Source organism: Microcaecilia unicolor, chromosome 1 (assembly GCF_901765095.1).
Source record: "Microcaecilia unicolor chromosome 1, aMicUni1.1, whole genome shotgun sequence".
Taxonomy (NCBI): Eukaryota; Metazoa; Chordata; class Amphibia; order Gymnophiona; family Siphonopidae; genus Microcaecilia; species Microcaecilia unicolor.
In genome coordinates, this window is record NC_044031.1 from 64675185 (window position 1) to 64819363 (window position 144179).

The 144179-nt window shown below is 44.3% G+C and overlaps 1 long non-coding RNA gene across 1 annotated transcript; it reads right to left on the reverse strand.

The window, feature by feature from the left end:
* Window positions 1-6768: 6768 nt before the first annotated feature.
* On the reverse strand, window positions 6769-74256 carry LOC115460052. The gene is made up of 3 exons (XR_003940362.1): window positions 74119-74256; window positions 9165-9267; window positions 6769-7612 (listed from the first exon to the last, which is right to left on the reverse strand). It is a non-coding gene; the product is annotated as an uncharacterized LOC115460052 (long non-coding RNA).
* Between the last annotated feature and the right edge of the window lie 69923 nt (window positions 74257-144179).

A 144179-nucleotide genomic window follows, 5' to 3' on the forward strand; every position in this document is an offset into this window, starting at 1 on the left:
CAATAAAGGTCACTTATTATTCAAAAGGACAACACTAATCAGAGTGGTATCTTGTATCATGATGGGGATGTCCAGCATGGTGGGCCACAAATTCAGAGCAATGGTATCAATCAAAGAGCTGATTAATGTATTGATCTGGGTAAATAAACACCAGTGCTATTAGTAGTATTATTTGTCTAAATGCCAAATTAATTTCAATAAATTAGCTTAATTTTTTTTGTGCGCTCAGAAAAGTATCTTCATGACTTTACAACTATTTATATAAAAGGCACACTTCTCAATCCTTACACACCCACTCCTCTTTCATGCACAAAAGTTCTTCACCCCTTAAACCGTACCGTTCCCTTGGGTTTTGTAGCATTTTTTTTTAAGCATTAAATCTTAGCTTCCAAATTCCAGACCATTCCTCTAGATTTGCTAAGTCCTTCCTTGTGTTATCCACACCATCAGGGTTGTGTACCCTATTGTAGATTTTGGTATCATCTGCAAAGAGGCAAACCTTACCAGACAGCCCTTCAGCAATATCGTTTACAAAAATGTTAAAAAGAACCGGCCCAAGAGCCAAACCTTGTGGCACACCACTTGCAACACACCACACATCCTTTTCCTCAGAATGAGCTCAATTTACCACTACCCTCAGCCACTTTAGGGCCCATACCGAGGGCACTCAGTTTATTTATTAGGCGTCTATGCGGAACCGTGTCAAAGGCTTTGCTAAAATCTAGCACTCTCCCTCAATCCAGGTCTCCTCTGGTCACCCAGTCAAAGAAATTAATCAGATTTGTCAGAAAAGACCTTCCTCTAGTGAAACCAATAGAAACATAGAAAAATGTAAGCAGATAAAGACCATATGGCTTATCTAGTCTGCCCATCTATGCCATCTACACTCCCTACCACTGAGCAACATTATCTAGATAATGATTCAATGGAGCAAAATCAATTACGATCGGATCCACATGAAATAATATCATCTGCATAGTAGTAGCCCATGATTCGATGACCCTGTACTAGAAGAGCCAAAGGACTAAGGAAAATATTTAAAAAGTAGAGGAGCCAGGACTGAACCTTGATGATCTCCTCAGGGGAGGGCATGGCAAGTTACAGATTTCCATTGTACCTGAAACTGTGAACCTCTAAATGTAGAGGCAAACCAGTTCAAAACTCTACCTGCAATATCTAGATTCTTCAATCTGGTTAAAAAAATAATACGATCTTCTAGATGAAACATAGCTGATAAATCTAATGAGGCCAAGGCTTCAAGAGCAATAATATCATTAAGGATGGATGTGAGTACCGTCTCTGTAGCTTTGACAAAACCTAGACTGTCATGGGTGCAGGGCATTTGTTTTACACATATAATCAAGAAGCTTTAGAAAGAAAGGGTGAATTGGAAACTGAACAATAATTCACCTCCTTTCAGCAAGAAGGAATCATACCGGAGCTAAGACTTTTATTGACCATGATCTATATTTATGTTCTTATTGCTTTTCTTGCTATCTCTTTCTCTATTTTCCTCCCTCTATATGTCTCTCTTAGCCTCAGTGTGCGCACTCAGTTGTTGTCAACTCAAAGGTAGTTACATAGAGGCATATTTTCAAAGCACTTAGACTTACAAAGTTCCATAGGTTTCGAAAGAAACGTCTAAATCAGAATTTGGACGTTTTACAAAGACGTCCAAATTCCGAACAGGAAAGAAGGTCCTTTTTGAAAAAGATGGACGTCTATCTTTTGTGTTCCAAAATACTATGGATGTCCTGTGATTTGGACATTTTGTGATTTGGATGTCCTTTTTCTTTGGCCCATTTTCGAACAAAAGATGTCCAACTGCAAGACATCTAAAAACAGAGGAGGAGTGGCTTAATGGTTAGTGCAGCGGGCTTTGATCCTGGCAACATGGGTTGAATTCCCACTGTTGCTCCTTGTGACTTTGGGCAAGTCAAATGCACAAGGGGCATTTTTGGATATGACATCTAAGTCTGCATAAAACAGAAGACACTGGGACCAAAGCGAATAGAAAAACTAAATGATCAGACAACAAAGGTAGAAAAATATTTTATTCAGAATGTATTAATTGGAATATGTCAGCTTTTGGAAATGTGCATCTGTGATATTTTGCATGTAAGTTTCAATTTTTCTAGTATTGCTGCATGCCGAGTCTAACTTCTTGAGGTAACTTTCCAGTTCAGTATTTTGCCTTCATATTTTTTTATTTCTAGTTCCTTGTGTCATATCTGTTGTCATGTGTTTTTCATGTGTGATCAAGGTGCAGTATTCTGCTAGTGTGTAGTGTTTACAGCCCTTTGTGTTTTTGTTTTTTTTCATTAGGTAGTGTACTGATGTTTTAGAGCCCGGTGTAATTGCAGTGCTGCCTTTCCACGCATAAGGTTGTAGCTCGTCCTGTCCTTGGAATTAGTTCTGTTATGGTTTGGTAAGGTTATGAGTTGGTTTTTGCACAAGTTTGTGTATAGTGTTTTGTAGTGGAGAGATTGTGTGTTGGCCTTACTGAAGTGGCACAAAAACATCAGAAAGGGTGTAGAGCCTAAATCATGACACACTACCTCTTGAAGGATCTACATATAGAGTTTATGCATTTCTAAGGTCTACACTGGCATGGTATTGGAAAGGGGTGGGGAAATACTACTGAAGTGGAAGAGTGAGTGCTGGGTAAGGAGGAAAGAAGGAAGGAAGGAAGGAAGGAAGGAAGGGAGAAAGAGCTGGCTTTTTTGGGAATAACGATAATATATTCATTATGGTTATTCCCAAAAAAGCCAGCTCTTTCTCCCTTTCTTCCTTCCTCCCTCCATATTAGCATATTCATTTGCATATATATATATATATATATATATGCAAATGAATATGCTAATATGCCCCACCCCATCCTTTGCCCTCCCATATGAAACAGTCAAACTACGCCCATGGGCACGCTCCCTTGAGATTTGGATGTCCTTCTGATGGACTTCAGAGAAAGACGTTCAAAAAGAAGTTTCAATAATACTGATTTGGTCGTTTCTGTGAGATAAACATCCAAATGCTGACTTATGTCACTTTTTGGACGTCTATCTCTTTTGAAAAATGAGCCTGTTAGTCACTGTCACGGTTGTAGCTGTGCCCTTATGTTCAGACCAACTGTTTCTCTGTATCTAGCTCTGTGACCTCTCCAGTCTGCTTCATTTCCTGTTGTTGTTCTTCCTGTTAGCCAAGCCTTGCTTTGGTCTCCCTGCTTCTGCTTCATTTCCTACTTGTGACATCATCAGCCTACTCCTTTATAAGGACCCAGGGAGCTTTCCTATGTGGCCTTTGCAAGAGGTCTCTTAATCTTGTGTTACCTGTTTAGATCATTTCCCTGCTTGGCTTTGTTCTTGAGAATGTGGCTCCTGAAGGTCTGTTCTGTGTTTCTTTGAGTCTTGTGTTTCAATGCTTTGCTTTGTTTCTGTGTGTTTGCTTTTGAACCTTGATCCTGAAAGCCTGGCTCTAGAGCTACACCATGCCCTTGGTGTCTGTATCTGTTTGATTCTACCCTTGGCTCCTGCTTTTAGTCTAGCCCTGCTTTTGACTCTTGCTATAGTTAAGCCCTGTGTTTAAGCCAACCTCTGTGTTTAGCCAAGCTCTGTTTTTGTATTCCCTGTTCTGTTTCCTGTGTGTGTGGTTCTTGTCTGTTTATTCTGAGAGTCTGCAGAAGCCAGCGTTGGCCCTGATTACTTCACTGCTATACAGCTGTGGCTGCCTCTCAGTCTGCCTGGCCTTTCTCTTTCCAGCTGTGGGTGATGGTAAGCACAGTGCAGAGTTTAAAAAGGGGTTAGACGGTTTCCTAAAGGACAAGTCCATAAACCGCTACTAAATGGCGAAAAATCCACAATTCCGGGAATAGCATGTATAGAATGTTTGTAAATTTGGGAAGCTTGCCAGGTGCCCTTGGTCTGGATTGGCCGCCGTCGTGGACAGGATGCTGGGCTCGATGGACCCTTGGTCTTTTCCCAGTGTGGCATTACTTATGTACTTATGTACTTGTTTGTCTTCCCTTAGTCTGCTTAATCCTTTGCCTGCTATGTTTGCTTCCTGGCCCTTGAGCTCTGTTTCTGCCAAGTTCTGCTCCTATTCTATGTTTGAGCCAGTTTTGTCCCAGTTCCCTGCTAAGCCAAGCCTGTTCCAGAATCCTGTTCCAGCCAAGCCTAGCCTGTTCCAGAATCCTGTTAGAGCCAAGCTTAGTCTGTTCCAGAATCCTGTTCCAGCCAAGCCTAGCCTGTTCCAGAATCCTGTTCCAGCCAAGCCAAGCCTAGTCTGTTCCAGAATCCTGTTCCAGTCAAGCCAAGCAAAGCCTGTTCCAGAATTCTGTTCCAGCCAAGCCAAGCCTGTTCCAGAATCCCGTTCTGGCCAAGCCAAGCCTGCTCCAGAATCCCGTTCCAGCCAAGCTAAGTTTGTTCCAGAATCCTGTTCCAGCCAAGTCAAGCCAAGCCAAGCCAAGCCAAGCCAAGTCTGTTCCAGAATCCTGTTCCAGTCAAGTCTGTTCCAGAATCCTGTTCCAGTCAAGCCAAGCCAAGCCTGTTCCAGAATCCTGTTCTAGCCAAGCCCATTCCAGAATCCAGTTCCAGCCAAGCCTCTTTCAGCCAAGCTTGTTCGAGAATCCTGAATCCTGTTTATTGTCTTGCTTCTGTTATTTATGTTGCCTAGCTCCTACCTTGTCTTGCCTTTCTAGTTGTGCTTTGTCTTGTCTCTTTCAGTTTAGTCCTGTCCAGATCCAGTCCTTGCCTTGTCCTTGTCTTGCCCTTTTCTGGACTCAGTTTTAATCTACTATGTTTTGCCTTGTCTTGCATTTCTGGGTCCCAGTCCTAGTTTTAATCCAGTTCCGAGTCTTGCCTTGTCCTGTCTGGGTTCCAGTTCTGGCCCTTTGCCTTCTTTTCCTTGCCTTGTCTGGATCCGGTTCTTCTGTTGTCCATTGTGTTTAGTTACCTCTGTCTTGCCTTGTTGAGTCTGTTAGTTTATCCTAGTCCAGTCTGTTCTGATTCCTGCCTGTGCCAGCCCAGGTGATTTGTCTGCCAAAGCTCCAGCTTTGGTCCAAGGGCTCATCATTTGAAGGAGTAAACAAACATGTGGACAAAGGGGAACCGGTTGATATTGTGTATCTAGATTTTCAAAAGGCGTTTGACAAGGTACCTCATGAAAGGCTACAGAGGAAATTGGAGGGTCATGGGATAGGAGGAAATGTCCTATTGTGGATTAAAAACTGGTTGAAGGATAGGAAACAGAGAGTGGGGTTAAATGGCCAGTATTCACAATGGAGAAGGGTAGTTAGTGGGGTTCCTCAGGGGTCTGTGCTAGGACCGCTGCTTTTTAATATATTTATAAATGATTTAGAGATGGGAGTAACTAGTGAGGTAATTAAATTTGCTGATGACACAAAGTTATTCAAAGTTGTTAAATCGCGACAGGATTGTGAAAAATTACAAGAGGACCTTACGAGACTGGGAGACTGGGTGGCTAAATGGCAGATGGCGTTTAATGTAAGCAAGTGCAAGGTGATGCATGTGGGAAAAAAGAACCCGAATTATAGCTACGTCATGCAAGGTTCCACGTAGGAGTTACGGACCAAGAAAGGGATCTGGGTGTCGTCGTCGATAATACACTGAAACCTTCTGCTCAGTGTGCTGCTGCGGCTAGGAAAGCGAATAGAATGTTGGGTATTATTAGGAAAGGTATGGAAAACAGGTGTGAGGATGTTATAATGCCGTTGTATCGCTCCATGGTGCGACCGCACCTTGAGTATTGTGTTCAATTCTGGTCGCCGGATCTCAAGAAAGATATAGTAGAATTGGAAAAGGTGCAGCGAAGGGCGACTAAAATGATTAGCGGGGATGGGACAATTTCCCTATGAAGAAAGATTAAGGAGGCTAGGGCTATTCAGCTGGAGAAGAGACGGCTGAGGGGAGGACATGATAGAGGTATATAAAATAATGAGTGGAGTGGAACAGGTGGATGTGAAGCGTCTGTTCACGCTTTCCAAAAATACTAGACTAGGGGGCAATGCGATGAAACTACAGTGTAGTAAATGTAAAACAAATCGGAGAAGAGAGAGAAACGTTTTCTTCACCCAACGTATAATTAACTCTGGAATTCGTTGCCGGAGAAAGTGGTTGAAGGCGGTTAGCTTAGCAGAGTTAAAAAGGGGTTTGGACAGTTTCCTAAAGGACAAGTCCATAAACCGCTACTAAATGGACTTGGTCTTTTCCCAGTATGGCATTACTTATGTACTTATCCTGACAGGTTGTGACAGTCACTTAAATCTTCTTCAGCCACAGTCAATGCTTGCTTGTGGAGGGGCCCAGCTGGTTGACCTTCGCATTCCAGATGATGTCCTCTTCAGTCTGCTCTGGAACTCCCCAGGACTTACTATAATTTCTTCCTCCTATGTCAACTCTCTTCTCAAACTTGTTTTCTGAAATTCTCATGCAAACTAAGTAGGGGAAGCTATATCCTGTATGCTTTGTCCCAGTATGATCTGGTTCTGTAGTGTATTTCTCAGAGCCAATTAGAATATAGAGTTGCAAGGTTTGACCACTGTGATAAATGCCTAGCCACACTCCTGGAGCTAACTCTGCAGCCACCTGGAGGGACTGTACCCAGCACAACACAGGTCTGCCTGCACCTGCTGCTTGTGCTCTATACTAGCACACTCCACCCCACCGACTGGGTCTCACTTGCCTCTAGGTGAGTCTCCCACTCTCAGGTTATTCCCCGGTGATTTCTATGTTAGTGGGGTCACACTCTCAGGGGTCTCACAGTTCCCAGAAAGCACCCACAGACCAAAACACAAACCACCAGGATTCTTAGTTAGTCCAGGATAGCAGAGTCAATAAACCAATCAGGTTTATTGTCAGACTAGAACAGTGAACCATATAAAACAGATGGAAAATAACAAACAATAACAGGTAACTTAAATGGGAAATTAACATGAAAAGTAGCTAACATTTATTTACTACCTAAGTAGTATCTGGGAAGTTCAGGAACAAGATATAACTGCTCACAGGTTATTAAGTCTAACTGTTCACAGGGTCTCAGGAAAAGAGAACCTTCTCTTTCCACTACTTTTACTTAGCTTAAGCTCACAGTTTTTGTCAGGAAGAAGAAACTGACAAAACAGTAGAGACAGGTGACTGACAGACCACCAATAAACAGAGAGCTAGTGTGGTAGCAAACTGCAGCAGGAGTAACTCATTAAAAGGTGAAGTTGGGGCAGAAGCTCACAAACAATAAGTAAACAAAAATGAAAAACTACTACAGCCCCCCCCCCCCCCCCATCCTGGCAACAACAAAGTAAAGTGAGCAACAGTGCTTCAAGTAAGTGGCCTCACCCTCTCTAAGTCACATCTTGTGAGACATAGAATGTCCAACTCGGTATCAGTAAGAATATCTCATATAGATGTACACCTGTTTCAGTGTTCTAGGATTGAGTACACCAATGGGAAGGGAATCAGTGCAATTGTGAGCAGTTATAGAAAGTGACTGGATTGGAGGAAGTGGTAATAACCACTTGTAGTCTGTTTGGGTGCTGAATCCAAGAAGAGAGCAGTGGTCAGGTGCCCCCAGTATAGGCAAGATACAGGCCAAGCCGAATAAACTGCAAAACAAATAAAACAGAATTGGCCTCAGGAGCTGTCTGAAGGTGCATATCCTAAGTACATAGTATATAAGTATTGCCATACTGGGAAAGACCAAAGGTCCATCAAGCCCAGCATCCTGTTTCCAACAGTGGCCAATCCAGGTCACAAATACCTGGAAAGATCCAAAAAAAATTACAAAACATTCTACACTGCTTATCCCAGAAATAGTAGATTTTCCCCAAGTCCATTTAATAATGGTCTATGGACTTTTTCTTTAGGAAGCTGTCCAAACCTTTTTTAAACTCTGCTAAGCTAACCGCCTTTACCACATTTTCTGGCAACGAATTCCAGAGTTTAATTACACGTTGAGTGAAGAAAATTTTTCTCCGATTCGTTTTAAATTACTACATTGTAGTTTCATTGCATGCCCCTAGTCCTAGTATTTTTGGAAAGTGTAAACAGACGCTTCAAATACTCATTATTTTATAGACCTCAATCATATCTCCCCTCCGCTGCCTTTTCTCCAAGCTGAAGAACCCATAGCCGCTTTAGCCTTTCCTCATAGGGAAGTCGTCCCATCCCCTTTATCATTTTCGTCGCCCTTCTCTGTATTTTCTCTAATTCCACTATATCTTTTTTGAGATGCTCATTAGGTGTGTGTTTCTGTGGTATGCTATTGCTACTGCTGTACAATATAAAGGCTAGAATGTCACCTTCATGCTCTGAGTGGGTGGGACTTCACACAGGGGCTGCCCTTGATAGCCAAGGGAGGAGGCAGTACCTAAAAGTGGAGTGGAGGAGCAGCCCCTACCTAGTAGTTAGTGCAGTGGACTTTGATCCTGGGGAACTGAGTTCGATTCCCACTGCAGCTCCTTGTGACTCTGGGCAGGTCACTTAACCCTCCATTGCCCCTGGTACAAAATAAGTACCTGAATATATGTAAACCACTTTGAATGTAGTTGCAAAAACCTCAGAAAGGCGGTATATCAAGTCCCATTTCCCTTTCCCTATTTGGGTTCTACATGGAATGTTGAAACTATTTGTAGATTCTAGATGGAATGTTGCTACTATTGAGAATCTGTTGCTACTATTTGAGATTCTACATGGAATGTTAATGTTGCTATTCCACTAGCAACATTCCATGTAGAAGCCTGGCCTTGCAGCCGCGCAGGCTTCTGTTTCTGTGAGTCTGACGTCCTGCACGTACGTGCAGGACGTCAGACTCACAGAAACAGAAGCCTGCGCGGCCGCGTTGCCGATCTGCAAGGGCAGGCTTCTACATGGAATGTCTCTAGTGGAGGAGTAACCTAGTGGTTAGTGCAATGGACATTGATCCTGGGGAACGGAGTTCGATCCCACTGCAGCTCCTTGTGACTCTGGGCAAGTCACCTAACCCTCCTTTGCCCCTGGTACAAAATAAGTACCTGAATATATGTAAACCACTTTGAATGTAGTTGCAAAAACCTCAGAAAGGTGGTATATCAAGTCCCATTTCCCCCTTTCCCTAAAAGAACAGAGAGAGAGAGAGAGAGAGAGAGAGAGAGAGTGTGTTCCTTAAATAAGTGTTACCTTAGAAGATGGATAATCGCAAAGTCAAGTGTCACCGCAGCGCATTCTGAGTGTGCAGGGTTACTGCTGATAGCCATGGCAGGAGCCAGGCAGGATGTAGTACCTAAAAGAAGATAGAGAGAGAGATACAAATAGTAGTTTACAAACAGGTGTAATTGCAACTCTGCTACTGCTGTTCAGTATAAAGGCTGGAGTGTCACCTCAGCATTCTGGATGGCTAAGGCTTTGTACAGTGGCTACAGATGATAGCTGAAGCAGGAGCTGAGGCAGTAGATCAAAGTGAGTTACATTCCGGTACTTGAGGTATTTCCCTGTCCTGGAGGACTGAAGGTTTGTATCTGAGGTAACAGAGATTTGTTCAAGATCACAAGGAGCGGCAGTGAGCTTGGAATGCTGTCTTCTCTGGTTCTCAAACCAGTGCTCTAACATTTAACCTACTCCTCCACTTTTTGTGACTAGAAGTGCAAAAAAAGATTGAATCCCCTCACCAAGGAAGCTGGTCACATGCTTGCCATCCTATGTGACCCAATGATGAAAAAGAGTGTCTCCATCCAGTGGAACATCCTGATTTACTAGGAGAAAAGCTACGCTGGCTCCCACTTAAAGAGCGCATCACGTTCAAAATATGTACCCTAGTTCATAAAATCATTCACGGAGAGGCCCCAGCCTACATGTCTGACCTGATAGACCTACCACCTAAGAATGCTAAAAAATCATCCCGCACATTCCTTAATCTTCACTTCCCCAACTGCAAAGGGCTAAAATACAAGTTAACGCATGCGTCAACCTTTTCCTATTTGAGTACACAATTCTGGAACGCTCTGCCGCGCAACCTAAGAACGATCTACGAATTAACCAACTTCCGCAGACTACTGAAGACCCATCTCTTTAACAATGCATACCACAAAGATCAATAAATGTGAACTCCTACACACATATCCAGAATTGTCTTACAATATTTGCTGTCACACTACTATCATGTTTTATCATTATCATGTTGCCCAAGATCCTTTTGTAATACCAAATGTTAATCTTCTTATATATTTTCTACTACTCATGATGTATTGTAAGCCACATTGAGCCTGCAAAGAGGTGGGAAAATGTGGGATACAAATGCAATAAATAATAATAATAATAAACTTGTGATGAAGGTGGAAGAAAGGGAACATCGGAGGCACAGGAGCAATGGGAATGTAGTAGGGAAAAGAATAGGCACACCAGCAAGCAGTATTGCCAGCATGACCAGTTCCCTGCCAGTTGCCACTTCTTCCCCTGCAAGTTTTCTATGGGCATCACAGAACCATCTTTAGAGAGAGAGAGAGAGAGAGAGAGAGAGAGAGAGTCCCTAACTACAGTGAATAACAGAAAACATCAGCATCGGTCTGCTGCAATTGCATACATTTCTGTGGCACAGTATCTTAGCAAGCTCATCGATGCCACAGCCATGGAATTACTGGCGTATTGGACACAAAAGTCTGCAGTCTGGTCAGATCTAGCCAACATTGTCCAGTATTTCCTGTCCTGCTCACTTACCAGTGTGCCCAGTGAACAAAACTTTCATGACCAGCATCTAACTTAGTGGAAAGCTGGTGTTTTACAGTCAAATCTCCCCCTGCTGGGTTTCCCCCATTTTCTGTGACTCTGGGAGGAGAATTGAGTTCACTGGTTCAGGTAAGCAATGCATGCCCACGCTTTTTGCTCTGTGTCTAGCTGGGGTTTTGCCAGTATTCACTTTAGTTTTAAACAGATATGGGCAAATACAACCAACAGACAAATTACACTGTCAAAACACTTTACACTTCAATTGTTGCTGCCTGGTCTCTCTTTTCCAGGGAGTTCTTTTAGCCTGTTTCACTACCTGTCCTGCTTGCTCCAGACCCTGCTGCTGTTTGACCTGCTGCTTTGGTCCTAGAAGGTTCTGTTAGCCCACAATACAAAAGCAGAAAAAGAAAGGAAAAATCTCCTTTTTCCTTGTCCCTCTCTACTTCTGGTGCTGATGCAGACCGTGGCTCTGCTAGCCGTGCTTTCCACTATGTCCTGCCACCGTCCGGCCTGCTCTCTTAGTTCCAGTGGGTTCTGTTAGCCCCTTATACAAACACAGGAAATCAGAGAAGAGCCTTTATTCTTTACTTGCGGGGGGGGGGGGGGGGGGGAATAAAAATGTATTAACAAAAAGAAGATATGTTTAAGTCTGTGACCCTACATAGACTTTAACTCTATAGTATATTGTGTCTTTCAAGGAGGACAAAGCCGTAGCGGAGAAATTAAATGAATTCTTTGCTTCGGTCTTCACCGAGGAGGATTTGGGGGGGACACCGGTGCCGGAAAGAATATTTGAAGCGGGGGAGTCGGAGAAACTAAACAAATTCTCTGTAACCTTGGAGGATGTAATGGGTCAGTTCAGCAAGCTGAAGAGTAGTAAATCACCGGGACCTGATGGTATTCATCCCAGAGTATTAATAGAACTAAAAAATGAACTTGCGGAGCTACTGTTAGAAATATGCAATCTGTCCCTAAAATCGAGTGTAATACCGGAAGACTGGAGGGTAGCCAATGTTACTCCGATTTTTAAGAAAGGTTCCAGAGGAGATCCGGGAAATTATAGACCGGTGAGTCTGACGTCGGTGCCGGGCAAGATGGTGGAGGCTATTATTAAGAATAAAATTGCAGAGCATATACAAAAACATGGACTGATGAGACAAAGTCAGCACGGATTTAGTGAAGGGAAGTCTTGCCTCACCAATCTAATGCATTTTTTTGAGGGGGTAAGCAAACATGTGGACAATGGGGAGCCGGTTGATATTGTATATCTGGATTTTCAGAAGGCGTTTGACAAAGTGCCGCACGAAAGACTCCTGAAGAAATTGCAGAGTCATGGAATCGGAGGTAGGGTATTATTATGGATTAAGAACTGGTTGAAAGATAGGAAGCAGAGAGTAGGATTGCGTGGCCAGTATTCTCAGTGGAGGAGGGTAGTTAGTGGGGTCCCGCAGGGGTCTGTGCTGGGTCCGTTGCTTTTTAATGTATTTATAAATGACCTAGAGATGGGAATAACTAGTGAGGTAATTAAATTCGCCGATGACACAAAATTATTCAGGGTCGTCAAGTCGCAGGAGGAATGTGAACGATTACAGGAGGACCTTGCGAGACTGGGAGAATGGGCGTGCAAGTGGCAGATGAAGTTCAATATTGACAAGTGCAAAGTGATGCATGTGGGTAAGAGGAACCCGAATTATAGCTACGTCTTGCAAGGTTCCGCGTTAGGAGTTACGGATCAAGAAAGGGATCTGGGTGTCGTCGTCGATGATACGCTGAAACCTTCTGCTCAGTGTGCTGCTGCGGCTAGGAAAGCGAATAGAATGTTGGGTGTTATTAGGAAGGGTATGGAGTCCAGGTGTGCGGATGTTATAATGCCGTTGTATCGCTCCATGGTGCGACCGCACCTGGAGTATTGTGTTCAGTACTGGTCTCCGTATCTCAAAAAAGATATAGTAGAATTGGAAAAGGTACAGCGAAGGGCGACGAAAATGATAGTGGGGATGGGACGACTTTCCTATGAAGAGAGGCTGAGAAGGCTAGGGCTTTTCAGCTTGGAGAAGAGACGGCTGAGGGGAGATATGATAGAAGTGTATAAAATAATGAGTGGAATGGATCGGGTGGATGTGAAGCGACTGTTCACGCTATCCAAAAATACTAGGACTAGAGGGCATGAGTTGAAGCTACAGTGTGGTAAATTTAAAACGAATCGGAGAAAATTTTTCTTCACCCAACGTGTAATTAGACTCTGGAATTCATTGCCGGAGAACGTGGTACGGGCGGTTAGCTTGACGGAGTTTAAAAAGGGGTTAGATAGATTCCTAAAGGACAAGTCCATAGACCGCTATTAATGGACTTGGAAAAATTCCGCATTTTTAGGTATAACTTGTCTGGAATGTTTTTACGTTTGGGGAGCGTGCCAGGTGCCCTTGACCTGGATTGGCCACTGTCGGTGACAGGATGCTGGGCTAGATGGACCTTTGGTCTTTCCCAGTATGGCACTACTTATGTACTTATGTACTTATGTACTACTACTTAATATTTCTAGAGCGCTACTAGGGTTACGCAGCGCTGTACAAATTAACAAATAAGGACGGTCCCTGCTCAGAAGAGCTTACAATCTAAAGGACGAAATGTCAAGTTGGGGTAGTTGAGATTTCCTGAGAAGAGGTGTAGTGATTAGGTGCCGAAGGCGACATTGAAGAGGTGGGCTTTCAGCAATGATTTGAAGATGGGTAGGGAGGGGGACCGGCGTATGGGCTCAGGAAGTTTGACCCAAACATGGGGTGAGGCGAGGCAGAAAGGGCGAAGCCTAGAGTTGACGGTGGTGGAGAAGGGTACTGAAAGGAGGGATTTGTTTTGAGAGCGGAGGTTACGAGTAGGGACGTAAGGGGAGATGAGGGTAGAGAGGTAAGGAGGGGCTGCAGATCGAATGCATTTGTAGGTGAGTAGGAGAAGCTTGAACTGTATGCGGTATCTGATCGGAAGCCAGTGAAGTGACTTGAGGAGAGGGGTGATATGAGTATATCGGTTAAGGCGGAAGATAAGACGTGTGGCAGAGTTCTGGATGGACTGAAGGGGGGATAGATGGCTAAGTGGGAGGCCAGTGAGGAGTAGGTTGCAGTAGTCAAGGCGAGAGGTAATGAGAGAGTGGATGAGAGTTCAGGTGGTGTGCTCGGAGAGGAAGGGGCGAATTTTGCTAATGTTATAGAGGAAGAAGCGACAGGTCTTTGCTATCTGCTGGATATGCGCAGAGAAGGAGAGGGAGGAGTCGAAGATGACACCGAGGTTGCGGGCAGAAGAGACGGGGACGATGAGGGTGTTATCAACTGAGATAGAGAGTGAAGGGAGAGGAGAAGTGGGTTTGGGTGGGAAAACAATAAGTTCAGTCTTGGCCATGTTCAGTTTCAGGTGGCGGTTGGACATCCAGGCAGCAATGTCGGATAAGCAGGCCGATACTTTGGCCTGGGTTTCCGCAGTGATTTCTGGTGTAGAGAGATAAAGCTGGGTGTCGTCAGCATAAAGATGATAGTGGAAACCATGAGAAGAGATCAGGGAGCCTAAGGAAGATGTGTAGATTGAAAAAAGAAGGGGCCCAAGGACAGATCCCTGAGGAACTCCAACAGAGAGCGGGATAGGGGACGAGGACGAACCATGAGAGTGTACTCTGAAGGTACGATGGGAGAGATAAGAGGAGAACCAGGAGAGGACAGAGCCCTGGAACCCAAAGGAGAACAGTGTGTCAAGAAGTAGGTTGTGATTGACAGTGTCAAAAGCGGCGGATAGGTTGAGGAGGATGAGGATGGAGTAGTGACCTTTGGATTTACTCTATAGATTATATAATGGGATAAAGTGTACAGAATGTTTCTCTGGATTGGAGAGTCATATTAGGAGAATATTTAAGGTAACACGTGAGAGCCGATAAGCATCCAACTCTTATTCTTCAATTGGGATAACAGTGAAACAGTGTAAGAGGTGTAATATTTTTGGCGTCAGTAGATGGCAGCACTACCACTCTAGCAAAGCGAAGAGCAGCCTGTAGTAAACCTATTTTTGCATAGTGGTCAAAATTTGTTTTTAGACATCTAGGGGGAAAATAAGAATTTCCCTTGAAGGATAGGGTGAAGGGAAAAGTACAACCTGTGTGCCTCCTGCAGTTTGTAAGCTGGGAGAGGTGTGGTAGCCGTGTTAGTCCACTCTTAAGGTTATCAATAGAAATCAAACAAAATAAAACATGGAAAAGAAAATAAGATGATACCTTTTTTATTGGACATAACTTAATACATTTCTTGATTAGCTTTCGAAGGTTGCCCTTCGTCAGATCGGAAATAAGCAAATGTGCTAGCTGACAGTGTATATAAGTGAAAACATTCAAGCATTACTATGACAGTCTGACAGGGTGGGAGGATGGGGGTGGGTCGGAGGTATGCATAGGGACATCAAAGCATATCATTGATATTCTAACAGGATGGGTGTCATAGTAATGCTTGAATGTTTTCACTTATATACACTGTCAGCTAGCACATTTGCTTATTTCCGATCTGAGGAAGAAGGGCAACCTTCGAAAGCTAATCAAGAAATGTATTAAGTTATGTCCAATAAAAAAGGTATCATCTTATTTTCTTTTCCATGTTTTATTTTGTTTGATTTCTATTGATAAGCTGGGAGAGAAAGAGGGTTAGAGGACAAAGGGGATTATGCTTAGTCTTGTGGCATTGTAAACTACTGAGTACAGAGAACAAGGAGCAAGTTAATCACCATAGTCTCTTCTGCCATAACAAAGAGAAATGTATCAGGATGCTTAGATATACAGGAGGAAGATTCTCAGAGCTGCCAAATTACCCATTCCAAGAGGGAGATGTTTTGGCTGGTCCCAGTTTTAAACTTACATCCCAAAGCAATGTCGTATTTGCAGTCCAAGATTCTACCCATTGAAATTAGTGATTCAGGTCCCAAGTGGAGGAGTAGCCTAGTGGTTAGCGCAAGGGACTCTGATCTTGGGGGACTGGGTTCAATTCCCACTGCAGCTCCTTGTGATGCTGAGCAAGTCACTTAACCCTCCATTGTCCCAGGTACAAATAAGTACCTGTATATAATATGTAAACTGCTTTGAATGTAGTTGGAATAACCACAGAAAGGTGGTATATAAGTCCCATTCCCTTTCCCCCATAATGCACCAAGATGAGGATGACAGAAATTCAGGATCAGCCAAAAAAAGCCCCCCTCCTGGAATGTGTAACTTGGCAGCTCTGCATTCTGGGATTCTGCTCCAGAATAGTGCCATTAAAAAACTAATTAAAGAGGGGTGGACTACTCTGATAGATCTCAGTCAGAGGTGTTCCTTAGATTTGGAGGCAAATATAAAATGGGATATTAGGAGGGTTTTCACCATCTTTTTCCACGAGAGTCCAGGAAGGAAAGGAGAATGTCTCTTTTTAAGGTTACCCCTCCCCTCCCCACCAGAGTTAGAGTGGCAGATCTGTCAAGGTGGCCCAATTTTTGAAAAGGAAATTTTTAAGGCATACCCTAGCCTTGCCCCTAGCCATGCCCACTCTGCTTCCTGGCTTCTTGTAAGCTCTTTGAGCAGGGACTGTCTTTCTTCTATGTTTGTGCAGCGCTGCGTATGCCTTGTAGCGCTATACAAATGCTAAATAGTAGTAGTAGTAGTAGCTTCACCCCACTGGCTCACCAAAATTCTGCAGCCATGGTGTCAACAAGCCATTTCCCCTTCAGGCAGCAGGAGACACCTTAATAAAACTTCTTCTCCTCCTGCTGCTGTTGGATCAATATCATGATAGAAGGTGTGAGAATTTATAGCTCTTATCGCCAGCAGCAAGAGCTCCTGCTACTGATGGGAGAGGAGAAGCTGATGAACAAGAGTTACTAGAGTGTGGGAAATGAATGGCAAAAGCAGAAATCTTCAGCTGAATGTGGAAGTCTTAGCAGATGTGGAGTGGGGAGTTAGGAAACTAAGGGGGGTGGGGGGAGTTATCAACATGGGCTAATTGCATAAAATGGGACCCCCGTGCTAAAATAACACAACTTATGGTAAAATAAACCTGTCTTAATGGTAGCCCACGTTGATAACGTCCCCCTTAAGCCAGACCTGGTTGACTATCAGGCTTATTTTCAAAAGAGAAGGGCGCCCATCTTTTGACACAAATCGGGAGATGGGTGTCCTTCTCTCAGGGTTGCCCAAATCGGCATAATCAAAGCCGCTTCCCGTCGCGGGGGCGACATAAGTTCCCGGGGGCGTGTCGGAGGCATAGCGAAAGCAGGACTGGGGTGTGCCTAACAGGTGGGCGTCCTCGAGTGATAATGGAAAAAAGAAGGGCGTCCCTGATGAGCACTTGGCCGACTTTACTTGGTCCATTTTTTCTTACGACCAAGCCTCAAAAAGGTGCCTGAACTGACCAGATGACCACCGGAGGGAATTGGGGATGACCTCCCCTGACTCCCCCAGTGGTGACTAACCCCCTCCCACCATGAAAAAAAAACAACTTTAAAAACATTTTTGCAAGCCTCAAATATCATACTCAGGTCCATCACAGCAGTATGCAGGTCCCTGGGGGGGGGGGGGGGGGGGGGAGGTGTGTGTGTGTCAGTGGAGGCATAGCGAAGGCGTGGACGTCCTTTCAAACATTTTGGACATCCTGAACTGCCCCCTCCCCACAGGGACAGCCAAATTTCAGGGGTGTGGAGTGGAGGAGTGGCCTAGTGGTTAGAGCACTGGTCTTGCAATCCAGAGGTAGCTGGTTCACTGCTGCTACTTGTGATCCAAAATCCAAATGAATACATGGGGTGTCAGAGGCATAGCAAAGGCATGGACATCCATCTCACAGAAACATCCACATTTTTCAACTACCCATCGCAGGGACGGAGGCATAGCAAAGGCGCCTAACACTTGGACATCCATCACCCATACTAAAAAAAACCCATTCCTGACAAGCACTTGGATGTTTTCACCTAGACTTGTGCTTTTTTTAAGGTTGTAGACGGCAATTTATTTAAGGTTGTAGACGGCTATTATACACACAGCTTGTCTGCATGTATGAAGCCGTCTTTGGCATGCGCAGAGCAGCCATGCATAACACTTTGCTGCTCTGCACTGGCTTCCCCTCCTTAGGAAGGAAATCGTGTGCAAATGAGCTAACAGTGAGCAGCTCATTTGCATGCGATTTCCTTCATGCATGCCCGTTGCTTTCTGAATTGCTAAGGGATCGGTAAGGGAAGGGCTTTTTCCGTTCAGTTAGTGCATCAGTTAGTCCACTTCAGTGCCCCCTAGGGTGCCCGGTTGGTGTCCTGGCATGTCAGGGGGGCTAGTGCTGGCTCCTCCCACGACCAAATGAGTTGGATTTGGTCGTTTTTGAGATGGGCGTCCTCGGTTTCCATTATGGCCGAAAACCGGGGACGACCATCTCTAAGGTCGACCATCTCAACATTTAGGTCGACCTAAATGTTGAGATTTGGGCGTCCCCGATCGTATTATCGAAACGAAAGATGGCCGCCCATCTTGTTTCGATAATACGGGTTTCCCCGCCCCTTCGCGGGGACATCCTGCGAGGACGCCCTCAGAAAAACCTGTTCGATTATGCCCCTCCACTTGGCTAGGCGGCTGCCTAGGGTAAGCCCGGTGCAGTAGGGATAGGGGTCAGTGGTGTAGCAAGGGCAGGGCAGTGGGGGCAGTCCGCCCCGGGTGTCAGCAGGTGGGGGGGGGGTGCTCCGCTCCCGCTGCTCCCACCCAAAGGGCCGCTGGTGCTGCAGTCCCTACCTGCCTACCAGCTCCGTCGACAGACGACAGCCCTCTTCTCTTGCCACCACCCTGCCTTTAAAAAAAAATCTGTGAAGCGGCGTCGCAGGCAGCGCCTCGTGTCTGCCCTGCTTGTAAAAAAAGCAAATCTCCTCATCGTCGTCGGGCCTTCCCTCACTGTGTCCCGCACTTCTCTGAGGTAACTTCCTATTTCCGCGAGGGCGGGACACAGTGAGGGAAGGCCCGAGAACGAGGAGGAGATTTGCTTTTTTTTACAAGCAGGGCAGACGCGAGGCGCTGCCTGCGATGCCACTTCACAGATTTTTTTTTAAAGGCAGGGTGGTGGCAAGAGAAGAGGGCTATCGTCTGTCGACAGAGCTGGTAGGCAGGTCGGGTCGGGTCAGGGGGGCTCAGATGGAAGGAGGGGAGGGAGTTCTCAGATGGGAGAAGGGGGCTGGAACTGGGGTCTGAGAAGGGGCCATGAGGGAAAATGGGGGCCATGCCTGGGGCTGGTGGGAAAATGGGGCATGCCTGGGTCAGGTGGGAGATTGGGTCTGGGGCTGAAAAGGGGGGCCCTAATGCAAGGCATGTGGATGAAGGGGGCTGAAACTGGGGGCTGAAAAGGAGGGTAGGTGGGATAAGGGGGCTAGTATTGGGACTGGGGGCTGAAAAGGAGACAGGGAGAAGTGGCTGGGGGCTGAAGCTTGGGACTGATGGGAGAAAAGGGCTGGGGCTGAAACTGGGGACTGGTGGGATAGTGGGGCTGAAACTGGAGCTGAAAAGGGGGGCAGGTGGGAGATGTGGGCTGGGGCTAGTACTAGGGGCAGGTGGGATAAGGGGGCTGGAACTGGGGGCTGAAAAAAAAAGGGGCAGAGAGAAGGGACAGATCCTGGATGGAAGGAGGAGCGAGAGGGAGGGCAGACCCTGGATGGATGGGAGAGAGAGGGCAAATGGTGGATTGAAAGGGCAGACAGTGGATGGAAGAGATAGAAAGGGCAGACAGTGAATGGAAGGGGGAAAGAGAGAGTGGGCATACAGGGGCAGATGGTGGATGGAAGGAGCAGAGATAGAGGGCAGATGTGGATGGAGGGGACAGCAGAGGGCAGACACTTGATGGCAGAGAGAGAACGAAGACAGATGCTGGATGGAAGGAAGACAGTGAAAAGAAGATGAGGAAAGCAGAAACCAGAGACAACAAACTGTAAATAAAATATATATTTTTATTTTTTTGCTTTAGGATAAAGTAGTATTGTAGCTGTGTTGATAAATGTTTATAATAGAACATGTAAACAAGGTAATCTTTTTATTGGACTAATTTTAATACATTTTGACTAACTTTCGGAGAACAAAACCCCCTTCCTCAAGTCAGGATGGGACACTGTAACAGCACTATACTGTATTGACATGAGGAAGGATGTTTTGGCCTCTGAAAGCTAAATGTATTAGTCCAATAAAATGGTACTATTTTATTTTCTATATTTGTTTTATTTCTATTTGTTAATTTGTAAAGTGGTGATTGGTATTTGTTAGTTTTTTCAAATTTACATCTGCTGTCTTTATATTTTGCACAGTACTAGAGGACATTTTCTGTTTCTGTGGTGTTGCATTGTATGCAGAGTCTGGCATTGGGGGTTCAGTTTAATTTTTGTCTAAATAGAAAGTTTATGATTACTTATTCTATAGTGGATTAGGGTGTATCTGTGTTTGTGAAAAAGACATGGCTTTCAGTTGGCATTGACTGTGCAGGATCTACGATCTGTACTATTCTGTCTGGTTTCGTTTTACAATAGGTGAATTGATGTTCTAGTGCTTACTGTAGTGTTTAAGATGCTTTCCTTTTCCTTGTGTGACTCGTAGAAATGACTGCTTATGGTATGGTAGAATTGCTCTATAGGTCCTGAGAGTTTTGTATTCTCGGCATGCCTAGTACTGGATTTTGGAGGGGGGTGTTAAAAAATGACCAGCCCCGGGTGTCAACTACCCTGGCTGCACCACTGATAGGGGTACATGTCTTATTTATAGGCTGATGGTCAGGGCCAGGACTGGTAAAGACCAGCAGGCAGAATAAGCTAGGCATCAAACTTTTTCTCCACTGTACACAAATAATCAAGTCCACACCAAAGTCTTATGTCTGAACCAAATTCTTTACTTTTTCCTTTAACTGATAAAGTAACAGACTTCACTTCATTTAAAGAGGGGGCCTTCTCCTCTACTACTACTACTTATCATTTCTGTAGCGCTACTAGACTCTCCTTCTTCACTATTCTCAAACCTTCTCTGAGTTTTTGGTTGTGCAAGACAGGGCCACCAAGAGACGGTGCTGGGCCCGGGGCAGGACTGCTGCAGCCCCCCCCCCCAACTACCACCACTGCCCCTCACTCACTCAAACCGCCACCGCTCATGCCCTCTACCTTCTTACGTCAGTGCGCTACTCTTCCCCGGCCTCCAAGGGGGGCCTGTCTGACTCCTGCTCCTGTGTGCCGGGACTGGGTTATTGTGTTAACGCGATCACCCAGGTCCAGACAGGAGCAGGAGACAGTCAGACCGCAGTGCTGGGCCCGGGGAATTTTGCCCCCCCCCCCCCTTCCCACTCTTGATGGCCTTGGTGCAAGGTTCAAAGAAATTCATGTGAACAACACCATCAAAGTCACAAAAGACTGTAACCATGATTTTTTTTTTCCCTGCAGAACTTTTCCTTTGCAGGTGAACCTTTGTGATGATACTCCATGGATTCACACTTTGTTTCTGGCTCATAACGATGAGCCTGTTTCATCAGCTGTCATGATCTTGTAAAGAAATTTCTCATCTTCATTCTTGCATTGGAATAGCAACTGCTCACAAATTTGATGTCTCAAAGCTTTCATTTCTGCAGTCGGCGTGCAAGGAATCCACTTTGCACAAACCTTTTGATATCCATGAACATCAATAAGGTAACCCACACGTTCTCGTGAAATGCCAAGTGTGTCAGCAATTTTCCTTTGAGTGATCTTCCATTTGTCTGGTATGAGTTCATCCCCCTTTTTGTTGTGTGAGATTTGTCTGTTGCTGTCATGTGTTGTCCACTTCATTTTTGATCACACATATCAGCCCTTCCTGGTCTACAATCTTTACATTTTTTGGCCCAGCCATACACAACCCTCATATTAACACAATCATCCATAAGCAACCTGCATGTGGCGATGAATTTCAATTGGAGGGTCTCCTTCAACAGTCAGAAAATCTATCACGGCATGGTGCTTAAATCGCACCGACAAGTGCTCACTGCGTGATTCCATTTCACAAGTTAACAGCAAAACAGCCTCTTCAAACAGACACTTCTCACCAGCTGAGGTGAAGGAAGTGATTTTGAAGAACATGTAAACATGTGTAGGGCATCAGTACTGCCCTCTGTTGATGAATTATGGAAGCGGAGGCATTACTTTTCATTCAACCTTCATATAACCTGGGGGAGTGGCAGGGAAGGAGAGGTATAATAGAAATATTTAAATACCTCTGTGGTATAAATACATTGGAATTCAATCTTTTTCAATGGAGGCTCTGAAATGAGTGGTTGCAGGATGGGGTGAGAATTTTGTTGAATATCTGTGCTACTTGGATACTTCCCAGGTCTTTCTATGCTTTGTTTTGGGAATATAAGGATATTGCTGGGACAGTTAGTAATGATTTTCAGCGGCACAGTTTGGATGGTGCTACTGAAAATTGCTGGATATACCTAGCCAGCAGCACTTTCCTGAATAGCAGGTGATATTACCTGGATGAATGTTTTTAAATATTAGGCCCTTGTTTATGAGTGGAGTCGAGCTCTGGAAATTTTTGTTAAAATCACCCAGTGAGGACCTTAGTGTACTTGCCTGCCTTTGTCCATCGAGACCCAGTTACTGAGCTAAACAAATTCTTTTGGGTACATCCTTAGGATTGGAAGCCAAAACACATTACCAAAGTAGACCTGAGCAACAAAAGCAAGGAACAAGCACCAAGGATTTCTGACAGAGAAGAAGCAGAGCTAGCCAACCCATTAGGCATGGCTAGGCAGTTGCCTAGGGAAGCAGCTTCTTGTGGGCAGTCAAAGCAAAACAAAAGGTCCTCACAGCCACTCAACTTTGTATCATTCCAAAGTGCAACTGACCTCGAATACTGTGTGCAATTCTGGTCACCGCATCTCAAAAAAGATATACAGAATTAGAAAAGGTATAGAGAAGGGTGGCAAAAATGATAAAGGGAATGGGGCAAAATTGAGGAAAGCAGCCAGGGCTCTTCATTTTGGAGATGAGCTAGCTGAGTGGAGATATGATACAGGTCAATAAAATACGGAATGGGTAGATGTGAATTGCTTGTTTACTCTTTCCAAAAATACAAGGACTAGGGGGCACGCAATGAAGCTACTAAGTAGTAAATTTAAAACAAACCAGAAAAAATATTTCTTCACTCAATGTAATTAAACTCTGGAATTTGTTGCCAGAGAATATGGTAAAAGCAGTTAGCTTAGCAGGGTTTTAAAAAAAGGTTTGGATAATTTCCTAAAAGAAAAGTCCATAAACCATTATTAAGATGGACTTGGGGAAAATCCACTGCTTATTTCTAGGATAAGCAGTATAAAGTCTGTTCACTTTTCTGGGATCTTGCCAGATACCTGTGACCTGGATTATTGGCCACTGTTGGAAACAGGATACTGGACCTTCAGTCTGTGTCAGTATGGCAACACGTATGTTCTTAAGTTCTAACTTTAATCTGCATTTATATAGGATTTTTGTGTGATGATCATGATTGTTAGTTTAAATTAGCCAAATCTTGGGGGGGGGGGGGGGGGGGGGGGTGCAGCACGCTAGGAGCCTGAAACTTAATTCTGGGAGGTATGAGACTGAAGATTTGCTCAGGGTGCCTATTACCCTTGCACTAGCTCTGAGAAGAAGGGAACGTAGAGCTGAGTAGTTGGTTTGTGTGGACATGCTGGATAGACCGTATAGTATTTTTTTTCTTTTGTCAGGTTCTATGTTTCTGTGCTTATACTTCGTCCTTTTGATTGCAAAAGTAGTAAAACATTCATTCATAGTAACGTATAGTAACATAGTAGATGATGGCAGAAAAAGACCTGCACGTTCCTCCCAGTCTGCCCAACAAGATAAACTCACATGTGCCATTTTTTGTGTATACCTTACCTTGATTTGTACCTGTCTTTTTCAGGGCACAGACCGTATAAGTCTGCCCAACACTATCCCCGCCCCCCGAACCACCCGCCCTGCCTCCCACCACCGGCTCTGGCACAGACCGTATAAGTCTGCCCAGCACTATCCCCACCCCCCGAACCACCCGCCCTGCCTCCCACCACCGGCTCTGGCACAGACCGTATAAGTCTGCCCAGCACTATCCCCGCCTCCCAACCACCAGCCCCGCCTCCCACCACCGGCTAAGCTTCTGGGGATCCCTTCCTTCTGAGCAGGATTCCTTTATGTTTATCCCACGCATTCATTCTGCGGTGCAAGATATATATGCATGCCCAGTGCCTGTTCATGTTTTCTCAAAGTGTAACACGTGTGAATAAGTTGGCATTGGGACTTGTTGTCACTTCGCAGGTAGCTTACTGTACGTTCTGTTCTTCCTTTTTGATGTTAGGCAGTTTGGAGACATTGAGCTGGAAAGGTTAGCTGGTTCAGGAACTCTTTGGTGGCTCGGAGTGTTATTGATCAAAGTCTAATTGTCAGGAATCCCTCAGGGGTTTCCTGCCATTTCCAATACAAACAGAGGGCTTTGATAGCTAATCTGCTGTGTAGGAGTCAGGATCTGTTAAATGCCTGTTTCTTTATCAGGTTATTTGAGTGTGTAAGCCAGGTTTGAACCGTTAAACAGAGATGTAGCCTCACTAGCTACAGTAAATGCATTTGGATAGAGAAATGCCTTGAATTGAAAGTTCTTTAATGCACTTTGTTGAAAGGGTTTTATGAAGGGACACATTTTGGTTTGGAAATTACTGTGAAACTGTGTCCCTACCAGTGATACTTTACATACTATCTGGTCGATATTTTAAAGTTCTTATGTGATCACCACGAGCTGCTGACCACATAAGTATATTTTAAAAGTTCCTGTCAGAGAATGGAAACATTTTGGCCAGATGAGTTGAAATATGTTCAAAATGCATCTGTATATTTGTAGAAATGACACAAAATACTGGGAGTACAAATAAAATACCATATATAATAACCCATATATTCATTAGTTCCTGCTAGAAAGCTGATTTATTATACTTATATAAACATTCAAAATAAACAACAACAAAACTAAAGAACGTAATGGACATAACACAACTCTTCCGCTGTCTTATTATCGATCAGGTAGCATGCTGTATTAGAGGTGGAGATATGGATCAAGTTCTAAATAGGAAAGAACAATTTTGGATTTTTGAACTGGGAACAATGGCCCCCATTGGATTGAATGATCTCATTGAATGGAACACAATCGTTTAACTATTTGTTTTCGTCTCATTTTCTTGGATTTATTTTCTTATAAATCCTGCAATAATGATCTTCTCATCGATGGTAATTGAATACTCATCGGTGACTTACATAACATAGTAACATAGTAGATGACGGCAGAAAAAGACCTGCACTGTCCATCCAGTCTGCCCAACAAGATAAACTCATATGTGCTAGTTGTTGTGTATACCTTACCTTGATTTGTACCTGTCTTTTTCAGGGCACAGACCGTATAAGTCTGCCCAGCACTATCCTCGCCTCCCAACCACCAGCCCTGCCTCCCACCACCGGCTCTGGCACAGACCGTATAAGTCTGCCTAGCACTATCCCCGCCTCCCAACCACCAGCCCCACCTCCCACCACCGGCTCTGGCACAGACCGTATAAGTCTGCCCAGCACTAGCCCCGCCTCCCACCCACCAGCCCCGGCACAGACCGTATAAGTCTGCCCAGCACTAGCCCCGCCTCCCAACCACTGGCTCTGCCACCCATTCTAGGCTAAGCTCCTGAGCATCCCTTCCTTCCGAACAGGATTCCTTTATGTTTATCCCACACATGTTTGAATTCCGTTACCGTTTTCATCTCCACCACCTCCCGCGGGAGGGCATTCCAAGCATCCACCACCCTCTCCGTGAAAAAATACTTCCTGACATTTTTCTTGAGTCTGCCCCCCTTCAATCTCATTTCATGCCCTCTCGTTCTACCGCCTTCCCATCTCCGGAAAAGGTTCATTTGCGGATTAATACCTTTCTTACGTCCAATTAATTTAGGACATACGTGATGACATCATTTCCTGCCCGGGAGCATTTAAAAAAAAACTTCACTTTTACAAGCAGCAGAAAAGTAGTAGAGGAGAGACGCTTCTTTATTTCTTTATTCTTTTCAAGATAGTACTTAATTAGCATATACAGAGTTCCTGAAGAAGACATTCGAAACCCTGCAGAGTCGGACTCGTTATGATTTCATCTTGAAGATGGCGTCAGGTTAAGACGTGATAATCCTACCTTGGATGGTCTTACTTTAAATTTTTCTGTTTTCCTCCTTAAACTATGCCCAAAAGGAAGGGAAAGACGAGGGGGGGGGGGGGGTAAAAGCTCCTTACCCTCCACGATACCTCCTCGAGGGCAAATTCCGATTACGGATTTCACTGTCTCCGTCGCTAATCTGGGCGCTCCGCTAGCCGAGGCAGAGAGGAGCCTTGGCCAGGAAAGTGAATTATCACTTAGCCCAAGAAGCCCGCGTTTGCCCCGTGTAGCAGGAAGTGACGCCGGAGGAAGTCCTGTCCAGCAGCCCGAATTCGAAGCTGCGGTCTTGGGGAAGGAGCACTCCCTCGACGCTACGCTGTTCCCGCCGAGTTTTTCCGGCGAAGACCCGAGCCAAACATCCACCCCTAGGAGTAGGGGCAGCATGGATAACATCCAGGTGGAAGCCCGAACCGCACAGGAGATGGCGGATCGACAGCTGGGACCTGTATTGCAACTCCTACCCCTAGAGAAGCCATCTAAGGTGACGTTGGAGTCTTTGTGGGGGGCGATGGAATCTTTGCATAAAATATGTTTAACTTTTGTTTCTAGCTCACAAGCTAACACTTTAAAGATAGAATCTTTACAGAACAATTTGGCTTCTCAAGCTAGTAATTTAAAGCAATGTGAGACTACCATCTCTTCTTTGAAAGAACAAGAATGTAAACTGTTCCAAAATGCGGACTTGATGCACAGGAAGATTGAAAATCTAGAAAATGGGGCTAGAAATTTAAATTTGAGGTTTTAGAACTTTCCCTTTGTAAAATACACCCCATTAAGAGACATGTTTCATAAGTTGCTGAAGGAAACTTTCAATTATTCTGATACAAACTTCCCCCCAATACAAAAACTTTATATGATTCCTGCTCGAGCACCTAAGGAAAAAGATAATGAGCATACTGAAAAAGTTTTGGAACATTTAGATGTATCCGCGTTGCTCGAGCAATCACAAGAAGTGGTTGAGTATAGATCCACTTTGTTGGTATCTTTTGTTTTTTTGGCGGATAAGGAAGCTATCTTGAGGCAATATCTGAGACAAACCTCTTCTATGGTTTTTTTTGGGGAACGATTCCAACTATTTCCAGATGTATCGAGAACCACACAGGAACGGAGGAAAAAATTCCTGATGATGAGACAAGAGACAGTACAGATAGGAGCTAAGTTTCAGCTCCGATTTCCTTGCAAATGTGTAGTCTCTTATGAAAATAAGACATCATTTCTTTGAGCCTTTGCAACTTCGTTCATTTTTGAATGCAAAGCTCCCTAACCTGCCATAAGGATCCAACAGAGCGGACTGTATGTGTTTATTAGTGACAACCTGACGCCATACTTGCATTATAATTTTATATTTCTTTGTTAAATATCCTTATCCTCTTGTAAGGTTTCATTTCAGTCTCCCTAAATAGAGGACTATGAAGACTAATAGTTTCCTATGGGATTCTCCCAAATAATGATTACTGTTATTGACATTATTGTGTTATTTCTTGACAAAGCTTTGCTTTGGTATGTAATTTAAAAGTTATAAATAAAAAAAAAAATAAAAAAAAAGAATTTATTTAAAGAAGTATATCAGTTGGACAGTTGAAACAAGGTCCCCATGGAATCAGCCTAGCAGTGAGTTAAAGATACCATCTAATTGTTGCAAGTTACTTATGGCAAGTGATAGAATCAACCGACTCTTGCCTCACTGCGACACCCAGTTGAATCGGAATACAGCCAGATATGGACAACCGCTGACAAGGACTGAGCCCATTGAGGACGTGATGTTCCTGACCACTTAACGTTGAGTGCCCATTTAGTGATCATTTATATTTATGGAGATAGCACAATCCAGTGCATGTTTGTTATAGAGACAGTACATTTTACAGTACTAGAATAGTTCATTTTCAGGCTTATTTTTGAAAGTGATCGCCGGCCATTTCCCGACATAAATCGGGAGATGGCTGGCGATCTCTCAAAAGCGGCGAAATCGGTATAATCGAAAGCGGCTTTTTTGACAGCATCGCTGCTTTCCCGTCGCCTTGCCGACGAAAGTTCAAGAGGGTGTGTCGGCGGCGTAGCGAAGGCGGGACATGGGCGGGCATGGGCATGGCTACCAGATGCCCGGCTTTCACGGATAATGGAAAAAAAAGCGGTGTTAAGCAGTATTTCGCCGGGTTTACTTGGTCCTTTTATTTTCATGACCAAGCCTCAAAAAGGTGCCCCAACTGACCAGATGACCACCGGAGGGAATGGGGGATGACCTCCCTGTAGTACCCCAGTGGTCACCAACCCCCTCCCACACTAAAAAAAAAAAAATAAAAACCTTTTTTGCCAGCCTGTATGCCAGCCTCAAGTCATGCCCAGCTCCCTGACAGCAGTATGCAAGTTCCTGGAGCAGTTTTTAATGGGTGCAGTGCACTTCAGACAGGCAGACCCAGGTCCATCCCCCCCCTACCTGCTACACTTGTGGTGGTAAATGTTAAGCCCTCCAACCCCCCCCCCCGAATCCACTGTACCCACATGTAGGTGCCCCCCTTTACCCATAAGGACTATGGTAATGGTGTAGAGTTGTGGGGAGTGGGTTTGGGGGGGGATTTGGGGGGCTCAGCACCCAAGGTAAGGGAGCTATGCACCTGGGAGCTTTTAGAAGTGCCCCCTAGGGTGCCCGGTTGGTGTCCTGGCATGTCAGGACCAGTGCACTACAAATGCTGGCTCCTCCCATGACCAAATGCCTTGGATTTCGCCGGGTTTGAGATGGTCAGCATTTTTTTTCCATTATTGCTGAAAAACAAAACCGGCGATCTCAAACCCGGCGAACTCTGGCATTTGGTCGGGCTAAACTGTATTATCGGAAAAAAAAGGCCGGCCATCTTTTTCGATAATACGGTTCCGGCCAGCTGTTGCGCCGCCGCCAAAATAGATCGCTGGCGAACTATTTCGCCGGTGATGTTCGATTATGCCCCTCTATAGCACATTTGTTACTTTCTTGATTTGCACGAGGTTATTTGGAGTAAGTGATACGATTGACTCACTCGGTTCTTAGATTTGTGAGAGAAGAATACACATTATTATTTAACAGAGCACGGGTGTTTTTGCTCAAAAATTGAAAAATTCTTTTGAGAAGCTCTATGATTGAGAAACTTGTCCACCCTTAGAGGTGTAATACACTTCGGTGGTGCCTCGCTTGGGTGAGTTTATACTCTGAGAACTTCCCTATGATCTATCAGATCTTTCAATTAGTAATTCAGAACCGTATTGGGTTAATCCTCTCACTATTTCATCTCCTTCCATGAATATCGGGGCAGAACAATCTTTATTGCAAACTCTCTAGTTGAAAAAACATTTGATTTACACCTGGGTGATGGTGATGCCTTGGGAATTTACTAGACCCTGCAATCTCTTCCCCCACCCTTATGTTTCCTGAACATTTTTTAACCTTCTCTCCTGTAGTTTGCCCACTTATATCCTGCCCTACAAGCCTTTCGTATGGGGTTTCTTCTCCTTTGTCTTTCCTATTAAACTTGGCATTCTTTTCTTTCTTCGATAAACCTTTTTATTACACACTGCATTGTTATTATTTGAGGAAAGGTGGTATATTAAATAAAATAAACCATATGTTTTTGAACATCCACACAAAGACATATGGATAACTTATCTGGATATCTTTATATTGTTAAGCTGCTGCTGAAATTTCACTGTTTACCCACTAGAGGTTCTTTTCAGGGCTTAGCTTGCAACCTGTGTGCCAAATTGAAATATAATTGGCTGTCTAGCTCTAAACCCATATTTTCTTTTGGTGAGCCAGGAGGATCAGAAATGACAGAAGCACAACAGAAGCATTTTTCAGGTTTGCACAGAGCGAGAATTTCCTGTTAATAATAGCCGATAACAGTGAACTTTACATTCAGCAGGACATTGGTGAACTTTGCTGTCCTTAGTGCACATACTGATGGCCGAAATTAAAAGACTGTACTTCCTACTGTCTCCCCCCCCCCTCCCCGCCACACAGACACATTTATTTATGGTGAAGAAAAATGTCTTTAGAAAATCAAACTCTGAATGCATTTTTTTCAACTGTGTTACATCGTTACCATAAAGTGTGTGTGAGCTGTCTGATACAGTGGTTCTCAACCGGTGTGTCACCAACACTTTGAGAGACAGCATGCTTTTGTTTTTCTTTATGGGGGCTGATATTCAGACTGTGGGAGGAAGCCTGGCTAAGTTTCGGAGCGCTGCGTATGCCTTGTAGCACTATAGAAGTGATAAGTAGTAAGTAGTAGATAAGCCTGGATATTAAATGCTGAGCTGTTTCCGGTGACTGGCACTGAATATCAAGTTTATTTTTGGCTGGTTTAAACTTAAATCGGCTACATTAATATAGCCAGTTAGGTTTAAACTGGCCAAAGATATTCCAACTATTTACGCGGCCCAATGTGACTGCTTACAATAGCCGGCTATGCGCTGGTTGTCCCCTGCTGATATCGTCGGATAGCCAGTTAAGTGTCATTTAATTAGCCAGGTCCTGTTCCTGGCCGGTTAAATTTATTTATTTTATTTATTTATTGCATTTGTATCCCACATTTTCCCACCTATTTGCGGGCTCAGTGTGGCTTACAATAAGACATGAATAATAGAAATACATTTGATACGACTAAGTTATGGATTACATTGAACAGAGTTGTGCGAGACATTCGAATATCAATGGGAGTATAACAATGGGACATCAACATGGAAACATTAGAAGGAGACAATGGGAAAAAAGGGCATTGTTAGAAACCTGGTATATAATGTACTTTGTTCCATGAGTAAGTGAATGATTGACAGGATAGAGGGATGGGGGATCAGAAGTGGATGTGTATTGAGTTGGTGACCAGTGAGTGTGGTTTCTAAGTGTTTTGGCTCTTTCCGTAAATTTGTTCAAATAGGTGAGTCTTCAGTAGTTTGCGGAAGGAGGCTTGTTCACTAATCGTTCTTAGGTTGCGCGGTAGTGTATTCCAAGACTTCGTGCTCATGTAGGAAAAGGTTGACGCGTGTATCGTCTTGTACTTCAACCTCTTGCAAGTTGGGTAGTGAAGGTTGAGGTGAGTTCGGGATGATCTTTTGGCATTTCTGGGTGGTAGGTCTATTAAATCAGTCATGTACGCTGGGGCTTCACCGTGAATAATCTTATGGACTAACGTGCAAATTTTAAAAGTAACGCGGTCCTTGAGTGGAAGCCAATGTAGCCTCTCATGCAGTGGTTTTGCCCTTTCATATTTAGGTTTTCCGAGGATGAGCCTGGCTGCTGTGTTCTGGGCTGTTTGAAGCTTCTTCAGTATTTGCTCTTTGCAGCCTGCATATAATGAGTTGCAGTAATCCAAGTGGCTGAGGACGAGGGATTGCACTAGGCTGCGGAAGACGAATCTTGGGAAGAATGGTCTTATCCTTTTCAATTTCCACATGCTGAAGAACATTTTCTTGGTTATGTTGTTTGCGTGAGTTTCAAGTGTTAGGTGGCGGTCGATTGTCACACCGAGGATTTTTAGCGTTTCTGAGATTGGAAGTTTTAGGTTTGGTGTGTTTATCACGTTGACTTCGGTTGTGTTGTATTGGGAGGTGAGTATCAGACATTGGGTCTTTTCCGCGTTTAGTTTCAGGCGGAATGCATCTGCCCATGTGTTCATGATATGTAGACTTTGATTGATTTCGTTGGAGATTTCTTTGGTGTCTTGTTTGAATGGGATGTATATTGTCACATCGTCGGCGTATATGTATGGGTTTAGGTTTTGTTTTGATAGGAGTTTTGCTAGAGGGATCATCATTAGGTTGAATATGGTTGGCGATAGAGGTGATCCTTGTGGGACTCCACATTCCGGTATCCATGCCTTGGACTTGGTTGAGTTTGATGTGACTTGATACGAGCGCAGGGTTAGGAACCCCTTGAACCAATTCAGGACGTTTCCTCCGATGCCAAAATATTCAAGTATGTGTAGTAGGATTCCATGGTCAACCATGTCGAAGGCGCTTGACATGTCAAATTGTAGGAGGAGTATATTGTTGCCAGTTGCAATTATTTGTTTGAATTTAGTCATAAGGGTGACTAATACTGTTTCAGTGCTGTGATTCGAACGGAATCCTGATTGGGCATCATGCAGTATTGAATGTTTGTCTAGGTAGCTTGTGAGTTGTTTAGTTACCACACCTTCGGTTATCTTGGTTATTAGTGGTATGGATGCTATTGGCCTGTAGTTGGTTATTTCGCTCGCGTTTTTCTTTGTGTCTTTGGGAATTGGTGTGAGTAAGATTTTTCCTTTTTCTTCTGGGAAGAGTCCGTTTTGTAGCATGTAGTTTATGTGGTTAGTTAGGTTTATTATGAATTGTTGAGGAGCAGATTTCATGAGGCTATTTGGACATATGTCTAGTTTGCAGTTGGATTTGGCATATTTTTTGAGAGTTTTGGAGATGAGGTCTTCTGATAATAGTTCAAATTCGGTCCAGGTTCTGTCTGCTGGGTGTGTTCCTTCTTCTGGGTCTAGACAGTCTAGGAGAGTGGTGTATTCTGTAGGGCTGGCGGGTATTTTGTGTCGTAATAGTACAATTTTCTCCTTGAAGTATTTTGCAAGGTTGTCGACACTTGGTATATCTTTGTCATTGGTTGTAACAGGTGTGGTGTCTAACAGTTTGTTCACGAGGTTGAAGAGTTTATGTGTGTCTTTGTAGTTTGGTCCTATTAATGTTTTATAATGTAGTATTTTTGTCTGTTTGATAGTGTATTTGTATTTTCTCCGAAGTTGTTTCCAGTCATTTAGTGTTTGTTCGTCTCTCTTTTTATTCCAGGCTCGTTCAAGTCTCCTGACTTGTGATTTCAGTTTTTTTAGTTCTTCGGTGAACCATGGATTTGCATTTTTTCTGTGTGATGTTCTGGTTTTGAATGTTGGGGGATATGTGTGCTGCAAGTTGGGGAGTTGAGGATCAGGAAGTCAGGTACTTGAAATCTCCACAAGTGGTCCCTGATGAAAATGTTGTAGCCTAGTGATTAGTGCAGTGGACTTTGATCCTGGGGAACTGAGTCCTTGTGATTCTGGGCAAGTCACTTAACCCTCCATTGCCCCTGGTACAAAATAAGTACCTGAATATATGTAAACCGCTTTGAATGTAGTTGCAAAAACCTCAGAAAGGCGGTATATCAAGTCCCATTTCCCTTTCCCTACCACCCTGACAGATATCACCCTTGTGTCTGTATTTCTCTGACTTCATTGTTAGCAATAATGAAATGATATATAAGGTTTTTTTTTCTTTGCTCGGCTGCAAAATTGTAGTGTTTAGTGTGTCACGCATGTGAATATTGTCTGTCAGGTGTGTCATTACAGGAGAAAAGTTGAGGACCAGTGGTCTAATACTGCCTTCAGTTCTGCTCTCGAGTATGTTCGTTACTTACTTTTCTGCAGGTTTCTCTTACAACCAGGAAGGTAGGAAATACTGCTAGAATGTGTGCAGCAAGCAGTGGTAGCAATTAATGTCTTGCATTCTCAGGAGAGCTGCTCGTTATGGGCTACATTCTCCAATTTTGCCTCCAGAAAGCAATTAAAGGTGAACAGTATTCAGATACCGCAGCAAATAAAAATGTTTACTATTCAAATCTGCAGCTGGGGCTGCATGGGATGCTGAACAGAAGGTAATAAGGGCATTTCTAGAGTCATTGACTGTATTAGCTGCTTCATTCCCCTGTGCATGAGCCTCATTATCTTGTTTTTAGGTCAAGGAAGGCACTCTAGAGGTGTGCGGGGGAAAATGAATCACTGATTCATTTCACAATATATAAAAATAAATCTAGTGTGATAATTTTTCCAAACACTAGATGTCACTGTTAGCAAACTCCAAGAATCTGCATATTATAGTTTAACCACAGACTGTCTTTGTACCAAGGCAATAGATATTGCTAAACCTTTCCACCACTAGATGTCACTACATGTAGCAGCCATTAACAAAGAGGTTCAGTCGTCCCCTAATTCTGTAAAAGTCGTCAAAATTTGTGCTCACAATTTAATTAAATAACAAGCTAATTAATGCCAATAACTGGCTTGTTAGCAAGCAATTATGGGTACTAATTAGATTTAATTGAGTTTTACACACATAAATTTAGGTGCAGGATCCGTGCCTAAATTTTATGCTAAATTTATGCTAAATTTTGAAAAAGGTGACACAGAAATGGGAGGGTCATGGGCGGAATAGGGGTGTGCCTAAAATTAACTCACATTGTTATAGAATAACAGGGATACACACCTAATATACTATTACTACTACTACTTATCACTTCCTTTCACTAAGGTGTGCTAACACATGGCCTGTGGTAGTGTAGACGCGTGTATTGGGCGCGCACAGAATTATTTTTCAGCGTATCTACAAAAAATGCCATTTTAAAATTTTTGTCGAAAATGAACGTGCGGCAAAATGAAAATTGCTACATGTCCATTTTGGATCTGAGACCCTACCGCAAGCCATTGACCTAGCGGCAAGGTCTCACGTGGTAACGGGGTGGTAATGGTGCCACTTGACACGCGTAGCAACTGAGTGTCAGAAAATAAAAAATATATTTTTCAGGCGTGCATAGCGGACATGTGCCAACATTGAAATTACCGCGAGGGTCATGCGGTAACCGGGCGGTAACTCCATATTTGGTGCACGTTGGACGCGCGTAGGCACCTACACGGCTTAGTAGATGGACCCCTCAGGTATATAAATTTGGTTTCAGTTGGTGGAAATGGCCATGCCTAAAGTTAGGCATGATTCCTGGCCTTAAGCGCTATTCTATAAACCACACCTAACTTTAAGTTTATAAAATAGCACTTTTTTATGTCAATTGTTTTTTAGCACCATATAGAGAATCTAGCCCCACATTTCACAGTTGACATTCCAAAGAAGGAAATGAAATGCTGGTTGGAAACACTAAGGGTCACTTGTGTCCACCAGTTCAGAATGGAAAAATACCCAGCAACAGAGAAAGAGGGGAAAAAATCCATGTTATAGTTTCGGTAGAAGCTAATCTTTAGGCCCTGATATAAAGAAGCAGGTGAAAGCTTTGCTCTTCAACCAGGCCTTTAATGGGAGAAGTAACTAACTTGTTAGTCTCGCTCACACACACAAGAAGTGACACAGGCTGCACATACTGCAGCAGGACATGTTTATCCACTCCTACCCTAGCTAAGATAATATTTAACCATCTCTCTGTCCTTATGTGCACCTTTCTTTAAATTAGTCACCTTACTTTCTAACACTTCTTACTCTTTTACCTATCAATATGTTCCATCTTTGCTTATACCCTTTACTGTCAATTGTGTTGACATTGTAAGTAGCAGGGGCGTAGCTACATGGGGCCACGGGGGCATGGCCCTCCCAGATTTGGCCCTGGCCCCCCCGCCACCGACCCTTTCGACCCCCCCTCCTGCCGCTGCCAACCCTCCCCCACCGCCGTTAGGTACCTGTGCTGGCGGGGGCCCCCAACCCCCACCAGCCGAAGTCCTCTTCAGCGCTGGTCTCCAGGCTAGCGCGTTGCTGCAGCTGATCTGGAAGGATTCTGTTCTGAGTGAGTTGTCCTGATGTCCTGCACTCTGGGTCGCATCCTTTTCATCAACAGTGTATCTCTGACATAGCACTACATTTCATATATGCTGCATCAGGATCTCACAGTTGGGCAAGTCGCTCGTTAAGAAACCACCGCTGCCACAAACTTGTCATGCCCAGTGTTGCACAGGGAAGGAAGGTACAGGAAGACCAGTTGCCACCAGTGCAGAAAATTTTCAAACAAAACACAGCCAGCACCTCAGTAGGAGGTTTAATGCTGCAGGATCCAAGGTAAAACCTCCACAGAATAACTTGGATTCAGTGTCTCCCATAAAACAAATACTACTGTACCAGTCCAAGATGTCGGTATTTACTCCATGAAACTGAAAACAAAGCAAAAATGAAAGGAAAAGGAAAAAAACCCCCAACATGTCCAACATCAAGCAGCCTGCGCTTGGGAACAATTACATTGGTCCACATAAAAATGTTCTTGTCCCCACAGTTGCTAGGGTACGCTTGCCCTCATATCTCATGCGAAAGCCCTACCAAGCAAACCATAAAGGTCTAGAGCTTTGACAATTTTCAGCCGGGCCTACTGGTTGACCTGTCCCAAACAGATTCAGTCCTTCTTTCATGGTTAATTCATTCATAGTTTTAGCTTGGGTTTCCTCTATTCATCCTGCTCTACAGACCCAGCAGTGTCATCTACTACTACTACTACTTATCATTTCTATAGCGCGCTACTAGACGTATGCAGCGCTGTACACTTGAACAAACCAAACAAACAGCTCCAGATCACAAATTCCCTCATGGTGCCAGGCAAACTGCACAGCAGGAGCAACAGCACCCCACCCCACCCCACCCCTTCCTCCTATGTTTTTAATATGCTTGTGGTCCTATAACCACCAGCCAAATAACCCCAACCCCCCACCTCCAGCGGGGTGTGGAAGGAGTCCACCCATGTTCAGAGTTCGGCTGTGTGGAGGGTGCCCACTCCATCTTCCTCTGCACAGGGTCCTGGTTTTATAGAGGGCTTTGGGTTACTTCCTAGAGCTTCCTGGAAGCAGTTAGAGACCCAAGGGTGGAGTGTGTACTGGTGATATTGCCTGAGAAAGTCCCTACAGCTTTCCCCACCCCCCTGGTTCCCGGACATCCTTAGTTTAGCTTGAAATGGGACAGAACTTTTCCTTCTCCCCCCCTTCTCCAGGGTAAACAAGGTTCTTCCCAGGCCTTTGGGAAGGGAATACGCTAACTTGGAGGCTAGGAAGCAGCCTAGATTGGTCCCCACTCCCCAGTATCCCTGTCACAAGGTATAACTTGCCTGTTAATATGTCGGTCTGTGTTATGCCACTTGATTGTTACTGTTTGTCTTATTATTTTCATTTTATGCATACTATTTGTGCAATTTTATGTATTATATTTTAATTTTGACTTTGTTATCTGCTGAGGGAAAGCTTGTGCTTGGATTAGCAGAACATAAATCTCTGCCAAATTACTATATAAAAATGCTAAAAGTTAGTCCCTTTTTTTTGTAAGGGCTTTTCATCTACTGCTTGTTCACACATGTCATTTCTTTATTGTAAAAAAAAGAGTCAGACTTTTCCTCTGTAGCTCATCTTTCCTTTGGTCTGAGTGAACAGTTAATGATAATTCCTCAGCAGAGACTAGAATGGCACAACAGGGGTAATGTGCATCTTTGGAACATTACCAGGGGCAATTCACCCTCTTAGTATTTCAGTTGCTTCTAATGTCACTGCAAAAATAATGCAGTGCAATTTAATTGATAACAAAGTATTAGTTTAATACTCCCTCTGTATGTAGGTGGCAAATTGGTGCACTCTGAATTACCACTAAATTCCACTTCAGTGCACAATCCAATTCTGTCTGAAACATGCCTTTCTCTTGTAAGAGCTGTATATTTTCTTTTACTATTGCGTATTAACTGAAGACTCAGTCAATAGTGTATGTAAATGGCCATAATTTTTAACCGTATTTGTCTTATTATTTTACAGTAATTCAGGATCAGTCAGTGCATTTTTTTTCTAGCAAAAAAAGGTGTCGGTACTCAAATGCCAGCCCACCCTTCAGAGGTGGGGTGATCACTGAGGAACCCACCCCACAATAGCCAGGCCTCTTGCAACCAGTCACAGAATCTATGACGAGGCAGAATTTGTAGGTAGAACCTGAGCTCTTTCAATTAAAACTTGGGGACCATGGCATGGATCCATTTTAGCAGGCAATGGAAAAGGTGCCAGTACTCAGTACCCCCTAAAAAAAAAAAGCCCTGGGATTAGAACTCTTGTTCTTTGATGTAATGGGAGAATACATTTTTATTTATTTATTTATTACATTTGTATCCCACATTTTCCCACCTATTTGCAGGCTCAATGTGGCTTGCGTTCGCCATGCCGGTAAAGAACAAATACAAAGTGGTATTATGGTAGAATAAGGTTCATGTGTTACAGACACATTTGGGAATCATAGACAGGAAGAGTTGCATTATGTCCATTACTAGCTTAAGTTTCCTTGTGTAGCAGGGTTCAGGCATTTAAGTTGGGTCAGTAGGGTATGCCTTCTTGGATAAGTTAGCTTTTAGTGATTTCCTGAAGTTTAGGTGGCTGTATGTTGTTTTCACGGCTTTTGGTAGTGCGTTCCACAGTTGTGTGCTTATGTAGGAAAAGCTGGTTGCATAAGTTGATTTGTATTTGAGTCCTTTGCAGCTTGGGTACTGGAGATTTAGGTATGTTCTTGTTGATCCGATTGTGTTTCCGCTCACAGGCCAAATCCCTCCTATCAGTACTCTTCTCCGCCACCGCCAACTCCAGACTCCGCCCCTTCTGCCTCGCCTCACCCTATGCTTGGAATAAACTTTCCGAGCCCATACGCCATGCGCCCTCCCTGCCCATCTTCAAATCCTTACTCAAAGCCCACCTCTTCACTGTAGCTTTCGACCCATAACCACTTACCTTCACTGCCTCATTTGATTGATTGCAGTCTTGTCTTTTAGATTGTAAGCTCTTTTGAGCAGGGACTGTCCTTCCTCATTTAAAATTGTACAGCGCTGTGTAACCCTGGTAGCGCTTTAGAAATGTTTAGTAGTAGTAGTAGTAGTGATTGGTAGGTCTATGAGATCTGTCATGTATCCCGGGGCTTCGCCATAGATAATTTTGTGAACCATGGTGCACATTTTTGAAGGCAATGCGTTCTTTGATTGGGAGCCAGTGCAGTTTTTCTCGAAGGGGTTTGGTGCTTTCGAAACGCGTTTTTCCAAATATAAGCCTGGCTGCCGTGTTTTGTGCGGTCTGTAGTTTCTTTATGAGTTTTTCAGTTTTAGATGTACTACTGATACACCTAGTCAGAGGTTAAGCTAAATATTGTACACTACCTTGAGTGAATTCCTTCAAAAATGGCAGTAAATAAATCCTACTAAATAAATAAACAAGCATGATGGGATCACTGCAATTAAGTTTACTATCTCCTTAATACATTATGGGCAGTGGCGTTCCTAGGGGGGCTGACACCCGGGGCGGATCGCCAATGCGCCCCGCCCCCCGGGTGCAGCACCCCCCCAGAACAGCGCGATGCCCCCCCCCCAGCAAAAGAACCCCCCGATCCTCCGGCGAATGAACCCCCCCCGGGTGCACGCCGCTGGGAGGGGGGTGCCGTGCGCCTGTCGGCTCTTCGTTTTCATGCTCCCTCTGCCCCGGAACAGGAAGTAACCTGTTCTGGGGCAAAGGGAGCATGAAAACGAAGAGCCGACAGGCGCGCGGCACCCCCCCAGTGGCTTGCACCCGGGGCGGACCGCCCCCACCGCCCCCCCCTTGGTACGCCACTGATTATGGAGCTCTTTTACTAAAGCTTAGCATATGCTAACAGATATTAGCGTTCGCTAAATGCTTTGTGTCCTATTTTATACCTGTGGGCCACGTGCAGTGGTGTGCTAGTAAATTTGTAACAACGGGCTCTCTCTCTGAGCATAGCCAGCCCTGCAATTTGGTGGGGGAGGGGGCAACACATTCCTCTTTCTCTCTCTCTCCCTGTCCCTCCTGCAATAGGCATACCTTTCTTGGCAGGGAGGGATGTACTGCCACCGTTCCCCACTGCTTGTTTCCGGCTCAGAGCGGCATGCCAGGATTTGTCACGTAAGCTCTGAGCATGTGCAAGGAGCCCTGGTATGCTGCTCAGAGCCGGAAACGAGCAGCAAGGAGAGGGGGCTGTCTATTTATTTGGCTGGCGGGGCTCTGCATCCTTGCCAGTCAAGTAAAAAGGAGTTCGGGAGGAGGCCCGAGCCCAAAATTTGGGAGCCAGCTGTTAAAAGTAGCCACAGGGAGCCTACTTTAACAACTGATTCTCAAAATTCTTAAAAATTTAACAAACAGCTCTCATGAGCCGAGCCGGTGAGAGTTGGGTCAGGCACACCACTTGCCACATGGCACTTAAAGTATGCTAATGTTCGTTAGTGTGCACTATGCTTTAGTAAAAGGGCCCCTATATTCTCTGGTTCAGAGATTCAGCATGTGCCAAAAGACCTGGGCACTCTTCTGAGTATGCAGGAAATGGGCTCTGCCAGCAGATGGTATGTGCAGGCCTCTAGACTTTATTTACTTGATACTTTTATGGAATTGTACCAGAGTATTTGATTAGCTGGATTGAGTTTCCTAAGTCTAGGGCTAGAAGAATTGTTGGAAATTACCTTGATTTGCTATTTCCCTCTCCACAGGGAGTGAAATACAAAACATTACATAATTCATTTTTATTACATGTATCAGCAAAGTGGTGGACTTCTATTCCAATTCAAATAAGGTTAATTCCTCTGTATAAAATATTTTGGAAAGCTCTGAAAACTTATCTGTTTGAGAAATATTTTTTAAAATAATTTATAATGTACAATATGATATTTTTTTGCTGTCTGATATATATTTGATTGTAATTCCTGGACAGTCCAGTTATTTTTTTATGTAAATCGCACTGAACTCTTTTGGGTATGTTGTGATCCATAAGAAATAAAGTAAGGAGTTCCTCTGCAGAAGTTTATAGGCCATTTATATTTGGCTAGCTTGAAAAAAGGAATTTTATCCTAGTGGATAACAAAGTATATGTGTGTGTCTGTGTGTGTGTGTGTGTATATATATATATATACTAGCCGTTAAGCCCGTTAAAACGGGCGATATTTGTAATTCTCACCTCCATGTCTAGCAAACCTCCTCTCTCCCCTGCCCTCCCCTCCCCCGATCCATGTCCAGCAACCCTGCTCTCTTTCCTGCCCTCCCCCCATGTCCAGCAACCCTCCTCTCTCCCCTGCCTTCCCCTCCCCTCCATCGATCCATGTCCAGCAACCCTCCTCTCTCCCCTGCCCTCCCCCTATGTCCAGCAGCCCTCCTGTCTCCCCAGGCCTCACCCCGTCCGACCCTCCTCTCTCCCCTGCCCTCCCCCCATATCTAGCAACCCTCCTCTTTCCCTTGGCCTCCCCCCTTCTCCCGTCCAGCAACCCTCCTCTTTCCCTTGGCCTCCCCCCACCCTACTCTCTCCCCTGCTCTGCCCCCATGTTCATCAACCCTCCTCTCTGTCCTGCTCTCTCCCCATGTCCAGAAACCCTCCTCTCTCCCCCCTGCCCTCCCCCCCATGTCCATCTATTCTCCTCGCTGCCGCTCTCTCCCCCCTCTGTGCAGGGCCCCCTGCACTGACATGAGAGCGCCTCTCACCTCCATGTGAAAGCGCTGCAGGCAGCAGCAGATCGCTCTGCTGCTGCCTGCAGCACTTCCACACGGAGGTGAGAGGCGCTCTCATGTCAGTGCAGGGGGTTCGATACGGAGGGGGGAGGGAGCGGCGGCGACAACGACGTCGGAGATGGGGGGGAGGGTGGAGGTTGGTGCATCGGCGATGTTCCTTTCCTTCGTCTCCAGGTTCTCCAGCGGCAGGCCGGCAGCATCCGTTTCCCTCTCTGTTCCGCCCTCTGATGTCATCACGTCTTGACGCGAGGGCGGGACAGAGAGGGAAGTCTCTACTGCGCATTTGCGGGTGAGTCGGTCACTTGTCATTTATATGTTTGATATATCAATATATATAAATGGCGAGTGTCGTACTCACTCGCAAATGCGCAGTAGAGACCCTCTCTGCCCTGCCCCCGCGTCAATACGTGATGACGGGGTGGAACAGAGAGGGTCTCTACTGCGCATTTGCGAGGGACACCGCTGTCGCTAACGCTCCCCCCACCTGGAGTCGCAGCCACCACCCACCTTCCACCCGGTCAGGCCTTCGCTCCGCTATTGAAACAGCGAGGGCACGCAGCTCTGCTGAGCTGCCGTCGGCCTTCCTTCTTCTTCTCTGCCTGTGTCCCGCCCTCGACGACGTTACGTCACACGAGGGCGGGACACAGGCAGAGAAGAAGAAGAAGGAAGGCCACGGCAGCTCAGCAGTAGAGCTGTGTGCTGCGTGCCCTCGCTGTTTCAATAGCGGAGCGAGGGCCCGACCAGGTGGAAGGTGGGTGGCGACGGCTCCGGGGAGGGGTGGCGACGGCTCCGGGGGGGAGTGAACTTGGAGGGGGAGCGGCAGCGGCAAACTCGGTGGCGGCGGGGGGGGGGGGCTTTCAACCCCCCCTTCCTATACTAGCCCGTTTTTACGGGCTCAATGGCTAGTATATATATATATATATATATATATATATATATATATATATATATATATATATTTCTTTGACATAGTAAGACCAGAGAACAGAGTTTGAGCTCTCAAAGGGAAAAGGAGCCTCAGTCAGATTGCTTTCCTCCCTGGGTTTAGAAGATATACCAAACCTAAGTAAACCCTTCTAGCAGTAGCGCACCAAAGGCGGGGCAGTGGGGGTGGTCTGCCCCGGGTGCAGGCACCAAGGGGGTACATGGAGCAGGCGCATGGCTATCAGCTCTGCCGGTCCCCTGCCCCCACTGATGTTACTTCCTTTTCCGGGGTAGGGGCCTGAGACAGATGACAGCTGCACGCCTGCTCCATGCACCCCCTTGGTAGGAGGAAAAGTGGTGTGGTGATGTGCTTCAGGTGGTTGTGATGCACCGGAGGGGGGAGGGAGCACAGCGGTGACTTGCCCCGGGTGGTGAACAAGCTAGGAATGCCATTGCCTTCAAGAAAAAAAAAAGAATGAGATGAAGGAGCTGGAAATTGGAGAGAGGAGTAGCCTAATTGTCACCACTCTGGGCTGAGAACCAGGAGAACAGGATTTGAGTCCCACTGCAGCCCCTTGTGACCTTGGGCAAGTCACTTAACCTTCCATTGCCCTATGTAGAAATCTTAGATTGTGAGCCCACTAGAGACAGGGGAAATTAGCTACTGCATCTATATGTAATATATAAACTGCTTTGGTTGAACTACAGAAAGGCGGTATATTTAAAATCTCATGTGATCCCCCATTATATGGGGAATACTGAGAGGTGTTGGTTTTCCATGGAGTCACTGGGGGGAGCGTGTGGGATGTCCCTGGGTGGGAGGGAGGCCCAGCCCAAGGTGAGTTTTGTGGAGAGGAAAATGGGTTTGCTGTATCATTGGCAGTAGAGGTGGAGTTTGAATGCAATAAATGTTTCTGTTTGTTTGAGCACATGGTCTTTGGTTGCCTTCACCTCTTCCAGGACCCTAGGAGGACAGGGGGGTATCCTGGAAAGGCAGAACTAAGAGCAGTAACCGAGAGGGCAAAAAAAGAGCTCCAGATGGGTAAAGGGAACCCAGCCTTGGAGCTGGAGCAGGGGAAGCCTGTTCAAGGCCAGGGTGCAGCCTTGAGAGATGCATCGCTGGAAGGAGGACAGACAGGGAGTGAGAGAAATGGATGGTGATCAGAGGCATCAGGAGCAGCCTTGGATTATAAAGCCCAAAGGAATGGAGGAGTTGTACATTTGTACATAATTCTGGATTGTAAAGAGAAACGTTAAGTAGTGGATAAGACTGTACCAAATAGTCTTGGCTGGATTAAGAAAACCTCTTAAACCAAATGCTGACTGTATATACAAAGTTGAAGTTTGGAATTACTACTGTTGCAGAGTTCAGTGAAGTTTTAAAAGAATTACAATCCCTTGCAGGGGTGAATGAGAGAGAGATGAAGAAAGAAATTAACATTTCTAAAGCTGAAGCTGTGTGTACTAAAATCTGCTAATTATTTACTACAAATAATCCAACAAAAGGGTTATGGGCCCAGGGTCCAGGAATTGAAAAAGAAGAGAAATATTACCAGGCAGAAAAAAAAAAAAAAAAAAAAAAAAAAGGCCACATTTTTCTCTTAAGTTTTAAAGGAAAGATTCAGTCTGTCTCTCTCTCCCCCCACACAGCAGACAGAAGGCTAAGAAAATGGCTGAGGGAAGAAATTCACTATTGTTCTATTCTCTCAAGGTGCCTAAATTAACTGAGTTTAATTATCGGCAGTGGGAATTAAGATTCATATGTCTCCTTCGAGCAAAAGGATTAAATATATGCTTAGACCAAGACAGAACAGCTGAAAATATGGCTGAATGGGACAATGCAAACTATTATGTGAAGTGCATGCTTTTGGAAGCTCTCTCAGAGAAACAAGCCATATTAGTGGAGGGAAAAGATACACCAAAGGACATTTTATATAAACTGAGAACTATGTATGCAACTACATATGCAAAGCAGCAACCAATTTGGTTAGCAGAGTTGAATGAAACCAAATTAAGGGATAAAAGTAAATGTAATGATCACATTATGCATCTTATGTCTTCATTTCAAAAGCTAGAACTTTCTGGAATTCCCATGTGTGATGCATTGAAAAGAGCATTTCTTTTTACCTCACTATCAAAGAAGTTTGATGTTTTTAGGTCTGTAAATGAGGCCATTGAAGGGCAATCTTTTGAACAGGCAACATCAAAACTAAGGCAGGAATGCATAATAAATGATTCTGAGGAGATGTGTTCTCAAAGTCAGTCAGAGAGAAATGAAACAAATTTCTTGGCAAAGAACAGAGGAAGGCGGAGCTATGGGAAAAACTCCACCCAAGGGCAAGCTGATTTGCTACTCATGTGGAAAGGAGGGACATGTATCTAAATGGTGTAAGGAAACACAAAACACTCCCTCTAGCTCACCTAAGCCAATGGAACTAAAGAATTTTCAAACCAGGAAATGTATGAAGGACAAAGATAAACACAAGGGCTTTCTAATGGCAGAAAAATCTTTGACTATGGTAAATAATAATTCAAATGAAAGTACTTGGATTTTGGATTCAGGGAGCACATGCCATTTAACCAATTGTAAGGATTTCTTTCAGGAAATGTGTCCAGAAGAAGGAATTCTTAAAACTGCAAACGCAGGGACTGCTAAGATCCAAGAAAAAGGTATTGGATTCTTAAAATGCAAAGTGTCTAATGAAGTTAAAGAAATTCCTGTAAGTGATGTCTTGTATATTCCCCAAGCAGTTTGCAATATGCTTAGTGTATCTACATTAGATAAGAAGGGATTTGCGATTCATTTTGAAAACAGTAAGTGCACAATCTCTAAAAATGATGAAGTGTATGCTGAAGCTTTTATGCATAATGATGTTTATAAGCTGAACATTTCAGGTGAAGCCTCACATATGGCGCAAGTAAGGAAGAATGATGGTAAATGTAGTCTGGAAATCTGGCACCGCCGCCTGGGACATCGTGATTCTAAGGTGATCCAGGATCTTTACAGTAAGCAACTGGCCACCGGCATTCAGATAAGTGCAGATGCTGGTAAAATGGAGAAATGCATAGACTGTGTTACTCAAAAGGTGTGAGACCCTCATTTCCTGCATACACAGGAAATAGGAGTAATAAAGTACTGGACTTAATACACAGTGACTTATGTGGACCGTTTAATATCCCATCATTGGGAAATAACAGATTTGTGCTAATATTCTTGGATGATTTCTCTAGATATTGTGTGGCCTATTTGCTGAAAGAGAAAAGTCAAGTCACAGACATGCTGAAGAAATACGTAGCCATGGTGAGCAATAAATTTGAAAGAAAACCAAAGGTTCTTCAGACCGACAATGGTGGTGAGTTCACTTCACAAAGCATGCGCACATTTCTAGAACAAGAAGGCATTCAGCATATCACAACAGTAGCTTATACACCAGAGCAAAATTCTGTTGCAGAGAGAAAATTTAGGTCAATTGTGGAAATGACCAGATGTATGCTGTCAGATAGCAATCTCCCTAAAAGACTATGGGGGGAAGCCATTCTCACAGCAGTGTACCTACAAAACAGAATGCCAACTAAAGGCGCTGAGCGCACACCACATGAGACATGGCATGGTAGGAAGCCAAACCTGTCACACATAAGAACATTTGGAAGTACAGCATATGCTCATGTACCAAAGCAAAGAAGGCATAAGCTGGATTCCACAACAGAAAGGGGCATTTTAGTTGGCTATGCTCCAGGACACAAAGGATATAGAATTTTGAATCTGAAAACTGGCATTGTTGGCATAAGACATGTTACATATTTTGATGAAAACAAAAGGGTTGATAAAGGCTGGATTATCCCAGATGAGCCTTATCATCCAGAATATGAAACTAGAACAATAATAGACATGCCAGTGTATATAAATGCCATACCAAGGCAGATGTCTGAAAGCAACTCATCTGTATCTAACGAGGAACAGGCAGAGGAAGCAGACACAGAAAGGATCATTGAAGAAGACAGTACAGTTGGAGAAGGGGAATCAATTGGAGAAGGACTCTCAGATTTAGAGGATGCGGAAAGGTCAGACCAACCTGTTGTCAGACGCTCATCCAGGGAAAACAAAGGTGTTCCACCCCCAAGACTGTCTTACCTAACAAAGTCAGCAGAAGCTCAAGAGCCCTTAACATGGGATGAGATTGAGAAAATGCCAGCAGAAGAAGCTGCTGAATGGCATAAAGCTGCACAAGAAGAAATTGATGCATTGGATAAAAATAATACTTGGATTCTTACAAAATTACCTCCTGGCAAGAAAGCTATAGGATGCAAATGGGTATTCAAGTTAAAAAGGAATGCACAAGGAAAAGTGGAAAGGTATAAAGCCAGATTAGTGGCAAAGGGATATCTTCAAAAATATGGAGAAGATTTTGATGAAGTGTTTGCACCTGTAGTGAAACACACGACAATCAGAACACTTCTGAGCATTGCAGTCTCAAAAGGCATGCAAGTCAACCACATTGATGTGAAAACAGCGTTTCTTCATGGAGATATAACTGAAGACTTGTACATGGAACAACCAACAGGTTTCATAAATACAAAACAAAGACAGCTAGTGTGTAAATTAAACAAAGGTCTTTATGGATTAAAGCAAAGTGCAAAATGTTGGAATGAAAAATTGCATGAAATATTGACAAATTTAGGATTTAAGCAAGGTGAAGCAGATAAATGCTTGTACACTAGGTGCACAAATGGACAATATGCATACATTTTAGCTTTTGTTGATGATCTGCTCATTGCAAGCAAAAGTGAGCAAGAGTACAAGGACATTGTAAAGTGTTTAAACCTCAATGTTGAGATAAAAGAACTTGGTAATGTGTCATACTATCTTGGTATAGAAATTGAGAAACAAAATGATGGTTCTTATCTTCTAAGCCAGAAGCAGAAAATAAATGAGCTTATTGAAAGTTTAGGTATGCAAGATGCCCAAGTTGTAAGCACTCCCATGATCACTGATTTTCTGAAGGATGAAACAGTAAGAGAACCTTTACCAGATAACATCCAATATAGATCAGCCATAGGTAAGCTTTTATATCTAGCTACCACATACAGGGCTGATATAGCAAATGCAGTAGGAATTTTGAGCAGAAGGGTCAGCTCACCTACCAAATCAGATTGGACTGCAGTTAAAAGGATGGTAAGGTATTTAAAGGGTACCATTGATTGTAAATTAAAGATTTCAGCCAATAGTAATCCAAAACTAATATGTTACTGTGATTCAGATTGGGCAGGGGATCATTCTGATTATAAATCCACAAGTGGATATGTGTTTATGTATGGTAATGTACAAATTTCATGGGCCAGTCATAAACAAAGTATTGTGAGTTTGTCTTCTACAGAAGCTGAATATGTGGCAGTATCGGAAGCGTGCAGAGAACTGATGTGGATTGAAAAACTTTTGCTGGATTTTGGAATAGCTGAAAAGAGACCAATCCAGATAATGGAAGATAATCAGAGCTGCATCCGACTGTCACAGAATGACAAGGTTCAGTCACGCACCAAGCACATCGCAACGAAATACCACAACGTGCGAGAGTTGGTGAAAGAAGGGGTCATCAGTCTACACTATTGTCACACAAGTGATATGACAGCTGACATCATGACCAAACCGTTACCCAGAGAACATTTTGTGAATCTGCGTATAAAGCTTGGACTTTGTATGAATAAATAATTGCATGACAGTTATGCATGAGAAGGGGTTTGTTGGAATGTAATTGTATTTTACATGCATTGCCTGTCACCTATTATTTCTCTGTGATTACTCTGTGACCTCTGATGTGAATTACTTAGAGAGGTCACATAGCTATGCAACTTCCTGTGGGGGCAGATGCAGCACATGGAGCACATGGAGCACATGGAGCTCATGATCTCTCCTAACCTGAGATGCTGAGTGTTCTGTGGAATGAAAGATGAAAGGAATGACTCTTCTTGGACTGGTGGAGGATACTCAGGAATGAACCCAGCTTAACATCTGTATCCGGCCCAGCCTGCACCCAAACTCGAATAAGGAAAGAAATTGAACTGAGTGAGAGGAGTGTCTGTGGATGGAAATAAACCAAGGTATAGATGGCGTTATAATGATTTTGTTGGCTGTTACCCGGGTCGGTGGGAGAACGGAGCTGGTTGTGAGACCTGGTTTACTGAGCTGGTCATGAGACCAGGGTTACACTCATAATTATAAACAGATTGCCTTAGAGCTGGAAAGCTCAGTCTACATTTTCCAGTGAGAAGAAGAGATCCATCTCCAATGCTGAGATAGATTGAGTCTAAGAGTTAACTAGGTGTGCTGTATGATGCTATTGTATTAGTGTTGCTTGCAGAAGTTCCCTACTGTGATGGCTACCTTTGTAGTAAACCCCATCAATTAGCATGCATCCCCTGTCGCAGGTCTATCCTCTTTAAACTGGGAGGTGAGAGTGCCAGTAAAAACTCAGTTTTTATTGGCACTTAAGTATGTTCCCAGTCTTCTTAAGAGGACACCATTCAGTTTTTATTGGCAATCCTGCTTTCTACAAGCCTAAGAGTGGTGCACTCATTGCCCACACTCTGTTCTCAGAGCACTGCATTCAGCAGGATTCTTAAGCTGGTTGCACCATTGACAGGACCCCTGATGAGGGTATATTTGCTGAAACATGGCCAGTGTTGGATGTTTGATGGCAAGCGTATCCTGTATACTGAATTTGAAGAATGCATTTTGCATACACCTTTTGGACCTTACAAGTAAATTGAGCCTTTGGCCTTTCTGGTACTTTGTCTTGGTGCCTTCAACTTTTTTGTTTGACTCTTACGGGCCCTTTTACTAAGCCATGTAGGCGCCTACGCATGCCAAATTGAAGATACCGCCCGGTTACTGCGTGGCCCTTGCGGTCATTTCAATTTTGGCGCGTCTGCTACGCGCCTCTGAAAAATATTTTTTATTTTCTGGCGTGTGTAACGGACACGTGCCAAGTGGCATTTGACGCGCGTAGGTCATTACCGCCCAGATTCTTTACCATTAGGTCAATGGCTGGCGGTAAGATCTCAGACCCAAAATGGACGCGTGGCAAATTTGATGTTGCCGCACGTCCATTTTTGGCAAAAAAGAGGCCTTTTTTACAGGCGTGCTAAAAAATGGATTCGCACACAACCAAAACCTGCACCTACACTACCGCAAGCCATTTTTCAGCGTGCCTTTGTAAAAGGACCCCCAAGTTTTTACCCTGCTTTTTGTTAGCTTCATGATGCATCCTCTTGTTTAGTGCTTTTTTGAAAGTAACAATGATTTTATAAACTCCTCATACTCCTTCTCCGTTGCCTCTTCCTGTCTCTTCCACGTTGAAGAATGGTAATCTGTTTAGCCTTTTTTCATAAGGAAGGTGTTCAATCCCTTTTATTATTTGGTTCCCCTTCTGTGAACCTTACCTAGTTTCATTATATCTTTGTTAATATGGGAAGAACAGAACAGCACACAGTACTCAAGGTGTTCTTGCACAATGAACCTATACAGAAGCATAATGAAGATGACAGAGGTGGCACCTGATAGACTAACCAATTTATTGAGGCATCAGCTTTCAAGGACCAAAATCCATTTCATCAGACGCATGAAGTGAAGTGCAGGAGGTGAGTAAAAAATGGAATATAGAGAAAGAGAAAGTATTGAAAAGTGCAGGGCTGGCCCTGGATAGGAAGTGATAATAGCAGCATAGCAGTAGACTGACAGCAGGGGTGAATGAGAGAGAACAAAGACAGGATGACCTCAGGGTAGTTTATTCACAGCTGTAGTGAGTCATGAATCCATGTCCCTAGTCAGGCCTAGGGTGATGAATTCCAATTCAGCAGTTTCACACTGGAGTGTCCCTTTGAGGTTCTTTGTAGAATTATAGCAATCAAGGGGGTTGATGCAGAAAGCCACATGGTAGAGCTGCTGACTACCATGAGTTTTCTGCAAAACAATTGTCCACAGGATACAGTCAGTATTCAATGAGCATGAAACTGCTGCATATCTACACCTCATTGCAAAATATCACCCTACCAGTCAGGGCATGAGCAGCAATTGGCTCATATAGAGGCAGGTAGGGTGACATTTTAAAACAAATCACCAGCATATTTTTTGCATCAGCCCTCGTAGTCCAGCACTCCCCCCTCCGCAAACTAATGCCCCCAACAGCACTAACAACCCTAACCTCCCCTCCACCTGATATGATATTTAAAACTTTCTCTCTCCCTTTTCTAACTTTTAAAAAGCCCTGATATCTAGTAACATAGTAGATGACGGCAGAAAAAGACCTGCACGGTCCATCCAGTCTGCCCAAGAAATGTGCCACTTTTTTGTGTACACCTTACCTTGATTTGTACCTGTCTTTTTCAGGGCACAGATCGTATAAGTCTGCCCAGCACTATCCCCGCCTCCCAACCACCAGCCCCGCCTCCCACTACCGGCTCTGTTATCCAATCTCGGCTAAGCTCCTGAAGTGCTCTTTCCTCCTCCGAGGGGCCTGCAGAGGGTAGGTGGTGGCAGTAGACACCAGAATAAGTTTTTTTTTTAAGTCTGGGAGGGAGAGACTCAATCAAAGGGGATAGGGGTGGGGGATGCCACCAGACATCAGGGACACAGAAAGCTATTGAGGGCAGGTAAGTTGGGTTGAGGGGAGGGAGGAAGTGCCAATAGACAACCACTCCTCTCAACCAACTCTGCCCCGGACCAAGCAAAATATTTCCCACATTGTGCCCATGTCAAAACCCACTGTTTCTTTCTGTGCATTGCAGCAGAATGCTTAGTGGTCTTATTACCATCCATTTTAATGGAATGTGGGTCCATGTCTTCCATGCGAGTTAACACCTGCGCTCAACTCCTCTCTATATTGATCAGCAAGTAACATGGGTGTACGACATGTATTACCACGTGGATAGGCTCAAGGTAGCTTTCTGTATTTATTTATTTTATTTGTTGCATTTGTATCCCACATTTTCCCACCTATTTGCAGGCTCAATGTGGCTTACAATACATCATGAATGGTGGAAATATATTAGAAAATAGACATTTAGTGTAACAGAAGAATCTTGGGTAACATGATAATGAAAAAGCATGATAGTAGTATAACAAGCAGATATTATAAAACAATTCTGAATATATGTGGAGGAGTGGTGTATGTTCACATTTGTTGATCTGTGTGGTATGCCTTATTAAAGAGATGGGTCTTCAGTAGTTTGTGGAAGTTGGTTAGTTCGTAGATCATTTTTAAGTTGCGTGGCAATGCGTTCCATAACTGTGTGCTCAAGTAGGTAAAGTTTGACGCATGCATTAGTTTGTATTTTAGACCTTTGCAGTTGAGGAAGTGCAGATTAAGGAATGTGCGGGATGATCTTTTAGCATTTCTGGATGGTAGGTCTATCAGGTCTGACATGTAGGCTGGTGTGTCTCCGTGAATGATTTTGTGAACTAGGGAGCATATTTTGAACGTGATGCGCTCTTTAAGTGGGAGCCAGTGTAGCTTTTCTCGTAGAGGTTTAGCACTTTCATATTTTGTTTTACCGAATATGAGTCTAGCTGCAGTGTTCTGGGCTGTCTGAAGTTTCTTGATTATTTGCTCTTTACAGCTGGTGTAGAGTGCGTTGCAGTAGTCTAGATGACTGAGCACCATTGATTGTACCAGGTTACGGAAGACAGTCCTTGGGAAGAAAGGTCTTACTCTTTTTAGTTTCCACATTGAGTGGAACATCTTCTTGGTTGTGTTTTTTGCGTGGCTCTTAAGTGTTAGGTGTCGATCGATGGTGACTCCAAGAAATTTTAGGGTATCCGAAATTGGAAGGTTCAGATTTGGTGTGTTAATGGTGGTGAATTTGTTCATGTTATGTTGAGAGGTAAGTATTAGGAACTGGGTTTTTTCTGCATTAAGTTTCAGCTGAAATGCATCAGCCCATGAATGCATGATATGGAGACTTTGGTTGATGTCATTGGAAATTTCCTTTAAATCTTGTTTAAATGGGATGTAGATCGTTACGTTGTCTGCATATATGTATGGGTTGAGGTTTTAGTTTGATAATAGTTTGGCCAAGGGTATCATCATTAAGTTGAATAGTATTGGCGAGAGGGGGGATCCCTGTGAGACTCCGCATTCAGGTATCCATTTGGCTGAAGTAGTCGAGTTAGATGTCACTTGGTATGATTAGCCTCAAGGTCAGACAGAGTATCCTGGAAGGATGAAATGTTCTTGTACTGGTTTTAATGTTGCCAAATTTGGGTGACCTATATAGAATCTGGAGGTATGTGCATTAATCAGTGGAGGAGTAGCTTAGTGGTTAGTGCAGCAGCCTGGGGAATAGGGTTCAATTCCCACTATAGCTCCTTGTAACTCTGGGCAAGTCACTAAACTCTCTGTTGCCCCAGGCACAAAATAAGTACCTGTATATAATACATAAACTCATTTGATTGTAACCACAGAAAGGGAGTATATCAAGTCCCATCCCCTTTCCCCATCCAAGAGTTTTGGTGTAAATTATCATCTGTATGCTGATGATATTATGTGCATGTGTCTTTTTTCACTGCTATGGGTATTCACACCATATCTATTTCTATCTGTTCTCAAGCTATGATTGATTGGTGATTAATTTGCAAAAGACAGAGACCCTTGTGGCATTGCCCAGAAGTACTTAAGAAGTGCCAACTGCCATTAAGTTTAATGATGTTGAGTTCCCTGTGAAAGATGAAGTGACATATTTTGGTGTCATTCTGGACTGCCAACTTTGTTTGAAGTCAGTCAGCCAGCATATTATTCACATGGCAATACTTAAGAGGCAAATGTTACGTAGAGTGCTCTTTTGTTGTCTAATGATTTTCAGATAGGTTTCAGGTGTTTCTTTTTCTAAGCATTGAATAGTCAAATTTGTTGTTAGTTGGTCTTCCAGGGACTATACTTATAGGGTTATAAATGGTACAAAACACCATTGCTAAGACATTTTTGGAACTATCCCACAATGATCTTATAATGCTGGTTTTATGCAAAAGCATTGGTTACCAACCCATTGCCAAATACAGTATAAAATCTGGATGTTAATATTCAGTTATACATAGGTTCTCCCTATGTGTCTGCTGGACTTATACAATCCTGTTTACATTGCTCATACATTATTCCTGATATTAAGTCTGTAAGGAAGGAGAAGAGTCAGGAATGCATTACCTGTGGATATATGGGAACTCAGTGATTTTATAACTTTTAAGAAAAAGTAATTTTTATTTACATGAGCTTTTAATTTGTATTAGCTTTATGTGTAGTTGTGTTATTATTGTTGTTTGTTTATTGACTTGTTTATGTTTGGTGTCACCTGCTAGATATATTGCAGATTAAGTGGAATATAAATGGATTAAACAAATGAAATAAAATAAAATATGGGGTACAGACGGTAGCATACCTTTACCCCTATTCTCTTCCCCTTCACACATGGATTTCTATCCATAAAGATATCACATGCCATTTTGTTTCCTGCAGGATTTTACGCTATCCCTAGCATATAACGTTACACTTTCACCAGTTTGATCCATTACACTGAAAAGGTCCTAAAGGTAATAAAACACTTGAAGCTGCCTAGCAACTCTCTGCTGCACTAATTTTTCTGGATAAGAAATATTTGATATTGGATAATAATTTTCTGGCATATCCAGTGCTAATGAGGTTTTTACAGGGTTGGTTTCACCATTGTCATCTTTAGAGGAAAACATCCACCATTTAGAGAATTATTATCGGTCACAGCATCCAGTTTTAGCTGCATTCCCTGGGTTGTTTAAAATGTGAAATAACTTCTGGGAAGAATTTTCCACTCCATAAATACAATTAAGCAAGCATTTTGTTTTGCCTATATTAATAACATCCTGCTAGATTTTAGACTTATTTAGTTTATCACTTAGAGAGAAATTTATAATCCACTTCCTTTCTGCTTGGTGAACCAATTGTATAATTCTCTCAAGCCTTCTGAAAACGAGGGAGCTGCATTATCAGGCCTAACTATACAAATGCTATCAGGGCTAGTCTAAAGCTGACTGCAAGTTTAGAGTTCCAGATTAAGACTTAGGGGGTAATATTCAGCCTTAAGTGGGCAGCATTTGTTAAAACACTTGCTGCCATAGGCTTTTTATACTGGATATTCAGCACAAGTTCATATCAGGATGATGGCATTGAATAGTTGGCTATATCCAACTGCCAGGACTTATGTGGGTACAGACTGATAGCTGGCACCTGAACAAGTGCCCGGATAAAGTTAGGACAGTATTTTTTGTGGCCTAACTTTATCCAAGCACTTACCTGATTGGACAACTGAATATCCTGAAGTCCTGACGCCACCCCACCTCTGCCCACTGACTGTTCCAGCACAATCAGATACTGCTATGGTGGTCTGATGGTCTGAGGTGATATTCAGTGGCATTATGTGGTTAATTATCGCTGAACATCAGTGACAGATCTGACAATAAGTGTCTTCCTATCCAGTTAAATCCCATCCCTTAATTTGTAACTATGACTATGAACCCTCAAAGGAAATCTACTGTAGCTGCATTTAATTTTCAAAAGGGTGACTATAATAAAATGAGGAAAACGGTTAAAATAAAACTAAAGGGATCAGCTGCTAAGGTTAGGACACTAAATCAGGAATGAACGTTATTCAAAAATACCATCTTGGAAGCCCAGACCAGATGCATTCCATGTATTTGCAAAGGTGGAAAGAAGAGAAAATGATAGCCAGCATGGTTAAAAGGTGAAGTAAAAGAGGCTATTACAGCCAAAAGACTGTCCTTCAAAGAATGGAAAAAGGACCCAAATGATGAAAATAAGACACAACATAAGCACTGGCAAGTCAGATGCAAAGTATTAATAAAGAAGACTAAAAGAGAATATGAAGAGAAACTTGCCACAGAGGCTAAAACTCACAATAATAACTTTTTCAGGTACATCAGAAGAAGAAAGCCAGAGATGGAATCTGTGGTACCGTTAGTTCATGAAGGAGCAAAAGGGGCAGTCAGATAGGGCAAGGCCATAGCGGAGAAACTGAATTAATTCTTTGCTTCTATCTTTATGGAAGAAGATGTAAGAGATCTGCCTGTACCTGAAATAGTTTTCAAGGTTGATGATGTGGAGGAACTGAAAGAAATCTCAGTGAACTTGGAAGATGTACTGAGCCAAATTGACAAATTAAAGAGTAGTAAATCACCTGAACCGGAATGCATACATCCAAGGGTACTCAAAAAACACAAGCATGAAATTGCTGATCTGTTGTTAGTAATGTTAGTTGTTACAAATGTAACAAATAAATAATATGTGTAACCTGTCATTAAAATCATCCATAGTACCTGAAGATTGGAGGGTGGCCCATGTGACACCAATTTTTGAAAATGTTTCTGGCGGTGATCTGGGAAATTACAGACCGGTAAGCCTAACGTCAGTGCCTGGCAAAATGGTGGAAACTGTTATAAAGAATAAAATTACAGAACATGTAGACAAACATGGTTTAATTGGACAGAGTCAGCATGGATTCTGTCAAGGAAAGTCTTGCCTCACCAATTTGCTTCATTTCTTTGAAGGTGTGAATAAATATGTGGATAAAGGTGAGCTGGTTGATGTAGTGCATCTACATTTTCAGAAAGCTTTTGATAAAGTTCTTCATGAGAGACTCCTGAGAAAATTAAAGAGTCATGGGATAGGAGGCAAGGTTCTGGTGTGGATTAGGAATTGGTTATTGGACAGAAAACAGAGGGTAGGGTTAAATGGCATTTCTGTCAATGTAGGAGGGTGAACAGTGGAGTGCTGCAGAGATCGGTATTGGGACTGGCGCTATTTAACATGTTTATAAATGATATGGAAATCGGAACGATGAGTGAGGTGATTAAATTTGCAGATGATACAAAACTATTCAAGGTTGTTAAAACATGTGCAGACTGTGAAATATTCCAGGGAGACCTTAAGAAATTGGAAGACTGGATATCCAAATGGCAGAAGAAATTTAATGGGAACAAATGCAAGATGATGCACATTGGAAAGAATAATCTGATTCAGAGTTACCTGATGTTAGGGTCCACCTTGGGGGTCAGAACTCAAGAAAAAGATCTAGGTGTATAAAATACGCTGAAATCTTCTGGTCAGTGTGCGGCGGCGGTCAAAAATGCAAACAAGATGCTAAGAATTATTAGGAAAGGGATGATGAATACTATAATGCCTTTGTATTGCTCCATGGTGTGACCGCACCTTGAGTATTGTGTTCAGTTCTGGTCTCCTTCTCTGTCAGGCTTGTGAGTTCTTGTACCAAGCAGAGCGCTACCGGACCAGGTTCTGCTTGGCGGCTGGACAACCCCAGGTTTCACCTGCGCTGACCGCTGTTCCCCAGAGGTTGAACCCCTAGGTGCGGGCGGCCTGCAGGGCTTACGAGATGGAGCAGGAAGTGGGGTGATGAACATGACGGCCAGACAGACAGCAGGCAAGAGAGTGATCCAGGTACAGGCAGAGTCAGTAGGCAGGCAGCAGACACGAGAGTAATCCAGGTACAGGCAAGGTCAGTAGGCAGGCAGCAGACACAAGAGTAACCCAGGTACAGGCAGAGTCAGTAGGCAGGCAGAAGACACAAGAGTAATCCAGGTACAGGCAAGGTCAGTAGGCAGGCAGCAGACACGAGAGTAATCCAGGTACAGGCAGAGTCAGTAGGCAGGCAGCAGACACAAGAGTAATCTAGGTACAGGCAGAATCAGTAACGAAGAACAAAGTAGAGGAGAAGCACACTACTGAGCAAGTAACACCTACCAAAGTAAAAGCCGAAGCAAGGAGTCTAGGGAGAGCTTAGCTGATAAAGTGCTGGTGTCTGACATCAGCAGGGAGAAGGGGCACAGCCATAGGACAAGAGCAGGGGAAGGAGGAACCGGAAGACCAATAGGAGAGAAGCAAGGGAAGCCAGGCAGAGGAAGAGCAGACCCAGGTGAGTGGAAGCAAAGCAATCAAGGAGCCTGCAGCCAGAGAAGAACTACACACACATGGCTCAGGGCTGTGCCAGTCAAGTGTGCATGTCGACGGGACCCTGCGCAGCCTGAGGATGCCGCTTGCGTTGAGGTAGGGGACATGACATTATCTTAAAAAACACATATTGGAATTAGAAAAGGTTTAAAGAAAAGCGACAAAAATGATAAAGGGATATAACTCCTCTCGTATGAGGAAAGGCTAGAGAGGTTAGGGCTCTTCAGTTTGGAAAAGAGACAGATGAGGGAAGATATGATTGATGTCTACAAAATCCTGAGTGGTGTAGAACGAGTATAAGTAAATCGATTTTTTACTTGTTCTATAAGTACAAAGACTAGGGGACACTCAAGGAAGTTACATGAAAATACTTTAAAAATAAATAGGAGGAAATATTTTTTCAATCAACAAATAGTTAAGCTCTGGAACTATTTACCGGAGGATGTGGTAACAGCAGTTAGTGTATCTGGGTTTAAAAAAGGCTTGGCCAAGTTCTTGGAGGATACTTCCATAGTTTGCTACTGAGCAACTGCTTGCCCCGGGATTGGTAGCTTGGTAGCATGGAATGTTGCTGCTAATTGGGTTTCTTCCAGGTATGCTGGGGTGGAGATTACTGGGGGGGGGGGGGGGGGGAGGAGGTTGTATGTGTATCAGGATGTGAAATGTGCCTTTCTACTGCATAACATTACAGGAGGGAATTATGAAAACCCAAAGCTTAAGGAGGAGCCAGATTTTTCTTCCCTCAGAGGTGTCCAGTAAAGAGGAACTGGGTCTTTTTCACTTACAGGGGCCCAGCATAGAGGAGAAAGCAATTGGGCTGCCAGTTTGGTCCACAGCTGTCCCCTGTGGCTTACTGAAAGAAAGAGGCCTAGTTCACTTCCTTTCTATGGATACCTTGAATTTTTCAATTTAATTATAATTGTATTCAAGGTATACATAGAAAGAAAGTGAACTGGTATTAATTCCTAATTACCTTATTTGGTATAGCCCTAATCTATCTATCTATTACCAAATATTCATATTTAATTCAATTTGGCCCTGAATAGTGCCCAAATACATTATTTGTATTCAGCCAAATAGTAAAGAGGGGCATAATCGAACGCGAACGTCCATATCCATGGGCGTCTATGTCCGAGAACGGGTATGTGAAGGGGCGGGACAGACCGTATTTTCGAAAAAAATGGGCGTCCATCTTTTTTCAATAATATGGTTTGTGCCCAGCAAATGCATCGGATTTGTGCGGATTTGAACTGGGCGGTTTCATTTTTCAGCGATAATAGAAACCAAAGGCGCCCAGCTCAAAAACGAACAAATCCAAGGCATTGGCTCGTGGGAGGGGCCAGGATTCATAGTGCACTGGTCCCCCTCACATGCCAGGACACCAACCGGGCACCCTAGGAGGCACTTGTAACAATTAGAAAAAAAATTAAATACCTCCCAAGTCCATAGCTCCCATCCCTTGGGTGCTGAGTCCCTCAAATCCCCCCCCCCCCCAAACCCACTGCCTACAACTCTACACCATTACCATAGCACTTATGGCTGAAGGGGGGCACCTACATGGGGGTACAGTGGGTTTTGGGGGTGGTTTGAAGGGCTCCCATTTACCACCACAAGTGTAACAGGTAGGGGGGGATGGGCCTGGGTCCACCCGCCTGAAGTCCACTGCACCCACTAACAACTGCTCCAGGGACCTGCATACTGCTGTGATGGAGCTGGGTATGGCATTTGAGGCTGGCATACAGGCTGGAAAAAAAAGTTGTTAAAGTTGCTTTTTTAATGGTGGGAGGGGGTTAGTGACCACTGCGGGAGTCAAGGGTGGTCATCCCCGATTCCCTCCGGTGGTCATGTGGTCATTTAGGGCACTTTTTTGGGACTTGTTCGTGAAAAAAAAGGTCCAATAAAAATGACCCAAATTCTCGCTAAAAACGCCTTTTTGATTATCAGCCGAAGGTGCCATCTCTCCTCAGCCGATAAACACGCCCCAGTCCCGCCTTCACCATGCCTCCGACACCCCCCGTCAACTTTGGCCGTTTCTGCAACAGATTGCAGTTCAAGATGCCCAAAATCGGCTTTCGATTATACCGATTTGGGCACCTTTGTGAGATTGGCGCCTATCTCCTGATTTGGGTCGAAATTTGGGCGCCCATCACTTTCGAAAATAAGGCTGATAATATGCTATTTGGTACAGCTCTAATATCTATCTATCTATCTATCTATCTATCTATCTATCTATCTATCTATCTATCTATCTATATTTGCAGTAGTTTTTAATGGTCTCAAAAAGAAAAATCAATAATTCTTTTCTAAGGTTGGCTGCCAGCCCAGGAGTTCAGATGCTGCCAAGGTTTTGGCCTGCTTTGTTGACTCCTCAGAAGCTGAAACACAGATACAGCTCATCTGGTTCACTGCTTCTCTCCCTATCTTCTCTGCTGTGTCCAGAGACAGTGAGTTCTTAAATATTACCATATTTCCTTGATTCTAAGAAGCACATTTTTACTCATTTTAGCGTGCATGGAAAGTAGATGTGGTTTACATTCAATGGCATCTTAGAATCAAGGACAAAATGACAAATCACCCACCCAGCCTTGGGGCACCTAAATGGAAATCTATAGTATTTGGCACACTTCTTAATAGTTTACTTTCAAAATACCATACGTCTTATACTGGTACCATATTTTTCACTGTTGCAAAATGGAGATGTATTTTAGAATCTACGGCATCTTATAACTGAGGGTGATGATACAGCAGAACTGAAAGAAATCTCAGAAAACCTGGGAGATATACTGAGCCAAACTGACAAATTAAAGAGTAGTAAATCACCTGGATCGGATGGCATACATCCAAGGGTATTCAAGGAACTCAAGCATTAAATTGCTGATCTGCTGTTAGCAATATGTAACCTGTCATTAAAATCATCTGTAGTACCTGAAATTTAGAGGGTGGCCAATGTGATGCCGACTTTTAAAAAGGGTTCTAGGGGTGATCCGGAAAATTATAGACTGGTAAGCCTGATGTCAGTGCCGGGCAAAATAGTGGAAATTATTATAAAGAATAAAATTATAGAACACATAGACCAGCATGGTTTAATGGGACAGAGTCAGCATGGGTTCCGCCATGAGAAGAGAATTGCCTTACCAATTTGCTTCATTTCTTTGAAGGCATGAATAAACATGTGGTTAAAGGTGATCCAGTTGATGTAGTGCATCTAGATTTTCAGAAAGCTTTTGAAAAAGTTCCTCATGAGAAACTCCTGAGAAAATTAGAGTCATGGAATCGGAGGCAAGGTTCTGGTGTGGATTATGAATTGGTTATTGGACAGAAAACAGAGGGTAGGGTTAAACGACATTTCTCTCAGTGTAGGAGGGTGAACAGTGGAATGCTGCAGGGATCCGTATTGGGACCGGTGCTATTTAACATTGTAAATGATATGGAAATTGGAACGATGAGTGAGGTGATTAAATTTGCAGATGACACAAAACTATTCAAGGTTGTTAAAAAATGTGCAGACTATGAAATATTGCTCTGGAACTCTTTACCTGAGGATGAGTACAGCAGTTAGTGTATCTCGGTTTAAAAAAGGTTTGGCAAGTTCCTGGAGGAAAAGTCCATAATTTGCTATTGAGAAAGACATGGGGAAGCAAATGCTTGTCCCGGGATTGGTAGCATGGAATGTTGCTGCTAATTGGGTTTCTGCCAGGTACTTGTGATCTTGCTTGGTCACTGTTTGGAAAACAGGATACTGGGCTAGAAGGACCATTGGTCTGACCCAGTATGGCTACTCTTATGTACACTTACGCTCTTATGTCTTAGAATCGATGATGTTTAGAATCACGGAAATATGGTATTTGAGCTCCATAAAATAGAATGGATACTGCCTTGTCGTGTTTACTTTGTTCTATGATGTGTAGGTACTCTCCAGTTCTCTATCGACATCAGTGTATTCTAACTGGGTCTTCATTTGATTATCTTGTTCTTAATGCCATGACTCTTCTTCCTTTGCTGGCCATTAGCTAGTTCAATTTACGATAGTCATTTTGGCACAAAGTTGACCTGAGCTTACATTTGCTCATTTCTATCCAGATTTGTCTTTCTGATACCTTCCGATACCATGGTTCTTCTTAAATATTATGACTAACCTCCATTCCAATTTAAACAATATACTCGAAAGAAAATAACAACTAAAGTTCACAGAAATTGCATCAATTGAGTCCTGTGTCCTGTCCGTTTTCTATTTCTGTTGATGGCTCTCTCATTCTCCCTGTCTCCTTAGCTTGAAACCTTGGGGTCATCTTTGACTCTTCTCTCTCCTTCTCTGCTCATATCCAGCAGATTGCCAAGACCTGTCGTTTCTTTCTTTACAACATCCATAAAATCCGCCCCTTTCTTTCCGAGCACTCTACCAAAACCCTCATCCACACCCTTGTCACCTCTCGTTTAGACTACTGCAATCTGCTTCTTGCTGGCCTCCCACTTAGTCACCTCTCCCCTCTCCAGTCGGTTCAAAACTCTGCTGCCCGTCTCGTCTTCCGCCAGGGTCGCCTTACTCATACTACCCCTCTCCTCAAGACCCTTCACTGGCTCCCTATCCGTTTTTGCATCCTGTTCAAACTTCTTCTACTAACCTATAAATGTACTCACTCTGCTGCTCCCCAGTATCTCTCCACACTCGTCCTTCCCTACACCCCTTCCCGTGCACTCCGCTCCATGGATAAATCCTTCTTATCTGTTCCCTTCTCCACTACTGCCAACTCCAGACTTCGCGCCTTCTGTCTCACTGCACCCTACGCTTGGAATAAACTTTCTGAGCCCCTACGTCTTGCCCCATCCTTGGCCACCTTTAAATCTAGACTGAAAGCCCACCTCTTTAACATTGCTTTTGACTCGTAACCACTTGTAACCACTCGCCTCCACCTACCCTCCTCTCTTCCTTCCCGTTCACATTAATTGATTTGATTTGCTTACTTTATTTATTTTTTTTGTCTATTAGATTGTAAGCTCTTTGAGCAGGGACTGTCTTTCTTCTATGTTTGTGCAGCGCTGCGTACGCCTTGTAGCACTATAGAAATGCTAAATAGTAGTAGTAGTAGTGTCTTTCTTACTGACAACCATCCTAGAAAAAAACTTATTTTTCACGTCAGCCATCTTAGAGCAGGGGTTCTCAACCCATTCCTCGAGACACACTTAGCCAGTCAGGTTTTCAGGATAACCACAATGAATATGCATGAGACAGATTTGCATTCCCTAGCTTTCCATTCTATTCCATTGCTTATATACTGTTTAAATCAACCAAGGAATCAAAGCGATTTACAATTAATTAAAAAAATGTTCTTACAACCTATCAAACAAATAGGACTTCAAAGCCTTCCTAAACTTTAAATAACTTGGAATTGATTGAATAGAGACAGGAATAATATTCCAAATCTTACAAGATCGATATGCAAAAGAACTGTCGTGTATACTTTTATATTGCACATTTTTGACAGAAGCAAAACCTAATCTTAAAAAAAGAGGTAGAGCGAACTGTCATTCTACTAGAAGGGTAGGTTAATAACTGACTATGAGAAACTGGACAATCACCTGTGAAGATCTTACAAACTAAACGGGCCACTTTAAAGTCCACCCGCGCTTTCACTGGCAACCAATGACATTCTCTCACACTAGGTGACACGTGATCATATTTCTTAAAAACAAATATTAATCTGGCCGCAGTGTTCTATAATAATTGTAATCTGTTCAATAATCTTTAATGTATTCCAGCATAAATAACATTGCAATAATCAATCTGTGAGAGAATTATCATCTGTACTATCACACGAAACTGTTTTGGGTAAAATAAAGAACGCACTGCCCAAAACTGACATAGTTTAAAGAAAATTCTTTTACATAGAGATTTTATCTGATTGTTCATATTTAATTGTGTATCAAGTACTAAACCTAGTACCCTTGAATAAGTTTCATAGTAACATAGTAAATGGCGGCAGATAAAGACCTGAACGGTCCATCCAGTCTGCCCAACAAGATAAACTCATTTTACATGGTATGTAATACTTTTTATGTATTTCAAACTCCTGAATTTATAGTAATAGCTTTTAGTATATCCAACAATGTCTCACAGAAGTAAAGTAATTTTGTTTTATTTGTATTAAACTTTAAATAATTTTCAGATGCCCAATTTTGTATTTTATTTATACATAGTAATGATAGTAACATAGTAGATGATGGCAGAGAAAGACCTGTACGGTCCATCCAGTCTACCCAAAAAGATAAACTCATATGTGCTACTTTATAAGTACATAAGTAATGCCACACTGGGAAAAGACCAAGGGTTCATCGAGCCCAGCATCCTGACCATGGCAGCGGCCAATCCAGGCCAAGGGCACCTGGCAAGCTTCCCAAACGTACAAACATTCTATACATGTTATTCCTGGTGTGGATTTTTCCCAAGTACATTTAGTAGTGGTTTATGGACTTGTCCTTTAGGAAACCGTCTAACCCCTTTTTAAACTCTGCCAAGCTAACCGCTTTCACCACGTTCTCCGACAACGAATTCCAGAGTTTAATTATGTGTTGGGTGAAGAAACATTTTCTCCGATTTATTTTAAAATTACTACACTGTAGTTTCATTGCATGCCCCCTAGTCCTAGTATTTTTGGAAAGCGTGAACAGACGCTTCACATCCACCTGTTCCACTCCACTCATTATTTTATATACCTGACCTTGATTTGCATCTGCCATTTTCAGGGCACAGACCGTAGAAGTCTGCCCAGCACTAGCCCTGCCTCCTAACCACTAGTCCCGCCTCCCACCACCGGCTCTGCCACCCAATCTCCACTAAGCTTCTGAGGATCCCTTCCTTCTGAACAGGATTCCGTTATGTTTATCCCACGCATTTTTGAACTCCGTTACCGTTTTCATCTCCACCACCTCCTGCGGGAGGGCATTCCAAGTATCCACCACTCTCTCAATGAAAAAATACTTCCTGACATTTTTCTTGAGTCTGCACCCTTCAATCTCATTTCATATCCTCTAGTTCTACCGCCTTCCCATCTACGGAAAAGGTTCGTTTGCGGATTAATACCTTTCAAATATTTGAACGTCTGTATCATATCACCCCTGTTTCTCCTTTCCTCCAGGGTATACATGTTCAGGTCAGCACGTCTCTCCTCATACGTCTTGTAACGCAAATCCCATACCATTTTTGTAGCTTTTCTTTGCACCGCTTCAATTCTTTTTACATCCTTAGCAAGTTACAGCCTCCAAAACTGAACACAATACTCCAGGTGGGGTGCACCTTGAGTATTGTGCAAATTAGCTGATGCATATTGATTGAGGCTATTCTGAAAACCCAAGTCCTGCTTTGAGCAATTTAGAAAGTAAATTTTTTCTTTCATTTATTTTTACAAAATATAAATTTTATGCTTTGGAACCCAAAAGAATATTAGAAATAAGTTATACAAAAAGGGGTGAGAATGCCTGTCTCTCTCGCTCTCTGAAAATATAATGGAACAGGACATTTGACATAGGGGGAAAACTGATGAAAAACCAAGGAGTTCAAACTTTAGAAAGCCTGAACCTGTTTTTCACTGCATTAAATTTGTGACAATTATTTACAAAATGAGCTAGACTGAATCAGGGGTTCCACAGAAATAAAGCCCCCCCCCCAAAGGCCCAAATAATACATTGAAAAAGCAGCAGCACAAAGCAGAAATAGTCCAAGGAAGGAGAACACTCAAGGTTCACCACACACGTATTATTCATTGACCCGACTTGACCAAGTTTCGGCACTTATGCCTTCGTCAGTGGTCAACAAATGATCCCGTATCATAAAAATACAATTGCACGTGATATCATGCATCCAGTATTGCCGTCAAACTATAATACGGTTTTCAGCTTCCAGCACACAATAGTTTGGCGGCGATACTGGATGCATGACTACATGTGCCACTTGTACTTTTATAACACTGGACCATTTGTTGACCACCGACGAAGGCATAAGTGCCGAAACCTGGACAAGTTGGGTGAATGAATAATAAATACATGTCTGCAAATCTAGCTCATGCATATTCATTGTGGCTATCCTCAAAAGGCAATAACAGCTCCTTAATCTCTGCCCAACTGAAATTGGCACTTCAGGATTCCCCCTTCTCCTTCCTGGTCACTTGGTTGGCAGGGGCTTGCAAGCAACTAAAGACCACTGAGTAACCAAGGCTTGAGACAAAACCAAGGACACTTTCCCCCACTCTAATTCTCCTTTTTTATTAACTCCTAACTCCTCCCACAACTGTCACTCTTCTTTCAACCAGCAGCTGACTTACCAGGGAAAATACCTGTTTTATGAGCCATTGAATCAACATATCTAAGAGGGCCCCTGGATAGGTGCCTGGTTTGTCTATGACTGACTCCTGCTCTGCCAGCAAGTATCAACTTATGTATGTAACAAGGTTTTAGAAATTTGCTCCTCCCCCACTCGCAAATATACTGTACATATGATAGTTTGCCATCTTTCGGCCAACTGCAGAGATAGCAGGTGGAAAGTATGCAGCCATTTGAAGCTCTAAAGAGTGGAGTGGAGGAGTGGCCTAGTGGTTAGAGTGGTGGACTTTGGTCCTGAGGAACTGGGTTCAATTCCCACCTCAGGCACAGACAGCTCCTTATGACTCTGGGCAAGTCACTTAACTCTCCATTGCCCCAGGTACAAATAAGTACCTAAGCTGCATCAAGCCTGCCATGAGTGGGGAAGCACAGGGTACAAATAAAAAAGAACATGAAAGGTGTATAACTGGATTATTCTGGCAGGGGTGGTGTTCAGGCAATCAAGATGATTGAGCCCTGGATTGGGGTGGGTCAGAGGGGATGGGCTGGCCCTGGTTTAAGGCAGAATTAAAGCTTCTAGGAATGCAGGAAACACTGAACATTTTTTCCAGAGTCTAAACCATAGTTAGTATTAACATTTACAATAATTATTTGTAATAAAATCATATTAGATATTATCCACTTTTAGAACATACAAATAATTTTTTCCACAAACAAAAAAAAAATGTATTTTTTTTTGCTTATCCTTGTTGTAGACAGATGTTCCATTTGTCTGAACTCTATTAACTTATCTGTCAGCCTGTGATTTTAATTGGTTGAGAAAAGACAGAGAACAGGTGTTTCATAGCAATATTCCTTTAACAGACATGGATTAACACCTGTGACACTCTGTGATAAGTCCATCTACAGACCTGGCAAATGGCAAGGGAACTGCGACTGATGTACAGTACATGGATCCTGTGGGCAGCTCAAGAGATTTTGCCAGACAAAGTTAAAGACTCTGTGCAGTCTTCCTCCCACCCCTTCCTGAAGCTGCAGGAATGTTGCCGTTCGTGAGAACATTCACTGCTTCTTGTTCTTGAGAACCGACTTGCACATTTTCAGATTTGATTACTCCAGTTTCCAAACTCAAGCTGAATTATAATCAGGTACAATGTGTACTTTACTGCCTGAGAGGACTTACAATCATAGGGCCTGATATTCAAAATGATTTAAACAGCCAGGAGAGGCTTCTGAAAATGCCGAGTTAGCGCCCAAGCTGAAACCGGCTAATTTGAGGGCATTCTGGGGGCAGAGTTGGCACTTTACCGGTTAAATGCAATATTCGGCACTTAACTGGTTAAAGTTAACCGCATAAATAGGACCTCACAAAAGGCAGTCCTATCTGTATTTGGTTCTTTATAGCTGGTTAAGTGCTGAATATCATACTTAACCATATTTTGGCCGGCTCTGTATACCTGGAACCTGTACATGGTCTGGAATTGAATTTCCGGTATAATGCTGGCAGTGGTCAGCAAAACGCTGAGTATCACCAGTTGAACATTGAGTCCTAGGGGCCTAATATGCAAATTGAGTTATGATTTTGCTGGCTGGTAGTGAATGTTTAAGTTGCTTATCCTTTAATATTTGACTCTTCCTATATAATAATTTTCACCTCCAACATTCTAAAACCTGGCTGCCTGTGTCCGTAACTTTCTGGGTCTCCGAAGCCTCAGCTGATGTCACGACGCATTACGCCGACGGCGTAATGCGTCGTTACGTCAGCTGAGGCTTCGGAGACCCAGAAAGTTACGGACACAGGTGGCCAGGTACGCAACGGCGGCTGCGGAGGTTTGGCGGTGGGAAGGCGGGCTCGAGTGGGTCGCGCCAAGGGGGACCACGAACTCCGAGGGGGGTTCCAATTCGGAGGGAGGAAGGCAGGGAGGTGGGCTCTGGAACTTGGGGCGGGGCGGGGGGGAAAGCGATGAAGGGGTCTGGAACTGGGGGAGGGGGAACCTTGCTAGCGCCCGTTTCCTTCCTGCCTGAAACGGGCCTTTTCTACTAGTGTATAGATAAGATTGGGCTGCTGAAACTTGATAAAAAGCCTCAATTTTATCCATATAACAAGCAGGGGAAGCATGCCCAGCATAGCTCATGCAATTCTATCTTTTTTTGATACAGATATGGATTCTCTATGTGAAATGGGGAATCTGTTCTGTTTTGTGGGCCCACCTAAGACACTCCCTCTTCCTACCCTACCTACACCCCCTTAACATCTGTATATAGTAAGCGTCCCAATGTTTGAATGGCTACAGTTCTGAAGAGGCATTTGTTTGTCTTGGCCTCTCTCATGGGCATAGTTTGGGGAGGGTGAGGGGGGCATTGCACCCTCTCAAACGAGCTGCTGTTACCCAAAGGTGTCTCTCCCTTCTCGCAGCACTGCACTCCTCTAATCTTCCAGTAGATCACTGGCAGCATCGGTGATGTAAGCACGCTGCCTTTGACCAGCCCCCAAAGTTTTCCCTCTGCAGCATCCTGCCTATGAGGGAATAGGAACTTGTAGCAGAAAGAAAATTTCTGGGGCTGGCCAAAGGCAGCATGCTTACATCACTGACACTGCCAGTGACCCACCGGAAGATTAGAGGAGTGCAGGGCTTTGGGGAGCATGAAGGGAGAGAGAGATACTGGACCCATGTGGGGATTGATGGAGGAAGCGAGAGATTCCGCACTTGTACATTGGGAGGGGGGGGGGCAGAGAAAGATTGTATACTCTTTTGACACTATTTCTCTGACTGACAAGCTCTGTCATCGCCTCGTACCCCTTAGTACTTAAATTTCAGATTGCCTGTGGCGTCCATGCCACGGACACATGCCAAAGAAGCAAGCCCAATGAGCAGGTTGTACTTCTTGGGTGAGTTGCTTGGGGCAACTCCATACTATATTGTGATGCCCTTCTTTTTACTGCTTACTTGGCCCCTTTTTTCCATTTGCCTACATTGCTTAATCACCAGAAATATGCCACCAGACAGCTATTTAATCCTGACACTCTGGGGCTATAGGCCTGGTCCCATTCATCCTCCTGAGCTACACCGACAACTCTACAGTATCTCCTTTCACCCCCTTCTCCCTCACCTTCTTTCCCATCTCTCCTCACCTCTACCATTTTTTTTCTCTTCTCAACTGCCGATCTATTAGGAGCAAAAGTGCGGCGCTTTATGATTTCCTTGTTTCAAACCCCTCGCAGATATTCTACATCACTGAAACATGGCTTCTTAGAGATGAGGAATCTCTTCTAAATTATGGTAAGCCTGCTAACTACTCATCTTTGTGTCTCTCCTATGCTGGCAGTGGGGTTGCAATCTTTCTTTCTTCCTTGTTCAGGGTGATAGAACTTTCGTCTTCTATTTTCTCCTATCAAGAACTTACTTTTGTCAAACTTTGCTTCCCTTTTCATTTACACTTAATTTACTTTTCCTTCTCCTTTGATGCTGGTACTCTCTTTCCCAAACTTTATTTCTTGCAGTAACCAACTTTCCTAATCTTCTGCTCCTTGGTGATTTCAACTTTCATATTGATAAACCGAGGTCCACCTATGATAGACACTTTCTCACCCTCCTCTCTGATCTTAATCTTACACAACATATCTCTTTCCTACCCACATTGCAGAACATACCCTTGATCTTGTCCTCTCAGCTTTTTCCTGTGATCTTTGTCTTATCTAACTTTGGTTCTGCTTCTACACCCTGGTCTGACCATTTACTAGTTTCCTTTACTTTGCACATCCCATCTGCTCCTTTGAATAATCCTTATCTACCTGGTGCTAGGATTCGCCTTTTCCGCTACATCTATCCTTTTTCCCTTTCACCTTTGCACACTGCTCTTCTCTCTACTTTCCTCAATGTACCACTTAAGGTCCAGGTCTCCCTCGGGACTTCTCTTTAAAGGTGCAACTACCATCACTTCCAGCATGATTTTCTGATCCTCATTTCACATGCAAACCACACACCCCGTGGCTTCACAGTGGTCTCACCCTACTCTGATTTCAAACCCATCATGTGGAGTGTATTTGGAGGAAGCATAAATCCCCAGAATCCTTGAGGTTCTATCAGACCTCTTACAACCTCTGTCACTGTCACTATAAAGTGAAGGAGGCAAAGCGAAAGTTCTTGTCATCTCAAATTTTCAAATCGGTTAATAGACCCTCAGAAGCTCTTCTCTATTATGAGAGAGCTTACTTCAACTGAATCTTTGCTTCTAAAAGCTCCCTTCTACCTGATACTCTTGCATTTTCTTTTATTGATAAGATAAGAACATAAGTAATGCCACACTGGGAAAAGACCAAGGGTCCATCAAGCCCAGCATCCTGTCCACGACAGCGGCCAATCCAGGCCAAGGGCACCTGGCAAGCTTCGCAAACGTACAAACATTCTATACATGTTATTCCCAGAATTGTGGATTTTTCCCAAGTCCATTTAGTAGCGGTTTATGGACTTGTCCTTTAGGAAACCGTCTAACCCCTTTTTAAACTCTGCCAAGCTAACCGCCTTCACCACGTTCTCCGGCAACGAATTCCAGAGTTTAATTACGCATTGGGTGAAGAAATATTTTCTCCGATTTGTTTTAAATTTACTACACTGTAGTTTCATCGCATGCCCCCTAGTCCTAATATTTTTGGAAAGTGTGAACAGACGTTTCATAGCCAACTGTTCCACTCCACTCATTATGTTATATACCTCTATCATGTCTCCCCTCAGCCGTCTCTTCTCCAAGCTGAAAAGCCCTAGCCTCCTTAGTCTTTCTTCATAGGGCAGTCGTCCCATCCCCGTTATCATTTTAGTCGCCCTTCGCTGCACCTTTTCCAATTCCAATATATATTTCTTGAGATGTGGCGACCAGAATTGAACACTCAAGGTGCGGTCGCACCATGGAGCGATATAACGGCATTATAACATCCTCACACCTGTTTTCCATACCTTTCCTAATAATACCCAACATTCTATTCGCTTTCTGAGCCGCAGCAGCACACTGAGCAGAAGGTTTCAGTGTATTATCGACGACAACACCCAGATCCCTTTCTTGGTCTGTAAATCCTAACGTGGAACCTTGCATGACGTAGCTATAATTCAGGTTCTTTTTCCCCACATGCATCACCTTGCACTTGCTCACATTAAACGTCATCTGCCATTTAGCCGCCCAGTCTCCCAGTCTCGTAAGGTCCTTCTGTAATTTTTCACAATCCTGTCGCGAGTTAACGACTTTGAATAACTTTGTGTCATCAGTGGGTTTAATTACCTCGCTAGTTACTCCCATCTCTAAATAGCCAGACTCAGGTCCTCTTTATGGCCAATATCTCCACCTCCTACCATTTCCTCTCCTGTTCATCCTTCCTCTCTTATATTACTCTTCCAGAGATCTTCTATTCTCACTACTACTACAACTACACCTACTCTCCCAGTTCACTCCTGGCACTCATTTTCTATCCCCAGTGTTACTGTGTTCTCTAAGCTTATCAGATCTATCCGTCTTACTGCCTGTTCCTTGAACTCTATTCCATCCTCATGGCTTACTATTCCCCGATATTGTCTTATACCTCTTCTCTTCCACATGATTTCCATGAGTCTGTCTACTGGCATTGTCCCAATTACATGGAAACATGCAGTCATAAGGCCAATCCTAAAGAAGCCAAAATTAGATCCTTGTTGACACTTATCTCAAACCTTTGTATTGTATTTAAAATCACTGAACATATAGGGGTCAATATTCAGTCGGTAGCAGACAGCCCACATAAGTATTTCAGTTGGCGCTGACCACAGATATTCAATGCCGGGCCGTTTCCAATGACTAGCATTGAATATATATATATATATTTTTTTTTTCTTAACCGGCACTAACTTAACTGGCTAAGTTAATAGCAGGCAAAGAGAGGACTGCTATTTATGTGGTCTGATTTGCCTGCTAAACATAACCAGTCAGCGCTAAATACTTCCATTGTTGCGTGATATAGCTGGTTAACTTTTCAGTGCTGACTGCGAATATTCAGAAGAGATAACCAGCTATATCTTGCTGAATATTCACAGTTAGGCACCGAAATGCAATTTAACCAGTCAGCGGCCATTTCTGAATGGTTGAGTAGCTTTGAATATTGAGGGGGATAGTATTTAGGCAGCTTCTTAATTATACAGATGCATGTAATGTTCTACATTCCTGCCGGTCTGGCTTCCATCCAGGTCATAGTTGTGAAACTGTTCTTACTGCCCTTGTATGCAATCTTCATACATCTTTAGACCCTGGTAATATTGTCATCCTGGTTTCACTTGATTTCATGGGCGCATTTGACCTTGTTGATTATAACCTTATTTTATCTAGGCTCTCTGATCTTGGCATCTCAGGCACTGTTGTTTCTTGGTTTGCCTCTTGCCTTAAAAAATCACACTTTACATTTGTTCAGCACATCTAGTAGTAGATAATGCAAGCAGACTCAAAAAAGATGATATCTGTAGGGGGAATGACCCAAATCCTTTTCATGTTATGCTGAGATGGATACCTGATGGTCCAGTACTTCAGCTACACCACACCTAATCTAAGCCAGCCATTCCTTAGCTAACCCAAGCTTCCACATTGGTCTCTCCTTGCCTTCTTCTTCCTAATAGCATTTTATAAAAAAGAAAATAAAACAAAAAACAAAACTAGTTCTTCAATATTAATTCTCTTGGTACTTGGTCTCTTCTCCAAAACCCTAGGCTCTTCTGGACCCTGGGAACCTACTTGCTATTGCCTAAGTGCTCCTTCTTGGGCACCAGCACACTTCAGGAAAGAAGGAGAAGGAAGACCCAAAGCCAAACCCATCGCTTGATTGCTGATAAAACCGTTTGAGGCCAGTTTTCAGACTGTGGGAGTTAGACCTGCTAACTCCTGCAGTTGCGGTGAGTGCCGATATTCAATGCTGGGCCATTTCCGGTGACTGGTATTGAATATCCAGTTTAACATTGGCTGGTCAGACTTTAACTGGCCAAGCCGATATTCAGTACTGGCCGGTTAAAGTCTGAGTGGCCAAAGATATTCCAAGGTTTCACGCGGCCAAATATGGCCACCAAACCTGGCCAGTCTGACTTTTAAAAAAAATCAGCAGATAGCTGGTTATATTGACCAATATAACCGGCTATCTGCTAGATGCTAACCGGTAATATTTAGAAGTACATTGTCAGCCATGTGCTGATCCTGGCTGGTCAATTGCGGCTGAATGATGGGGGGTGGGGGGGGGGGAGTTCCTCTTTTGACTCCTCCTCTTAGAGAGTGTCATGAACCTCTTCTCCTTCCGCACTAACATCATTACTTTCACAGCCCATGGAAACTCTGAAGTCACTAGTAAGGAGGAAATTAAAACATAGTAGCAGACAGCAGAAAAAGACCAGCATGGCCCAGCAAGGTGGCTAGAATCATACTTGCCACTCTACGGAACATGTAGGATTACATGTTTAGGATTGTACCTGCCGCTCTGTGCAGATTACATCCCTCTGTGTCATTCACTTTGCTTTGATGCAGTGGCGTTCCTAGGGGGGCTGACACCTGGGGCGGATCGCCGATGCGCCCCGCCCCCCGGGTGCAGCACCCCCCCGGAACAGCGCGACGCCCCCCCGGCGAAAGAACCCCTGGCAAAATAACCCCCCCCGGGTGCACGCCGCTGGTGGGGGGGGGGGGGGGGTACCGCTCGCCTGCCGGCTCTTCGTTTTCATGCTCTTTCTGCCCCGGAACAGGCAGTAACCGGACCGCCCCCACCGCCCCCCCCCTTGGTACGCCACTGCTTTGATGCCATTCTCTTACAATATATCGGGATCCTTACAAAAACACATAAGCTTCCAGAGGTGTAGCCATATTAGTTTGGAGCATCAAAACAATAAAAAAGGAGGCAGACTTTGCTCTATCTTTGTTTCCAGCCACTAAGAATTTTCCTTCTTTGACATGCAAATTTCATGTTGGTAAAACATTAGCAGGCCATCTATCTCACAAGCATCTGCTGTACAGCAGAGTACTGACCTAGCACAATTTGCACAACACCTTGGGATGGTGTTTGACTGAAAAGCGCTACATGCATTCATATTTTCCTTGCTGGTTTCATGTAGAGGAGTGGCCTAGTGGCTAGAACACCAGTCTTGACATCCAGAGGTGGCTGCTGTTTGTGATATTGGGCAAGTCGTTTAATCCTCTATTGCCTCAGGTACAACTTAGATTGTGAACCCTCCAAGGACAGAGAAATGTGTAGTGTATGTAACTCACCTTGAGCTAGTACTGAAAAGGTGTGCTCAAAAATCCAAATGCCATTAGAAACAGAACTGCAGGATGCAGCTGAGCCCCAGTGCTCCAGCAGCAGAACTATCCCTGGAGGAATGCCATTTAACTAAACAACTGAAACAGTAATAGAAAAGAGCTGTGAATTCTACCAGAAACAAACAGCAGGAGGAGATATAGATTTCCTTTAGCTGAGCAGTGGAGAGAAAGGAAGTCTGGTGCTGGAAATCTTCTTGCCTTTTAAATAATTGATCTCCTGGACATTGTAAACTGGAGAGGTAGGTGTCATAGAATTTGTAAGTGGAGAGGGGGATGGTTGACTGACTGCTATGAAGGTCTCCCAGAAGGCACAATTCAGTACGATGTTTTACAGTGCATTCAGCATTAAACATACCAGCCCAGGAGATACTAATTTCTTTCATAAATACCTTTGCTGCTCAGCCTCCTGGGTTTTTCCAAGCTTGATACAAAGTGGTCCTCCATGGCTAGTTTTTCACCAGTATGAGCAGGCGCAGTCTTGAATACCTAGTATGATGCTCAAGCCTTGCTGGTGGACCTCTGCAGGGTTCTTTCACACATGGAGCAGCCAATAATCTGTAAAAAAAAGCAACAGAAACAGCAATAACAACATCAATTTATGTCAGATCAGCCAAGAAGTCCACAGACATGTTGACTAATTTCTTTTAACAAAGCTCTTCTTTTGCACTGCTGTTACATAAGAATAGCCATATGGGGGTCAGACCAATGGTCCATCTAGCCCAGTATCCTGCTTCCAACAGTGGCCAATCCAGGTCACAAGTACCTGGCAGAAACCCAAATACTAAAACTTAGAGTGCACTAACAGAATTAGCACACGTTAAATGCTGTGTGTCCTATTTTATACCTATGGGGCATGTGACACTTAGCACACCCTAATGTCCATTAGCGCATGCTAAGTTTTAGTAAAAGGGCCCCTAAGTTTATACCTGAGGCAATGTTGGATTAAGTGATTTGCCCCAAATCACAAGGAGCTACATTGGGATATGAATCAGGCTTCTGCGGTTCTCTGTCCACTGCTCTAACTGTTAGGCTTTCTTCGTGCCCTCTATGCTCTAACCTCTCTCTCTCTCTCTAACCTCCAGAGAAAGCATTGTCATTGGCAGACTCTACAGTAACCAAGAGGTAGTGTCTTGCTGTGGCCTCCCCGTCTTCCAGTGTTTGTGACAGGCGAAGCTCAGGGCACTCACCCTCTCCCACAGCTAGTGGCCTGCAATATTTTAAATAGTTTTACCTTGTAAAGACTTTTGTGAATGAAAAGAGGAATTCCCTGTTTACACTGCGATATAACTGCACCTGTGTTTCATGCTTGGCCATTCGTTTCACACAATATCAGATCAGTTGCTGTAGAAAGAAAACGTGTTAGGATTAACATTCATGGTAGATTGGGTTTCAGCTGAGAAGTTAGCTGATGCAGAGCTTAAAAGGACGATGTTTGGTAAATGTTGCGTTAAAAAAAAATTTTTAGTTCTTATATCTTTATTGAATGTTTGGTAAATATTTTAGGGGCTCTTTTACCAAGTGGCACTAAAGTGGCTGGAGTTGTTGTTAGCGTGTGGGTTTCCCGCGCACTGCGGCCACTTTTAGTGTGGTGCTAAAATGGCTACATTTGTATATTTTTCTGTAATGGCCACGTGCTAATTTCTCAATAAGCGCATGGGCTATTACCGTGGGATCCCTTACCGCCACCTACTTTGTAGGCACTAAAGGGTCCTTTTACAAAGGCGCGCTAAAAATGGCCTGCGGTAGTGTAGGTGCAGGTTTTGGACGTGCGCAGAATCATTTTTCAGCGCACCTGTAAAAAAGGCCTTCCCCCTCCCTCCCCACGAAAATTGCCGCATGTCCATTTTGGGTCTGAGACCTTACCCCCAGCCATAGACCTAGCGGTAAAGAATTTGGGTGGTAACGACCTGTGCTCGTCCGCTACGTGTGCCAGAAAATAAAAAAATAATTTTCAGATGTGCTTAACAGATACACGCCAAAAATGAAATTAGTGCAAGAGCTACGCGGTAGTTGGGTGGTAAGTCCATTTTGGAGTTAGTAAAAGGGGCCCTAAGGGTTCCTGCGCTACTCTCCACCCACTGACACGCCTCAGATCACCACACTACTGTGGGACGCCTCAGCATGTCCCACGGCAGTGATTTTTGGCATGTGGTATGCATGTGCTAGTCCCTACCACACCTTAGTAGGTGCCTTAATGTTAATGTTAACCAGTAAGTGCCTTAATGTTAACCAGTTGGACCTCTGAAACCAGAGGTGCCAGTGAATTCCTCAAGTTTGAGGATATGGGACCCCTCTAAAATAGGAAAAAATGAGCCTAATTCTTAAGTCTGTACAAGAGGCATCTGACACCAAGATTCATAAGATATGGTGAGAAACACCAGACAAGGAGGTACATGTACCAAAGTGTGAACTGCCTATGCAAAAGGGTGTTGTCTCCGAGGACAACAGGCCACGCTATTCCCACATATGGGTGACCTCATCCGACAGAGCCCTGGTGCACTCGCCGAATCGCTAGAACTAGAAAATTCTAGCAGCACCCCCACCGTGCATATGTTGGTGCCTTCCCGCTTGATGGATGAGCATGGTTCCCTCAGTCTCTTTTTCTCCATGGAGCTGAGAGGACATGTTTCCATGTTCTCTCCTCACGATGTTTATATATATTTTCGCTTTCGCGAGTGCCTTTCCACTGCAGGTAATTCTTTTTTATTGTTTTACATTTCTCGAATTCTTTTAAGTCGTCCCCACATGTGGCACTAATATGTGCCTCTCTTGTTCAAAGTCTTGCAGGCTGGCAAATGTCTTAATTATATATCTTATCATAGTTCCAGTCTCGTATACTGTTCAGTACAATGTTGGAATCCTCTTCCTTTGGAGTTAAGAGTGATGTCCTATTATTTTAGATTTCATAAATTGTTGAAAGCTCATTTATTTTCTATATATTTGATCTAGCTTTTGACCAATTTATTGATATGGTGTGGTTTGGGTTAATAAGATATTTGTATGATTGTTGTACTTTTCATAACGATGGCCTAGTTTTTTTACTTACATTGTAATCTGCATTAATCCTTTTTCAGTAGATAGTGGAATATACATTTTTATTGTATTGTACTGTAACTATCCTGTAAAACCACATAATTGATCATTGTCTGTTTTGCGTAGTCTTTCCTCTCTCCTTCCCCACATAGGAATAGATAGGGATGGGCTGGAGTGTAAATTTTAAGGGGCTTCGACGTTAGCTTCAGAATTTAGTACAAGAACAGCACTGGGCAGACTTTTACAGTCTGTGCCCTGAGAAAGGAAAGGACAAATCAAACTCGGGTACACATATAAAGTATCAGATACCATGTAAAATGAGTTTATCTTGTTGGCAGACTGGATGGACTGGACAGGTCTTTATCTGCCGTCATTTACTATGTTACTATGTTAGGATGAAAGTAATCTAATCCCTGTCTTCCTGTTCCATAATAACCGGCTATCAGCCTGAATATTAGGTGAGAATGAGAGAGATTCTATTGCAGCAGGAACAGAAGCAAAAGCAGCAGTATCAGATTCACTGCTTTTGCAGTTAGACCAGCCCTGGATTAACCATTAAGCAAAATAAGAATGTGCTTAGGTCAGGGAGGGAAAGGGGGCACCACAGAGGTTTTTCCCCTAGCTATCATGCCCTTAACTCTATCACTGCCGCCTGCCACACCTATTATCCAACATGTATTTGTGATTTTCTATATCAGTTTCTGACCAATATTCAGTCTGCAGGAGGCAAGCTGGCTAAGTCCTGCGATCGGTGCTGAGCCTGGATTGGCTGTCAAACTTAGCAGGTGATGCACTGAATATTTGCAGCTAGCCAGTTATATCGCATGATATTGCCAGTAAGCCGCTATGCACTAAATGCCACATTCTATATATCATGTCTTAATTTCCATACGGAAATCGAAGCATATTCTATAACAACATACATAACTTGGTTAACTAGCTGATCAGCAGTATCAATTGGATGTTAAACAAGGAATTATCCCCAACAAAAACCTTCCCAGCAATTAAATCATTTCTTCTGTCACCACTTTCTAAAGCATACTACACATCTTTATGCTGACTAATAAGCCACAAAGAAAGTTTTTTTGAAAAGGATCTTCAGATATTACAACACAAGTATGGAAACTAAAAAATGTCTTTAGCGATACTGTGCAAATAGTCATTGATACATATTTTAAATGTATCTATCTATCTATGAACTGCATTGCATTGCATTTCAAATTAATAAAGCTACTTAGCTTCAAACAACAACCAGAACCTCTGCTGACATGGTCAAATTTCCCTTTCTTCTTCAGGGTAGAGGTCCATCAAAACAAAACACAAAAAATTATGCGCCCCAAAATATCGTAAGTTCACTAAAAACCACAATAAAAACAATTTGTTATATCCAATTTCCATCTCAGCATCGGGAAAGATGGCGCTGGTGTTTTTCGCTGCCACGTAAATAGTAAACAGCTGATCTATGAACACAGTTCTGATTTGTTAGCACAATGTATCTTCAACAATTCAAGTTAAAGACCACCACTCCAACTCTGCTTTTAACCCAAGGGGTTGCACAGTTCTTAATGAAAAATTCCAGTGCTGTTCTTTATAGTTTAAAAGTTGTTCAACATCCAGTGTATAATAGATGCCAAAGCAGGGGCGTATCTGCGTGGGGCCACAGGGGCCTGGGCCCCGCAGATTTCGCCCTGGACCCCCCTACCACCGTTAACCCTCCCCCGCCTACCGCCAACCCTTTCCCCGCCTACCGCGGTCACCTACCCCCGAGGTCCGCTCCTGCTGGTATTTTAAAATATTACTTCAGCTGGCGGGGGACCCCAACCCCCGCCAGCCCAGCCGAGGTCTTTAACTTCTTCATCCTCGTGCTGTTCCTGCAATGCATCCTTCCAGTTGGACGGAGTTTGACGTCGCAGCACGTTGTACGTGCAGGACGTCAACGTGCTGCGACGTCAAACTCCATCCAACTGGAAGGATGCATTGCAGGAACAGCACGAGGATGAAGAAGTTAAAGACCTCGGCTGGGCTGGCGGGGGTTGGGGTCCCCCGCCAGCTGAAGTAATATTTTAAAATACCAGCAGGAGCGGACCTCGGGGGTAGGTGACCGCGGTAGGCGGGGAAAGGGTTGGCGGTAGGCGGGGGAGGGTTAACGGCGGGGGGGGGGGCGTTATAATGTGCCCCCTCACTCTAGCCCCTGCCCCCCCTACCGCCGAACCTCAGATACGCCCCTGTATAGACACATGGTCACATACACAACATCTTTGAAATTACAAGTAGTGTGAGCTCGAGCTGTTATACAGTGTGATGTACAAAGGGGAAAAGGGGCCCACAACTTTCACAAGAGAGGCAAGCACAAAACAACAGGGGTGAAATTGGAGCAAATTCCAAATGACCAAGGCAGACAAGGAGTAAGAGCGTCCAAAAAGTTTATTCACCAAAATAAACAGACCCAAATGACCCTTCATGGGCCGTGTTTCAGCACAAGGCCTTCTTCAGGGGTCCTAATCCTAATCCTGACTGAGCTGGTTATAAGGGCAAAAGGGAATGTATCTTGCACCACAAGCAATGTAGTGTATTTAGTGGAATGCCCGTGCAACCTATTCTATATAGGACGCAGCAGTAGACCTTAAGAACTAGATTAAATGAGCATAAGTCTCGTATTTTCACCAAGAATTTACAGGCACCACTATCCTGCCATTGGAAGGAAAGAAAACATCAGTGGAGTGATTTGAAATGGCGGATAATTGATGCTATCTTTGAAGGGTGGGAGGGAAGAAACCTCGAACAACGATTAAATTATAAGGAACAATTTTGGATTTTTACATTAAATACAGTTACTCCTCAAGGGCTTAATACGGAGGTGGAATGGATCATGTTGATTTAGCTGGGATGTCCTGATGGAAGGGTGGTTTGAGGTATATAAATTAGCTGTAAAAAAACGCCGCCACCACCTTTATCGGCTAAGAACTATACACTACCGATACGGTTGGTAACTACATGCTCTTGTTAAAAAGGGATGATGAAGAGTTAAACCTTAGTGGGACTCTAATACATGTTATCTTTGCAGGGGAAATCTCCTTGAAACACCTGAGTGGCGAAACATGATGTCATGTCGGAGGACAGCATATTCCTCTTGGAAACAGCACGTTTAAGTTGTACATTGGGAGTCTTTTTTTTGCACAAGATATGGTCAGTTTAAAATAAAAGGCTAAAAAAAGAACAAAAAGTTTAGTAGGCTTGAATGAAAAGCAAAACACAAAAACTATAATAACATTTAATAAGATTCAGAACAAAGAAGACAATTCCAGGAAGACCGGTGGTGATAAGGAGAAATGGTGGCCAAGAATTATTATTTATGATTATTATTATTTATTGCATTTGTATCCCACATTCCCCCACCTATTTGCAGGCTCAATGTGGCTTACATAGATTTGTTGACATTGTCATATCAGGATATCAGATACAGTTAGTAGTGTGTAGCGATCAAGGGAAGAGGGAAGAAGGGAGGGAGTGAATTGGATAGCTTCAATACAAAAAAAAGTAACTGTTAGCATGAGCCATATTTTTTCTTATAGTTTCACAGGAGCAGTAATGCAGGCACCATCATGATAAGATATAAGCATATAATCCACCAAAGCATGTGAGATAACCAGTTATCTCACCCTGAATATTAGTGCTTAGCCGATTAAGTGCTATTTAACCGGCCAGGTTAGTTAAATAGTGCTGAGTATTGGCTAGTATATATGTATATACAGTGGATTCCAGTTAATTGGGATGCATCAAGACTACAGTACTTTGTTCTGATTAAGTGACTGCTCCAAATAAACGAACTTGTCAGGATACCATGGAAAAGTTAAAATTATCATTTATTGTTAAACACAGAAACAGTATAGCACAGTACAATTTAAAAATTTACATTTATTCTGTAACCCAAAGGGTGAAATAAAGGAAAAGAAAACAGCTGAAAACAGCACAGTACTGTATCAACGTTGGAGGTATCGATGGAGTGTACCTTGATGAACTCTTTTCATTGACTGCAGCTAGACAAAATTGACACAGGTCTCATTGCCTTCCTGCATGAAAAAAAGTTTTAATCCAGAAATAAATCTCCTGGCATCCTGGTTTGTCACTTGTTCACACTCATTTGTGTCATCCTCTTTGGTTTCCTGATTTTCTGGTGTAATTTCTGGATGAAATTTGCTCAATGAGACTGGAAGACCTGAATATGTATACACTAGAGGAGGGAAGGGACAGGGGCCCACAGAACTTTGATCAATTACAGAACCATCCAGAAAACTTCACCTCAAAGAAATTGCGCAGAGACAGGTCCTGACTACTGCAGCTAGTACTCACAGTGTTAGGGATAGGGGTCCTCTTTCTACTTAAGGTGACTTTTCCACCCTTCCCCCCCCTCCCCCTCCGGGTCATCCCGTCCAAACACCTCTGTGAAGTTTCTTCCTGGATCAAACCACAGTTCTGATATGTCTTATGCACCCCTTTGCGCCTCTTATAGGAATAAACATACTTGGTTAGTAGGCTTCAGATGCTATGCAAATTAGGCAACCGATATGCAGATTAGCTCCACCTAGTCTTTACTAAACACTTTGTTGTGGGACTTCTTCTTCAAATAGACAGTTCATAAAGTAAATCATCTAACTGAGCCCTCCTTCTGGAGAATTGGAGTCTCAGTTAAACAGCCACCATCCCTTGGACAGGACTTTTAGCTTCCACCATAATCCTATGATCTTGTCCACCACCTCTGGTTGTTAATATCACAGTCTTAGTTCAAATGGCACAATGTCCATACCATAGTGTTTATCCTTCATATGATCCTGGCATTTAGGTACGTACTTTGTCTCAGGTATTTCTGGATCTTCCTTTGGGGCCTGTGCCCTGGAGTTTCTAGCCCACTGTACTCTATTGCTCCAGTCACTCCCCTTCCCTTCTGAATTCCTCCTTCTGGTTAGTGCCTTTTTATGTCGCTGTTAATATATTCCCCACCCCTTTCTGGGCCCCTCCTCCTGCTTCTATAAGTGTCCAGAACTTTCCTTCTTAAAGGGAAACTATCTTCTTCCCTCAGCTATGGGTCCTCCCTGGCCTATAGCTTCCTCTAGTGGCCCTTTTCATATCATTTTACAGGCCTTTCCCTGTGAAAGCTCCCTCTAGTGGCCTCTTCATGGCGGGGTATTACCCATAGTTATCACAGTATGCTGCATGAGTCATCTTATGTTCATTTCCACATTGATTAAATACATTGATTAACCAAATACCTTCTCCAAAGACAATATTGCACATGCTTCAGATGAAACCAGGCACACAGCTACCAATTCCATCTCCTTTCTCTCCTGTGCTTTTCCACAACCTATCAGATTTTCAAAGAGCAGAACTGGAAACAACTCTTGACAGAACAGCAGCCTAACTTTGACAGATCCAACCAGCAGGGAAACAGAGAGGAGATCGGAAATGCCTTTCTTTTTCTTTAGCACCCTCATGTGTCCAGACTGACTAATAAGGTAGGTGTGTTGATCATAGGCACATAAAGGAAAGAAAGGGTATTTTCCTAAATAGTAAAAAACCTGGAAGATGTATCTGAAGAAGTCCAAAAGGAGGACATCTCTTAAAAGCAGTGGTGTAGTTTTGGGTCGGCCTGAGCCCAAAGTGGGTGGGCACAAAATTTTCTCTGCCCCGCCCCATGAAGTTGGACAGAACTCAGCAGCAATGACCCTAATCCACTGATGCCAGCACCCCACACATGCTTAGTTGTCAATGGTTCAAGGATGCTATTACCAACTGCAGAGCTTGGTAGAAGGGAGTTGTGGCCGTTTTTGGAGGAGGTCTTTAGCTGTGAATGCTTGGGGATCCTCACCAGCTATATAGCAAGGGTCAGGACTGGTGTTAGACCTGCTTGGGCCCAGGTCAGAAAATAAAGAGGGCCCACCCTCCCCGATTCCCTCTCCTCTCTGCCTCCCCTCAGATTTCCCACCTGCCATTACTATCTTACAAACAGACCCTCACCAAATACAGAACAAGGGATCACAAATTAGAAATAAAATATTTAGAGAAAAATTGAACGGGAACCCCAAGAATTTAAACTTAGCATTACTGCAACACTGGAGACATAAAACAGAAATGCATTTCCTTTTCTACTGAACAAAATACAAAGACATTTGCTATGCCCATTTCCAAAAACTAACTTATTCCATTTAAAAATTCAAAATAAAATGCTTTGTTTCTACCTCTGTTATCTGGACAAATTATTTTTTCACCTTGCTGGTTCCAATTTCTCTTTTTTGCTTTCCTGTCTGTTGTCTGCTAATTCTTCTTCAAGAGGCTGCAGTCCATTTGTCTTTTCTCCTCTCTCCTGTCTGTCCCTTCACTACTCCTGCCTCTGACATATTGATCGTTCCTTTTTAGCTCTTTTCTGCCTCTCTCTCACCCTTCTTCTCATTTTTACTTTTCAACTGCCTATCAAATTTCCATCTTCTTCTTTCACCCACTAGCTCTCCCATTCCTCATCTCACTCCTTTCCAGCCCTACATTCTCTTTCTTCTTTAATCTACTCCCCATTACCATATTTCTACCCTCTGTAATCACTATCCTCTCGTTCATTTCCTTGCCACCCCCTTCTCCCCTCCCCCACAGGGTTCCACCATTCCCATTGTCTTCCTTCCACCCATCTAGCTAGCATCTGATCCCTCTTCTTCCCTCCCCACCCCACCCTCGTAGCCTGGCATTTTCCTGTCCCTTCTCTTTTCCTTCCTGCCCATTCCCCCATGGCAGCGGAAATTGCACCTCTCGTAGATTTGCAGGCGAACACAGTTATATCCACTGTTTCCTCTATGCTGAGTGGGAGTCCTCCACCTACAGTCATGCCAGTAGGGGGTGCTGTTCACTATTGTATTTTCAATAGCGAGGGAAAGGCAAGCTCTGCAGGACTCCAGGGAGCCTGCCTTTCCCTAGTGATTGAAAACAAAATATTGAAGTACCAGCTCCCACTGGAAGAAATGCACTCGGAGGACTCCTGTTCAGTTTAGCGGGAACAGTGGTTATAAATGCTCAAGAGCAGATAAAAATGTAGGTGTCTAGATTATTTAAGTACATGTGCAAATTTAACCTATTTTATAATTTACATGCATACTTGTGAATTCCACCCACACTCCACCTAAATTCCATCATCTAGACAAACCTACCAGCAAAGTACACATCATCATGTCATCGCTTAGCATACCTGGTTCTATAAGCTGTGCCCATATTTAGGTCCAACAGGATCCCTAGTTCATAGAAAAGGGGCACTTATACATAGGATTGGTGCCAATAATTAGTAATCAGACAGGTAAGAGCCTTTGCTATTCTATAAATACTCTATCCAATATTCATTATATTACATTATTATGATGCTTGTATTCCATGATTACCCTACATGGTTCAATGCAGATCACAGTAAAAAAAAAAAAAAAAAGAAATCTAGACCATTGCTAGAGAACAGCAAGATACATATAGAAAATACATAGTAACGAAGTAACATAGTAGATGACGGCAGAAAAAGACCTGCACGGTCCATCCAGTCTGCCCAACAAGATAAACTCATATGTGCTACTTTTTGTGTATACCTTACCTTGATTTGTATCTGCCATTTTCAGGGCACAGACCATAGAAGTCTTGCCCAGCAGTAGCCCCGCCTCCCAACCACCAGCCCTGCCTCCCACCACCTGCTCTGCCACCCAATCTCGGCTAAGCTGCTGAGGATCCATTCCTTCTGAACAGGATTCCTTTATGTTTATAACAACCAAATAGAAACTAGTGCAATTAAAATGACATTGAAATAAACTTACGAAAGACATCAGTTTATGATTCTTTAGTAGTCTCACATTATCTATAAGAAACGGACTAGATCAATTAAGGTGCGCTAATGGATTTAGCGTGCACTAAATGATAAGAAGCCCATTATATTCCTATGGGTGACTTATCATTTAAATCTGTTAGCGTACCTTAGTAAAAGGACCCCAAAATGTACATTAAAACATACTTCTGGAACAGGTAAGTTTTTAATGCTTTCCTAAATTGCAAAGTAGAGGAGTGTGGTAGCCGTGTTAGTCCACTCTTAAGGTTATCAATAGAAATCAAACAAAATAAAACATGGAAAAGAAAATAAGATGATACCTTTTTTATTGGACATAACTTAATACATTTCTTGATTAGCTTTCGAAGGTTGCCCTTCGTCAGATCGGAAATAAGCAAATGTGCTAGCTGACAGTGTATTTAAGTGAAAACATTCAAGCATTACTATGACAGTCTGACAGGGTGGGAGGATGGGGGTGGGTCGGAGGTATGCATATATCATTGATATTCTAACAGGATGGGTGTCATAGTAATGCTTGAATGTTTTCACTTATATACACTGTCAGCTAGCACATTTGCTTATTTCCGTTCTTAGGAAGAAGGGCAACCTTCGAAAGCTAATCAAGAAATGTATTAAGTTATGTCCAATAAAAAAGGTATCATCTTATTTTCTTTTCCATGTTTTATTTTGTTTGATTTCTATTGATAACCTAAATTGCAAATAATTCCTCACTCTCCTAATAGAAATTGGAAAGATGATGCCGGCTGCTTATGGTATTTCACTTTTATAACAGCTGGAAAATTGCTTACAGTCACCCAGTTGCCAATATTCAGTGGCGCTTGCAGTGGCGTAGCCAAGGGTGGGCCCAGGTCCAACCACTTTGGGCTCAGGCCCACCCAGTAGCAGCACACCTATGATGTGGCTGGTAGGGATTCCCAAGTCCTACCAGCTGAAAACTCCCAACATCTGTACCTCCTGCATACCTTGTAAATAGCAGATCTTCGCCTGCAGCGAGCAGCGACTGATACATACTGCTCGCACCGGCCCCACAGCCTTCCCTCTGACGTATTCCCACCTATGCGGAAACAGGAAGTTGCATCAGTGGGAAGGCTGTGGGGCCAACATGAGCAGTGTGTATTAGTTGCTGCTTGCTTCTGGTGAAAATCTGCTATTTAAAAGGTATGCGGGAGAGGGGGGATGTTTGAGAGACCATATGGTATGCAGGTGAGAGAAGGAGAGACTAAATCACCTGTGGGATGGGGCAGGGTTCTTCTGCCCACCCATCTTGGGCCCAGGCCCACCCAAAATTGAGTGTCTGGCTACGCCCCTGGGCGCTTGACCGGGCCTAGCTGCTGAATATCAGCTCTGACCAGCCATGTTGAAAGTGGGCAGGGTCAGGGGTGCTATAGGTGGTGGAGTTGGGGAGGAACCAGCAGTTATAGGGAAGCCTGCAATGTTCAGTCCCGGCACCCGCATAGCTAACTGGGCAAATTTAGGACTGCTCTGGAGCCAGTGGCGTACCAAGGGGGGGGGGGGGGCGGTGGGGGCGGTCCGCCCCGGGTGCACACCGCTAGGGGGGGTGCCGCGCACCGGTCAGCTTCGTTCATTTCCATGCTCTCTCTGCCCTGGAACAGGAAGTAAGGGAGCATGGAAACGAACGAAGCTGACAGGCGCGCGGCACCCCCCCAGCGGCGTGCACCCAGAGGGGGTTCTTTTGCCGGGGTGGGGGGTGTCCTTTCACTGGGGGGAGAGGGTCGCACTGCACCGGGGGGGGGGGGGGGGGGGCGCTGCACCCGGGGTGGCGGGGCGCATCGGCAATCCGCCCTGGGTGTCAGCCCCCCTAGGAGCGCCACTGCCTGGAGCAGTCTTAAATTCACCCAGTTAGCTATGTGGGCGCTAGCACTGAATGTCAACTGGCATCTGCATAGCCATTAAAATGATCACCAGCCCCTGGGCACCAAGGCTCCTAGCCAGTGGCGTAGCTACATGGGGCCACGGGGGCCTGGGCCCCCATAGATTTGGCCCTGAATCCCCCTGCCAACGACCCTCTCGACCCCCCTCCCGCCGCCAACCCGCCATTGCCGTCGCCTACCTTTGCTGGCAGGGGACCCCAACCCCCGCCAGCCGAGGTCCTCTTCTTCTGGCACAAGGCTTCATTCTGTTTCTGAGTCTGACGTCCTGCACGTACACGTGTGCCAGAAGAAGAGGACCTCGGCTGCTGGGGGTTGGGGTCCTCCACCAGCAAAGGTAGGCGGTGGTGGGGGAGGGTTGGCGGCGGGAGGGGGGTCGAGAGGGTCGTCGGCAGGGGGGATCAAAGTTGTTATTGGTGGTGGTGGCGGCGGCCGACAATGGTGGGGGGGGGGGTTTGGCAATGGTGGGGGGGGGGGGGGGTCGACAGAGCAGGGGGAGGGGACTAAAATGTGCCTCCTCACCTCGGGCTCTGGACCCCCATCCCGCCGAAGTCTGGCTACGCCCCTGCTCCTTTCATATCATATCAGGGCACCTAACTGGAGACACCTGGTTACAGAATTGCCTCATTGAGGTGCCAGTATTTTAAACATTTACACATATACTGCCAGATTCTATATAGCGCACTTAGGGATCCACACCAAAATCCAGGCATGTAACTTAACCAGCTTACCAAGCCAATCAGCGTATTGAACAGCACTTAACACGCAATATTGAGCACTAATTGGCAATAATTAGAATTTACGCACATAACTTGCTAAGCGGATTCTGTAATGAACTGCGCCTAAATTCTAAAGTGCATAGTTCAAAATGTGCATGACTATGGGTGGGAAAATGGGTATTTTGTGGGCATTCCAAAACTTGCACACGTTGTTATAGAATAAAGCCCAGTGCATGCAAATCTATGCACCTGGATTTATGCCACATTTTCATTGGTGTAAAAGGACGCACGTAGTTTTAAGCAATGGGATATCAACTAAGTGTATTCTATATACCGTACCTTAATCCAGGTGTCGTTTATAGAATGCACTTAGGTGGAAATGTTTACCGCATGGAATTTTTAAGCACCATATATAGAATCTGACCCATAGAGGGGGAGTTCTATATATGGCACCTAAACAAATCTGCGCTGAAAAAAATGCACTCAGTGCTTATTCTATAATCCTCGCCTAAAGTTAGGCATGGTTTATACTGTAGAATACACATAGCGCCCGTTCCTGCAACTAAATTTAGTCATGGCCATTTACGCCAACTAAGACCTGATGTAAAAGTGCACAAGTAATTTAGGCACAGATTGGGCATATTTTATAACACTGCATGTACCTTTTAGGAAAACCCATGCCCCTCCCATGACTGTGCCCCTTTTTGAGATCCACACAGTGCTCTTTACGTGCATTGCTTTACAGAATACGCATAATAAGCTTTGTGCGTAAATCCTAATTAGTGCCAATTAGTACCAATAATTGCTTTCTAGCATCCAATTATCAGAGCTGATTGGCTTGTTACCCGATTAAATTCCATACACAAATTAGCTAAGCATGCCAATTTGTGCGCAGAACTCTAGTTGCCATATATAGAATTGAGGGGATAACGCACAAATTAATGTGGGCACCTAGTTTATACAATTGTCTCTGTAAAGTCTGAAAATGCAATGGGATAAAAGCTGGTTTGCCATGAAATTAAGAGTTCAATCTGATAATAGAGATCAGATATAATGGTACAAGAAAGAAATGTACTTTTAGTACTGTTTATTTGCTCAAAGAACTAGACTTCTAAAAATAGTTATTTGCACACAGTAACTCCTTTCATTTTTTGAGGCGGATGAGGAGGAGGGGATTATGTGCTATATATAGAGCTTGCTCCTGAGACAGGATTGGTTTGATGTGTTTTCAGTGCCAAAAATAGTGCCTCGGGATTATTTTTACATGAAAGAGTGCTTATTTTCCAGTTATAAATAGAGGCATGACCAATGGACTGTGGAACGATCCTATTTGTTAAAAAAAAAAAAAAATCCTTCCCGAACAAGCGTCAAGACTTCTTTCTTTCATACGTCTCTTGAAATAATCACATTTGCAAATGGTGAGTGTAGCACGTCTTGTCTTTCATCATTCTTTCTCTCAAGCTCTTTTCAGCATGAATTTTGCAGCGATAAATGAACAATCACGTATAAAAGGCACTTTCTATAGTGAGGCAAATGCAAGTTCCTCAAGCAGAATTAAAACAGCGTGCACTGCCTGGCATGATTACAGCAATCTGCTTTTATATATTCTCTCACACCAAAAGAGGACCTAATACTGTTTTATTTCAAAAGCACCTGATTTAGAGGGGAAACAAAGATAGAAAGAAACATATACTATGTGTAGCCACCACTGCGGCAGAAATACATTATACTATTGCACAAGAAATACTTTTTTAAAAAAGCAAGAGAGATGAGAGACCAATGGCTAGCCATAACATGGAGAGTTAAGTGAGGTTGGCTATCTCATACCCAGATGATCAAAAGTAAATGCGAACGCTAAAGGCCACTAGCGTCAGACTAGTGCCTGCATTTACATGGTGCCCATGATCAAACAGCATCCAGCGCGAGAGCGCAGGAACACTGCAGAGCTTATATGGAAGGGAGGCCCCGCCCAGCACATCACAGGATGCACTGGGCAGGGTGCTGCCATTTTGAAGACAGCGCTGGATGAGGAGGGAGTGTGATACTCCCTCCTCCGTCAAAGAGGTACGGGGGGAGGGCTCTGCTAGACCACCGGGGAGCATGGGAGTTGGAGCAGCAGCCCATTTGGGCCACCAGGGCATTTTTTGGGGGGAGGGTTGGAGATCCACTGGAACTCCAGCCCCTCTGCGCCCTTGTGTCGGGGGGAGCTGGAGGTTCACCAGACCTCCTGCCCTCCGCGTCACTGTCTAGGGGAGGGGCTTGGGGTGGCGGATGGTGGAGGTCTGAGATTCCCACAGACCTCCATCTCCTCGTTTGACAGGTCCAGGCACACCAATTCGTACGTTCTGCCCCGCTACTGTGTGGCCTGGGTAGTAATTTCATTTTTTATATGCATCCATTACGTGCACCGGAAAATATATTTTATTTTCTGGCGCGTAGCGCTAACCGGGCTGATGATTACCACCTGGTTAATGCGTGAGAACTTACCGCAAAGTGAATGGGTGACGGTAAAGTCTCAGGCCCATTTTGACGCACGTCCATTTCCGGCCCACAAAAAAGGCCTTTTTTGTAGATGCGCTTAAAAATGGAGCTACGCATGTCCAATACATGCATCTACACCAGCGCAGGCCACGTTTTGGTGCACCTTAGTAAAAGGACCCCTAAGTGTGGTTTAGGCAGTCATTTCATTCTGAATATCGAAGGGGGGGGGGGGGGATATGTTTCTAAAATGGCTAACATAAATATTTATATTACAATTTTAGAACATAAACATTTATGTGCTTATTTTGACCCATTACTATTTTAGACATTTATGTTTCTACAATGGATGCTTCTGCCTCACTGAATGAGTACATAAATATCCGTAAAACAGGTTCCAGGAAAACTTGAAACATCCCGACCTGGAAATCCCAATTCAGATTTGTGTGTCCTTTTTAAAATCTGCCTCCATGGGGGCAATTCTATACCAGAGCACCACCAGTTAGGTGCCCCGATACCATGCAATGATACCCAGGTGCCCTGGCGCCATTAGAGAATGTTACTGTAACCTGGTATTGGCACACCTAACAGTCATGTACCCGCAGTTCCATCAGGAGTCCACACAGGCCACACAGATCCACAAAAGAGAAGACACAAAAGAGAGTAGATCCAAATCCAATATATAAAATGATGCCTTTATTTAAAAATACCCGACGTGGCCCACAGGCTGTCAGCAGAGACTAGTGTGTGCATTGTTGCAGCTTTGAAAGAAGCAGCCTGTTCTTAGTTGTGCTTCAAGCTGTTGTGCTGAGCGCTAATATGTTTAGATTGGGAATGTGCACCTGTTCCGGGGCAGAGGGAGCAGCAGGGAGGGAACGAGCGGACTCGGAGCTAACAGGCGCGCAGCACCCCCCCAGCGGCGTGCACCCGGGGCGGACCACCCCCACCGCCCCCCCCTTGGTACGCCACTGTGCTTAGGGCGCATACATGCATAAGTGCTAATTTACTCTGCATATACGTACACAAGGTGTGTGTAAGTCCAGGCCCTTAGTTATAGAATTGCCCTTCACATGTCTAAGAGTACATCTGTGTATACTTCTCTGTTCAGCAGCTCTGAATATAGGTACTATTTGAAAAGCCTACATTACACAAAAGAAATTTTAGTCTGGACATCCTGCTAAAAATTTTAAGGGTCATAGATTCTGAAATAGTGCCTTTCTCTTTTAAACAAAATAGTTTGCATATTATATGCAGGTACTTTCTCTGTCCCTAGAAGGCTCACAATCTAAGTTTTGTACCTGGGGCAATGGAGGGTTACATAAGTACCTAAGTATTGCCATACTGGGAAAGGCCAAAGGTCCATCAAGCCCAGCATCCTGTTTCCAACAGTGGCCAATCCAGATCACAAATACCTGGCAAGATCCCAAAAAAGTACAAAACATTTTATACTGCTTATCCCAGAAATAGTGGATTTTCCCCAAGTCCATTTAATAACGGTCTATGGATTTTTCCTTTAGGAAGCCGTCCAAACCTTTTTTAAACTCCGCTAAGCTAACTGCCTTTACCACATTCTCTGGCAACGAATACCAGAGTTTAATTACACGTTCTGTGAAGAAAAATTTTCTCCGATTTGTTTTAAATTTACTACATTGTAGCTTCATTGCATGCCCCCTAGTCCTAGTATTTTTGGAAAGCGTGAACAGACGCTTCACATCTACTCGTTCAACTCCACTCGTTATTTTATAGACCTCTATCATATCTCCCCTCAGCCGCCTTTTCTCCAAGCTGAAGAGCCCTAGCCGCTTTAGCCTTTCCCATAGGGAAGTTGTCCCACCCCCTTTATCATTTTAGTCGCCCTTCTCTGCACCTTTTCTAATTCCACTATATCTTTTTTGAGATATGGCGACCAGAATTGAACACAATATTCGAGGTGCGGTCGCACCATGGAGCAAAGGCATTATAACATCCTTATTTTTGTTTTCCATTCCTTTCCTAATAATACCTAACATTCTATTTGCTTTCTTAGCCGCAGCAGCACACTGAGCAGAAGGTTTCAGCGTATCATCCACGACGACACCTAGATCCCTTTCTTGGTCTGTGACACCTAACGTGGAACCTTGCATGCCGTAGCTATAATTCGGGCTCCTGTTTCCCACATGCATCACTTTGCACTTGCTCACATTAAACGTCATCAGCCATTTAGATGCCCAGTCTCCCAGTCTCGTAAGGTCCTCTTGTAATTTTTCACAATCCTCCCGCGATTTAACCACTTTGAATAACTTTGTGTCATCAGCAAATTTAATTACCTCACTAGTTACTCCCATCTCTAGGTCATTTATAAATATGTTAAAAAGCAGCGGTCTCAGCACAGACCCCTGGGGAACACCATTAACTTCCCTTCTCCATCGAGAATAATGACCATTTAACCCTATTCTCTGTTTTCTATCTTTTAACCAGTTTTTAATCCACAATAGAACACTACCTCCTATCCCATGACTCTCCAATTTCCTCTGGAGTCTTTCATGAGGTACTTTGTCAAACGCCTTCTGAAAATCCAGCTACACAATATCAACCGGCTCCCCTTTATCCACATGTTTGTTCACCACTTCAAAGAAATGTAGTTGATTGGTGAGGCAAGATTTCCCTTCACTAAATCATAAGTACATAAGTAATGCCATACTGGGAAAAGACCAAGGGTCCATCGAGCCCAGCATCTTGTCCACGACAGCGGCCAATCCAGGCCAAGGGCACCTGGCAAGCTTCCCAAACGTACAAACATTCTATACATGTTATTCCTGGCATTTTGGATTTTTCCAAGTCCGTTTAGTAGCGGTTTATGGACTTGTCCTTTAGGAAACCGTCCAACCCCTTTTTAAACTCTGCTAAGCTAACCGCCTTCACCACATTTTCCGGCAATGAATTCCAGAGTATAATTACACATTGGGTGAAGAAAAACTTTCTCCAATTTGTTTTAAATTTACTACACTGTAGTTTAATCGCATGCCCCCTAGTCCTAGTATTTTTGGAAAGCGTGAACAGACGCTTCACATCCACCTGTTCCACTCCACTCGTTATTTTATATACCTCTATCATGTCTCCCCTCAGCTGTCTCTTCTCCAAGCTGAATAGCCCTAGCCTCCTTAGTCTTTCTTCATAGGGAAGTCGTCCCATCCCCGCTATCATTTTAATCGCCCTTCGCTGCACCTTTTCCAATTGTACTATATCTTTCTTGAGATGCGGCGACCAGAATTGAACACAATACTCAAGGTGCGGTCGCACCATGGAGCGATACAACGGCATTATAACATCCTCACACCTGTTTTCCATACCTTTCCTAATAATACCCAACATTCTATTCGCTTTCCTAGCCGCAGCAGCATACTGAGCAGAAGGTTTCAGTGTGTTATCGACGACGACACCCAGATCCCTTTCTTGGTCCGTAACTCCTAACGTGGAACCTTGCATGACGTAGCTATAATTCGGGTTCTTTTTTCCCACATGCATCACCTTGCACTTGCTCACATTAAACGTCATCTGCCATTTAGCCACCCAGTCTCCCAGTCTCGTAAGGTCCTCTTGTAATTTTTCACAATCCTCCCGCGATTTAACCACTTTGAATAACTTTGTGTCATCAGCAAATTTAATTACCTCGCTAGTTACTCCCATCTCTAAATCATTTATAAATATATTAAAAAGCAGCGGTCCTAGCACAGACCCCTGAGGAACCCCACTAACTACCCTTCTCCATTGTGAATACTGCCCATTTAACCCCACTCTCTGTTTCCTATCCTTCAACCAGTTTTTAATCCACAATAGTACATTTCCTCCTATCCCATGACCCTCCAATTTCCTCTGTAGCCTTTCATGAGGTACCTTGTCAAACGCCTTTTGAAAATCCAGATACACAATATCAACCGGTTCCCCTTTGTCCTCTTTTAAATCCATGTTGACTGTCTCATTAATCCATGCTTTTGTATATGCTCTGTAATTTGGTTCTTAATAATAGTCACTATCATTTTGCCTGGCACCGAGGTCAGACTCACCGGTCTATAATTTCCCAGATCTCCTCTGGAACCTTTTTTAAAAATCGGCATTACATTGGCCACCCTCTAGTCGTCCAGTACCACATTCGATTTTAAGGATAAATTACATATTTCTAACAATAGCTCCGCAAGCTCATTTTTCAGTTGTATCAGTACTCTGGGATGAATACCATCCGGTCCAGGAGATTTGCTACTCTTCAGTTTGTAGAACTGCCCCATTACATCCTCCAGGTTTACAGAGAATTCATTAAGTTTCTCCGACTCGTCAGCTTTGAATACCATTTCTGGCACCGGTATCACTCCCAAATCTTCCTCGGTGAAGACTGAAACAAAGAATTCATTTAATCTGTCCGCTATGGCTTTGTCTTCTCTGACTGCCCCTTTTACTCCTCGGTCATCTAGTGGTCCAACTGATTCTTTTGCCGGCTTCCTGCTTTTAATATACCTAAAAAAATTTTTTACTATGTGTTTTTGCCTCCAATGCAATCTTTAAGGGTTAAGGGGGTCTTTTACTAAAGCTTACCTTGAGCTATCTGCAGCAGGACCCATTTTATTCCTATGGGCCCTGCTGCAGATAACTCGAGCTAAGCTTTAGTAAAAGACCCCCTAAGTGACTTGCCCAGGGTAAAAAGCAGCTGTTATGGGAATCAAACCTAGCTCTCCAGGTTCTCAGCCCACTGCATCAAGCACTAGGTTATTCCTCCACTCCATCTACCTTCCACTGTCAGAGAACCTTAAGTTTAATTTTGGCTGCTTCTGACACTGCAAAAGATTATACTGGTAGTTTTCTTGCTGCACCGCTGCAATATTGACTAATTTGTGACATGACATGTTAAACCTTTAACCAGTGATTGTTGCAATTCTGGCTCAGGATGAAAAAGTCACTGAACTTTTGTACAGCCTATGCTCCGACAGACACAAAGGAAGAACAGCACTTACTGGCTTAAGAGAAGAGTTCAGAGATCATTTGGCCTGAGCAGTGACGGATGTTGAAATGTTTGCTTTATTGCATCGCCTGCTGAGATTAGGGTTTCAAATGTGTTTAATGTTCTCCACATTTTGCAGTTTGCACAAGGAGCAAATGGAATGATTGATTTTATGTTTCCCCCCCTTATCATACAAAATAACTCATGTTTTATTGAGATTGTAGAAATTATTGCAGCCTCTACATGTGTGCTTGTTTCCGACACCTGGGCTTTCTTATCTTTACTGATGTATAAAAGAGAAATGGAAATGAATAATTTACTAGTTATTTAAAAAATGTATGTGGCAGATAAGCAGTAATGGGAAGTTTGTTCTGTCCAGTCATGTATGTTCGCCACCGATTAGTACATGAGAATTTGTTATATAACATCATTATTAAAATTCTAATGCCAATAAATGCAGGATTAGCACATTCATTGTATAATTCATGACTAGTGCAGTCAGATCCATGTGAAAAACTGCAATCACTGTTGCCTGGAGGCATAACCTGGCTGGCAAGCAGTCTAATCAAGACGAAAACGAAATGAATTTAGCATCCAGTTCTTCGACATTGGTTGTACTGAAGAGAGGGCAGGTACACATTCCTCTTTTTTTAATTTATTTTTCAAAATGTTGCAACTGCAAACAGCATAAGAAAGGGAATGTCATTGCCACACAAAGCAAAGCCAGGAATGTATTCTAGTCTAAGAGGCCCTTTTACAAAGCTGTGGTAAGCACTAGCACAACAGTGACCAACTTCGGCCCTAGCCAAGTCGGGTTTTCAGGATTTCCCCAATGAATATGCATATGAAAAGGGGGAAAAATGATCAAGTTGTCCAATTAACTAATTAACAATAAAAAGCAAAACATTGAAATTTGTGACGTGTGCTCAGAACCCAGTACTACCTGAACGGGGTGACACCCACCAATCCCATCGTTGCACACTAAAGAGAAAATTGAAAAAAGATTTAGGGTCCTGTTTACGAAGTTGCTTTATAGGCGTGTTGACAGTTTTAACGCGCGTTAACCATGTACACGAGTTAACTGTACACGTCTACAATGTCCCTATAGGTGCCTTAGCGCCCGTGCTAATTGTAGACGCATTAAAAACGCTAAAGCGTCTTAGTAAACAGAGCCCTCAGTTCATTAGGCGTAGTCTTCTAAAACAATTGCATGTGAGGTATTGAATATCCACTTTAAAGCTAGAATATAAAAATATATAACTAGTCTCTCGATTGATTTTCCCAGATATAGTGCAAAACTCACATATATCTCAAGAGTCAACTTATCGGCTGAGCTAGTAATCTTCAATAAATGGACTAGTCATCAATAGATGGGAGCTTCTCGGTGAGTGTTCCACTGATATACTCCAAGTCCTATATTCACGCCAGGGCCGCCGAGAGACACAACTGGGCCTAGGGCAATACCGCCCCCCCCCCGCCTAGACTGCCGCAGCCCCTCCTCCCTACACACACACATGCACTTGCATCACCTCCCACATTTTCGCCGCAGCCCCCACCCCTTTATTTTCCTCGGTCTGTTGCAGGAAGGTTGGATAAAAACCTCCTTGGTCTGTCGTCTGTATGCCGGGACCCGGATGATTGTATTAACGTGATAACCTGGATCACTCGAGTTATCGCGTTAATGCAATCATCCGGGTCCTGACACACAGGAGCAGCAGGAGAGAGACAGACCCGGAAGCAAGAAAAAGCTAGCCAGCCCTGGCCTTCCCCCACCCCCCCCTTAAAGGCCGGGCCTAGAGAGTTTTGTCCTCCCGCCTTCCCCCTCTCGGTGGCCCTGATTCACGCATGGATCCTTGACATGAGCTGTGTTTCACATCCGTGCTTCTTCAAGGGAAGATAGATATCTATGATATTTCTCATATCCTGAACAGCAATCTCCAGGATGGAACATCCACCCAGACTGACCTCACGTGCAATTGTTTCAGAAGACTACTGCTAATGAACTGAATCTTTTTTTCAATATTCTCTTTAGTGTGCAACGATGGGATTAGTGGGTGTCACCCCGTTCAGGTAGTACTGGGTTCTGAGCACACTTTACAAATTTTACTGTTTTGCTTTTTATTGTTAATTAGTTAATTGGACACCTTGATCATTTTTTTCCTTTTTGGGGGGTTAATTCACCACATACTTGGTCAGGTGTGTTTTGAGTTTATTTAAGTAGCAAACACAGCAAAGGTGACACCGAAAGAGAGATAGACTTGAAATGATGTTAATAAATAAGTACAGCTGTAATAAAAACATCCAAAGACCTGACACAAATAATATTTCGACCACACGGCCTGCCTCAGGATTCTTAAAAAAAGGATGAGTTCAGTTTGAGACAACTACCGGTGCGTTTTTTTCGATTTTTTTGAAGGTGCATTAGATTACCACATGAGATTTAAGAAGTAGAACATGTGAACTCATCCTTTCTTAAGACTCCTGAGGCAGGCCATGTGGTCTATCTCTCTTTTGGTGTCACCTTCGCTCTGTTTGTTACTTGTGTGCCTCGCGAGGGACCTTGTTCTTCTGTTTTTCGTTGAGTTTATTTCAGCCCAGCGATTATGTTTTTTTTTTACAATGAATATGCACGAGATCTATTTGCACACAATGGAGGCAGTGCATGTAAATAGATCTCATGCATATTGATTGGGGAAATCCTGAAAACCCAACTGGATTGTGTCCCTCGAGGACCGAGGTTGGACAACCCTGCACTAGCGCATGCTTACCACAGCTGAAAGGAGTTTACCGTGGGATATGCTGAAGCATCCCGTGGTAAATGTGCAATGTGCACACCCAAAGCATGCACTAAAAAATAATTTTTTTCACCTAGGGGGTGTGTCTGGGGGGCAAAGAGTGGGCACATCTGCATTCCCATGCGCTAAACGATTAATGCGTGAGTAGCGCATGAGCCCTCACTGCCTACAAAATAGGTAGTGGTAAGGGCTCACGTACTAATGGCTAAACTAGTGCTTGTAAATCCAAAATATGGTAAAGTTGTAGTAAATACAGGAAACACAATCACTATAAGTTAAAAATAAGGAGGAAAAGACCTCATTAAGACCTGAATCCACAGTGGTGGTGCCGTAGCCACCTTTATGTGTGCTTGGTCAAATAAGTCATCATCGGTCAGAAAAACCTCCTGAAAAAAAGGTTGTCTAGTAGATCAAAAATCACAAAACTTTAATTTTCAATCAAGTTACTACTAGCAACCAAATAATAGAAAAATGCTACTTAGTTTGAGTTGCACAGCACAGTGCCTTTACTTTAGTAGATTCATGTCCTTCCATCTATCACCCAAACTTTTAAACGATCATCTTTACAGGTATTGTTTAGTGATCCTTAGAATAACAGCAAAATGACTTCTTTGTTAGGCAAAGGTCCCAACGGGGATCCGTTTCGCAAAGGCTTCTTCCGGAGACCTTGCCAATCTTATAGACGACCTATTGCTGCTGTACTGTTATTTTTAAAATTATAGTGGTTGTGTTTCCTGTATTTCCTACAAGTTTACCATATTTTGGATTTAGAATTGCTCTACTGATTGGCATAGCTGCTATGGGGCCTAAATTTGGCCCTGGACCCCCCTGCCGACGCCCCTCTCAACCCCCCCGCCAACGCCGTCTGTACCTTTGCTGGCGGGGGACCCCAACCCCCGCCAGCCAACTCTTCTTCCTTCATTTTGCTTCTGAGTCTGACGTCCTGCACGTACAACGTGCAGAACGCCAGACTCACAGAAACAGAATGAAGCCCTGTAGATCGCAAAGCTTTGTTCTGTTTCTGTGAGTCTGATGTCCTGCATGTTGTACGTGCAGCAGGACGTCAGACTCAGAAGAAACCAAACGCAGGAAGAAGACCGGCTGGCAGGGGTTGGGTTCCCCGCCAGCAAAGGTACAGATGGCGACGGATGGCAGGCGGGTCGGGGGGGGGTCAAACTTGTTGGAGGTGGTGCTGGCAGCGGCGGGGGGGGGGGGGGGGGGGGGGGGCGATGGCAGCGGGGGGGGGGGGGGGGTCGGTGGCCCCCCCTACCGCTGAAGTCCCGATACGCCCCTGATTTGGATATATGGTATAACATTCTTATATTTTTTGGTTGTTTAAACCAGTATTTGGCCATTAGTTTGGAAAATAGAAAACTGGCCATTTTCCAGCTTCACTAAAAACAGCCTTAGTGCACGGGAAAGACCCATGTAAGGCCACACTAAGACCACTTTTAGCACAATCTAGTAAAAGGGCCCCAAAGAATTTAGATCTACATTGTGTCTTGTGAAGTTTGACCAAGGAATATTTGTGAATACGGAGAACTGTCGGTATAGTATATATGCCTATTACTCCTTTTCATGTATTCTGCTTTGATGTTTTTATTTTTTTTAACTGGAGGTCACTTGATTTTTTTTGCGCCAGTGTTTTATGTGAAATTGAGCTCAACATTTGGAACCCTAATGTGCAAACAGAACACAGAGGTGCTTTCAGCCAGACTTTGGCTGATTGACTGTATTGTCTGTTGTATAGACAAGTTGTCCAGAGACTTGGCAGCTAGTAAGACAGATGGTCTAAGACCGAACAATGAAATACAGCACAGCTTGAGGTACTGCACTGTTGCTGAGATCTATACTATTCTATTTCCATTCTATTTGTAAAAATGAATGTTAGAATTCAAAGTAATTTTGCATCTTAGGTTTTAATCGCCCGATATTCAGCCGCCGGCGGGCAGTGCTTTGACTGCTCGCTGCCAACATTCAACCTGGATATCTCATCCTGGGCCATTTCCGGCGACCAGCATTGAATATCCAGGTTTTTCCAACGCCAGCTAGTGCATTCAGACTTAACCGGCCATGGCTTAGCGGGCAAAGGTAGGCCTGCTTTTTATGCGGCCTTATTTGGCCGCTAAGCCTGGCTGGTAAAGATCTGCCAGTTAGCCATGGCGGTATAGCAAATCTAATAAGCCATAAACCATTTCCCCAATCTTATCATAGGCATTTTCAAAGGCTAGTGTAAGTACTTGTGCCTATACACATCTGTGCACATATATCTGGTTACACTTGCATTCCATAAAGCAAAGGAGGCACCCACATTCCTTTATAGAATAGGCTTCAAATGGGTGCCCAAGAAAAGGACAACCTCTATAGCAGAGGATTCTCAACCCAATCCTCAGGACACACCCAGTCAGCCAGGTTTTCAGGATACCCATAATGAAAACAAATGAGATAAATTTGCATGCACTACCTCCATTCTAAGCAAGTCTATCTCATGCATATTCATTATGGGTATCCCAAAATCCCGACTGGCTAGGTGTGTCCCGAGGACTGGGTTGAGAACCCCTGCTCTATAGAGTTACCCTCAAAGACTTTTTGGAAGGGGGGGTCCTTTTCATCCTTCTTCTTCAGTGTATATGCCTTTTATTTTTCCTTCACATCATAGCTTTAGCGCTTTTTATCTCTTAATACCTAAATTAGTCAAGAAAAGGCTATTTCCTCAATAAAAATGATGATTTACAATCAGAGGTGTGCATCTTAAAACACTAGGTGTCCGAATTGCTAATCTGAGACCACAAGTCATGAACACTAAATCATCTATACTGCTCAGAAGACTTTTATAGCATCACAGAAATACAGGGCTATATTTATTGACTAGGCATCTAAAATGCTTGTTTAGGGGAGCCGTTTCAGTCCTTCTACAAAGTAGAAATCATTTCATGTACAATATAGTCTTAGTACCACACAGTGGCGTGGAGAACCAGGCAACAGAGTACTCAAAGAAGCAGAAATGTTGGAGAGGATGGGTTGAGGTATCAGAGAGTTGAGATGATAATAAAAGATTGTGTGAAATTCAAAATGGCAAGCATCGTCTATTATGACTATTAAAGAAATGGTAATAGAAGGTACAGCAAAGAGAGGCGAGTCTAATGAGAGAGATGAACCAATGGTGATATTCAAACTTTTTCCTACACTGGACAAAGAAACTGAATCAAGAGGGAGGAAACCAGATGGTAGATGAAGATTAGCAGGAAAGAGTGGAAAGCAGAGAATATCAATTTTAAACAAATCCAGCACTAGATAGTGTCAGCACGTCCAGAGAAACACTGCTCTGCAGTTGCGTTCCTTAGTCGGCTTCCACCCGAGGCGGATTGCCTCTGCGCACCTCCCCCAGGTGCAGCGTCTTCCGTCCCCCCCCCGGGTGCAGCACCCCCCCCCCAGCATATCACCTCCAAGTCCCCCCCCCCCAGGTGCATTTTTCTTACGTGCTGGGGTGCTGGGAGCAGCTGCTCATCTGTCTGCTCCATCAGTTCCCTGCTCCCTCTGCCCTGGACCAGGAAGTAACAGCAGAGGGAGCAGGGAACCGGCGGAGGCAACAGCTGCGCGGCTTCTCACTGCACCCCTCCTGCAGCGTGCACCCGGGGCGGACCACCCCCACCGCCCCGCCCTCGGTACGCCACTGCTGACAGTCATTGTGCTTTAATAAATGCAGGAGGTGAGCCTTTTTCAAAACTCTGGAATGACGGGGCATAGGATGAAGTTAACAGGTTACAGGCTCAGGAGTAATCTTAGGAAATGCTTTTTCACAGAAAGGATGGTGGATGCGTAGAATCGCCTCCCGGTGGAGGTGGTGGAGATGAGGAGTGTCTGAATTTAAGAGAGCACGGGACAGGCAATGGAGGATCTCCTAGGATAAGGAGAAGGTAGTGGTTGCTGTGGATGAGCAGACTGGATGGGCCGTTTGGCTCTTATCTGCTGCCATGTTTCTATATTCTGATTTGTAGTTCTGTTTCATTGTAAATCATTCTTGGTCATTTCTGAAAGAAGGCAGCATATAAATCAAAGATGTAATGTAACTCAAACGGAAACTTCTCCATAATTTCATAGACAAAAAAAATAAAGTCCAGAGTCTGCTGCTGCATCAGCCTTTGCAAAGATGCGTATGTACCTGGTTAAATACAGAAACAGCTCTCTTGTCAGAATAGTGTACAAAGGCCATGAAGAATATATAACCCTATCCAATTGCTTGAGCAGTTGATTTCCTCATTTTTTTAAAAAAGAGCTCAAAGTTCAGTGCCCACGTTACACTTCTTGACTTAGTCCCTTGCTCTACTTAGCTTGGCAACCAAGTTTGGCATTTGTCCATCAACAGGAAAAGAAATATCTGAAATCCTTATTTTTTTTTAATGATAATTTTTACAACAATTATATTATACTCCCCTCACCCTTTCAGACATTTCCTATGTGATTTCATATTATTTTTAACATGAAATGATAGGAAAACCTGCAAAATTTCTATTAGTTTCCCCATATTGTCAATAATGTGTAATATTTCAGAATAGGATAAACTGTTCCTATGTAGCATGCACTATATCTCAATGGCATGCACTATTCTTCAGTAGTGTGCATTATTTCTCGATAGTGTGTACCATTTCTTGGTATATGCACTATTCTTCAACAGTGTGCACTACTGAAAAATGGTACATGCCCTATTTATTTATTTAGATTTTCTCACACCTTTTTCAGTAGTAGCTTAATGTGAGTTACATTCAGGTACTCTGGATATTTCTCTTTCCCAGGAGGGCTCACCATGTGTGTTTGTACCTGAGGCAATGGAGGGTTAAGTAACTTGCCCAAGATCACAAGGAGCAGTAGTGGGATTTGAACTGGTCACCTCTGGATTGCAAGACCAGTGCTCTAACCACTAGGCCACTCCTCCACTAGCAAAGTTCTATGTAGAAGCCTACCCTTGCAGATCAGCAATGCGGCCGCGCAGGCTTCTGTTTCTGTGAGTCTGACGTCCTGCACGTACGAACAGAATGTCAGACTCACAGAAACAGAAGCCTGCGTAGCTGCGTTGCTGATCTGCAAGGGCAGGCTTCTACATGGAATGTTGCTAGTGGAATAGCAACATTCCATTTAGAATCTCACCAGTAGGAACAGAATCTCAAATAGTAGCAACAGAATCTAAAACTGTTATTTATATTCTGCTCACACCTTTTTCAGTAATAGCTCAAGGTGAGTTACATTCAGGTACTCTGGATATTTCTCTGTCCCAGGAGGGCTCACAATCTAAGTTTGTACCTGAGACAGTGAAGGGTTAAGTGACTTGTCCAAGATCACAAGAAGCAGCAGCAGGAGTTGAACTGGCCACCTCTAGATTGCAAGACTGATGCTCTAACCACTAGGCCACTCCTCCACACCATAGAGAAACAGTGTGCACTATTGAGAAACAATGAATGCACACTATTGAATAATAGTATGCTACTCACAAACACTGCACACTATTCACAAATGGTGCATACTATAAACAGCAAATGTTCTTGAGAAACATTGCATACTTGAAGAATGGTGCACATAAACAGTAAATGCTATTGAAAAAGAGTGTGCACTGTTGAAGAATTGTGCACTAACAGCGAATGCTGTTGAGAAACACTGCACTATTGAAGAATGGTGCATACTATAAACAATGAATGCTATTTATTTATTACATTTGTATCCCACATTTTCCCACCTATTTGTAGGCTCAATGTGGCTTACATAGTACTGGAGGGTCGTCCACCAACTCCGGTATGAACAAATACAATGTTATGTTGTTGTAGGATAAGGTTCATGTGAAAAGACATATTAGGAATTGTTGAACAGAAGAGTTATGTTGTGGACGATATGTGCTTTGGTTTTGTTGTGTTGCAGAGTTCAAGCATTTAGGTTGGATTGGTAGGGTATGCCTGTTTGAACAGGTTGGTTTTTGAAAACCAGTGTGCGTTATTGAAGAATGGTTCACTCTATAAACAGTGAATGTTGCTGAGAAACAGTGTGCACTATTGAGCGATGCACAGTATAAACACTGAATACTATTGAAAAACTGAGCACTATTGAAGAATGGTGCACATTATAAACAGTGAGTGCTGCTTTCATCTCCACCCATGGGAGGTGGTGGAGATGAAAATGGTAACGGAATGCAAAAATGCATGGGATAAACGTAAAGGAATCCTGTTCAGAAGGAATGGATCCTCAGAAGCTTAGCAGAGATTGGGTGGCATGACTGATGGTTGGGAGGCGGGGCTAGTGCTGGGCAGGTCTGTGCCCTGAAAATAGCAGGGACAAATCAAGGTCAGGTATACATAAAAAGTAGCACATATGAGTTTATCTTGTTGGGCAGACTGGATGGACCGTACAGGTCTTTCTCTGCTGTCATCTACTATGTTACTATTGAAAAACAGTGCACACTATTGAAGAATGATGCACACTATAAACCAATGTTTTTGAACCGGTGTGCCACTGCTGCTCCCCAGGTGTGCCATGGCAGTTTGGGAATCCCCCTGACACTACCTGATTTTTTTTTTTATTTTGTTATTGCAGGCATGTTTTTTCTTTCCTTCCCTGCTGCTGCATTTCTCCTTCCCTGCTCCCCAAGTGCGAATCAGCAGCTCTCCTGAAACCCCCTCTTCAGGTTCAAACACTCTCCCGATTCTTCCCATGCTGCAGCAGCTGGCCCTGGAACCTTTCCTTTGCATGTCCCGCCCCCTGCTGATGCAATTTCCTATTTACACAGGGACTGGACATGCAGAGGAAAGGTTCCAGGGACAGTTGCAGACAGTGTATGTTGATCACTGCTGCAGCAAGGAGAAAGTTTTTGAAGCACTGCAGGCATGGGAAGAAGCGGGAGAGGTATTTGGACCCACGGGGTGGGGGCATCAGGAGAGCTGCTGACTCCCACTTGGAGAGGAGGGAGCAAGGAGACAGGACTGAAGTGCCGCAGGGCTGGGCGGGGGAGGGAGAGTTGCTGGATTTACGTGGGGGGAGGGCTGGAGAGTTGTTCGACATGTGGGGGGAGGCAGGAGAGATGCTAGACTGGCAGGCGAAGGGGACAAAAAATTCTGGACCTGTGGGGGGAATGTGATGAATTATGAGGGGGGGGACTGGGGAGGGAAGATGCCAAGCTACCCAGCAGGGTTGTGATGAACTACCAGGTGAGTGACTGGGCAGAGAGAGAGAGATGCCAGACTACCAAGGGGGACCCAGAGAGAGAGGGGGGGGGGGGGGGGGAGATGAGATGCCATAGTGGGGAAAGATATGGGACTGTGGTCTCTGGGAGATAGAGAGAAGAAGGGGGTATACTGGACTCACAGTGGTAGGGACACATGCTGCACTGGGTATTGGAGAGGGGGAGAGGGGAATGGAAGAGAGATACTGTTCTCTGGTGAGATGGAGGGAAGATAAGGAAGAGATGCTGGACACAGGGTGAAAGGTGGAGAGAAGAGAGATAGTGGAGCATGTGGGAAGAATAGGAAAGATGCTGGGCCATGATGGGCAGGGAGGGTAGAGAGAAAGAAGAAGCTGGACATGGGGAGGGATAGGGACATAGAAGGGAGATAGTGGACATGGAGGAGCATAGGGACAGGGCCAGAGATGGCTGGATAGAGAGAGAGGGTAGGGACACAGAGGGCCAATGCTGAACTTGGAGCGGGGGGGATAAGGACACAGAAGGGAGAGCTTATAGTCAGGGAAAAGGGTGATGTTGGACATGAGGGATAGGGACACAGAATGGAGATGTTGAGCAGGGGAAGTGAGATGCTGAACGTAGGGGCAAGATAGAGACAGGGACACAGAGGGAAGATGGATATGGAAGAAAAGAGGGGAGACAGGCTACACATATAGGGAAGGGAAGAGAAAAGGGGAGACAAGCTGCACATGAAGGGAAGAGAAAATAGGAAACAGGCTGCACATGAAGGGAAGGGAAGTGAGGAGACAAGATAGATTTGAGAAGGAGGCAGAGAAATTAAGAAAGCAGAACGAAAAATCAGTGCCAAACAGACATAGGGCAGGAGGTGAGAAAACAAATTGCAAATGGAAAGGAGACTCTGTATTTCGGTAGTGTATTTAAATGAAATAACTGCTTTCCTCTTGGTCTCCATCTTGCACATGAATGTGAGGGAACAGTGGTGGGGGTGATATATATATATATATATATATATATATATATATATATATATATAGGTCCACCACCCTCGACATCATCACGTTTTGACGTCGAGGGCGGCGGACCTATCAGAGGCACGAGGGCGGGACCAAGAGAGATGGTGACAGATTCACGAATCTGACGAACCTTACCAACCCTTCACTTCAATGAAGCCACGGAGACAGCTTCACAACGTTGCAGGTGCGTTTTGATACACTACACAGCTCCCTAATTTTTCACTTAAACATCGCAGGTTGGCTGGGGGGGGGGGGAAGAGGGGGGGCAACTACCCTGGAACTGGGAGGGAGGGAGAGAAGGGGGGCAACCACCCTGGAACTGGGTGGGTGGGAGGGAGGGCGGACCCTGGAACTTAGAGGGGGGCCAAGCGGACCCTGAAACTGGGAGGGGGTGACCCTGAAACTGGGAGGGAGGGGGAGAGGGGGGGCAATGACCCTGGAACTGGGTGGGTGGGAGATAGGGCGGACCCTGGAACTTGGAGGGGGGGTGGGCAGACCCTGAAACTGGGAGGGAGGGGGCCCCTGGCACACACTCTCATTCTCTCTCTCACACACACAATCACAGCTCCCTAATTTTTCATTTAAACATCGCAGGGTGGCTGGGGGGGGGGGGGGAAGAGGGAGGGCAACTACCCTGGAACTGGGAGGGAGGGAGAGAGGGGGGCTACGACCCTGGAACTGGGTGGGTGAGTGGGAGGGAGGGCGGACCCTGGAACTTGGAGGGGGGCCAGGCGGACCCTGAAACTGGGAGGGAGGGGGAGAGGGGGACAACGACCCTGGAACGAGGGGGGGGGCGAACCCTGGAACTTGGAGGGGGGGCAGGCGGACCCAGAAACTGGGAGGGAGGGATGGAGGGAGCCCCTGGCACACACTCTCATTCTCACACACACACACACACACACACACACACACACACACACTCGCACACAGTCTCACTCTCTCTGTCACACACACTCACACATTCACTCTCTCTCTGTCACACACACTCACACATTCACTCTCTATCACACACTGACTCTCACACACCCTCTGTAAAACCTTGCTAGCGCCCGTTTCATTTGTGTCAGAAACGGGCCTTTATCCCTAGTATATATATATATATAGGTGTAGAGGGACCACAGACACAGAGCTGTCCATGCCATTTCTGGGATGGGTGGTGAATATGCACCACTGAGCTAGTTTTAGCACTACTGACAGAAGCTTTACATCTTGCACCCCTCAACATTTTGCACTGTAGTGCTAGTGCTATACATTTTGCATCCTTATATGTTTTGCTCCTTGGGGGGGAGGGGCATACTGCTATATGTTTTGCAACAATCCCCCTGCTGGTGCTATATGTTTTGACCAAAACATATAGGCCCCCTTTTACTAAGGCTCGCTCATGCTTTTACTGCGCGCTAAAATTGTAGGCATCTCTAACATCTAGCGTGCCTACAATTTTAGCGTGCACTAAAAACGTGAGTGCACCTTAGTAAAAGGGGACCATAGTGCTGTATGTATTCCACCTGTGCCTAGCACCACAGGTTGGCGCTATACATTTTGTACCTAGGCATATACGTTTTGCCTCGCCACCAGATGGCAGCGCAAAATGTTTTATTTTACTGCTGCTGCATGGACACCTGGGATGCCACAGGACCTCGCAGACATCGTGTGTCATTCCTAAAGGGGCAGGATGTGCTTCTGGGGCTTCCTGTAGACTGTTTTCTGCTACCTGGGCAACCTTGGGTATACTTTTATTGTTGACCATTTTCTATTCACTCATTTTGAGACATCAACATTAATGTGTTGTACGTTTTTGATGGGTTTTGGAACATCTTGATCAAAAGGTGCAGATATGTCAATTTTATAATAGGCTTATACGCTTAGTCCTGCATTTGGAAAATATGTCACAGGTTACATGCCGACTTCCAGAACTTTTCTAAAATGTTGTGCATGTGTATACTGCTGTATTAAACTATAGCTTTGCTGTCATTTAGGGGGTCTTTTACTAAAGCTTAGCTCGAGCGATCTACAGCAGGGCCCATTTTTACTCCTATGGGCCCTGCTGCAGATAACTCGAGCTAAGCTTTAGTAAAAGACACCCTTATTTTTCATTTGGAGCATACTAAGATTTTCAGGGATTGCCCAGAATTCTTTACTGCTTCCATTAAGGCAGAGGTTAGAACGTTGAATATTAGCAAAATTGGTCACAATGGGCAAAGTGAACTTTTCTTGTCAATTCACATATTTTTGAAATAATTTTATATAATGCAGTACATTGACTTTTTTTTTAATGCATAATCAGCTATGATTTAAGTAACATTCCATCTTTGAATGTATTAAGCTTGCCCTCTCTCTCTCTATCTTTGAATGTATTAAGCTTGCCCTCTCTCTCTCTCTCTATCTTTGAATGTATTAAGCTTGCCCTCTCTCTCTCTCTCTATCTTTGAATGTATTAAGCTTGCCCTCTCTCTCTCTCTCTCTATCTTTGAATGTATTAAGCGTGCCCTCTCTCTCTCTATCTTTGAATGTATTAAGCTTGCCCTCTCTCTCTCTCTCTCTCTCTCTCTATCTTTGAATGTATTAAGCTTGCCCTCCCTCTCTCTCTCTCTATCTTTGAATGTATTAAGCTTGCCCTCTCTCTCTCTCACTGTCTCTGTCTCTCAAAGGCTACTCCAGTCTTATGAATAGTAGGCAGCTTGAGCCATACATTCACTTGCACGTCTGTTCCCAATCAGCCTCTCCAGATGTGCGCTTTGTACATAAAAAAAGATTGTCACTTTATGACTCACTGGCTAGCACTTGTTAGCATACTACCAGCCATTACCTGTTGCATATGAAGAATGGTTTCCATGGTTTCTTACACTTAAATCACCTAGGGCTTCTGTATTCCCATTCCTCCTGCTTTTGAATGGCTAATAAGACACGATTTCTGCATTTACGCTGTAGATCAGAAAACGGAGAAAAAAAAGCAAGCACTGTATGTATAGGACTCAAAATCTATTAGTATTATGGAGTACAATCACAAAGAGCTAAAAGGAGAGACAGTCCCTGCTCAACAGAGCTTGCAATCTAAATTGGACAGACCAACAGACAGCTAGGGGTGGGGAAATTGCAGTGGTAGGGGTGATAAGTGAGGGTGTTGAGTAAGAGAGTCATGGTTAGGTGTCGAAAGCAGTAGCAAAGAGGTGGGCTTTAAGCCTAGACTTGAAGACAGCCAGAGACTGAGCCTGACATACTGGCTCAGGGAGTCTATTCCAGGCATAGGGAGCAGCGAGATAGAAGGAACGGAGCCGGGAGCTAGCAGTGGGTGAGAAGGGGGACGACAGGAGATATTTACCCAGCGAACGGAGTTCACGGGGAGGAGTGTAGGGAGAGATGAGAGCGGAAAGGTACTGAGGAGCTGAGGAGTCGATGCACTTGTAGGTCAAAAGGAGAATTTAGACCTAGAAGAAAAGGCATAAGACAAGGTGGGGAGGGGGACATCAAATATTTTACTGATAGCTTGGTACCTGAGTGACATACATTTTATTTGCCTTTCAGTTTCATCCCATGATGCGTGACCTGCTTGTTCCCACCTCCCTTAAAACACACACACCCAATGCACACACAAACTCTCACGCTCTTCTTGTAAGAATGACTAGTGAAAAAAAGAGAAGGATTGGTTTCCCGCAATAGGTATAGTGGTATTACTTTGTTTATGTAATAACTGAGGACGGGTGTCTATCCTTCAGTGGGGTTTGGCCCCACTATGGTGATGATTGTTATCTTGCTTGATGAGTGACTCCACTGCCAGTGAATTTGTCTTAGCTCATGAGGTTTTCAGTTGTGGCAAGATGGACAGGAATGATTCCTGCAGCACAGTGGCACTTCAACATCTACTATAATAAAACTCACCCTCAACGTTCTGAGGACACTGACGTCAGTGAAGCCAAGCCCTGACTTCCTTCAAAAAGGTTCAAAGGTTCGTGGTGGTGAAGCCACCAAAATCGCTCCGGGCCCCGCCCTTGAGGGCGGAGCAATGGCAGAACAACGAAGGGGTTGGCAGGGAGGGAGGCGGGGGGGGGGGAAATCGCTCCGGGCCCCGCCCTTGCGTCAAACGTCATGACGTTGGGGGCGGAGCAATGGCAGAACAACGAAGGGGTTGGCCAGGGAGGGGGGGGGGGGGTGTTGGCGACGAAAACCTTGCTAGCGCCCATTTCATTTGCTCTGAAACGGGCCTCTTTTACTAGTATAATATAATGCTCTCAATTGAGCCCGTACCAAAAAAAAAATTGTGATTGTGAATATAACCTGTGTAAGAAAACTTAAATTCTAAACCACTAAACTTGCAATCAAATATAAAATCAAATAAATCAAACGTATCTGTCACTTACCTGAATAGAAGTAACTGCCAGCATCTAAAGAATGACTGCTCCTTTTTTTGAGTGCCTGCTGTGAAACTCTGAGGTGGCACAACAAATCCCCCCTGCAAGTGTCTAATTGCTTGGCTTTTGGTCACACATTTTTTGGACCTTGTCTGGTGGGTGGTTGCTATGATACAGATAATCAAAGATGATCAGTACCGCCCCATTTCCCTCCTACCCTTCCTCTCCAAGATACTTGAACGCGCCGTTCACAGCCGCTGCCTTGATTTTCTCTCCTCTCATGCCATCCTCGATCCGCTTCAATCCGGTTTTCACCCCCTACACTCGACAGAAACGGCACTATCTAAAGTCTGCAATGACCTGTTCCTTGCCAAATCCAAAGGTCACTACTCCATCCTCATCCTCCTCAACCTATCCGCCGCTTTTGACACTGTCAATCACAACCTACTTCTCGCCACACTGTCCTCATTTGGGTTCCAGGGCTCTGTCCTCTCCTGGTTTTCCTCTTATCTCTCCCACCGTACCTTCAGAGTACATTCTCATGGTTCTTCCTCCACCCCCATCCCGCTCTCTGTTGGAGTTCCTCAGGGATCTGTCCTTGAACCCCTTCTTTTTTCAATCTACACCTCTTCCCTGGGCTCCCTAATTTCCTCTCATGGTTTCCAATATCATCTTTATGCTGATGACACCCAGCTTTATCTCTCCACACCAGACATCACTGCAGAAACCCAGACCAAAGTATCGGCCTGCTTATCCGACATTGCTACCTGGATGTCCAACCGCCACTTGAAACTGAACATGGCCAAGACTGAGCTTATTGTCTTCCCTCCCAAACCCACTTCTCCTCTCCCTCCACTCTCTATCTCAGTTGATAACACCCTCATCGTTCCAGTCTCATCTGCCCGCAACCTCGGAGTCATCTTCGACTCCTCCCTCTCCTTCTCTGCATATATCCAGCAGATTGCCAAGACCTGTCGCTTCTTCCTCTATAACATTAGCAAAATTTGCCCCTTCCTCTCTGAGCACACCACCCGAACTCTCATCCACTTTCTCATTACCTCTTGCCTTGACTACTGCAACCTACTCCTCACTGGCCTCCCACTTTGCCATCTATCCCCCCTTCAGTCCGTTCAGAACTCTGCTGCACGTCTTATCTTTCGCCTGGACCGATATACTCATATCACCCCTCTCCTCAAGTCACTTCACTGGCTTCCGATCAGGTACCGCATACAGTTCAAGCTTCTCCTATTAACCTACAAATGTACTCAATCTGCAGCCCCTCCTTACCTCTCTACCCTCAACTCCCCTTACGTTCCTACCCGTAACCTCCGCTCTCAAGACAAATCCCTCCTCTCAGTACCCTTCTCCATCACCGCCAACTCCAGGCTCCGCCCTTTCTGCCTCGCCTCATCCCATGCCTGGAATAAACTCCCTGAGCCCATATGCCAGGCCCCCTCCCTGCCCATCTTCAAAGCCTTGCTCAAAGCCCACCTCGTCAATGTCGCCTTCGGCACCTAACCACCATACCTCTATTCAGGAAATTTAGACTGCCCCCACTTGACATTTGACATTTCGCCCATTAGATTGTAAGCTCTTTTGAGCAGGGACTGGCCTTTTTTGTTAAACTGTATAGCGCTGCGTAACCCTAGTAGTGCTCTAGAAATGTTAAGTAGTAGTAGTAGTAGTAGGTCAGGCCCGTGTGTGGAAATTACCTGCTACTATATGTCAGCATCAGTTCAGAGCTTAACCTGAGAGTTAGCCTAACTGAGACTTCAAGGCCTACTCAGAATGTCAGCTAAAGGCATCTGGGAGATTTTACAAGCAGCCCTGACCTCCTCATCCCCCCCCCCCCCCCCTTCTCACTAGTCTGGTCTCTGCTGAGGTTTACTGTCCCCTCCCCTTTTCTTGTTTTTATTGCTAAGCTTAGAGGTCTTCCAGGGATACCTTTGCTGTTCATCTCCACAATTAACAACACATTTTTTTGATTAGCTTTCAAAGGTAACCCTTCTTCTTCAGATCAGAAATAAGCAAATGTTGACAAATATTAGAATATATAAGAGAAACATAAAAGCATTCCAATGACAGTCTCACAGGAAGAGAGTGGTATGGGTTAGATGAGAAACAGGGAGAGCTGGGTGTGTGAGAGACAAGGAGAGATGGATGACTGATAAGAGAGTGACAAAGCAGTATCATCTTATGGTTTACAGTGGCATAGAAACTAGATCTTTATTAAGTCTTCTCTGGTGGGTGTCAGAATATTTCATCATTTTGACTTCAAAGGTCTTACGTTCCTGGATTGTCTTATAATTTCCTTTCCTTTTAGTATTCTCACCATAAAATCATTGATCCAGTGTTCTGGTTTTGTAAAGTGCTGTTCCACAGAGGTCATTTTTTTGTAGTTGCAGAACAGATGGTGAAATGCAAACCTCTACCCTGACGAAGGAATTCGAAACCTGGCGGAGGTTTGGTTTTTACAAAATTTGCTGCGAAAAAGTTAAGTACTTTATTACTTCAAATTGAAGAGTTTAATACTGAAATATGAAGATTTAAAGAAAGATAAAATCAAAAGTAAAAATATATACTATTGGGTTGATCTATGAGGAGTTATACGGCGCCCTAAAAATGAGGGACGCTGTACCCGCAAGGGATTGCTGTTGAAGATTCTGATGATCCCCATAAAGAAATGTTCTTCTACATACATCTGCAAGTAAAATTGATATATGTATAGAAAAGAGTAGATGTTTGGGAATCAATTGTGTTCCACAGAGGTTGGTATTGGAATGTTTAATCTTGTGTCTATGTAAATTGAGCCTCGTCTTTAGCATCTGGCTTGTTTTTCCAATATAACACTCTTCCTCACACTGTTATTTCAAAGACATTGAGGTGTCCAGGTGGTTTTCCTAAATTGGGGGGCTTTGTGATTGTCCGGATTTAAAAATATATATATTGTTCCCAACAGTGGCACCGCGGCAGCCTTGGCATCTCCCCAGTGGTGTGCTGGTAAAATTTTTAACAACAGGCTCTCTCCATGGTCCACCTCGGTGCCCCCCCCCCGTCCACCTCGGCGCCCCCACATCCACCTCGGCGCCCCCACATCCACCTCTGCGCCCCCCCCCCCAAAAAAATTGCAGAGCTGGCTATACCAGGGGGGGGGGGGGGGCGCGGCCAACACATTACTCTCTCCAGGAAAAAAAAATTAAATGATCCCAGGTTCCAATCTAATCACTATAATGAAAATAAAATTATTTTTTTTCTACCTTTGTTGTCTGGTGACTTTGTTTCTCTGATCATGCTGGCCCAGTATCTGATTCTGCTGCTCTCTATCTGTTCCCTTGACTCCGTTTCCAGGGCTTCCTTTCCATTTATTTCTTTTCTTTCCTCCTTTCTTCTTCATTTCTGGTCCTCCGCATACTTGACTGTACAGTGGATCCAGCTTCTGCCTATTTTCTCCATCCATGTGCAGTTTCTCTCCTCACTTCCTTTTCCCTCATCTAATCTCCTTCCTCTATCTTCCCTCCATGTCCAGAATTTCTCTTGCTCTCCCCGCCATCCATGTCCTGAAACTCTCCTCTCTCCCCTGCCCCCTCTGCCCATCCATGCCCAGCAATTCTCTCCTCTGCCCATCCATGCCCAGCAATTCTCTTCCCTGCTTCCCTCTGCCCATCCATGCCCAGCAATTCTCTCCCCTGCTTCCCTCTGCCCATCCATGCTCAGCAATTCTCTCCCCTGCCTCCCCCTGCCCATCCATGCCCAGCAATTCTCTCTCCTGCCTCCCTCTGCCCATGCATGCCCAGCAAATCTCTCCCCTGCCTCCCTCTGCCCATCCATGCCCAGCAATTCTCTCCTCTGCCCATCCATGCCCAGCAATTCTCTCCCCTGCTTCCCTCTGCCCATCCATGCTCAGCAATTCTCTCCCCGCTTCCCTCTGCCCATCCATGCTCAGCAATTCTCTCCCCTGCCCCCCTCTGCCCATGCATGCCCAGCAATTCTCTCCCTTGCCTCCCTCTGCCCATCCATGCCCAGCAGTTCTCTCCCCTGCCGCCCTCTGCCCATCCATGCCCAGCAATTCTCTCCCCTGCCTCCCTCTGCCCATCCATGCCCAGCAATTCTCTCCCCTGCCCCTCTCTGCCTATCGATGCCCAACAATTCTCTCCCCTGCCTCCCTCTGCCCATCCATGCCCAGCAGTTCTCTCCCCTGCCTCCCTCTGCCCATCCATGCCCAGCAGTTCTCCTCCCTTCCCTGCCCTCCCGCTCCCATCCAGGTCTAGCGATGTCCTTCGCCCCCCCCCCCCATCCTCCCCTGCCGCTCCCATCCGTCCGTTTCAATTACCTGCCTCGAAGCGCCGCATTATCTAAAGCCTGCCTGCTGCCCGTCTCCAGCTGCCTGCCTTCCCTGCTTGCTTCTCAGGAGTTGGTTCGCGCCCTTAGTCCCGCCGCGGGAAAAGGAAATGACGTCAGAATGACGTCAGAAGGCGGGACTAAGGCGCGAACCAACTTCTGAGAAGCAAGCAGGGAAGGCAGGCAGCTGGAGACGGGCAGCAGGCAGGCTTTAGATAATGCGGCGCTTCGAGGCAGGTAATTAACGGACGGATGGGAGCGGCAGGGGAGGATGGGGGGGGGGCGAAGGACATCGCTACACATGGATGGAAGCGGGAGGGGAGGTAAGCATGGCGCCCTCCTGCCATGCTTACCTCGTGCAGTGGAGCCGGCTCGCCCCCTACAACAACCGGCTCGCAAGAGCTGTCAAAATTTAACAAGCGGCTCTTGCGAGCCGGCTCCAGCACACCACTGCATCTCCCTCTCACTCCCTGCTTCAGCCGTCATTGCTGTCTCCTGTTTAGAGAGCTGCACGGGTGCAGGGATTCCCCTCCAGGTCTACAGGAATCCCGTGGGGATGAACCCGGGTCTGTGAGGATCCCGCAGAGATGGACCCAGGTCTTGTGGGGTCCCCACAGAAATGCACGGTGATCTGAGCTTTGCCTCTCCTCCCCCCCCCCCCCCCGAGCTGTAGGGTGCCCTCCTGGCACATACCTCAAGCCACCCTTGTGGTCTAGTGGATTCTTCAGGGCAGGAAAGATCCCCAGTCTTTCCTGCCTGCTGCCGCTGACCCTCTTGTTGCTGTATCACTTTTTAAAAATGGCTGCCGAGACTTCCAGTGCCGGTCTTGCGAGACTTCCGCTGAAGTGGGTTCCTTGCTCTGGTCCTGGGTCCACTTCTTAGGGAAGAGAAAAGGAGAAAGGGAGAAGGGGTTGAGGGTGAAAGGGGACACCCTAGTGGTTTAATGACTGAACTGAGTACTGCATAAATAAATAGCTGCTGAAGATAAAGCAGTGTTTTGTGGAATTTTGTTTTCCTTTTGCCTTTTTGGTTTTGAATGAATTGTGTCACTGTGGGAAGTTCTGGCAACTATGGGATGACCTCCTCAGGGGAGCAAGCACAAGGTCTGGAAAAGAGTAACCAGAGTGTTCAGCTGATACTTTCAAAGCTATTATTGCAGATACCTGTGACATAGTCCAATAAAAAAGATATCCTATGCCAGGTGTAATCATGGCTGATGGATGCAGAAACTTCCAGCCTCATTCAGCCATACTCCTTCCTCACTCATAATCGCCCAGACAGAAAAGGAGGTAGTCAGGCAGTTGTCTATTCAACATGACTTTTGATTAAAAGTCCCTGTCTACTTATTCCCACTCAAGCCCACTCTTGCCTTGAAACCCTTACACTTGATTTTCTCCTCCTCTATTACGCCCCTCCCCTTGCAGCCCATTCTACTAAGCATGTACAGCATGTTATCATGGACCATTGTCTCCATAGGTGCTAATCCTATTATTTTGGGCGACTTTAACATTCATTTTGATGAACCCACCATGTGTCCAATTTCATGTCTTTCCTTGAGGATCACAACTTATTTCAGCCTATACTGCGGGGCACATGACGGATGTGAAGAAACCGTGTGCTTTAAACCTGTAAAATGTATTGAATATTTTCCTGTTTTAATTATGTCTGAAGTGTATTTCTCTTATTTGGCCAGCAGATGGTGCATGTTTATGCTTAAATCTGTTACAGAGAACTGAGTGTTTTTTATTTAGTTTGACACAAACAGGAAGCAAGAAGCAGTATATATTTGAAATCCTGTTGACTGGGCTCTGATTGGCCCAGGAGCTCATCTCATTTGGACTTTACTGGTTTTGAGTTCAGTCTTAGCCAGGAAGAAAGAGAGAGCTCTCTTTGCTGTGGCTTGGTGAATTATATGTCCTGATCTTCCTAGGTACTGTTTAGCCTGTATGCAAATGTTTAGTTAGTTTTCTAATTGATCCATTTTTCAGTTATTTGTTACTGTTTGCTATTTTCACATTTTTTGTCCACTGTTCCGAGAATAAACACAATTGTTTGTTCGTTCTGCTTATCTGGACTGATAAAGAATTGTGGTGGTTTGTGTGTTGGGTCTGCGAGTGCTTTCTGGGAACTGAGGGACCACTGGGAGTGTGGCCCCGGTAACCTAGAAATCACTGGGGATAATTTGGGAGTGGGAGACTCGCCCAGAGGTGGTTGTGACCCAGTTGGTGGAAGGAGGGTGCTAGTCAAGCGGCAGGTGCAGGCAGACTTGAGCTGTGTTAGGAATAGACTCTCTAAGTGGCCGCAGGGTAACCCCAGGCAGGTGGCTAGGCATTTTGTGAGAATGGACTCTATACTATCATCCACTCCTCCACTGTGGATTCTTTCTTCCTACACCCTTTACCCTAGACAGATCTCTACCTGATCTCTTCTCTTTGTTCTTTCATCATCTAGACCTTTGTTAGCAAATTGATTATGGAATCAATTTCAGCTTCCTTCAACTTGACTTTAGATGACTTTTTGAATCTCTCTCTCTTGGACCAGGCCTCTCGATGGAATTCTGATCTTGCATGAATCTTTAACCAACTAGCTCCCCCAGTACCCTTATTCTTTCTTCCACATTAAAATAACCTTGGTAACCCCTAATCTTGCTCTACTACGGTGTTAGCTCTGACATTGGTAAAGTCTCTGGAGACACCATTGTACTCCTGACTCTCTCACCCTCTATAAAGACAATGCACACCTCTATTCTCAAAGCCAATAAACGATACTATACGCAGCGTATACTAAAAGCACCCAACACTGGGCCCTTTATTCCATTCTTAGATCTCTCACTACAACACCTCCTCTGTCTCAATCCCCCAACTCCTCCCTCTCAGCACAAACCTTAGCTACGTTTTTCTCTACCAAGATTCAAACTTTGCAAAACTCCTTAGGCCACAATCCAACCACCATAGCTCTTCTACTAGATACCACTAATAATGTGCATACTAACTCTTTAACCAGCTTTAGTATTTCTACTCTCCTTGCAATCCTTGCTACATTGAAGATCATGAAGCCCACTATAACACTTCATTACCCAATGCCCTCTTCCATTATGAAACACTATAGTACCATTATAGGTACATATATCCATTAAATGATTACATCTAGTCTCACCCAAGGCCAAGTTCCATCTGTTTTGAAGAAAGCCGTTGTATGCCATAAGGTTAAAGATCCTCATAAGCCTACTACATTGAGCTCCAATTATCATCCAATTGCCAATTTTCCCTTTATATCTAAATTCACAGAAACCATCATACTTTCTGAACTCTCTGATTTAATTGTTCTTCATGCAAACCAGACTGGTTTCAGGCAACATCATTGTACAGAAATGTCCATGATAGGGGTCACAATGCACATTCATTTTCACATAGATCAATCTATTTATTTATTTAGATTTTGCTCACACTTTTTTCAGTAGTAGCTCAAGGTGAGTTACATTCAGGTACTCTGGATATTTCTCTGTCCCAGTTTGTACCTGAGGCAATGGAGGGTTAAGTGACTTGCCCAAGATCACAAGGAGTAGCAGTGGGAGTTGAACAGGCCACCTCTGAATTGCAAGACCAGTGCTCTAACCACTAGGCCACTCCTCCACTCCTCTAATCAGTACTTCTCCTTTCATTAGACCTTTCAACAGCTTTCAGTCTGGTAGATCATGCTATCCTACTACAGCGACCACATCACATACGAATCGCAGGAAATGTACTAGATTGGTTCCACTCCTACCTTATCTCTAGAGAATATATAGTAAACCACCAACATGATTTTTCAGACCCTTTCACACCTACTTGTGGAGTGCCTCAGGGCTCTACCTTATTCCCCACACTTTTTGATGTCTTCATGGCCCCCCCTCCTGACACTGAGTCAATTGGTCTGACTTTATATGTATACGTGGATGACATTCAAATTCTGTTCCTCCTTGACCCTTCCAATCCACAAGACATTATTCTTCTAAATCACAATCATTCACATGTAACTACCTGAAAATAAATTAAAACTAAACCCACATAAATGTAAAGCTCTCCTTCCTCTCTGCCGATAGCAGCACAGCATCATTTTAACATCACCAGTTCTTCTTTGTGGCTTTACAGTACCTCTAGTATCATCATTGAAAATCCTTGGTGTCACTATAGACTAGTCACTTACATTTAACCTGCTAATTACCTCACTTGTGCAGCACTGCTTTTACAAATTACGTATGATTAGATCAATCAGATCACTGCTCCAGCAATCTAACTTTATGAACTTGGTACACTCTCTCTTGTGCTTACTCAGTTAGACTACTGCAATTCTCTGTATAAAGGTCTTAGACAAAAGGATTTACACCACTTACAACTAGTTCAAAGTACTGCCATTAAATTAATCACAGATTCCAAAACATTTGATAATGTCACACTCCTCCTGAGGGCCACACACTGGCTACCCCTCTCACCTAGGATCACCTATAAGATTCTTGTTCTTGTCTTCAAAGTTCGAACAAAAAGGCCTTCCTACTTTTCTCTCATAATTACTGATACCCTACTGCCTTTCCCGGGCTCTCCAGTCCTCTCAACAAAACCTTCTTGTTGTCCCAACCTTCAAACAAATCAGATGTTCAATTCTTTTCTGTCACCAGCCCAATCCTTTGGAACTCCCTTCTTTTTCATCTCCAAGCTTAAAACTTTTCTGTTTGAGGATGCTTATGTAACCCGAACCTCACCTGGGTTTGCTCTGGACTCAGGCCACAAACAGAGTGTTTTCAATCTCTCTCTCTCTCTCTCCATTTACACCCGCATCTCCCAATCTCCTTTCAGTCGAGCTGGAATGGTTATAGTCTGGAATCACAATCCGTGGGTTCAGAGACACTTATCCAGCTCTTCTGTCCAGGAACCACGCAACACTCCAGGAGGGTTAAGGACAAATGTAAACGTTTATTGTAACTTTGGTAACTGGTAATTCTTGCTGCAGTGATCTTTAACACAATCGATGATGTAACTCCAGCTATGCTTCTCAAAAGTAATTACAAAGAGCGGTTCTACCCAGGGCTATACACATGTGTACGATCCTTTTATGCCTGTCCTGCAGATAGATGTAATCCCAGACTAGTTTCACCTTCTCTTGATGCACTCCATTACCACCAGGCAGGGGGTTGTGAAGAATAGCTTTCTTCACAGTGTGCTTTAAAGGGCAACACCCTGGGTATGGACAGGCTCATCACTGCCCCAGAACCCTGCTTATGGGCCGGACTCCCCACGTCTGCCCAAAACTCTGGCTCCCTTCACCAGCTGTTGCACATCAATAACAACTGTTCCTTGATTCTAGCCAACTAGGATCCCCTTTCTTTTCTTTGGGTCACTTGGCAGGGGGTTAGTAGGTAACTCAAAACCTTATGGCAACCAAGGATACTTTCCTGCTCTAAGTTTCCCCTTTTATTTCCTCCTAAACTCCACTCGGGGACCTCCCAGACCCAGTTACTTCCCCAGTGACTCTCTACCTGAGCTCACTCTGTCAGCAAATCCCACTCTGAGCCGGTGGTTGGGAGGCGGGGCTGGTGGTTGGGAGGCGGGGATAGTGCTGGGCAGACTTATACGGTCTGTGCCCTGAAGAAAGGTACAAATCAAAGTAGGGTATACACAAAATTAGCACATATGAGTTATCTTGTTGGGCAGACTGGATGGACCGTGCAGGTCTTTTTCTGCCATCATCTACTATGTTACTATGTTACTTTGTTTACTTTTACTACTACTGTAAACCGTCCAGACAAATTTGCTTGATTCACGATTTAGAAAATATGAAATAAACTTGGAACATCGCTGGCTAAATTAACCAGCAATATTCATGCCCTGAGGATCAGAAGCAAACACGGGCACTAGAGGCCAATAGTGCCTGTTTAAATGTCCCTCTTTTAGACCCCTTCTGGGCTCTTCCACATGGGGGACTAAACATCTTAAGTTCATCCAAAAGGTTCTTTACAGTTTCCCTCCAATCCCAGGGGGGTCTGTTCTGGGGAGGCATTAGCAGCCACAATACGAAACTAATTCCCATAACCACTGGTTTCTGGCTTTCTGGATCTAGATGTATCCTGGGTCATTTATGTTCCCACATATATATATATATATATTTTTAATCTACTCTTTATAGTTCAGTGAGTGTGGCTTATTTGTGTATAGCAGATAATAAGGAAAGAGCACATATAATACAGTATGTAGGAATAAAGACAAAGATAATTATCAGGAATAAGATTCTGTTTATTCTTACCAAGATAAAGTCTTCAGTTTAATACATACATCTAGGTTCAAATGCACAGAGCTCTGCTGTCGGTCAAGTGTTGAAGAAGCTTCTAACTTTTCTGTCTGAATGTTAGCTCCTTTATAGGCACAGATCTCAATTGAAGCTTATGGCAGTACCTATTTTTTCATCTTATTGGCCAATATCTCTGTACCAATTTTTTTCCCTTTTCCGGCAGATGTTCATTTGTACTCTTTGTACCATCTTGTACCAACTTCTTTTTCCTGTTCTAGATATTTTGAAACATTTCTTTTCCGGCCAGGTGTCCATCTGTACCCAACTGTCTTTTCCGGTAAACATTTCTTGCTTTTGCTATTTCAAAACCTCGCATCTTTTCCGTCACCCTGAACCTCTTGTCTTTATCTTTTATAGAAACATCCAGTTTCACAATCTATTTTTATATAATCTTATGACCTGTGTGCCATGTTATAGAAATACAAGCTAGATTTTACAAACCATTTTTATCTATTATTCTATCATCATATATGCTATATTCAATTTGTAATTTGTTTCAGGTTTTATTAAGACTTCATCATATAGCCCTGCATTTGCAGGTTCTCAACTGTTATGCCATTAGTGGGTTATCAGGCCTAGTCAAGGCTCCTCTGCTGATCTAAGTCCTGTAACCTGGCTTACCACCATTCCAGTGGATACTCAAGCTCCAATCCATATTAACATATTAGCTTGTGTTTGGTCCTACCCGATGATCAGAGCCGGTTAGCGAATGTAACAATGCGCTTGCTAGCTCTGAATACAATGAGCATGCAAATGCATGCTAAAATGGGCATTACACATATTCCTCCTCAATGCTCAGCATGCAGCATGCCAAATATCAGTACTGCTTCCACAGCATACTCTGTGCCAGCTCAGAGCTGGCGTTAGGGTTTGCAAAGCACTGGGAAGGAATGGGAAGCCCTGTCCAGCATGCATTTATGTATTATTTTATTTATTTATTTAGATTTTGCTCGCACGTTTTTCAGTAGTAGCTCAAGGTGAGTTACATTCAGGTACTCTGGATATTTCTCTGTCCCAGGAGGGCTCACAATGTAAGTTTGTACCTGAGGCAATGGAGGGTTAAGTGGCTTGCCCAAGATCACAAGGAGCAGTAGTGGGATTTGAACTGGCCACCTTGAGATTGCAAGACCGGTGCTCTAACCACTAGGCCACTCCTTTATGCTTGCAGGCCCCACAACCCCCTCAAAAGTGATCAAGACCCTGGTAGCTAGTACCCTCACCAAGCTTCCACCCCCACCCAGTGGATCTCGAGCCCCCTGATGCCCCCCCCCCCACACGAGGGCCCGGAGGACTGGAGATGCAGTGGATCTCCAGCCCCCTAGTCCCCTAGCCCTCCAACATTCATAAAAGAAGCCCTGGTGGCCCAAGTGGGCTGCCACCCCAACCACCATCTTACTTGGTGGTTTAGTGGTGCCCTCCCCCTCCCCTGTACCTCTGCGACGGAGGAGGCAGTAGCACACTCCCTCCTCTTCCATCGTCACCTTCAAAATGGTGGTGCCCTGCCCTTCCCAGTGCATGCCAGCACCCGCAAAATCCCGTGCTCCTCCCCAGTGCCACCTTGCCCTGCCCACGTTTTAGTTGGGCGGTCTGTGGGGATATTCAGTGGCACTCTCCGGTTAAGTGCTACTGTATATCCGCACTTAGGCAGCAGGAAGTGATTTTTAAGTGGGCACGAGAGGCTCCTGCCTGCTGAAATTGTTTTGAATATCGGCCAGAGTATGCCTAACATTGTGTGCACATGTTTGGGCTTACACCTGTATTCTATAATGGCATCTGTGTTCACAGATTTTATTATAAAATTACTGCTCAGCCCTCCCCATTGAGATGCCTGCAGGTGGTGCTCAATTACAGAATTGCCCCTTTAATCTTTTTATTGCTGTCCTTTGCATTTTGTGTTATTTCATGCATCTCTCATGAAGTTTGCTTTTTTATTTATGTAGTCTGTCTGCTTTGCCTCGGGAAAAGCAGAACATCACTCAATCACTAAACAAATAAATAACTGGATACACACATACATTTTTGATGAGATGAAGTCATTGCCATCCCTTTTTCATATCTAAGTCATAGGGAACAGGGGTGCTTACATCACCATGATCATAGGGTGAGAGTGACAGGATGATAGTAACATAACATAGTAGATTGCAAATGTTCTTCCCCGAATGATTGATTGATAGATATAGAAAGATTATGAATTGCACTAATGTATGTGCCTCTTTCTCCTGGTAGTAAATGTCTGGTCAACCATTCCGCAGACTGTCTTTTTCTTTCTATTTACAAGTGTTTTTTATATCACTTTCCTGGTCAAAGATCTCCCAAGGCAGTATCTCAATCATAAAAAAGGCAATAGTACACACAACCTAAAAGTCCAACGTATTGAACTGGCAACAAATACAAATTGTCAACAGAATCATTAAAATGAATTATCCAGACACACTAACATAGTAACATAGTAAACATAGCAAATGACAGCAGATAAAGACCTGTACGGTTCATCCAGTCTGCCCAACAAGATGAACTCAATTACATGGTATGTTATACTTTATATGTATACCCAAGTTTGATTTGTCCTTGCCTTTCTCGGGGCACAGGCCGTAGAAGTCTACCCAGCACTGTTCTTGTACTAAGTTCTGAAGCTAACATCGAAGCCCCTTAAAATTTACACTCCAGCCCATCCCTACGATCAGAGCCTAGACTGTAGAAGTCTGCCCAGTTCCCATGTTGTTTCCAATTACCGGCGTTGCCACCTAATCTCTGCTAAGATTCCGCGGATCCATTCCTTCAAAACATGATTCCTTTGTGTTTTTCCCATGCATGTTTGAATTCCATTACCGTTTTCATCTCCACCACCTCCCGTGGGAGGGCATTCCACATATCCACCACCCTCTCTGTGAAAAAATACTTCCTGACATTAGTCCTGACTCTGCCCTCCTTCAGCCTCAATACATGTCCTCTAGTTCTACCGCCTTCCCGTCTCCGGAAAATGTTCGTTTGCAGATTAATACCTTTCAAATATTTGATTGTCACCCCTGTTTCTCCTTTCCTCTAAGGTATACATGTTCAGGTCAGCAAGTCTCTCCTTGTACGGTTTGCAACGCAAATCCCATACCATTTTCGTAGCTTTTCTTTGCACCGCTTCCAGTCTTTTTACATCTTTAGCAAGTTACAGCCTCCAAAACTGAACACAATACTCCAAGTGGGGCCTCACTAACGATTTGTAGAGGGGCATCAACACCGCCTTTCTTCTGCTGGTTATGCCCCTCTCTACGCAACCTAGCATTCTTCTGGCCACGGCCGTCACCTTTTCGCATTGTTTCTTCACTTTCAGATCCTCCGACACCAATACACTTATAATTAACAGAACTATAACTGTCACATATACCAATCAGGGACCAGTTACAGTATCTGAAAAGGTTCACATTTCTAACTTTTTTCGGGAGTAGAGAGATGTGGTAGCCATGTTAGTCCACTTCTAAAGCCAGTCAATAGAAATAGAATAAAATAAAACATAGAAAAGAAAATAAGATGATACCTTTTTTATTGGACTAACTTAATACATTTTTTGATTAGCTTTCGAAGGTAGCCCTTCTTCGTCAGATCAGAAATAAGCAAATTTTGATAAGTAACAGCATACATAGGCGGTTGGTGGCCCAACTGTTTGGGGAGGCTAACGGGGGCGGGGTCAAGGGCGGGGCCAGGGGTGGGGCTTACATCCATAATTATCTGACAACACAGAAAAAAAAAATAAAAGTAAAATAGTAACAAGTAATACCTTTTATTAAATTTAGATATTAGATATGCATCATATGTCAAATAATAAAGTGGTTGCTCAAACTGTCTGAGAGCTTGAAGGCTGTACAGTATAGTTGGAAGGAAAGTGCATTTCTACAGAATAGGCAGCCAGAACTTTTGGATGACACAAAAGCACCAGTGCTAAGGTCCAATTTCCAGAGTGCAGAGATTCCAAGGGTGTCCCATCCAAAATGTGATAGTAAGATTCAAGGTTAGCAAGTGAAAGTTGAGCTACTACTGAGAATGCTGTGAGCTAAATCAAGTCCAAATTCTAATATTAGGCATATTGAAAAATATTACAAAACCTTAAAAAGTCACTCAGGACCTATAAAACAAATTGACTGAAACATAAGAATACCCATACTGAGTCAGACCAACAGATTTACATTTCAGAAACTGACACATTCCATTCACTAAATTAAAAAATGAATAAATATTTGAAACAAAAATGTATAAGGTGATACCTTTTTATTGAACTAATTTAATACATTTTTTTACTAGCGTTTTGGAATTTACTAACCTGAGGAAGGAGGTTTAGACTTCTGAAAGCAAGTCAAAAAATGTATTTAGTCCAATAAAAATTTGTCATCTTATTTTACATATTTTGTTTTATTTTTATTTATTAACCTGTAAAGTGGACTAACATGGCCACTTCATTCTACATTTAAAATCATTTTACCTTTGCTATCTGGCATCTAATTTTTCTAATTGTGCAGGTCGCAGTCTCTGGTTTCTGCCTTTCTGTCTTCTTTTAACTCATTCCGTATCTCCTGCCCATTTATCATTTTTCTCTCTTCGCATGTCTTCTTCACATCTTCTACTACATCCATCTCCGGCACTAATATTTTCTTTTCTGCTTTCTTCCATTTTTCTACCTCTCTGACCACTCAGACTTATCCATGCTTCATTTTCCTTGTTTTCCATCTTTTTCCCTCACCCAGGGTGTGTTTGTGTGTCTCAACTCCCCCTCAGCCATATTGGATCTGTTTCTCCTCTTTCTCTCTCTTCCACCAAACCACCCAGGATCTTGTGTGTGTGTCTCTCTCCCTGCCTGCCATAATCTCCTCTCTGTTTCTCTCCCTCCATCTAACTTTCTTCACCCTCCCTGCCATGCAGCATATCTTCTTTCTCTTCCCCTGCCCCAGGCACCCAGGATCTCCTCTTTCTCTCTTTCCCACCTCACCCTACCTCCCTACAGAGGGATCTCCTCTCTGTCTCTCCCTTCAACAATGCACCTCTGTCTCTCCCCTCACCTTCCAGCATTGCTCCTCCCTCTCTCTTCTTCCACCATGCAGCACTGCCTGTTTTTCTTTCCATTATCCGGCTTTGCTCCTCTGTCTCTTCCCCCCCCCCCCCATTATCCAGCTTTGCTCCTCCGTTTCTTCTCTCCTCCTAATATCCAGCTTTGCTCATCTGCCTCTTCTCCCCCAAAACATCTAGGTTTGCTTCTCTGTCTGCCCCCCCCCCAAATATCCACCATTGTGTCTCTGCCTCTTCCCTCCCCCATCATCCTCTCTCTTTCTTCCCATTTCCTGCCTCCAGCTGCAGCATTATCTTCTCTCTCGTTTTTCTTCCCCCTAGCCGCAAAAAGAAAATGAAACTGGAACTTCCCTTCCATGCTGTCTTGCTGCCGGACCCGCTGTCTCTCCGATTCAGTGGCCGTCGGTAGGCAGACACTGTGCGTGGGGCCATGGATCACTGCACAACTGCGTGGGGCCATGGATCACTGCGTGGGGCCATGGATCACTGCGGCGCTGACAACAACAACAACAACCATTTCTAAAGCGCTACTAGGGTTACGCAGCGCTGTACAATTCAAACGTAGAAGGACAGTCCCTGCTCAAAGAGCTTACAATCTAAAAGACAAGAGAACAAACTAAAGACAAGTGAACAATCTAGAGGACGAGTGAACAGTTAATCTGATAGGGTGGATAGATTGGGGTATTTTATATTTCTCGAGCGGTTAGCTGACAGCTCTTCCGGTCCCAGCCTCTATGATGCAACATCCTGTTCGGGCGGGAACCGGCAGAGCTGTCAGCGACGTGTAGCGGAGCTCTATGGTCCCGCGCACGGTCTGTTTATTGACGGCCACTGGGTCGGGGAGCGAGTGGAGAGTCGGGCAGAAAGGCAGCGCAGGGAGGGGAAGCTCCAGTTTATATCATATGCTGCCGCCAGAGATTGGAAAAGTTGCATTTGGGCTGGGGAGGCTTAGCCTCCCCAAGCCTCTTATACGGGGCGCCTATGACAGCATATATAAGTGAAACATCAAAGTATTTTAGTGACAGTCTGAAAGGATGAGGGAGGGGTGGGTTAGGTGAGAAACAGAGAGGGCTGAGAGGATGGGGGACAGGGAGATATGCATGGTGATCAGACGGTGACAAAGCAGTGAAATTTCATGGTTTATAATGGGCTAGAAAACCCTGATCTTTGTTAAGTCCTGTCTGGTGGGTGTCAAAATATTTAATAATTTTGACTTCAAAGGTCTTGCGTTCCTGTATTGTTTTAAAGTTTTCTTTAAGTATTCTCACTATAAAATCATTAGTACAGTGTTCTGGTTTTGTAAAGTGCCGTCCCACAGAGGTAGCGTCTTGGTTAGCACTGGCATTTTTCATATGATGTCTATGTAAATTAAATGTCTTCTTCAGCATCTGGCTTGTTTCTCCAATATAGCATCCTTCGTCACATTTTTTACACTGGATGACATATACTACATTGGAAGATGAGCATGTGAAGGATTCCTTTATGTTGAATATTTTTCATTTGTGAATGACTGTGGGTCTTGTGAAATGTTTTGGCATAGTTTGTAGCTGGATATATTGCAAGGATGTGTGCCATCTCTTCTTTTTGGGTCTCTGTTGAGAGCCTGCTTCTCACTAGCTTGTGTTTTAAATTGGGTGGCTGTCGGAAGGCCACCACGGGTGGGGATGGGAATATCTCTGTCAGTAATTCATCCTCCTGGAGTAGTGGCTGCAGATCTCTTATGATTTTCCTCAGGTTTTCCAGCTCTGGATTGTATGTCACTATAAGGGGGGTTCTGCCTGTGGCTTTCTTTTCTTTGTATTGTAGCAGATTTTCCCTGGGTGTTTTGAGGGAGGAGGCAATATTCTTGGAGATTAATTTGGGGTTGTATCCTTTCTGTTCGAGGGATGCAGTCAGGATTTTGAGGTGCCTGTCTCTGTCCCCTGGGTCAGAGCAGATACGGTGATATCTTGTGGCTTGGCTGTGGATAATGAATTTTTTTATATGTGAAGGGTGGAAGGTGGAGTTGTGGAGGTAGCTGCATTTGTCTGTGGGTTTCACCTCAAAATCCTGACTGCATCCTTTAAACAGAAAGGATACAACCCCAAAATAAACTCCAAGAATATTGCCTCCTCCCTCAAACCACCCAGGGAAAATGTGCTACAATACAAGGAAAAGAAAGTCACAGACAGAACCCCCCTTATAGCGATATACAACCAGTGCTTTTTTTGTAGGAAAAAAGGTGCCGGTACTCATTATGGGCGGGGTCACCAAATATGATGTTTCACTTATATATGCTGTTACTTGTCAAAATTTGCTTATTTCTGATCTGACGAAGAAGGGCTACCTTCAAAAGCTAATCAAAAAATCTATTAAGTTAGTCCAATAAAAAAGGTATCATCTTATTTTCTTTTCTATGTTTTATTTTATTCTATTTCTATTGACTAACTTTTTTCCTGAATGTAAACATGTTAGTTTTTTGTCTAATTTCCATAGAAGATGATTCCGCAGTCCAGGAGCCATAGTGAAAAACACCCTCATTCTCAAATGCATCAGGTGCATCTTCACAGAGCTGATATTCTATGCCAGGAAGCAGAGAGCTAACTCAAACCGTATTAGGGGGGAATATTCAGCCCACGGCGGTAAGCGGTTTGTAAGTTGCTCACAGCACTGTTCCCTCTAAACAGAACGAGTGTCCTCCATCTACAGTCCTGTCAGTAGGGGGTGCTGTTTCATTGTCACATCTTCAATAATGAGGGACAGGCAAGTTCTACAGGACTCTAGCGACTCTACATGTCCCTAGAGAGATTGAAAACACAATATTGAAGCACCACACCCTACTGGTAGCAATGCAGTTGAAGGACACTTGCTCAGTTTTGAGGAAACAGTGACTCACACCTGCAGGCTTAATGAATCCAGATATTCAGTACCATAGTATGTGTGGCTCCCAGCACTGAGTATCTGGGTATGTGTGTTGACCTGGAAGTTAACCAGGCACCGGCCAATGTTCAGGCCGGTGCCCGGTTAACTTGCACATAAAGGGGTCCTTTTACAAAGGCACACTAGTGTTTTAGTATGCGCTAAACACTAGAGATGCCCATATGTTCCTGCCTGGCCTAAATTTATATATACAACTGCTGAAAGAACAAAGAATAGCGCAACAAAGGGAGGGAGGGAAAGCGATCAGGAGTGCCGGAACAAAAGAGGCCACAGTGTGTTTATTGTAACATGTATGGGCAACTAAGCTCTTCCTCCCAAAACTGAGCCAGCTGCCAACCAGGTCAATAAAGAATCACTGATGTCGTTAGTGACAGGCACCTCCCCCAAGCCAGAAGTTGACATAAGGGAGTGGTGGTTAACCCAGGCAGGGAGGGGGATCATGTCTATGCCTCCATGAGTGGCTACCACCATATTAGTTCTGGCTGTGAGCCATATGGCCCACAGCATTCTATATATTGTGATAAACACAGTGTCTGCCCTTACATGAGGAGGCCGCCAGAGAGTGCTCTCCCACTGAAAACTGGGAAAATGCCCATTCTGGTCAGTAGAGGGAGCTCCAGGGAGATAGCTGGGGGAGTGAGAAGAGACTTCTAGACCCAGATCTTTCTGGAACCAGAGGGTCGAGGTCTCAAGAGGTGGGGAGGTTTATGGGACTCCTCATAAATAGCTTCCTCTCAGCAGAGGAGAGAGTTTTTGCCTAAAGGAGAAGAAATGGGAACCTGGAGACCCTGGGGCCTGGAGAAGGAGATGGTCCTGAACTGACTGGGAGCCTGAAGACCTCCGGTGGGAAAGTGCAGATACTGCCCAGACTTGGGGTGGACTGTGTGTCCCAGGGGCTGAGTGAAGCAGGCTGCAAAGGCCGGGGTTAAAAGTCCCCAAAATATTGAGGTTGGAATTGTGAAAGGTTGAACATGAACAAACAGCCGTGGGGTGGAGGATAGGACCGTAAGGTTAATGAGAGTAAAGAAGGTCCTATCCAGGGGTGGTGGCTGTTATACCCTGAGACCCAGGTGTCCCACAGTAAATGGGCTCAGGGAGTGAATTGGTAGTAAGTGAATAATAGTTGGAAAGAAAGGTTCCCACAAGACTGAAGCATAGCGCTAATAAATGGAATTTGCATCTACTCAGCTAATTTGCATATTTCTGAAAGCAGAGGAATCCGTGCTATCTTCCAGAGGGTGACCCGGGGGCCCCACCAGAAGAACCCACTCATTACTTTACCTCACCCATTTCTATTCTTCTATCACCTTCTCCCACTACTCCAACCAGAGTTACACCTAATCACACTGACCACCCTTCAACATCTTCAGTCCTTCTGTGACTGTTCTCTTGTGCTTGACTGCTTAAATATTTTAAATTTAAATGCTTTACTTTTTGTCTATTAGATTGTAAGCTCTTTGAGCAGGGACTGTCTTTCTTCTGTGTTTGTACAGCGCTGCGTACACTTTGTAGCGCTCTAGAAATGTTAAATAGTAGTAGTAGTAGTAGTAGTAAGGGGGTCGGTTACCGGGAGATACAGCGGGGAGGCAGGGCCAGGACTGAAGGTTAATGGAGAGGTCACCCTGAGGGAAAGGGGAGGCCCAAACAGAGAGGCCCGAGTCACTGGAGTTTCAGAGAAATCTGGTTTCAAGGTTGTTCTCTAGAGTAAAAGGCTAGTGAGGCCAGGCAGGAGTCAATAGAGAGCCTCTGCACACTTGAGAGCACCCTGTGGGCTTACAATATGATTCAAAATTTCAGGATGAATCAAGTCTCCTTTCCAGAGTTTTTGCTTTAAACACTGGTTCAATTAATAACATGCAGACCAGAAAATCAATTCAGTGATAGTAACAAAGTAGATGACAGCAGAAAAAGACCTGCATGGTCCATCCAGTCTGCCCAACAAGATAACTCATATTTGCTGCTTTTTGTGTATACCCTATTTTGATTTGTACCTATGTTCTTCAGGGCACAGACCGTATAAGTCTGCCCCGCACTATCCCCGCCTCCCAACCACCGGCTCTGGCACAGGCACAGACCGTATAAGTCTGCCCAGCACTATCCTCACCTCCCCAGGCCTGCCTCCCAACCCCGGCTCTGGCACAGACCGTAAAGTCTGTCCAGCACTATCCCCGCCTCCCAACCAACAGTCCCACTTCCCACCACCGGCTCTGGCACAGACCGTATAAATCTGCCCAGCCCTATCCCCGCCTCCCAACCTCCAGCCCCGCCTCCCGATCTTGACTAAGCTCCTGAGGATCCATTCCTTCGGCACAGGATTCCTTTATGCTTATCCCACGCATGTTTGAATTCCGTTACCATTTTCAATTCTACCACCTCCCGCGGGAGGGCATTCCAAGCATCCACTACTCTCTCCGTGAAAAAATACTTCCTGACATTTTTCTTGAGTCTGCCCCCCTTCAATCTCATTTCATGTCCTCTCGTTCTACCACCTTCCCATCTCCGGAAAAGATTTGTTTGCGGATTAATACCTTTCAAATATTTGAACGTCTGTATCATATCACCCCTGTTTCTCCTTTCCTCCAGAGTATACATGTTTAGTTCAGCAAGTCTCTCCTCATACGTCTTGTAACGCAAATCCCATACCATTCTCGTAGCTTTTCTTTGCACTGCTTCAATTCTTTTTACATCCTTAACAAGATACGGCCTCCAAAACTGAACACAATACTCCAGGTGGGGTCTCACCAACGACTTATACAGGGGCATCAACACCCCCTTTCTTCTGCTGATCACACCACTCTTTATTCAGCCTAACAACCTTCTAGCTACTGCCACCGCCTTGTCACACTGTTTTGTCACCTTCAAATCCTCAGATACTATCACCCCAAGATACCTCTCTCCGCCCGTACCTATCAGACTCTCCCCACCTAACACATACGTCTCCCGTGGATTTCTACTTCCTAAGTGCATCACTTTGCATTTCTTCGCATTGAATTTTAATTGCCAAACCTTAGACCATTCTTCTAGCTTCCGTATGTCCTTTTTCAGGTTTTCCACTCCCTCCGGGGTGTCCACTCTGTTACAGATCTTAGTATCATCCGCAAATAGGCAAACTTTACCTTCTAACCCTTCGGCAATGTCACTCACAAATATATTGAACAGAATCGGCCCCAGCACCGATCCTTGAGGCACTCCACTACTTACCTTTCGCTCCTCCGAGCGAATTCCATTCACCACCACCCTCTGGCGTCTGTCCGTCAACCAGTTCCTAATCCAGTTCACCACTTTGGGTCCTATCTTCAGCCCCTCCAGAGTATTTAAGAGCCTCCTGTGGGGAACCGTGTCAAAAGCTTTGCTGAAATCTAAGTAGATTACGTCCATAGCTCGTCCCTGATTCAGTTCTCCTGTCACCCAATCAAAGAACTCAATGAGGTTCGTTTGGCACGATTTCCCTTTGGTAAATCCATGCTGTCTTGGATCTTGCAACTTATTGGCTTCCAGGAAATTCACTATCCTTTCCTTCAGCATCGCTTCCATTACTTTTCCAATAACTGAAGTGAGGCTTACCGACCTGTAGTTTGCAGCTTCTTCCCTATCACCACTTTTGTGAAGTGGGACCACATCCGCCGATCTCCAATCCCTCGGAACCTCTCCCGTCTCCAAGGATTTATTAAACAAATCTTTAAGAGGACCCGCCAGAACCTCTCTGAGCTCCCTCAATATCCTAGGGTGGATCCCATCCGGCCCCATGGCTTTGTCCACCTTTAGCTTTTCAAGTTGTTCATACACACTCTCTTCCGTGAATGGTGCTATATCCACTTCAATCTCATTTGTACTTTTTGCAGTCCATCGCGGTCCTTCTCCAGGATTTTCTTCTGTGAAAACAGAACAGAAGTATCTATTTAGCAAATTTGCTTTTTCTTCATCATTATCCACATAGCGGTTCGCAGTATCTTTTAGTCTCACAATTCCCTTTTTAGTCATTTTCCTTTCACTAATATACCTGAAGAAAATGTTGCCACCCCTCCTCACATTTCTAGCCATTTGTTCTTCCGTTTGCTCTTTCGCCAGTCGTATCTCTCTCTTGGCTTCTTTCAGTTTCATCCGGTATTCCTCCTCGTGTCCCTTTTCATGAGTTTTTTTGTATTTCTGGAACGCCAACTCTTTAGCCTTTATTTTCTCAGCCACTTGCTTTGAGAACCATATCGGTTTCCTTAGGCTCAGATGAATATATCTTCAATATCACCATCCACAATCCTCCCAAATCTGGTGCGAGATAATTGTGGTTCACATTTAGTATCAGCTGCCTGAGTTCCTAGACATGCTTGTCTGATGCTCAGCATGGGACACAGAACACATCTTCAAGCCAATAATCTTTAGTATCTGGTACATACTGAGTCCTATCTCCAGTCTTAGCATAAAGCCAAGCCTCCTAGAACCAAACACTGTCATTCCAGAACCTGAAACAAACATTTAAAAACGAGGACATTAGTTCCTAAATTTGAAATACCTGCTCAGTGGGAAAACTAGGCTGGTATTTTTTTACCCAGACAAACCATGCAGCCTACATAATATATTGCAAACACTGACCTAGACAGATGATGATACATTGCATTACTGGCTGACTGATCACTGAGTTGCATCTCTTTTTTTATGCTACCATGAGCACACAAGCGCACACAAGCAATTGCAGGCATCACTCCACTAGCACACAAGAATAAAGATTAATCCCTAGTCTCTGTAGAGCAGTGGTTCTTAACCAGTGGTGCCTCAGTGCCTGCAACCCGAAGGGATTTGGGAAGAGGTCAAGCAGAGTGCAAAGAAGGATCTTATCTGAAGGAATTTATAGAAACCTTTTAGACAGTGAAGGCAGATGACACAAAGTTATCCAGGGTCGTCTCATCGCGGGAGGAGTGTGAAAGATTACAAGAAGACCTCATGAGACTGGGGGATTGGGCATCCAAATGGCAGATGAAGTTCAATGTTGACAAGTGCAAAGTGATGCATGTGGGAAGGAGGAACCCAAATTACAGCTATGTTATGCAAGGTTCCGCTTTAGGAGTTACGGACCAAGAAAAGGATCTGGGAGTCATTGTGGATAGGACGTTGAAATCTTCAGCTCAATGTGCTGCAGCAGCTAAGAAGGCGAACAGAATGTTGAGTATTATTAGAAAAGGGATGGAAAACAAACATAAGGAGTGACCTAGTGGTTAGGGTGGTGGATACTGGTCCTGGGGAACCGAGTTTGATTCGCACTTCAAGTACAACTCCTTGTGACTCTGGGCAAGTCACTTAACCCTCCATTGGCCCAGGTATCTGTATGTTTGTGCAGGGCTGTGTACACCTTGTAGCACTATAGAATGCTAAATAGTAGTAATAGTGTGTATTGTAAGCACGCAGGAATGCAGCAGCCCTCTAGTAGTTCCTACTCAGCCTCACCAGCCCTTTATTTCAGTGAACAACCTTGAAACAAGACTGCTCTGTAACACCAGTGACTCTGGCCTCTATGTTTGGGCCTCCTCTTTCCCTCAGGGTGACCTCTTCATTAACCTCCAGTCCTGGACCTGCCTCCCCGCTGTATCTCCTGGTAACCGACCCCCTTACCAGTTCTTCTGGTGGGGCCCCCGGGTCACCCTTCTCTGGAAGATAGCACGGATTCCTCTGTTTTCAGAAATATGCAAATTAGCTGAGTAGATGCAAATTCCATTTATTAGAGCTATGCTTCAGTCTTGTGGGAACCTTTCTTTCCAACTATTATTCACTTACTACCAATTCACTCCCTGAGCCCATTTACTGTGAGACACCTGGGTCTCAGGGTATAACAGCCACCACCCCTGGATAGGATCTTCTTTACTCTCATTAACCTTACGGTCCTATCCTCCACCCCACGGCTGTTTGTTCATTTTAAACAATTCAGAGTTCCACCATCAAAATTTTGGGGTCTTCCCTTACCCCAGGACTTTCAGCCTGCTTCTCAGTACTTGGGACACATAGTCCAGGCTTCAGGTCTCCAGGTTCTCATCTCTTCTCCTTCGGGCAAAAAAACGTCTTCCTCTACTGAGAGGAAGCTATTTATGAGGTGTCCAACACCTCCCCACCTTTTGAGACCTCGCCCCTCTGGTTCCAGAAAGATCTGGGTCTAGTAGTCTCTTCTCACTCCCCCAGCTATCTCCCTGGAACTCCCTCTACTGGCCCATGCAAGTCAACACTCAGCTAGATCCCTGGAGCTCCCCCTAGGGACCAGAATGGGCATTTTCCCGGTTTTCAGTGGGAGAGCATCCTCTGGCGGCCTTCTCAAGTAAGGGCAGACACTGTGTTTATCACAATATGTAAGCTGCATTGAGCCTGCCATGAGTGGGAAAGCGCTGGGTACAAATGTAACTAAAATTTAAAAAATAATGCCGTTATATCGCTCCATGGTGCGATCGCACCTGGAGTATTGTGTTCAGTTCTGGTCGCCGCATCTCAAAAAAGATATAAAGGAATTGGAGAAGGTGCAGAGAAGGGCGACAAAAATGATAAAAGGGCTGGGATGACTACCCTATGAGGAGAGGTTAAGACGGCTAGGGCTCTTTAGCCTGGAGAAAAGGCGGCTGAGGGGTGATATGATAGAGCTGTACAAAATAATGAGTGGGGTAGTGCGGACTGATGTGAAGCGTTTGTTTACACTTTCTAACAATAATAGAACCAGGGGACACAAGATGAAATTAGAATGTGGTAGGTTTAAAACAAATCGGAGAAAGTTTTTCTTTACGCAGCGCGTAGTTAGACTCTGGAACTCATTGCCGGAGAAGGTAGTGACGTCAGCAGGCCTTGCTGAGTTTAAAGGGGGTCTGGATAGATTCCTGAAGGAAAAGTCCATTGATCGTTATTAAATTTTGGGTTTTTTGCCAGGTTCTTGGGGCCTGGATTGGCCGCTGTTGGAGACAGAGTGCTGGGCTTGATGGACCTTTGGTCTTTTCCCAGAGTGGCGGTGCTTATGTGCTAAGGCAGTTGTTAGTTATTAACAACTTACTACTGTAATTTTAGCGACATGTTAGCAGTTAGCACTGTTAGTAGCAAACGGTCAGTGACAGCAGTAGCTGTCAGTAGTCATAGTGGACACGTGGTTTAGGAAGAGGATGTGAGGGCTTCATTGATCAGTTTAAGAGGTGCAGGAACCAAAAACGTTTGTGAACCTCTGCTCTAGACAAAGATTGAGTAGTCCTTTCACTGAAGAATATAGCAAAAGATAGGATGGATGTGAGATTGGCTTCCTTGCAATTCTTCCCCACAGTTCTACTTGTCTTCCCCCTCCCCCCATTGCTTCTATTGTTAGCCTTGGTTAAAGAAACAGAGACATCAGATGATGGAGAATGTATCTGTGCCCCCAGCTTTCAATGTTTAAATGTAGAAGAAGGACTTGGGGGGGGGGGGGGGGGGGTGGGCATCAAACTTGTTTGCTTTCCAAATTTGGGGAGTGATTTGTGGGAAAGCGTGGAGAATGGCATGCACAATTTTCTCATAAAAATGCTTGGGGGGTTGAATTGAGCATATTTCTTTATATAAAACTTTTATTCCATGCGGTATAGCCACAGGCACTTGAAGCATGGTACAACATGACAGAAGCATGAGGATAAAAATAGAATATGACACAATGTCAAAATTCATAGCCAACAATTAAAGAAAAATGTCACACTTTCTAATTGTGTTTTAATTGCTTTAAAGATACCTGAATAAATAAACCTATCCATTAAAAAAAATCATAAGGAAGGAAGGAAGGAAGGGGAGAAGTAAAAAAAAAAAACTGTAGAAAACTGTAGACCTTGAGGAAAGGCCTGAAAATGGCTGGATGCCTAGTAATCTACCAGGCAGTTCACAGATATTTCCATGCACAACTAAGCTGCTGCTAACTTCTTAGTCTCAGGACTGTGTTTTGGCAAAAGCCCATATCTTTAATAATGGTCTGTTTGTTGAACACAGGAAAGAGAGAAAGGACTAACCTCTTTTGACCCTGTAAAAGCTTGAACATATAGTGGGCCATCATATTTGTTGACAAGAAAAGGAAACACCCAAGTCTGATCTGTTCCAGCTCAGGGAACTTGTGAAACACATTGTATGTTTTTCTGTAAACAGACCTCTGTCCCTCATGTTTTATTCTGATGTTGAGAGTGTTAAAAAAACACAGCTGTGGAACTGAAGCACAAAAGAAAGAAAAAGTTCTGAACTCCACAACCTAATAAAACATTATCTGTTAATTGGGTTCTCTGGCCCCGATGCTAAAAGCTTACCGTGCTTGCATCGTTTGATTTAGACTAGTTGTAGTTAGTCTAGTGGGCAAGTTATTCAGCGTCAAATGCACAAAGGAGTTCTGCATCGCTTTTGCAAACCCATGCCCCGCCTCCCACCTATCCCACCCCCTACAGCACCTCCCACAATTCCGCCCTCCCTCCCCCCCCCACTAACAGCACCTTCCACAATTCTGCCCTCCTATCCTCCCCCACCAAAAGCACCTTCCACAATTTCACCCTCTCTTCCCACCGACATCACCTTCCACAATTCCACCCTCCCTCCCCCCTAACAGAACCTTCCAAAATTCCGCCCTCCCTTAACAATCAGCAACTCCGCCATTCCATCCCCCCCTCCAACTCAAAACAAGACTGGGCCCCAACCCCTTACCTGCAGGAAAAACGCTTCTCAGGTCAGGCAGCAGTCTGACAGCAGGCAGTGGCATGGGCAGCACGTGGCAGCAGAATTGGCACGGCAGCAGAGGCATCAGGCGGTCTGGTCACAACACAGGCAGGCAGGCGGGTCTGCTCCATTCAGCTGCAGATGCAGCATATGTAGGCAGCTGGTCGGTTGACAGTCCCCTCTGATCATGGTCAGCACTTGGCAGCACAATAGTCAGAATGTGGCGGTAGGCAGATGAGCTGAGCGCTGAAGTAGCGATGGTGGCAGCAGGCACCCAAAAAAGAATACGTCGAGGTAGATGCTGAAGCAGTTTAAATGCTTGAGTGTCCTGCGCCTCCCTGCAAGGCACGATGGGATTGGATGTTATTGGTCATTCAATTCCCATCCCAGCGTGCCTTGCTAGTTGAAACTAGCTGTGTCTTCTGGGAGGCCGGTTCCAAGGTGCTACATAAACCCATCAGCTGCTGCCAGGAGGGAGGGCCTGGGAGGAGTCAGTGTTCAGCAGCGGAGGAAGGAGGAGGAAGAACTCAGAGAGAAGAACTAGCATTGTCTCGGTGCCCCGCCTCCTCTTTGCTAGATGGGACTGATGCTGCAGAGTGTGAGTGCCGGTAAGAGAGAACTTAAAGACCATTCTATAAGCCAGGTGGCGTGGCGTCATGAGGCTCAGGCGTTTGGCACCCTGGACCAGAGCCTCACCTGGTCCATAGGCTGAGCCCGACCCTGAGAGTGCCTATCTTTAGTGTGCAAAATGTTTCAGCAGGTCTGGAGCAGTCGTTGCATGAGGGCAACTTCTCGATGGAGCAGTCTGCTCACATTTTTTAATAGTATCTGTATGTGTATGTGAAATGCGCTACGTGCATGTATTATGTGTGTGTTCTACACGTAACAGCAGTGTTAAAAATTATTGTGGAACATTTTTTAATAGTATCTGCACATGTGTATGAAATGTGCCGTGTGCATTTGCCATGTGCGTGTATTACGTGTGTGTGTGTGTCAACAGTGGTATTAAAAAGTTGTGGTGGAGCAAAAAAAAAAAAAAAAAGGAAACTCCAGATGTGAAGTCACTGGATGCACACCTTCTTTCATGATACCCAAATGCGAATACAATAATCTTTCTGGAGGTCTTAACCAATCAAATACATACAGTACCTCCCATCTAATGCAAATATACCAAAGACCTCAGCGGTGCCACTTACTGAATACAAGATTTGAACCAGTAAGATTTATGCACCCACCTCTGTATGTCTTAGGTGTAAAATTGTTTTTACCTTTTTATACACTTTATGTTCAATTTTGTCAAATTTTTTAAAACAATTATATTAATGTTAACTTAATTAGAATATTCATTTCAAGATGAAGCCATTATTAGTCAATTGGGGGATTATTTAATCCAACATCCTATATAATAATATCCTTCCTATATAATAATTTGCACCTCTGTCTGAATTCCTGGGTTCGTAACACAGTTCCCATTCGTCTGCCCTGGGGATGACATCATAGGGCGGACCAATAGGAAGTGAGAGGGAAGGGAACCCAGCAGCAGCCACCGGAGGTGAGTAAATAATCGCTCCCCCCCCCCCCCGAGTTCCATGACCCCCACCTCCCTCCCTCCCTCCCTCCTTCCACTCCCAGCCACCCGAGTTCCACAGGCCCACTCCAGTCCGATGGCCCCACTCCCGTCCGAGTTCCACGCCCCCTCTCCTCCGATTTCCGCCATCCAGCTCCTCCCTCCTTCTCTCTCTGTGGCCTCTGAGTGCAAGGAGGACATGTGCGGCAGCTCTGGTCCCTCCTTCCCGCCCTCAGCTCCCCGACAGCCCTCCTCTTCATTTCTTCTTGCCCCCCCCCCCCCCCCGCGTTTAAACTTTTATTTCAGTTGCAGCAACGGCAGTGAAGAAAACTGCACAGCAAGCAGGCTCGCCTCCACCCTTTCCCTTCCCTCACAGACAGTGCCCCGCCTAGTATAGTATGGGAAATGGGTTGGGGAAATACTACTGGAGAGGAAGAGGGAGTGCTGGGTAAGGAGGAAGGAAGGGAGAAAAAGTTGGCTTTTTTGGGAATAACCATCATGTATATGTATGAGATATCTCATACATATTCATTATGGTTATTCCAAAAAAGCCAGCTCTTTCTCCATATTAGCATATTCATTTGCATATATGTGCAAATGAATATGCTAATATGCCCTATCCTTTGCCCCCCCCCCCCCAAATGAAACAGTCAAACTACGCCCATGCCTAGTTTCCTTGGGGTTTGAACTCATCACCCCTGAATAACAGATCATGTGTACTGATGCCTTAAGAGGCGAACATGTCTATCTCTGAGTGATGAAGTATAGATATCTCTGGGGGACAGGTGACTACAGTCTGCAGACCTCAACAATGAGGTTCCCAGGAGAAGTGAGAGAGCAACCAACCAACCAACCTGTTCTATACCAGACTATAAGAAATCCTTCAATGTGGCAAAGGAGAGGTTCCATGAGGTCATTTTGGCAAAGAACCTAAGGCACCCTTCTGAAAACCAAACAGCCACGTAGCCCTTTCCCAGTATTCAACCTAAAACACCTTTTCCCTGAGCACATCTGTCCTCAAAGTCCGGTTGTCAGGCCCAAAACAGTAGCACAGGGGTGGAGGAGTAGGGTAGCTGTAAATCAAGTGGGAATAAAATTCTGGTCACCTGACCCTCAGATCTAAGCTGTTACCACTAGCTCAATGGCCTATAAACACTATTTAGTGCTCCAATGAGGGACCCATAGCAGTTCATAAGGCAGACATCCCAGATCTAGGGCCAAACACAAAGTCCCCTAGTAAGGGCTGTGAGGTCCAATACAGTTTGTGACAGGGGCAGACTGTGGGTGGTCTGGGCCCCTGCCCGGCCGCTGCCTGACACAGCCCCTATCGCCGCAGCCAACGTCCCCACTGCCCCGGTCCTACCTGAAGAGCCCTGGTAGTCTAGTGGTCTCTGCTTGGGGGGGGGGGGGGGGAGCATGTTCTTTCCTGCCTTCTGCGCTGCTGCTATTCCCCTGCCTGTAGGTGCTGCCGTGCTTTCAAAATGGTGGCTGAGACTTCCCACGGTAGTATTGTGGGTCTTGACAGTCTCGTGAGACTTCCACAGGGAATCTCGGCTGCCATTTTTAAAGTATGGCGGTGCTGGGCAGGGGGAATAGCAGTAGCACAATGGCCAGGACAGAACATTTTCTCCCTCTGCAAAGGCCACTAGATCACCAGCGGCGTGCCTTTAAAGGTAGGACCTGGGAGGGCTGTAGTATGCGGCGGGCATTTGGGCAGAGCCTCTGGGTCCTCAGGCACTGCCCAGTTGCCAGAATGGTCAGTCCGCCCCTGGTTTGTAACAGTTGCTTACACCATGGCCCAATTGCCAAAATTCTGAGCAGGACCCTAAAACATCCAGCACTTCTGAGATCCTCAATATATTTGAAGCTCATCTAACCAGCAATGAAGGTTTGAGGAAAACATTCAGAATCTCACTTAAGCACTGAGAAATGCATGCACCAGCAGTTAGGCCTGCTCAGAGCAGGCCTACATATATACAGCCATTTTCTGCACAATTAGGCATGATTCTATAACAGCGGGGCGTACATTTTGGACATGCTCCCTCATTGTGCACTTTTTGTGGTTGTGTGCCTTGGAAAAGAGCACATTACTTTCTAGAATACAGGGGGATATATGTGTAAAGTCCAATTAGTGCTGATAATTGCTTTTGGGGGTCAATTATCAACACTGATTGCCTTGCTAACTTGTGCATCAGTGCACACAAAGTTTGTGCATCATAGAATTTGGGGGTTTGTGTGCACAATGTGCAGAATCCTGCAGTTATTTATTTATTTAGATTTTGCTCACACCTTTTTCAGTAGTAGCTCAAAGTAAGTTACATTCAGGTACACTGGCTATTTCTCTGTCCTAGGAGGGCTCACAATCTAAGTTTGTACCTGAGGCAATGGAGGGTTAAGTGACTTGCCCAAGATCACAAGGAGCAGCAGCAGGATTTGAACAGGACACCTCTGGATTGCAAGACCGGTGCTCTAACCAGTAGGCCACTTCTCCACTCCATGAGCAACTTCTAATTAGCACCAATTAACACTAATCACAGCCAATAATTGCTGGGTAACACAACTATCAGCTAATAATTATATTGTAACATATGTAACTGACAATATTCTGAACCTTGCGAATGCAATTTTATGTCCTAACTAGTAAAAAAGGCCCGTTTCTGACACAAATGATTACATGAAAAAAAACCTTCATAATAAAGAAATGATACTGAGTATTAAAATTAACATCAAGATTAATGATAAAGAACAAATAGATTGGTATACTCAACATAAAACTGATAACATGTGGTGCGTATACAGATTAAGAAATGAAACAATATTGTTTCATTTCTTAATCTGCACCACATGTTGAGTATACAAATCTATTTGTTCTTTATCATTAATCTTGATGTCAATTTTAATACTCAGTATCATTTCTTTATTATGGAGTTTTTTTCATGTAATCATTTTTTTTTTTGTTACATTTGTACCCCGCACTTTCCCACTCATGGCAGGCTCAATGCAGCTTACATGGGGCAATGGAGGGTTAAGTGACTTGACCAGAGTCACAAGGAGCTGCCTGTGCCTGAAGTGGGAATTGAACTCAGTTCCCCAGGACCAAAGTCCACCACCCTACTCCTCCACTAGCAACATTCCATGTAGAAGCCTGCCCTTGCAGCTGTGCAGGCTTCTGTTTCTGTGAGTCTGACGTCCTGCACGTACAGTGGGGGAAATAAGTATTTGATCCCTTGCTGATTTTGTAAGTTTGCCCACTGACAAAGACATGAGCAGCCCATAATTGAAGGGTAGGTTATTGGTAACAGTGAGAGATAGCACATCACAAATTAAATCCGGAAAATCACATTGTGGAAAGTATATGAATTTATTTGCATTCTGCAGAGGGAAATAAGTATTTAATCCCTCTGGCAAACAAGACCTAATACTTGGTGGCAAAACCCTTGTTGGCAAGCACAGTGGTCAGACGTCTTCTGTAGTTGATGATGAGGTTTGCACACATGTCAGGAGGAATTTTGGTCCACTCCTCTTTGCAGATCATCTCTAAATCATTAAGAGTTCTGGGCTGTCGCTTGGCAACTCGCAGCTTCAGCTCCCTCCATAAGTTTTCAATGGGATTAAGGTCTGGTGACTGGCTAGGCCACTCCATGACCCTAATGTGCTTCTTCCTGAGCCACTCCTTTGTTGCCTTGGCTGTATGTTTTGGGTCATTGTCGTGCTGGAAGACCCAGCCACGACCCATTTTTAAGGCCCTGGCGGAGGGAAGGAGGTTGTCACTCAGAATTGTACGGTACATGGCCCCATCCATTCTCCCATTGATGCGGTGAAGTAGTCCTGTGCCCTTAGCAGAGAAACACCCCCAAAACATAACATTTCCACCTCCATGCTTGACAGTGGGGACGGTGTTCTTTGGGTCATAGGCAGCATTTCTCTTCCTCCAAACACGGCGAGTTGAGTTCATGCCAAAGAGCTCAATTTTTGTCTCATCTGACCACAGCACCTTCTCCCAATCACTCTCGGCATCATCCAGGTGTTCACTGGCAAACTTCAGACGGGCCGTCACATGTGCCTTCCGGAGCAGGGGGACCTTGCGGGCACTGCAGGATTGCAATCCGTTATGTCGTAATGTGTTACCAATGGTTTTCGTGGTGACAGTGGTCCCAGCTGCCTTGAGATCATTGACAAGTTCCCCCCTTGTAGTTGTAGGCTGATTTCTAACCTTCCTCATGATCAAGGATACCCCACGAGGTGAGATTTTGCGTGGAGCCCCAGATCTTTGTCGATTGACAGTCATTTTGTACTTCTTCCATTTTCTTACTATGGCACCAACAGTTGTCTCCTTCTCGCCCAGCGTCTTACTGATGGTTTTGTAGCCCATTCCAGCCTTGTGCAGGTGTATGATCTTGTCCCTGACATCCTTAGACAGCTCCTTGCTCTTGGCTATTTTGTAGAGGTTAGAGTCTGACTGATTCACTGAGTCTGTGGACAGGTGTCTTTCATACAGGTGACCATTGCCGACAGCTGTCTGTCATGCAGGTAACGAGTTGATTTGGAGCATCTACCTGGTCTGTAGGGGCCAGATCTCTTACTGGTTGGTGGGGGATCAAATACTTATTTCCCTCTGCAGAATGCAAATAAATTCATATACTTTCCACAATGTGATTTTCCGGATTTAATTTGTGATGTGCTATCTCTCACTGTTACCAATAACCTACCCTTCAATTATGGGCTGCTCATGTCTTTGTCAGTGGGCAAACTTACAAAATCAGCAAGGGATCAAATACTTATTTCCCCCACTGTATGTGCAGGACGTCAGACTCACAGAAACAGGAGCCTGCGCGGCTGCAAGGGCAGGCTTCTACATGGAATGTTGCTAGTGGAAGCAACATTAACATTCCATGTAGAATCTCAAATAGGGAATGGGAACTGGGACTTGATATGCTTATTTGTACCTGGGGCAATGGAGGGTTAAGTGACTTGCCCAGAGTCACAAGGAGCTGCCTGTGCCTGAAGTGGGAATCAAACTCAGTTCCTCAGGACCAAAGTCCACCACCCTAACCACTAGGCCGCTCCTCCCCTTTAATACGGTAGATAATGCCCTTTATTTATATGGATATATCTTGCTTATTATTTTTTGTATGATATTCTTCATGATATAAATCTTTAATGATACCGTTTCTCTTTTTGACTATTGTTCGATGTTTTTATCTATAGACTCCTGATGCAGGCCGCCAGGCCGAAACACAACGTTGTGTCGAGTCATTTCTAAGGAAACATTAATAAACTGTGTTGATTTTATTATTAATTATTTGTTT